At 41.4% G+C, this 132,490-nt stretch overlaps 5 protein-coding genes across 10 annotated transcripts; 2 read left to right on the top strand and 3 right to left on the bottom strand.

The window, feature by feature from the left end:
- The first annotated feature begins 1,588 nt into the window (after positions 1-1,588).
- LOC108496731 (solute carrier family 22 member 2-like) lies at positions 1,589-11,925 on the top strand. The gene is made up of 11 exons (XM_017813711.1): positions 1,589-2,091; positions 4,007-4,110; positions 5,090-5,244; positions 7,478-7,646; positions 8,637-8,751; positions 8,849-8,955; positions 9,070-9,284; positions 9,540-9,648; positions 10,007-10,119; positions 11,193-11,292; positions 11,782-11,925. Exons 1-11 carry the CDS (start codon positions 1,681-1,683, stop codon positions 11,840-11,842), a joined length of 1,659 nt encoding a protein of 552 aa, XP_017669200.1. The 5' UTR covers positions 1,589-1,680; the 3' UTR covers positions 11,843-11,925.
- Positions 11,926-14,913: 2,988 nt separating this feature from the next.
- On the bottom strand, positions 14,914-25,165 carry LOC108496709 (solute carrier family 22 member 2-like). The gene is given in 10 exon segments (XM_017813668.1): positions 14,914-14,980; positions 15,931-16,030; positions 19,079-19,293; positions 19,465-19,565; positions 20,098-20,212; positions 21,032-21,200; positions 22,020-22,174; positions 23,186-23,289; positions 24,754-25,110; positions 25,112-25,165. Coding segments are annotated over 10 exon segments (1,437 nt in total).
- Positions 25,166-42,685: 17,520 nt separating this feature from the next.
- On the top strand, positions 42,686-67,533 carry SLC22A3 (solute carrier family 22 member 3). The gene is made up of 11 exons (XM_017813698.1): positions 42,686-43,273; positions 52,450-52,553; positions 54,518-54,672; positions 56,844-57,009; positions 57,973-58,090; positions 62,721-62,818; positions 62,956-63,170; positions 65,072-65,180; positions 65,425-65,537; positions 66,423-66,522; positions 67,279-67,533. Exons 1-11 carry the CDS (start codon positions 42,860-42,862, stop codon positions 67,334-67,336), a joined length of 1,650 nt encoding a protein of 549 aa, XP_017669187.1. The 5' UTR covers positions 42,686-42,859; the 3' UTR covers positions 67,337-67,533.
- A 3,839-nt stretch (positions 67,534-71,372) lies between these two features.
- LOC108496725 (plasminogen-like) lies at positions 71,373-97,325 on the bottom strand. 2 transcript variants are annotated; one of them, XM_017813696.1, is made up of 19 exons: positions 97,193-97,325; positions 93,786-93,921; positions 91,337-91,443; positions 86,876-86,990; positions 85,897-86,036; positions 85,185-85,305; positions 84,944-85,062; positions 83,860-84,022; positions 83,176-83,306; positions 82,243-82,408; positions 81,350-81,516; positions 80,286-80,434; positions 78,795-78,888; positions 77,143-77,263; positions 76,337-76,411; positions 75,292-75,432; positions 74,068-74,174; positions 73,066-73,211; positions 71,373-72,109 (listed from the first exon to the last, which is right to left on the bottom strand). In XM_017813696.1, exons 1-19 carry the CDS (start codon positions 97,239-97,241, stop codon positions 71,948-71,950), a joined length of 2,409 nt encoding a protein of 802 aa, XP_017669185.1. In that variant the 5' UTR covers positions 97,242-97,325; the 3' UTR covers positions 71,373-71,947. The 2 variants fall into 2 exon arrangements, with proteins under 2 accessions (XP_017669185.1, XP_017669186.1); XM_017813697.1 differs by having other exon boundaries at positions 85,185-85,302.
- Positions 97,326-106,665: 9,340 nt separating this feature from the next.
- On the bottom strand, positions 106,666-127,970 carry LOC108496748 (plasminogen-like). Of its 5 annotated transcripts, XR_001874571.1 has the most exons (13): positions 127,852-127,970; positions 124,719-124,854; positions 123,979-124,085; positions 120,988-121,102; positions 119,792-119,955; positions 119,157-119,286; positions 118,926-119,044; positions 117,289-117,451; positions 116,317-116,447; positions 115,305-115,464; positions 113,730-113,920; positions 107,759-107,903; positions 106,666-106,778 (listed from the first exon to the last, which is right to left on the bottom strand). XR_001874571.1 is itself a non-coding variant. In XM_017813757.1 (12 exons), exons 1-12 carry the CDS (start codon positions 127,898-127,900, stop codon positions 106,774-106,776), a joined length of 1,470 nt encoding a protein of 489 aa, XP_017669246.1. In that variant the 5' UTR covers positions 127,901-127,970; the 3' UTR covers positions 106,759-106,773. The 5 variants fall into 5 exon arrangements, 3 of the variants coding, with proteins under 3 accessions (XP_017669246.1, XP_017669244.1, XP_017669245.1); XM_017813757.1 differs by lacking the exon at positions 107,759-107,903 and having other exon boundaries at positions 106,759-106,778; XM_017813755.1 differs by lacking the exon at positions 106,666-106,778 and having other exon boundaries at positions 106,858-107,903.
- Positions 127,971-132,490: the final 4,520 nt, after the last annotated feature.

Here is a 132,490-nt window from a genome sequence, read left to right as displayed (position 1 = left end):
CCATGCACAGTGCCACCCAGCCCCTCTCTGAACTGACTGTAGAGAGGATGGTGGGAAATCAGGAAAACGGGCGCAGTCTGGATCTAACTTTTTTAGTCCGTGTGGAACTTATGCACAGTATTACCAACTGTTTAAACAAAACTGCTAGGAAAGAAGTGATGTGAGGGGTTTCTGGGTATATTTTTAAGATACAGCCTAATGTCTTTAAACTTCAGCTGCTTCCCAGGTAGGCTTTGACTACAGTTTCTTTGGCCCCAGGTGACTGTACACATCCTCTTGCTGAGGAAGGCTGCCAGGCCTGGCTGTGAGTGTGGTGACTGCTGTGCACTCTTGTGCCCCTGTTCCCCTCCCCAGCTCCATGTGGAGCCCCTGTAGCTATGGAGGTGAAGGTCTGGTGTGGGGTAGTGCTGTGCTGTGCTTGGGGTAGCACAGCTGTGAGTGGCCACAGAAGAGGAGTTCTTGGTATCTTGTTACAGGTGTTCTTGACAGAGAAGAGGATGAAGTAGGAGAGGAGAAAGCACATCTGTGTGATGTAGGGAATGATGTTAAAGGGTTGGTCTGCAAAGCAGCTTTCACAGCTGGTTAGGCCACTCTTGCTCTGTGGCTGATGAGACCAGGTTCTGTTTCAATCCCCAGGCCAGAATGGCCTTCTAAGCTGATTTATTTCTTGGAGTGTATTGAGATGAGGTCTTTAAATTTTCTTTTCATTGTTGCCTAAGCTATTTAAATATATTTCCAGGCCATTTTTCACTTTTTTTTCTGTCTTGAGAATGTTAACCTTATGCTTTTCTTTCTGATGGAAGCTGCTGTTGTCAGCAAAAGATACAGGAGTAGCTGGTGTCTATCCACAGGCAGGACAAAGTACCATTGGAACATAATATAACTGTAATTATTTGAGGTGCCTGCAGTGAAGTCCACCTAGTGTTACAGGTCTTCTGTGATAAAATTAGCTGTTTTGGCCATAAGTATTATATATTATGGCTTCCCACAGCTATTCCCAGTGCATAATTCTGTAGTGAATGCTTTTTCTCTTCTTTATCACTGCAAAAATATGGTGAGATGACAACTGTGTTCCATGGTAGAGGCAGGGAGAGGTATTCTCTGGAAATGGAAGAGTGTGGAAAGTAAAAGATGAGACACACATGATGCTGGAGTTCTCAGAAAAGCTGTTCATTTACTGCCACGTGGGTCAACACATAGACACTTCTTTTTCACAGTGTACTTACCTACTCTTTACAGATTCTGGTTAATAAACTTTGCTCACATGTGGTGCCCAGCTGCTCTGCACTAAACTTGTATGTTGCTTGGATGTTGGTGGAATTTTCCATCTTTGTTTGCTTCTTAAAAATGCCTATTATTTGAGGAGCTGACTAGCCTAATTAAAACAAACAAAAAAAAAACCACCTAAAGGGTTTTGGCTGTCAGGGGCTTTTCTGGAGAAAAGGAACATATAAGTGCTCTGTTAGGGGTTAAATGCAAATTTTGCCTGGGTAAATTAAGGTCTGATTTCAAATGAAACCTAAAAAATAAAGCTTGCAACATGTAGTTTAATAATTTATGGAGTTAGTCTTGACTTTTGGTCAAATGTGTTTGTTACTTAAGTAGCTTTGCTGCCAACTAAATACATCAGTGCTGCAGAGAGGACATAGTTGAGGTTTTTGAGGTGGTTTTGATGCCAAAATGCCAACCCTAGATGACATTTTAGAGCATGTTGGAGAATTTGACAGGTTCCAGAAGCAAACCTTTTTTGTCCTATGTTTGCTTTCTGCTGCCTTCACCCCAGTGTATGTGGGTGTTGTCTTCTTTGGGTTCATCCCTGAGCACCGCTGCTTCAGTCCTGGGGTAGCTGAGCTGAGCCAGCGGTGTGGCTGGAGTCTGGAGGAGCAGCTGAATCACACAGTTCCTGAGTGGGATGGCCATGGGTCCAGTTACAACAGCCGCTGCAGGAGGTACGAGGCGGACTGGAACGCAACGGGTGTCAGCTGCACTGACCCTCTTGGCAGCCTGGTGGGCAATGGGAGCACTGTTCCCCTCGCTCCCTGCCTCGACGGCTGGGTCTACGACTCCCCAGGGAGCTCCCTCGTGACTGAGGTAAAGACAAATATGCCCCGTTTACCTTGTCCCCTCTGTTAGAGGCAAGCTGAGGGTTGTGGGAAGGGGTCCGTGTAGCCTTGGCTGTGTTAAAATATCGCCTGCTTACCTGGAGAAGGGATTGTCTCTCGCTGTGAGCTTGCGCCAGGGGCTTTGCAAGTCATCTGGTCTCTGTCCTTGCTCTGAAGTGTTGCCTTGGCTGCTCAGCTTGAGAGCAAAGCGTATTTCAGCAAATAAATCCCCAGGTAGATAAAGTCCAGTTCTGAATGAAACTTCTGTCACATGAGAGGTCCAATTGGTGGAGGTGTGTAAACAGTGCAGCTTGCAGTGCTGCAAACAAAACTGGACAATGCAAAGGTCTTAATTTCTTCCCCCCACGCCACCCCCCCTTTTTTTTTTTAAATGAATAAAGTCTTTCAAAGTTTGTTTCAAATATGAATGAATGGCAGTCGAGGGGTGGGCAGGGGCGGAGGAAGGTAATGGCTTCCCACAGTTAAACAGCTTAAGTCAGGAATAAACTGCAGAAAAGCTGATGGCTGTTTTGTGTTCTCAGAAGGGGTGTGAATAAACTGAAAATGGTACTTAAGCTACTTGCTGTTCTTTAGCAGTTTAGGTGCTTTAACTTTAAAAATAAACCAGTAACTGGGATGACAAGCTTGATTTCATAATAGAAAGTTCCACCAAATTTTTAGGGATCATCGAGGTCAGGATTCTTTCCTTTATATGTCTAACACAAACAGAGGAGCAGATAAATTCTGTGCTCTTTCAACTTTAGAATTTACAGTTTTGTGAGAGTTTGGAAGTAGATATAAGGTGGTGTACTGTAAGTGTACTTCTTTCAGCAAGATATGGGCTGTATGATATTAAAGTGAGGAAGTCAGGCACCTCAAATGAAGGGTGACCCAGGCTGCCTGCACAGCACAGCTCAGCAGGCACATCTTGCTGCAAAAGGCTTCACCAGGTGCTGGGGTCCATATGACCCCACCATCATCACATGAGATTGTTGGAAGCTAAAAACTTGCAGTCTGTATAGATTCATGCAGTCATGCTCTCACATCAGTAGTCTTCCCTTTCCTGCTGAAGCGGGTAAAAGGCTAGGCCCATGGGCCACTTCTTTCACGGGATAACCAGACATGTCACATGCCTGTGTGGGCATTTCATCAATGAGTTTCTGGTTGTGACTGTTCCCGTGAAAGCTCTCAGGCTCTGTTAAGTTGTCCTATTGCTCTGACAGCTAAGCAAGGGAAAGGGTAGTGCAGTGTAAGACATGTTACTTTGGCCAAAGGAAAAATTTGCATATGGAAGAATATTCTCATGGAAAGCCCCACAGAGCATCAAGAGAAGCATCTGGTTTTATGTTCAGGTGCATAGATTCAATTAAACCTAGTTACCAGCAGGATGAGAAAGTCATATTAAGAGAGGGTTTTGAAGTAACTTAGTAGCTTTTTAGTAGGTTTTATGTATATCTACAAGTAAGAATGACAAGTCAGACCAGATGGCAAATATATGTGGATACCCAGGCAGTATAAAGCTTGGTCCTGGATACAAAATACCTGCTTTCCAGATGCATACAAAAAGCTGTTTGAAAAGCCCAGTGTGATCATCAGATCCATGATGGTTTGATCAACAAAGGCCAACACAAGTTAGGGTGCCAATTTTGACAGGTAATAGCTCGCCTATGTTCTTTCCAGCAAAGAGATGAGATGTGAATTTGAAATACCAGTAAACTGCTCAAGGGCTTGTTCCAGTTTTTAATGTTGGACACTTGGCACACAGAATTCCTACTAACTTAACTGACAAAACAGGAATTGACTCAGAAACAAGTTTAAATCTTTAAATGAAGTGAAGGAGACTTGCAGATGTGAGCCAGCTCCTCATTTCACTCTTTTGCCTCTGACTGTGGTTGCTCCTTTAGTTTGACCTGGTGTGTGAGGATTCCTGGAAGTTGGACCTCTTTCAGTCTTCTGTGAATGCTGGATTTTTTATTGGCTCCATAAACATTGGCTACATCGCAGACAGGTATGTGTGGGCTGACAGTAAAACCCTCTGACCTCCCTTATTGGTATTCAGGAGCCAAACTTAGATAAAGGTTGTGCAACTGATAATCTCTGCTCTTCTCAAAATAAGGCCAACCACCTGAATGTTTAGTCACAGTATGAGGAGCAAGTACTCTGCTTCTTAGGTTATACTTGGTGGTTGGCACAGATCTGCTCAGCGAGTCCTGCAGCCTGCAAGGACTATTTCAGTACCGTATACCCCAGACTTCCTACTGTGCCACATCAGAACCCTGGGTGTTAACCAAAGCCAGGAATTCCTGTTTGGGAGTTCCCACTTGATCTGTTACACTCTGTGTGGCTACAGCTTGGGAACATCTTGCTTCCTTTTGAGAAACTTAGAAATTGTTCGCACAGAGATTGCCAGATGGGTGCAGCAGCACTCACTGTTAAAAAGCAGAAATCTCTTTAGCTCCCTGTTCAGAGTCAGCAGTCAAACTCCCTAGTTCAGGCACCTGATGTTAAAGAGGAACAACTGTCAGTGTCTGAAGGCCCATTTCCCTCCTTGTTCCCCTCTTGCCTAGGACTGTTAAAATAGCAGGCTCCCAGTTGCTCCAGCTGTGAAATGCAGCCCCCTCACAAGGAGATCCCTACATACTAGAGTTTTGAAGATTAAGATTGTGATATATAAACCCTTTATAAATCTAGTGCATGTGGTAATATCAGAGTCATAATATCAACTTATTTTCACCCTCCATATAATATTTGTAAATATGGGACTATTCTTTCTTTTCTGAAAGTTTTTGTGGAATTGCAGAGCAACTGTCACAGGAACTTTTCGTAGATTAGAAAAGTAGATAAGTGAGTAATGAGCAAAGAATAAAAGCATGTCTCTATCCCTTGTATAGCAAAATTGGATCCCCCCTCCAAACCTCTTACTACTTTAAAATGCCTGTGCTTTCATTACTAGTGGTTTGCTTCATGTGTATTATTTTCCAATCCAGGTTTGGCCGTAAATTTTGCCTCTTAACCACAATTCTTGCAAACATTTTCTGTGGAATCCTTCTGGTCTTTGTGCCCACCTACCTGTGGATAGTCATCATTCGGTTCATGCAAGGGCTGGTCAGCAAGGGCTGCTGGACTGCAGGCTACATCCTGGGTGAGTTCAGGATCTTCTCCCAGGCATAAGACTATCTGCAGAAGATAAAGGAGAAAGCTCAATCCAAAATACCTGAACAAAAACCATTTAAAAAATTCCTCCCATGGTGTTTTATCTCAAGGAGTTTTCTCCCTCTTTGACTTCTCAAGATATTTTCAAGCACTGTCATTAGAGAGAAACAATTGTAGCTTTCAAAGCTCAGTCAAGTGGTGGTATATGAGGGCTGTTACCTTGAGACAGGCTTCTCCTCCCCTATGGCACAGCTCACCTTTGCAGATCTGGGCACCTGGGCTCCTCTTCCTCCCATCACGCTCTGGCTGGGGAAGGTGATGGCCCCAGGCAGACTGCATCTGCTCCACACAGGATGATGACAGAGGAGACAAGAAGAGGCACCTGGGCTCCTCTTCCTCCCATCACGCTCTGGCTGGGGAAGGTGATGGCCCCAGGCAGACTGCATCTGCTCCACACAGGATGATGACAGAGGAGACAAGAAGAGGGTGGGGAAAATTTGAGGCATTTTTATGGCACAACGAGCATTAAAGGCCAAACAGAGGCTTTGCAGCCTAAAAATAACTGAAGAACAGCTTGTACTTGCTGAGAAAGACAAAGTGTTTGTGTATCTGTGTATCCACTTGTCTGAATGGAGGCTAAGCCATGAGAGGTGCCAACCTCTGTGGATGCCTCTCCCAGTGCCCTCCACCAATTGTGTCTGGTGGTGAAGCACCACTGTGTGGCCAGGTTAGATTTGGGGCCATCTCAGGACCATTTTCTGGTGCAGGGTAGAGAGTTCCATGTGACTTCTCTAATTTCTCTAGAATGGAGTTCAATCTCTTCTATAAAATAGCCAACACCAGGCAATCACTCAAGCAGCAGATTAAATATTTTCAATACTGACTAACAGAGCCTTATCTGGGCTAGGACATCAGGTGGCTCTACCAAATAGCTCTGAGTGATGCAGTTCACTGTGATAGTGGTAAAAAATGTCAATGCCCTAAGCCTCCATTAAGTCTTTTAGTGGGGACATCTTACTTGTGCAGTTATATAGTGTCTGATATAAATAAAATTAAAGCACCTATCTCACAGTGCAGACTATCTTCTGCTAAGATGTGATTGCTCCTTCCAGTGCATTTCTAGATGCTTGCTTAAATCTAGATGCTCTTAAATCTTTTCTTGGCACAAGTGAAATCCTTATCATCTCTTCTGGGGAACTTTATGCCATTTCAGAGCACAAAGTCCCTTTCAGGACAATGACTTACCCTATCCTGACGTTTTCCCTCAGTTATATCTTGTTATTTCTGGATTCTCTTGAAACTCTCCCATAAAAAAGATATCACCCAGAATCAGCCCCAAAGCCCCCTTAGACTTGTATCCTTTCCCTAAGGGTAGCCGATACTGAATGCCCAGGGAAGGGTACAAGGACAGAACAACCTTGTTATCCTGCTCTCCTGAGGCACTTGTCTACACTTCAGCTGCCTTTGGCTCAGTCCTACTGAGCCTGAGGAGATATCTTTGTGCATTATTTGGCCCAGCAGTATTAGCTACTCTGTAATTCCAAAACCCAGCGCTTCCTTTAGCTGCTAAATAACTGCTGTTATTTTCCTAATCAGTTTGCTTTCTTGACATCATACAACTGCACACAAAATATTGAGTGCAGTTGTGCCTGCCTGCTGGAATAGTTACTTTTAACTCTGTATATCAACAAGATGGGGTTGGGTCTATGTTGTGATGTGGAGTTGCAAAGTGCAGATGAATTGTGATGCCATCCTGACCAAGGAGCTGTGTGCCATCCTGTGATACAGGCTTTTCTTGCATGCTTGGAGTGAGATGCAGGCTGAAAGATGTCACTTTGGAAACAAAATATTCTGCTTTGTTATTGGGTTGGAGACATTGTGTATGTTGGCATGAGATTTTACAATGAAATCCATCTGTGCACTTTGACGAATGCTTGATTTACTCAAAGATCTCCATGACAGAGGACAGTACTGAATGTCTTATGCCAGTATAAGACCGGGAGCAGTGTCTTCTTCTCTACTGAAGTTTGGGTGACAGAAAAGCAAACCTTCCTGTATAAGCATGAGGGGGTTTTGTCCAGAGACATGCTGGGAAACTCATGATTACCAAGATGGTTTCTTCAAGGTGTTAGTATGGTATTGGTCTTCCAGTGTCCCCACATAGCAAGTTACTCCTGCTCTGAGTGCTTGTGGCATTCACCTGTCTTTGTGTGTGTTTGCAGTGACAGAAGTTGTCGGTCCAGAGTACCGGAGGACGGTGGGCATCCTCTACCAGACAGCCTTCTCCGTTGGCCTCCTGGTCTTTGATGCCATCGCTTATGCCATCCCTCACTGGCGGTGGCTGCAGCTCACTGTCACCCTGCCAACCTGCTTCTTCCTTCTCTACTACTGGTAAACGGGCTTGTGTTCTACCTCTGCCCACAACCCAAAAAAACAGCTTCTCATGCTTCCTGAGGCTTGATACTGAAAGACAGTTGGTATTCCTTTTTGGTTGTGCACACTTCTTGATGCAAAGAAGAGGTTCACAGCAAAAAGGAGAGGGAAATATAGGACCCCTCAGCAACTGAGATCTTACTGAATCTTAGCCTCTGCACCTCACCTGACCTGTGTTTAAAAGACAGATCAATTTGAAAAATACTAGGGGAAAAGTGAATTAATATAATTTATTATTTTCTTTAAGCATTTCATAAAGGATAGTGCCTTGGCATAATTTAGTGGACTCTACACTGAAAATATGGTTGAGATATTGTCTAATGCTAACATAACTGTAATGTGTTGTTAACATATTATTCTAAGGAAAAAAATTTGCAGTTTTTTGTGGTCCAACAACAAAAAAAAAAGCACGTGGGCTCACCTTAATTTTTATTTCTCCCCTCGCTTTTTAATTGATATTTTTTGGTTTGAGTGCTTTAGATTTTAGAAATTGTCTGGATGTGTCTAGAGGTTAGGAATAGTAGAAAAAAAAATTTTGCCTTCTTCCATATTTTTGAATTGGTAAGCCAGTTCTAGCTTGTTTGCTACTTCTTAACCTGTAATGCCAGCACTGAAAAATGGCTCCCTAAGAGGAGCCATTTGTGGTTTGTGGTGAATGGGATGGCTAAGATGATAGCACTACTCTCACTCAAATCCCTTCCCTGATTTATCCTTAATAAACTCTTCTTTGATTAAAGCCGCTACCTCAACTGCTCCTCTTCTAATCTCAGCTGTGGGATATACTACTTTTCCTGACTGGGGAAGTGGGAAGTAACAAACAAAACCCACCCACATAAACAAAAAAGCCATCTGCCTCTATTCAATCAAAGCACTCTCTCCTAAGTCTGCATACATGGAAGCACTATGTGGGCTTTATGTTTTGGCATATGTCATTCACTTGTGTTGTAGGTGCCTCCCAGAGTCTCCCAGGTGGCTTATATCTCAAGGAAAAAATGACAAAGCTATGAAAATTGTCAGTGATATGGCTAAAAAAAATCAGAAAAAGATCCCTTCCCATTTTGAGGTGAGCTCAGGGTTTGCTTGTACATGTAAATAAGCATCACCTTCCATCAGTTCCTCCCAGCAGAAACCTAATGTCCTATGTACTGGCTCTTCCATAGGATATTAAATTTGAGGAGGAAGACTGTGGAAAGCAGAAACCTTCACTAATTGACCTTGTCAGGACACCACAGATGAGAAAAAACACACTCATTTTGATGTACAACTGGTAAGAATATAATGTGGGAGAGCTGTTTTTGAAGCTGGTTTGGAAAACTCCTTCAGGACACTGATCTCTGTTCTCTGACTGACTAACAAATCCAGGATTTTCTTCTCTGCCCAGGTTCACAAGTTCTGTCCTCTACCAGGGGCTCATCATGCACATGGGAATAGCTGGTGGGAACATGTATCTGGATTTCCTCTATTCTGCACTTGTTGAGTTCCCAGCTGCCTTCATGATCCTTGTCACTATTGACCGTGTTGGGCGACGCTACCCCTGGGCTGTGTCAAACCTGGTGGCTGGGGCCGCCTGCCTTGTCACAGCCCTGATCCCTGAGGGTAAGTCACCTGAATGAAACCTTGTGGGGGCTTTCCACCCTGTCATCCAGGTCCTCCATGCTGCTTAGTGAGGGTCCCTGTGCTCATGCAGTGCTAACTGTTTCCATTCCCTCACTTACACAGGTGAAACAAGGTCTCTGAAAAACACCAACTGACATGGGATCAGAGGTCCCCCAAAATAACACTGTTGTATTAATTGACACCTGCTAAATGACTGGGATACTTTTAAATGTGTTGAATGCATTTCCTCTGCAGATATACATTGGTTAAAAGTGATTACTGCTTGCATCGGGAGAATGGGAATTACAATGGCTTTTGAAATGGTTTGCTTTGTAAACACTGAACTGTATCCAACATACATCAGGTAGGTTCATCCTCCCCTCAGTTGGCATTTGGCCTGGAAACAGTTGAGGCTGATGTGTATGTTGTGTTTTATGATAAGTTATCCTCAAGTGTGTCAGAGCTACACAAGTACTGTTGATAGATGAAACACAATTAAAGTGCTTTAAAAAGGTACCTTAATAAAGAGAACAAATGTACTTTTAGACAGGAGAAAACACATGACTGAAATAAAGGGAAAAGTGGAGAAAACCAGGGTGGGTGAGGGATCTGAAATCCCACACAGTGCTTAGATTTGTCCTGCGTAAGGCTCAGAGTTGTGATCCATCCCCTTCCAACTGAAGTACTCTGATGCTAACATGATCCCTTTGCTACTGAACCAGGAATCTCGGGGTGATGGTTTGCTCCTCCTTGTGCGATGTTGGTGGAGTCATCGTCCCATTCATTGTCTACAGACTGGTGGAAGTCTGGCATGATCTGCCACTGATTGTCTTCAGTAAGTGCCACCTTACCTCCTTGCTGGCCTCTCCCAGGGTGCAGCAGTGGGACCCGAGTTTAAAAGGAGGGAAAAGCCACTGAGTCAGCTGCTGTAAGTTCAGCAGAAGCTCCTTGCTATCTGTAAAGCCATAGCTTTCAGTTTATGACAAGCTGGAGCTTGTTTATGCATTCATATCTCCTTTGCCCTTATTATTTCTTCTTGCATTTTAAAGGAAGTCAGAGGTGAATACAGGTTCGACAGGTGGCAAAGACCTGAGAAAAAAATTGAGATTAATATTTGATGGATTCAAAGCTGATGAATTACTGCACTTCTGTGAGATATATTGTCTTAGTCCAGGAGTCAAACTCTAGAATTTCACATAACTAAAGAATTGCCTGTTCAATGGAATACAAGTATGGCTGTTATGCTTCACCTATTCCTACAGTCTGTTAACTGGCTATTGTCCAGCTATTTGGAAAGAGGCTGGTAAATAAATGCAAGATAAGTGCTTGCAGACTAGTGACCTGAACTCTCAGTTCAGGGTCTGCAACACTTTTCCGAGTCTTTAGATCAGCACATTATTTATGGAAAAATGTATTGAATAAAAATATGCAGTTTTTAACAGGGCATCTAGAAGGTGCTTAGTAGATTTAAAATATATATGCCAAATATGTACAAACTGGGTAAAAGGAATTATCAGTGGAGAAGTTAATCACATTGTTTAGGAGATAATACGTTCTGTATGTATTTTCTAATCTTATGTGAATAGCATAGAAATAGAATATGTTTTCTGGCATACTCCTGCAATGGAAAGGGTTCTTTCCACTATAAATCCTTCCTCTAAAGACAGAAGGTTTGTCTGTCCAGTCTGAAGTGTCCTAGTTTGGTGCATAACTCACAAGAGAACTTGTCTTTTTGCTGTCTCTATATGGCAGCCACATACTCCAGAGGTGGCATGGCAGTTTTGCATATAGAGGCTTGAGGTGCACACCTTGTATGAAGAAGATAAGAAAATGCCATTGACAAGTCCTTTCTGTCAGGCTGTAGTTGGTATATGTTTACAAACTCTTTGTGTCTTGTTTGATTTGAAGCTGTTCTTGGTTTGATTGCGGGTGGATTGGTGTTGCTTTTGCCTGAAACTAAAGGAAGAGTTTTGCCTGAGACTGTGGAGGATGTTGAAAACTTTCACAGGTGAGCCGTGAAGATGACCTCTTACCAGCTTTCACTTGAAATTGGGCAAAAACTCTGTCCAGAGGCCCTTGGGGAAGCCCAGGGGTTACTTGGCTGCCTTCTTTGTTTCCAAGAAGTTGATAGTTAATTTCAAGACTCTCACTGGACAGACTTTGGACTCCTTTTACCACATGTTCACCTAGGCATCTGAAAAAAAGTAGCCCAAGCCTTTACTGTCTTGCGAATAAAACTGCACTAGTCTCTCAAATGTGGTGCAATAATAAACATTGTGTTTAAAGAAACCTTAATAGCAGAATAAAAAAAGGACAGTCTCGATAGCAGCTTCGCATGTGGTGTGTGAAGCACCTGCATCTACTAAGAAGCCAGAACAAACCTAGAAGAATAGATAATTTTCTTGGGGCCAAGGCAGAGCAGGTGAAGAACTTGAAGTTAGGTGCTCACTGAACACCTTAATTCCTGGTTGATGTTCATGTCTTGTTATTCTTGCAGGCAAAGTGCTCCAAAGGCCAAAAAAATCTATCTCCATGTCAAAACAGCAGAACATGACTGAAGAAGGTGCAACTCTTGCTGGGTAGTCTGCTTTAGGGCAGTAGCATGGAAAGGTAAATTGGAATAAATACTCTCTGAAAAGTCTTTCCTCTGCCTCTTTTATTTTATTTTATTTTTTTTTAATTTTTTTTTTATTTCTCTGCATATTTTTTATTTACAATGTTTAGGGTTTTCTGAGGGGATTGTCCCTATTGCTGCAGAGTTGCTTCCCTCTCTCTATATAAAGATAAATATATTTTATAGCTGGGAAATCTTTTACCAGCTCTGTGGACTTCAACATGGGGAGAGATCTTAACTTGGGAATGGTGGGATCCATCCCTCCATGAAGTCTGCCTTTGTTTTTTCTTACAAAGGGGCAGCATAATATAACAGAGACTTATGTCTGTTGGCGAATCAAGGTAACTACAAACCTAGTTCACTCATGTTACAACTTGAAATAGATTTGCACAGACTTAAAAAAAAATTATTTTATTTTCTCCTATTTAATTGGCTATTCACAGGGATGGATAAGATGGGCATGGGGCAACTCCAGAGTGTGAAGAGGAGTGCATAGGTGAAAGACTCATAATATTTCATAAGGTAATAGCCTTATAAGTGTGCCCTACAGGGGCATTCCTTTGGAGTGAGCTGGGCTCAGGCCTAGGGACCTGCAGGACCCTGACCAGGGGTCCTGTGTCTCAGGCAACATCAGGGACAGCACTGGGTCTGCCAGGAAACACCCAGCAGCTTTCACAAATTTCGTAGTCCATCCCAGTGAGCAAATGTAACAGACTTGTGGTTGCAAAGCAAAATAAGCACAATGGTCCTATGATTCCCCTTTGCTGTTTGTGTTGCTGGTCCCTGTCACTGCTGGGGAACACTGGTTTTCAATAAGGATACTGTGAGCACGGAACAAGACACCTCTACCCTTAGATAGTCACCTGCAGGGACAAAGCTCCCATCTGAGCAAAGCATGCTGAACTCTAGCAGGCAGAGTGAAATTCTGCCAGAATTGCCTCCCAGTGTGGCAGTATGGTGACCTTGCCCTTGCTTTCAATTGACCTGAGCCTCAGTTAATGTTCAGTGTTGCTGTGAGGGCCTCAGAGGCAGGAAAGCATGTTGTCCAGTGAGGCAGAGCCATGACAAGGTTGCCCTGAGAAGCGCAGGGACTGATCGGGAATGACATGACTTTGGCCCAGGCAGTTGCAAAACTAGTGTTTGCTTCAGGGTCAGAGGGGAACAAGCTTGTCCTGAGAGGCGCAAGAGGGACAGTGCCGCAGTCTGAAGAGGGGATGGGACACGAGGAAGGGTGCAGGTAGAATCCTCTATTCACCTGTGCACACAGTCTTCTGTCAGCTCGGGAGGGGAAAGGGCCAGAACATAGGGCGGAGCATGAGACAGACAAGCAGGGGGACAAACCAGGATAGGGACACGGGCAAAAGGGGGAGGAGCGGGGTAAGCAGGGAGCAGGCAAACTCATGGCAAGCCTGGGCATGTGCAGGCTGTGCACTGTGTAGTGTGAATACAATGAAACCACATAATAACAGTAAAGCCCATATAGTAACTGTAAGGTCCATATAATAAAGTCCTGCCAATTGCTGTATGCTTTTCTCCGTACCTGGAACTGTTCACGTCCTGAATCTTGCTCCTTCACAGGACAGTGGGGATGTAATTCTATGTCTTACAGAGCTAGTTTCCTGCTGTGGTTGCAGAGATGTCTCTGCTCTGCAATAAAATAAATCTGTCAGAACAGCTGACTTACAGTTCATTGATGCAAAACCTGTTGAAAACTCTGCAGAAAGAAAATGGAGGAGGCAGTAACAAGTCAAGCAAAGCAAATACTGAGATGAATAAATGAGTAACTACAAAAGCTGACTCTCGAGACCCTTACCCCATTGCATGGGTTTTATTTCCATAAGCACCACTACTGCCACAGTAGGAGCTACAACTGTGGCTGTGGTGTGCCTTTGCTTTGCAGTCACCTACAAGTGATAATGGCATTTGCTTCTTGGTGGCACCTTAATGAGCACAAGAGCAAATGTGCTTCATTCATTTCCTTACTGGTGACCTTTGTCTATTTATGGATTTCTTCCTGGACTTGAAGTCTAAGAGATATGTAAAATCAGGTCCAGCTGCATATGGTTGATCTCAAAATGTGGAGTGACTTTGTGTTCTGAGTGGGTGGTAGGAGTAGATCTTTTCCAGGGCATGAGACAAGCTCACTTCCTGCTTCAGATAAAACAGTTTGCCAGCTTCCCTTCCTCTTAATAGCAGCTGAAGTTTGTCTGTTCCTGGGGCTGCTGGAGCATAACCAGCTCACTGGCAGGGCTGTCTCTGGAGCTTGGGAAGGAGCACTTCCCAAGGAAGGGCCTACCACCATCTGACTCTGGCAACCCAAGGAGCATGCAAACAGGGCAGTGTCCAGGTTAATTAAAGTGGGACTAGCCCTTTAAAAAGACCCTGTCCCTCACCTAAGTACTTAAACCTGGACTTTACAAGAGCTGTGCCTAAAGAGAACATAAAATCTCCATGTTTCAGAGTACCCTCGAGCCCTTACTGACTGGGTTTTGGAAAGAATTGCACAGAGCGACTGACGGCACCAGGATTTTTAGGAATGTAGAGGAAATTATGACAGTAAATCAGCTACTGCCTACGTGCTTACTTTCATGCAGAATCAGGTGGAGCTTGGAACAGGTGATTTGGGCTCATGACTTAATTCCTGCTCACTATAGAAATGTGCTATTAGTTTTATAAGAAGTAGAAGAAAGTGTTCCCTCATGAATTTCCCACTCACGACATATGAGTTGCTGCTGCCAGATGCCCCGGGACACGTGTTCGGAAGGCAAATAGAAAAATTTACAGGACAGTCTGTGAGGGAGTGAAGCAGAAATGTGACCAGACAACATCTGGCTTGGGAAGTCCCCAAGCCTCAGAGTGTTGGCAGCTGGGGGAGTGCAACAGCGCCAAGATACCAGAGTAAGGACAGCTCATCCCCTGCATGTGGGGCTGAGGGCTGGGCTTGTTGTGGCTGCTCTCCTGGCCCCCTTCTGCCTCCCTGCCCCAACAAAGGCAGAACCAGGGTAAAATGGGCCATTACTTGGGGGCAACTTCGGAAGTCAGAATGTGGAGATAAATAATTTTTTCTTTACTTCTCTCTTGCCTGTGGAATGAAAGGGGAAAAGGCAGGTAATGCACCTGGTGCCTAACAGTGTGATCCATCGAATAATCTGTATGCTTACATACATTGAAAACTAGGTTTAACTGATATCTCATCACTGGCAATTGTTCAAATGAGGTTAGATTATTTTGAAGAGCAGCAGAATAAGGAGTAAACTGGAGACTTTCTGTGGCCTTGTTGCAGCTGTGCTGCTGTCTGGAAATCATATCACAATGGTACCTTTAGTAAGTTTGACTCTGGCATTTCCTACTGTAAAATCTCCTATTGTAGGTGGTTTCTAAAGTCACATCTGTGCGTGTGGTTGCATGTATGATTTTCCTAATGTTTCCTAGAGGCAAACTCTCCCTGCTCTACCCTGTGCTATGTTGCCATCTCTTTCTGGCCAGGCTAGGTCCTTTTTTTTCCACACCCAAGTTTCTACCAGGACAAGTATCTTTTGGCTTCACATGAGCTTCGGTAAATTCAAGTGACTCTTTCAGTATCTGTGGAGCTCTACCCTCACCCTGGGAGGTACTCCAGGAGGTGCAAGTTGTGCCAGAAGTCAAAAGCACTGAAATCACAGGACATTCACTGCATTGCTCCACAAATTTAAAACCACATCTCAGCCAGCTTTGTCCCTGTCAAGTGGGAGCATCTCTGAGGGCATCAGCAGTCCTCTCACTAATCAGTGCTTTTCAGATGGCCCATGAAACCACCTTCCATGCCTTCTCTTAATGTCTGGCTCACGTGTAAGGTCTTTGTGGATTGTGGTCAGATCATACAAGAGCCCAGAGCCTGATATTACTATCAGGGATGGGTCACACACCAACCATCCGCTGTGTGCAACAAAACCCCTTAGATTCCCAGAGATGTATAAAAAACGGGGCTTTTTTTAGCACATTTTGCAGATGTAAAGGAGAGTTTCTCTGCCCTGAAGTTACTTAATGCCATACCTGTGCAGATTTTCAGCATCTCCAATAGTTTCAGGCAGAGCCTTTCCCTTCATTTCAGGTAGAAGCAAAACTAAGCCGCTGTCTATTAGAACAATCACAGCTGCAAGCACAGAACAAGGATCATAAAAGGCAATGCAATGGTCATGCCCATGTTTAAGTCCAAGTCGCTAATTAATTCTCATTAAGACATGTCTGCCCTAATGATAGAATAAGGACTCCTCAAAGTGGTAATAACACTTTTCATCTACATGATTCTTATTTTTCAGTTTAATTGCTGATATTTCTGAGGTACGTCTCTGTGGCATATTATTATAATACGTAAATAAGTTACACGGACCCGACTAGCTTCTTGGGGGGTGCACAGCCAAATCCGTTTATTCAATTCAAACAACACTTTTTATCATCAGTTCAAAGTAACACGTGACTCTCTTGACCAACCACCAAGAGCATCTCAGTGCCCATGTGCGTGGGAGTACTTAGTAACTACATTTCCCAGGGTGTGGCTCGGCACCTTTCCTGAAACCCGACTCCTACATCTCCCCCACTCTAAATATTTAAGACGAGTCACGGAAACAGTGCAACAACAGCGCATTTTAAACTTTGTAAACGTCCTTTAACAATTACCACTCCATCACTTTGGTCTTTTAACAGACTTACTTATTTGAACCTTTACCTGTAATCTTTGAGACTTGCTTGACATAAATTTGTACTTTCATTTCTTAAGGGTTTGTGTGTATTTGGGATAAACAACAACTTTATTAACCTGAGGGTTTTTGCATAACCGGATAAAACATCGACTCTCACTTCTCCAGGGGCCTGCATGTAATTGGTAACCAGGAGAAATTCAACTCCATTTCTAGAAAAGGGCCCTTAGAGAACCAGTGTTGTGATGTAAGTGTAATTTGTTCATGGCACATGAAGCATCTCTGTTCACACACGTACATGTTCACACAGCTTCTCTCATTCATACAGAAGTGGCCACTTCATTCATACCCACCCATTCATACTTAGAATTTTTATTATGTCCCTAATTTTTAACTACAAATTTTAGATTTATAAGTGGTTATTGGTTGCATGTTTTTCAATCTGTCACTTCTGGTAGTCATATCTGGCAATTGTACCTGTTTTGAAAATTTAAAAATGAATTAATATGAAGAATATAAGACTTATCAAACCTATATCACATCTTACCTGCTTTCTTCCCCCCCTTTTTTTGTTATAGAAAACCAATAGTTAATAAACTCAAAGATATACACACAAGTTATCATCACAATATGTTTAACATAACTTAAAACTCAGCATCTCCTGTAAACAATTAGACTAAGTTATCATCACAATAACACAGTATATAAAACAAATTATTATTATAATATGTTAACATAGCTCAAAACTTAGCATCCTTTGCAAGTAACCAGTTTGTCTGTGATTTCTAGAATGTAGTTAATTTTCAGCTTTTGTCCATCTATTTCTGTTAGCTGCTTTTTGCTTTTAATAACAAACTTAACAAACATGTTAATAATAATTTAAACAGGTGGCTAGCGTGGAAGAAACAGATGTAGAGGTTAGGCAAATATGCAGTTTCTCTGTAGCTTTTTGTTCAGGAATGGTCAGTTTTGAAGTAAAGAAATATAAGTAATTTTATGCTTTTAACTGTCCTTTAGTTCAAAGTTGAAGGTTGAGGTGATTTTTTAGCTGAAGCTTGAAGCAAAAGCAAAAAGCCATTTTATGCTTTTATTGTCCTTTTACCTCAAGGTCGAAGGCTGTGTGTAACTCCATGTGTTGCATGTTTTAACACTGTAAGGGCAGAAGGAATCAAATATTTGTTTATCATTCTCAATCTTCACATGAAATCCTATATAAGTCTTTATATAAATTATCAGGGAATCCTTTCACTTGCTGAAACAATTAGAAAACAATCTATAAACATTTTGAACATTATCTTAATAACAAAATCAAACCCTTTATCACGTTGCCACTTGCAAACACAAAAGCAAGCATTCAGTGGTTCCCATCATTTGTGGATATCACAGGAGTCAGAAAAGTTTTCTTCATTCTCACTGAAAGCAGTTTGTCTTGTCTGCTCTAGCAGGTGTCTAGTGTTTTGGTTTTGCAGAGACAAACTCAAAAAGCAATTTTAAAGGTTTTAGACAACAAAGAAGATTTTCCTTCCCCCTCTCCTCGAGACAGGGGCAAAACCCCAAGAAAATTCCCCTTCTGTGGCAATAACGTGAATACATTAATTAACAAGGCATGGAGATGCTTAAGAACCTTTTAAATAAGTTATTTGAACTAAATTGTCTCAACAGCTGCTTCGATTGCGGTGCATTTTAGATCTTAACAACTTTCACTACCTTAACAAGCTTAACAATTTAAGCAGAGTCACTGGAGAACTAATGAAACTTAGAAACAAAACCTTAAAGTTTCAGTGTTCTTACCAAAAGTTTCAAGAAACACTTCGGGGTTTTACATACAAAGTTTTTATGTAACATTTTGTGTGTTTGTTCTTGTACCCCCTGCGAACTCATAGTTGCATGGCACTGTTATGTCTGTAGTTTTAGTCTACTTATATTCCATAAAACAAAAGGAAAGACTTCATTCAGTGACCCTTGAGTGTCACATTGCTTTGAGACTATGGCCTTGGAGTGAACGCTTAACTGAACCAAAGACAAATGTCTGCCACCATGGTTGTTTGACATCATACATTCATGGGAGCAGCACTGTTGATGGCAGAAAGGACTTACTGCATCCAGATGGTATTTAAGTGTGTGCATGTGCCTATACATTTTTCCTTTTTAGAAACAAAGCACATGGATTTTTGGATGAAACCCCTGATTTGTTCATTCAAATCCAAGCTTTTGGCCAGATAAAAATTGTGGACTTAACGAGGCATGCTCTTTGACCTAGTACCTGCAGACTTACAATCTGATTTGATGCTATTTTGGAAATTTAGTTGACCCCATTTCTCAAGCCTCTCATTAGTAGGTATAAAATCTGATGGTGGGACATAAATTAGCTTTTCTGGTATTTGCCTTCATTGGATCACAATACTGACATGGGCCAGGTTAACAAGGAGTGTTTTCTATTTTCCAGAACAGCAACCAAGAGACAGGGAGAGAATTCATTGGCAGAGGAGGTTTGCACAACTCACTGTCTGGGATGAATGCCGTAACCAGGCAAGCAGCCCCGGTCATCACGTTAGCCGCAGCCTGGGTGTAGCGATGGCCAATGTGATCCAGTGTTAACATGAGAATGAAGGTGGCTGGGAACTCCGCAAGAGCAGAATAGAGGAAATCCAGATACATGTTCCCGGCAGCTATTCCCATGTACACGATGAGCCCCTGGTAGAGGACAGAGCTTGTGAACCTGGGCAGAGAAGAGGGTGCAAATGAAGCCAACGCCCTTGGGAGAGAGTTTATGCAAAGAATTGAGATTTGCAGCTGGTCAGGAGCAAAATAGGCTTAAATCAACAATGATGGTTTAAGGGCACTGGATCACACACTTCCATTCGATCTGCAAAAGCTTTCCCATCCTTACCAACTATACATCAAAATGAATGTGTATTTTCTGATCTGAGGTGACCTGACCAGGTCTAGAAATGAAGGTTTCAACTTACCTTCATCTTCAGAGCTGAAATTCTGGGAGCATAAATCACAGGACAAGAGATTACAGTGGGTAGGGGAGAGGGTGGTGAGCATTATAATAAGTGTTTTCCTCTAGATTGATGACAGGATAAGAGTTTTCATTTTGCCAACTGAGGGCAAAATAACTTCTCTGGAGTGTTGTGGGGAAAGGAAATATGAGGATTTATACAGGCAGTCTTTGTATCTCTCTAGTCATATGTATGGCATGAAGCGGTGTTTAAAAAAATAATAAATAAGGCTGTTCTGAAATTTTAAGTAGAGATTTGGCAAGTTTCCTCTTGATTGATGCTACTTAAAAGAAGAATTTTTTTACCTGCTGGATATTTTTGCAAGCCTCTTTTTCCCAAATATGCTCTGCAAAGGTCTCAAGCAGTGAAAGTAAAGAAAATTCACTTGCCTTTGCTTTAGGAAACTACAGTGATTTTGACCACCAACCTGCTCCCTACTCTAAACCCAACACAATCCTAAAGTCATAGCATTATTTTGCTTAGGGCTCGCAGATGTGCAGCAAATGCAGTGCAGTCACCTGGAAAAAAAGAGGTAGCTTCTTCTTATTTCCCTTGGCAATGTGCTTAATAACTTCCATAGCTTTATCGTTTTGCTTTTGAGCTATTAGCCACTGGGGAGACGCAGGCAGATACCTGCAACACATATAAGCATGACAGCTACAGGGAAGGAAAATGCACATTACTGGTACACGGAAAATGAAAATGGAACTGAGTTGCTGAGACTAGAATTCCAAGGTGTATTGAGGATCCATAGGCAGTGCTGAACTCAGTGGTAGCTGTGGCTGCCAGTGATTGCACTGATTCGTGCTTCACTTGAATGACAAGGTAGCCTGAATCTAATTCTTTTTTTTTTTAAATCTAAACTCAGTTTATTATAGTGTAGAAACATTAGTCTGAGATAAATTCTCTTGACATATTTTAGAAATAGCTAATAGCCTGTGGATATAAGAAAGAATAGCTGTAAACCTGATCCTTAGTTTCTTCCATGTTAAAAATAACCTTTAAAAAAAAGATCAAACAAAAAAACCCTCCCAGTTCTGCTCCCTGATCTAGTTATGGAATTTTCTAAGGAGAATTTTTACTCACATTAAAAAAAAAAAGTGTGTTCATTGCATTAAAAAATAATTATAATCAATTATTTAAAAAACTCCCTTCTGACAGTAGCTCAAGTACTATTCAAGAAATCATTATTATTTTTTGATGTGTATCAAGGACCCCAAACACAGAAACATTACAATGTGTTGAAGGTAGTCCCTTCCTCTTAGGTGATTCAGAGTAAACTTTTGGGCAGAGGAAACAGAAAAACACCAGATCTCATTCAGTATCATCTTGGAAATCCTACATGTAGAGCTATAGCCAATCCCTATGGAGAAACATCAGCTCTCAGCTACAGTCCCCTGGTTTTATCGGTGTGGTGTGGCATTACTGGCAGCTGCAAGACCAGGCACTTACCAATAGTAGCGAAGGAAAAAAAAATTGGGCAGCGTGACTGCAAGCTGGAGTCACCTCCAGTGTGGAAGTGCATAAGCCGGGGCGGTGAAGATGAGGAGTCCCAGGCTGAAGGCAAGCTGGTAAGTGATGCCCACTGCCCTCCGGTAGTCTGAGTCAACAAGTTCTGCAACTGCAAAGACAAGTCATATGAGCAGAAATAGATTGGTTTGGAGAGCCAGGGGAACATAACTCTTGCTAACTGAGACCCCATGTAGCCCCCATGCTCAGCTGTGCCCTTGTGTCATGGCACACTGGCCTGGGTTTGGATGGGAATGCAGAGCTGGTCTTGGTCCCTGGTGTAAATCACAGGGCAAGTCCTGACTTACTCCTCCACCATTCAGCTGGGGACTTCACCCCTGCCTTCCAGAGTGTCAGGCCCTCACCCAGCAACACAGGGTAAAGGTTGTTTTTCCTCAATGCATTTCTTCAATCTAAGAATCAAATGGCAAAATAAAACAGACAAATGTCACTCTCTTGCCTCCATCTCCCTCCTCCCACACAGCTAGGGAGCCTCTCTACCCACCAAGCACCTGATGCAGGGCAGCAAAAATCCTTCTGGCACCAAGGCTGTAAAACACAAGTGTTACCTTTCACAGCACCATTTGCTGCCTTTCCCAGGAAGGTGCCATACGTCTTCACAGTGTTTTCAAGTTGTTCTTGTCTCTAGACCTTGCCCTTCATTTTGATGTGTGCTCTCCAGCTATGAACATTCCCTAGTTTTCAGAGCTGCCTCTGAATTATTCAATTTATGTCTATGAGCTGGTGCAAGCTTGGGTCATAAGCACCTGCATTTAAGCAGAGAGGTGCAGTTTGGCAATGAATAGCACAGTGTCACTGTCTGCTCTTGTCATATACAGTGCTTTGAAAATCAGATGGCACCAGCGGGGGTCAGCCTTGCTGCTAAAGAGAGGGTTCCTGCCCAGAAGGTGTAATTGCAAACTGCTGTAACTGAGGATGTAGCCTGTCAGTCAGCCCCCCTTGCTGACCAGTTCCTGTATCAGGCGTAAGATCCCTGTCCAGGTGTAGCTTGGTGCAAAGGGCATCAGAACCCCCAAAACCACGTTGATGAGGACTGTGACCAGAAGGCAGAGTTTGCAGTCAAACCTGCAGAGGGAAAGAAGAGAAGAACAAGGCTCAGCCCTGGTAGGATAGGGTTTGAAGAGGCTAGAGAGGGTCCCTGCCCCTCTCTTCTCTGTTCATTTTGAGTAGGAGTCCATATCTGCTCTTCCTTTTGCGACATTTTCCATCTCAGTGGAAGCTCACAGGACTCACCTGTCTTGTCTTCAGGTAATTGCTTACGTCTGGTTAATGATTTAGCTAATGAGTTCAAGAATGCTCTGATATGGCTCCTCAGCCCATGTTTCAAAGCTGTAATAGCTTTTTATGGGGATCTTGTTTGCTAACTGGGATCTTTACATATTTTATCAACCTTGGCTGAGTATTGAGCTCTTAAATAGAGTTTTGTACATCCCTGTTATTTGTCATTCCCTGTATCACTGTGACTCACTGATAGAAATAGGCAGTTTCCAAAAGAAACAAGCTTACTGGAACACTGGAAAGGCATTTGTTTTCTAGCTGGCAGAGATATATATTCAGTTAAAAGTATGAATTATGAAAGCCGTTAAATTATTAATTATCCACTAACAAAAATAGCATGATAATAAATGCCAGCCAAAATAAATATCTCTTGTTCTCCACAGTAATATTAACTGATTTATGACCATCTGGATACGGTTAAAATTAATGTGAAACAAATTTATCGCAAAGATTAACAAATAGTTTTGGTGCATGCGATGAAATTTCATCTCGGACTCTGAGCTTGCATTGCAGTTTGTAGCTGTGAGAAAAAATAAAATCCCTTCACTTGTGAATGTGCAAATTCCCCAGAGCCATATAATGGAGCAGCACCATTGCATTTCTGTGGATTCCTGAGTCACAACTTTAAAAGCAGGGCCTTAGAAACTACCATCCACCCCTTTGTGACACATAGACCTTTTGAATCAGGTTTTGACTGCATTAATTTTCCCTTCAAATCATGAATCTTGTTCAACAACATGCAGAAAGCAGATAACCAGAGGAAACAGTTAATCTCATACCTGGCTACATACTGCCTACCTGTCTGCTATGTAGCCAACACTCATGGAGCCAATAAAAACCACAGCATTCACACATGACTGGAAGAGGTCTAGCTTCCAGGAGTCCTCACACACCGGATTAAACTGCAAGGGCAACCACCGTTAGAAGCACAGGAACATTCCCCACAAAGCATGGCTCTTTGAGGAGGAAGGAAGCCAATGACACCAATGAGTAAACAGACTCCAGAAAAGAAATCTTCTAACCTCTTAAACTGACATCTGCAACAGATCTTGTCCAGATTTTCTCAAACCTTGTGAAAAAGGTTACACCCTGAAAAATGATTGCATAATGACACATAAGGAGAGCAAGAAAGGGAGAGAAACTCCTAACAAACAAATAAATAAGTTCAGAAAAATCTTCTCATCCCCACCCATCTGCTTGAAATCTGGAGGACACTTGGGGCATTGTATCCTTCCCAGACGCCAAGATCTGTCTCAAACCATGCATAACCTTGCTGCATAAAAGCAGTGCTTGCTGGGTGTGAGAAATGGAGGTGCTACTATGAGATCTGCTGGGGTGGAGCCACAAGATGCCTGTCTCACATCTCATTAGCACTGTCAAAAGTGGATTTTGGCTGACTTTTCTCTGCAGTAAATGAATACTTGGGAACCTGCTTTTGGTTTACAATTAAGAGGTTACCACTGTGCACCAAGTGAAGGGAGGAGGACAAACTGGTAATAGCTTCTCTACAGCTGGAAATATTCACCCAAGTGTGGTTAGACTTCAGCCCAGAAAGAAGCATGTATGTCCTTTTCTAACACAGACAAGTTTGCAGGGACCATACTAAACAGCTCAGCTCTGTTTCCCTGGTGTGGAGAACAGCTGGAGTGCTTTTTTCTGCCCCAGCCCATCTGTCCCAAGGGAAAATGAGATGGACTTGCTTTGTAACAGTGATGATAGTGAAGCAAGGAAATATGAATACCCTGCCCAAAGAATACTGTGAAGTATTCAACATTGCACTTTTTAAAGAACAAGTTACAGAAACATCTGTTAGGCATGGTTCAGATATAGCTAATACAGATTTGGGACTGGTAGAGAACTAGGAGAGATCTGTTTTGAGGTCCTTCCTATGCTTCAGGTCTCAGGCTTTTAGACTGTTGGTATTGGTTTGCACAGTTTTTCATATTTTAGGTTATCTGGTTTAGATACTGCAAGTTGAGAGAAAAGAACCCTGCTGTTGCTAAAGCATCCTCTGCTTCTTATTCATTTTAAGTGAATATCTGTTTGGATTATCACACAAATGTGCAGTTTGGGCTATGGGGTGCTACCCTCAGTTTGCTGATGGAAATAATGAATTATGAGAATAGCCATTGATGAAAGGCTTAATTGATGAGAAGATGGTAGTATTATGCTCCCAAAAAAAGCAATAATTTCTCATTATTTCTGTATATAAATCTTTGCTCCAAGTGCCTACCAAGTTCTGGTATTCACTACTTATTAGCAGTAAGACTCAGACTGTACACCAAAAGCAAACTTTACTAATCCAGCCTCTTCTAGCTTTAAGCTGTGCAGACAAGAGTGAATTTTCAGAACAAGCTATGTCTTACCTTGGTCACAAGAGAGCTCCCTGGGAAGTTGTAAACCCAGCCATCCCAGCAGGGACCAAGGGGAACAGTGCTCCCATTGCCCACAAGGCTGCTGGGGGGTTCGCTGCAGCTGATGCCTGTTGCATTCCAGTCCACCTTGTACCTCCTGCAGCGGCTGTTGTAACTGGACCCATGGCCATCCCACTTGGGGACTGTGTGATTCAGCTGCTTCTCCAGACTCCAGCCACACCGCTGGCTCAGCTCAGCCACCCTGGGGCTGCAGTGATGGTGCTCAGGGATGAAACCCAGGAAAAAAATCCCCACGTAAATAAGAAAAAAGGTAGCAGAAAGCAGGCATAAAACAAAGAGGGTTTTTTTTCTGGAAGAAGTCAAATTCTCCTACCTGCTCTGAAAAGTCATTCAGGGTTGGCATCTTTGTATGTCACGACTCATTAAAATATCTACCTCTGTTGCTTTCCAGGGCTTTGGCCTTCACTGCATGCTTAAACAACAAATGAAGTGTTTGCCCAAAACTCACAAAAAAAGTAATAATTAACTTTGTCAATTGTCAAACCATGCATTGCAGCCTTTGTTTCTCAAATGCCATTTCTAAACACATTTTGGCTCTTTTCTTTTGCCTCTGTTGTTAATTTGTTTTATATCTGACATATTTGAAATAAAAGATCTGATATCTTAGATTATGGCCATCTCAGTCTGTCACTGAGAGTCCATCACTGCACAGTAAAGGGTAGGTGGTAATACTGCTGTCCAGTATTTTCAGAGGCCGTAAATATTATAAAAACAATATGGTTCTCTTCCTCATATATGTAAATATGTACAACTGAAAAACCTTATCCTCAAAACTACGGTGGACATAGATCACTGCTTGCATGCTGCTTTGTGGACATAGAAGAAGACAACACAGAGAAAACATAACAGGGCAGATTTCTTTTAGGCACTTAATGGCTAAAGAACAGTGTTGTGCCTCAAATAGGAAGCAGACCAGTCACTGCAGTACGAGTTGGGACTTCTAAGTCAGAGGTGACCAAATTGAACTTACAGGGCTTCACAGGCAGCTGTCCCACACTCAGGGAGCCTAGAGTGGCTCTGAGACCTGTGACCAGCCTTTGTATGCCCATCCTGCCCTCTGCCTCCTGCCCTGCACCCTGGGGGACAGAGGGCTGAGGCTGCTGCAAGCTACAGCCCTGTCTCACGAACATTTTACAGCTATTTAACGTGAATTTATTAGACAATGCTAATATGTAAATGTGTCGTTAAGCAATGGAGACATCCTCAGCCTCCTTTACTGAGGGGTATGAATCATGTTCCTATAGCTGTGGTTGCATAAGGTCCATTCATGTTGTTCCCCATTCTCTGCAATGATGGAGGACTACAAGAGGTTCAGTGCAGGTGAACAACAAAAGTGTGGATTTAAACAAAAAACATCTATGGGCAAAGAATTATGCCTGCAGATTTTCTGACATCTTTCTGCCATCTGCAAATCTTTCTAAGACAGACTAACAACTTTGTATCTTGGTTAGTGCTTCTGAAGGGAACCTCTGAGTAGGCTGCTGTCCCTGGGTTAATTTTTCCGAGGAGCACTCAGTGACCTCTCTGAGTTTTATGAAGCACAAAACTAAATGATGAGGAAAACAGAGGTGATAAGTAATGTGATATTTTAAAGGGCTATTAATAACAAGTGCTGTTGACCAGCATACCTAGGAAATGTCATGAATCACAAACAGGACTGCTACTTTGCAATAAACATCTTTTGCAGCTAAGAAAAGACCAGATCTTTGACCATGTACAACTGAACAGTTTACCTATCTCTGTTCAAGTCTGATTTACATCAAAAGCAGAGAATGGACTACTCCTCCTGTTAAAGAGCTCTCTGCGGTAGCAGCTTTTAAATCTTGCACCCACCTGCACACAGACTACTCAGCAGTGCACATATGTGATGCAGTGGTTATCAGCTAAAGCCTGTGTTAGCCAAAACTGAATTAAATGCAAGAAGAAGTGCATAAAATCTGAAAATCTTCTTTACTCCCTTTCCTGATTTTGCCTACTGTAGTTTCATGCTGGGGAAAGTCAGAAGAGAGAATTCTGCAAGTATGGTGTTCGCATGGCAGAAGGTTGTATGTCTGATTTTGCAGCAGATTAATGTTATTTCTTTTGGAAAACCTCCACTGTCACTTGAGCATTTTCTTTAATCTCCAGGAAGCAAAGTACTGTCCTACAGTGGAAGTGACCACGAGTATCTTCACATACTGAAGATGATGTCTAAAGGTTTTTTGTTATTGTCACCCAAGCTGGCCTTGAATATCCTGATAAGACTGTCTCCTGTGTTATGGTGTTACCAGTCTTAGGGAAATTGAGCGGTCCATCTCACCAATGTAAGGGCATGTGACTCTTGTCACATGGATGAGTGCATCCGTATGATGTCTTTAAGTGCGGTTTTTTCTACTTCACTGGGGACAAAGCAGGGAGTAAGCATGCAGGCAGTTCTGCTGGTGTAGCTGAGTGTATGTGAATGGAGGCAGCATGAGAGCTTGCCAGGACGACATCTGTACTGAAAAACTAAACTGGACTATGTATGGGATCAAGCATTGTCCCATATCCACACTTCTTAAATTTTGCCACCCTCCCTAGTACTGTTTTGCTTGATTGTTGCTAGCACCTCACAAAGTCCAGGCAGTTGGGGAAGTGATGCCAGGTAGACTGTTTCTGGTAGGCAGGAGAGAAAAAATCACCCTGATTTGGATATGGCACTTAGTGCCAAGATCTAGTAATCATGGCGGTGTTGGATCAAGGGTTGGACTCGATGATCTCGGAGGTCTTTTCCAACCCACTTGATTCTATGATTCTGTGACTGGGAATGGTGTATACAGATGTAAGCCATGCCAAGCCAGAGAAGCTCTGCTGGCAGAGGACATCTCTGCCTCTGACAGAAGACCCATATTGCTCTGCAGTGGCAGGTTCACGAAACAGTGTCAGGTGTGACTGGTTTACTGGCTATAATCAGTAATCCCTTCAGTCTGCAGTAGTGAAGCATTACCATGCCTGCTTTAAAACACGTCAGCCTTCAAAAGCTGGGGTAAACGTTCCTGTACTCTGACCTTCCTGAGCTTTAGATATAGGCTCAAAGGGTTGGGTGAAATTTGAACAAAGCAAAGCCCACCATACAGCTGTAAAAAAACCCAAAACCCCAAACTGATTAAAAGCATACTGATTATGGTAGTATATATAACTGCTGGCTACCAAACAATAGCCCCAATTCAAAGATCTGAAAGAATCTTCTCACAAAATCACTCCTGAAGGCTGAGAAACTGAGGCAGAGAGATCTAGCAGGCTAGCTTTTCAGAGATACTGGCTTTCAGATCTTTGAGAATTTAGGCTAAAACAATTTTCCATTCTGGTGCCTCCTGACGTTATTCTTGCACAAGTAAGCATTTCTTCATTGATTTCCTTCTAGTGAACCATTCTTTCATCCTCGCCATTTAGTAGTGATTTTGGTTCAGTGCTTACCTATGTATTTGAACCTTATCACAGCTCTGATTCCTGTGAATATATTAAGAGCATAGATGTTTAATAGAGAGCTCTGAGCATGATGCTGTTTGCCATAATCACATGCTACCATGTACCTGAGGAGGACATACTAGGTTCAGAGGAATGTGATGGAGAATCACTGGAAACATCCAAACAAACAGCAGGTCATGCACCCACCAGGTGCACTGCCTGTGCATTGGGGTGCAGGTGCATCAGCTAGGCTAAGTCAGTCTGATTTCCTGGTGTAAAGGTCCCATCACCTTTCCTACAGCTTGGTCGGGAACTTGTTGGTCCTGTACTCTGTGCGTTCAGTCAACTCACTAAGTAGGCAGAGGCTGATCCTAGCAAATATCTGCAGTAGTCGGTTGTAGGGGCTCAGTAAAAGGATGAAAAAGAATCAGCACAAGGGAAGGCACAGGACCACATGGCTTGAGCTGCTGGGAGAGGGAAGCTGGAAAGGAGAGGGAAGAAGCAGGGTGGTGTCCTCCTTGTTGTGAAGGAGAGACCGGCTGTATTGTAGCTTTTTGTAGGGTTTCACCTGGGCTAATGTCAACCATGTAAAAGCTGAACATCTAGCACGTAGGTACCTCCAGATATATATTCGCATATAGAGCAGGAGCCTACAGCAGTGCTTATTAGCTGATCTGTGCACCCAGAGCTGTTAATAGAATTGGAACACTCCTCAGGACACAGCTGATCTGGACAAGGTGTTGACACACGGGGACATTTCTGACAAATTAACCAGGGCACAAAGTACTGAGCTCATGGTGGGGCTGACGGCAGGTAGCTAGACAACAACCAATCTTGTGTGAATCCTGCCCGTCAAAAAATCTTTAAGCAAATTTGGACTGCCAAAGAATCTGTGACACACCAGTGCTTTGCATCATGGGATCTTAGCAATTCAGGTCAGCACTGAGGGCTAGATGTCTAAGAGCTGACTACAGAGGGAGCCTATGCACCTTGTTTTTAGGCTGCTCAAGTTATTTCAAAAAGCTTGTGTTTGCACTTGATATTTATTTGCACTGTGAGAACTTATTTTGTAACTGAGAGAAACAAAGTGTACTTTATGGTTGGCTCATATGCTACTAACACATTTTTCTTAGATGATAATCACACTATATTTGGCAAAACCCTCTAGTTTAAGGTTATTTGGGTCTAGTTCCAAAAGTCACAGCTTGAGCTCATTTCTTCCTTGAACATTAATTACCACTTAGTATTGTGTAACCTAGGAATATGTCCCTTGGTGACAAAGACTACTCAGCGCACAGTCCTCACTCCTTGGCTTTTACCAGGGCATAGAGCATGATGTGTTTCTGGAGTTTGTTCTCTGAACAAAACTATTTCTGCAGTCATGAGGTGGCATGGCTTTTGCCAAGAGCAGGAGCACTGTTGAGCTCCTGTACTACTGGCATTTGGCTCCATAAGCTGCTGAAGCACTGTGTGAGGAGCTGTTTGTGCCAGGACAAGGGATGCTTGTGCTGCCTAGGGAAAGAGAATCAGCCATGGGGCAGATTGGCTTGTCGTGAACCTGTACCATGGTTCCCAGGGTCCTGTTGCTTTGCTCTGACTTCCCAAGGAGATGGCAAGGTCACCGCACAGAGTGCTTGGGGTTTGTACAGCCACTCTTATCAAAGGGTGCAGTGATAACAGGTTACCAAAGGGAGCAAAGGAGTCCCAGCAGCTCTGTAACTACTGACACGGAGCCTGGAGGGTGTGCTAACCACTTCAAGCAAGACATGCAGGTTTTTTTAATGTTGATCAGAGAATTTTTCCGAGCCCACTCATCCATTCACTTCACAAAACTCCTCCTAGATCTATCTGAAAGGGGTAACTACATCCATCAACAGAGCCAAGGATGGACCTGGCCAAACCAGCCTTCCCAGCTCTGGGATGGTACAGTACAAGTACAGCACAGGCCATCCACAGTTATCCTTGTATTTCAACCCAGCCTGCAGCCACAGCCACCTGGACTGGAAAGCCCAAGCTCCCAGAGCTTCAGCTTTCTGTTGAGCAGCTGTGTATGACTGCAAAGAACAAGCCCCATTCCCAAAAGGCTTGCATTCTAAGTCTTAGGTTTGTTATTTCTTTTGCATAGTTGAACTGCTGATGCCTGCTTTAAGGGTAGCAGGACCGACATGAGACAAGCAGTGCAAACAGTATTGGTATTAAAAGAATAGATCCCACTCAGAGGACTTGGTTAACAAGTGAGGATGAAGTGAACCTGGGGAGTAAGGCTGCATCATAACATACGTTTCTGCAGGTGGCAAAGGTAGGTTTTGCTGTCACAACATACTGTGAAGGGTTGACATGGTATTTATTTCAGTCCAGGCATGGTCAGTCTTGCAGTGGTCTAAACACATTGACTCTTGTCCCACATATAGGTGCTTCTCTTGGACCAGCAGCCCCGCAGTAGTTCATGCTTTGGATAAGAAAGAAGAGCTGACTTAAGTAGGTTTCATGTGTAACACAGCTCAAAGAAAACTTGTGAATTCGAAAGGGAAGAAAGAAAAAAAACACAGGAGAAAGCAAACTGTCAAGTAGCAAGCAGGATTGCTGCTAGGACAACCAAAAGACACTGGTGTTTCTACAAAGGCCAAGAACTGGCCCTGTTCAGCAAGACTTTAATATGTAGTTAATTGCAAACGTTAAATTTTGCAGTAAGGTCTTGGGAGTGTGATTGCTTAATAAGTTCCTAGATTACACGTATTAAACATGTACTTACTGCTCTGCTCAGACAGGGTATCACAGCTGTACAGCATAACGTGAGGCATGGAGCCACCGCTGGCACCTCACCCTGACTCAGAGCAGGAGCAAAAGTGGTGCCAGGGATTGATGCTGTCCTTCCTGCAGGGATCAAAGCAGGGGTGTCCTCTTCCTACCTCTGCTCCCAGTACTGCTGCTCTGAGCAGCCTGGGAGGAGAGTGAAGATGACAAGAAAACAGCACATCCCTCACTATTTCCAGTGTCAGGGGGCCCCAGATCCCTGCTGTCTGGAGCTCTGCCCTGGCCTATACCTCTCTTCACCTCTAAACAATGGGGACAGCACCTATCCAGAGGTGTCCCATTGGGAGGGGGAGGAAGGGCTGCTTCTCTGATGGATGGGTGGCTGTGTGAAGAAGAAGGTGACCCTTTATTTCATCAGACAAGACTGTGAAAGGGCAAAGCGTCCTGACCATGGGAAGATAGAGAAGAACAGGAGTGCTGCTCTTGTCCTTCCAGACCAATTGGTTGCCTTCAAAGTCCCCTAACTCACCTCTCTGCCCTGCCTCAATCTGTGACAGACCCCCTGACTCCTCCTGCAGCCCCTGCTTTTGGCTTGACCCCTGCTGAAATCCAGTTTGATCCTTGAGGCAGCAAAATACTATTCCCAGTGTGCTGGGTTGTCTAAAACCAGCCCCAATAGAATAAAAAGTGGTATAACATTATGACAACTGATTTTTCTGACAGCCCTGCTCCTTGCGTATCACCTTGCAGCTGTTAGGATCACTGGGGTGAATGTAGTCTAATGAGAGACAAGCAATTACAGAATCCCCCCCCTACACCATGCCAGAAGACTTCAGCTTCAGTGTCATTCTTAGATTTTCTGTATGGTCCTCAGCTAAAGCATCACTTCAACGCTTCTGTGAAATGAGTAAACACACCCATCTCTCCTGGCATGATTATAAATTGCTTTTTACATGACAGAAGGCCTAGAATCAAACACACAACACTTATTAAAAAGAGCAGTGAAGCAGCTAGTACTGACCTAGAAAAATTGTAATTGGGGATCAACCAGTACAACAGATTTAATATAACACTTCTTGCCTCTGAGTCTGAATATTTTTTTTCCAGATGCATAAGGAGTTTAACTATATTTCGCAAGCTTGAATCTTTGGGGAGTTAAGCATCATAAGCGCACAGCTGTGATGCAGTTTGTCAACGTTTGTTTACACAATCGTTATTAGTCTGGACATTTATGTTTCTGGGAGGGCTTTCTGCTCAGCAGGGGATGAAGCTATTGCTTCTGTTCAAATTGCTTTAAAAAACAGCCCTATTGTAGCTGAGAAACAGCACACTGGTCTGTGAGATTTCATGTTCTGGTCTGCTGCATCTGACACCATAGAGGTGCAAGTGAGGTGCAGCCCCAGTAAAAGAGGAGGTATCCAACACTACTTGTCACACTAGGTGTTCTTAAGTCTGCCCTTCTAGAGAAGCTAAGAGTTCCTGCTCTTATGTTTTATTTCCATATCTTATCTTGTGCTGTAAATATTTGGGGTTTGTTATCTTGTAATTTGGTTTTATGAACATTTGTGCATCTGTCTACGTTTATGGGAGACAATGAAGTTCACTGATGGCACAATTCCAGTTGCAGCTAGGAATGAGACAATACAAACACAATAAACACAATTTCTCAGGGTCTGCAAGGATAAAAAAGGAGCAATGGCAAGAAGGCCTCAGTAGTTTAAGTCCAAAGGAAACATACAGATCCAACATTCACAGACAAGCAGTTGGTCTTTGGTAGAGAATTGGGACTGAACTCTACCAACCCATCATGAATGCAGACAGCCCTGCTTCACTTTATCCCTAGGACCACTGAAATTTCAGTGGAACTAACTAGAATAGACTAAAAGAGATTCGTCAGAGAAGTAGAGTGCAGAGAAGTGCAAACACTCCTCATGATTCAGTTTTTCTGAATCATCAGGTCTCCACACACATCTCAGCCATTCCTTGAGAACAGACTGTGCCACCCTGCCACTGTCTGCTGCCACCACCAGACAACAGTGTGGCACCACTGAACTGTGAGCCTCAGTCAAAAGCACACACACACACACACACACGTGCACATGAGCGTGCACAGACACACATGCACGCACACACACACAGGTGTATGCATGCATACAGAGTGTTTCTTTTTTCCTCTGAGAAAAAGGAATGATAAAGGGAAACCCACTGCCACCAGGAGAGCATCAACTCCATCCCTGACCTCAGTATCTGGAACCTGCTGTATGACAGCATAGAGCATAGCCTCCCTACTTTCTACCTGAGTCATTAATTCCTTTAAACTACTGCTTCCCTTTCACCATATACTTAATCCTCCTCTTTTCTGCCATTTCTCCTGTTGCTGCTTTAGAGCTCCTTGTGCAGTTATTTTGTTTGTGTAGGTACAGGTCAGAGTCAGCCTTTTGCCAGAATAGCTCAACAGAGCAAGCTAGCCGTGACAGGCCAGCAAGGCTGGGCAAGATGGGGCTTTGAGTAACCTGCTGTAGTGGGTGACATCCCTGCCCGTGGCAGGGGGGCTGGAACTAGGTGATCTTTTGAGTCCCTTCCATACCAAGACATTCTATGATTCTATGATTCTATGATTCTATGATTCTGTGACAGGCTGGAGGTGCATGTCTCAGAGTCTGTCTCAGGTGTTACTAGTGTGATTACTAGTGTGACCATCTCTACAGGCATCGTGGGGGTTAGACTCAGTGTCTAGTGAAAAAAGACACCACCACAACATGCAACCAGCAGGAATAATTTTGCTATTTGGCACTACTGTACTTTTTTTTGCACACACACAGTATTTTCTGACAACAGCATAAGAAAGCAGAGGTGAAGTTAGACAAATCCAGCTTTCCTTTCCAGGAGAATGGCTTAGCACAGGTAATGTAGACTGCTGTTGCTTGGAGCTTTGCAGGGAAAAAGAAACACAGAATCATCACAGACTGGTTGAGGTTGGAAGGCACCTCTGGTCCAACCCCCTGCCCTGCTCAAGCAGGGCCACCCAGAACAGGTTGCCCGGGATAATTCCCAGATTGCTTTTGAGTATCTCCGAGGATGGAGACTACACAACCTTTCTGGGCCACCTGTTCCAGCGCTCAGTCACCCTCACAGTGGAACAGTATTTCCTGATGTTCAAAGGCAACATCCTGTGGTTCAGCTTGTACCCATTGCTTCCTAAAACATGCTTTTTAAGAATGTGCTCTAATCCCCTCCTGGCAAAAATTCTGCAGTCTCTGTACACAGAAGTCTGGACAAGGCCCGAGTCAATGAATCTCTAAAAAATCTTGGCACAGTATGAACTAAGAGGGATCACAGCTGGAACTGTGGTTGCAAGGCCCGAGGCCTCCTTATGTTGGGCACAAAGCTAGTGTTTTCCCCTGGATTCTTGGCTTTCTGGAACAGGAGAGCAATGAGAGAATGGATTTCTCATATCGTACACAGAGGTTTTCAAGTTTATTGTTTTGTTCAGGAGGAAACTGGTCTTGCTTGAAAGGTGCATTCTCAGAGGAGGAAAAATTGAAGTGGAGCAGAATAAAGTAAGAACAAAACATGTGACGGGGAAACCAAGAGAAAAACTTCCCTGAATATAGAAAAATCAGTGAAAGATCATCTGGCAAGACCTTAGACTTCCAGAAGATAAACAAGGGGCTTCCAAGCTGTTACCAGGAAAAATGAGGCATTCCTCATTCCTATAAATTGTCATTTTAATCATGCTGCTGAAAGGAAGGACGGAAGGAAAATGATTGTGAAGCAGAAGGAGGTCTATGAACTTGCCTTTAAATCTCCACCAAGCTGGGATGAGGGCTGGGAGAATGACAGCCAGGACCTGTAAAGCATGAAGTATGTGACAGACAGCCCTCCTCGGATGCACAACTGCTCCGACCCATACATCACCTTGCACCCCTGCTCTTCCAGCTTGTGCTAGCTGGGCAGTGAGGCTGGGATGGGCTCTGCTCCTCCCCACCCCATGGGAAGGTGGTGAGGTCCACAGTCCTTCTGCATCTGAGGAGAGGATGAGGTCCATGCTTGTGCCTGCTTGCTATGCAGGAACATAAACATCTTGGCTCCACTGGCCCAGAAGCAGTTTGCTGTTGTACATAGCACTTGAGGGTATAGTAATTTCAGGGGTCAGGATGGCACCAGGAGCCATACTGATGCATATATGGAAATTATATGGTAACGTTGCTGTTTTCATTTATTAAACAAACCCAAAGTAAATCACTTTTGCTTTTCTTCAGCTATCATTTTGCTAAAAATACCATATGAACCAATTCTCTAAATAATCTTTTCATAAAGTTCGTCTCTGGATTAGTCTCCTAAATCTAAGTTCCAAGGAGCTGGCAGTTAGTCCAGGAACTTCTTGTTTACCAAAACCAGCCTGTTCCCCATCTCCTCATCTCAGTGCAGAGGAGCAGATATGTGGGACTGGAAATATTAGCCATCCTGAAGGATGGATGGTGGGCCTGCCCCCCAGGAGGGCTACCCATCATCGCAGTGAATGCCCCTGTCCCAGACTTTCCAAGACCTCTCAAATTCCCCATTCCACTGGGAATGCTGGCCAGCATGGAGCTGGGATCAGCAGTGGTCCCATTCCTTGTCTGTGGTTGATAGTGTCCCGTCATCATCCAGTAGTCCCAGCTCTTGGCTACTGCATGGCTGCAAGGGTTGAATCAAGGGTTGCACACCTTTTGCTGAGGTCAGCTGCCAATGGGAGCAACCTTGCCAGTAGGAAGAACAGTCTTTTGCAGACAATGCCTTCCAGTTCCCAGTGCCAAGGGCTTTCCACCTGCTGTGTCATGGTGACACTGCCAGGGACCACCTTTTCAAGTTTTCTGATTGCTGTAATCTGCTTATGCAGGGTCCTCTGTTAAGGTCTGGGTTTGGTCTGCAGACCCTGATGACTGAAAGCTCAGCCTAGAAATACAGAAACCTTCTCCAGGACTTCCTGTGCCACCTGCATTATTTTAGCTGGCCCAGCAATCCAAGATGCAGGTGTTACACTTTCCATTCACTCACTGCAGAATTGTTTCATGGGAAAGTGGATACAACTGCTGCACTCTTTCCAAATACACTCAGTTTGAACTGGCCTTTTTTTCATTTCATCTAGTTGCTCAGGAATTTGGCAACTCAGACGAATGAAAACAATTCCTTGATTTTTTAATGTTTATTGAATCAATCTTGCCTTGCATCTCCCCGTTAGATATTTATGTATTTATATGTTTTCTCAAATACACTCAGGAACATTTATTATGGAAGGGAAAATATAATAAATCCTGTGTAATAAATATACTGACATTTAAAATCAAATAAACATTAAAACAACTGAAAGTACTGAACAACTGAAGTACCCTGTGGTAGGGCCACATATCCAAAAATGCCCATATAAAGTAGTATGCTAAGTGCTGGATCTTGAACAGAAAGCATATATGTCCAGCTAAGTGCCCTGATGAAAGTGGTCCAGTCCATCTTCCTATTAATAAAACATGTTAATCAAGCAGGAGGTGAGAACCTAGCTGTAAAGAATTCCTTTGTGTTGTTATTGTGCGGCTAGGACAAAGGACACAATGTTATAGCAGAGATAAACTACAAAAACAGAGTGAACTATAAATAGCTTGTTACCACTAAGGATTTCCAAAAACAGCTACAGGAAGATTAGGGAAAAGCACTGAGGAATTACTAGTTCCCATCCATACTTTCAGGATGACTCGAACTTCTGCTGATGCATTTGGAGTGTGCTGGGTCTCTGCTGCTGCTCTGAATTTGCTCTGCTCCTGCAGGTTTTTTTTCAGTTTCTACAGAGCTGTTTCTCAGTTCTTTTTCAGTGGTGTTAAAAATAATTTGTTACTGTCTTGGAAAGACAGAAATGGAATTTGCTGAGGTTAAATAATATTTCCCATAAATATGAAATGTATATTAATTCTCCTGTGAGGAGTTTGATCATCTAGATATTAAGTCTCATGCAGTATTTTGAACCTGAATTATCTTCTGTATCAGATCATACTGCTTCTACGCAAAGTTGCCCATAAGATGGACAGTGGTGTTGTAGGAGAATTGCTCTATTACCTTTTCATATGTATGAATGCTAGCATTTTTGTTACACTGACCAGCTTAATGGCCTTTTACATTCCCAAGAGTTATCAGCAATAAAAATGCATTAGAAAGGCCACAAAAAAGGCTTGTTGGGAATATTCATTATAACAGCACACTGGGAAACTGTCTGTAGGGAGACAAAAAAGACTAATGCTAGAAACTCTGCAAGGGTTTTCATGTGTGGTTTTTTTCTCCTTTTTTTTTAGTAGAAGTCCCCCTTCAGAAATATCTAGGGAAACATATAGCTAGAGAGGGCACCCCCAGAACTCTTCATTGCATTGACACTATCCTTGATAAGGTTTAAAAGTTTCACCTTTATTCTTACAAAATGGATCTAGAACCTTTAATGCAAAGCAATTTTCTTAGTGTTTAGAAATATTTACTTCCAAACTTGATGGAAACTGAATCACAGGGAAGGGATATGCAATGATGAGGAATCACAAACAAAATCGACGTGATTTTTGCCATCTTTCCAGGTAGGACTTCAGGCAGGTGCAGCTGTGAGGGGAAGCAACCTTGTGATTTACAGTTGTCTAATAACATGAGGGGGGAATGTTTTAATTTTTTTTTAGCAAGCCTTTACACCTTTCTCTGGAAAATACTTTGTTTGTTCCATTGTGTGAAATAGCCTCTGGTGAACTCAGCTTGTCTAATCTTATGGCTGAAACACTTGTTTCTTCTGAGCCATTAGCAAGGATCCTGATAAACATGCTGTGGGATTAGGATATATTTATCTGAACAGGAAGGTAGAGCCTGGTGTAACCTCTCCACTGGCCTCCAGAGTGACTGGGTGAAGAGCAAAAGGATGAAGGAAGCCATATATAGACTGTGAAAATGTGTGTATAGGGAGGCCTTTTCCTCTGTCTTCCTTCATCTGGCCTTGGAGAATCTGATGAGCCCTTTCAGTTCCTCAGCCTGTCTCAGATCCTGAGCTGAAATCCCAACAAGCAGGTGTTCCCAGATGTGCATGGAGTGCCACATATTTCTGCTGCTTTCCCTAAGTAGGTTTAAAGTCAGTGAGGAAGGCTGTCTGAAAGCACCCAAATGTGTGGTACCTGATGTTCTCCAACAGGCAAAGAGGAACTGTGCAAGCACTGTGGTGGTGAAACAGTACTGGATTTGGGTAATAAAGCACAGACCCACCAGAATCCCACTTGTCTTGCAGCAGAGAATGCTTTACCCCAAGAAAGAGCCTGTGCAAGGAGAGGTGTGGTGTGTCAGGGAGGGAGACCTTGCTGTTGGGAATGAACCTGGGGGAGCCTGAGGGGCTGTGGACACTTAAACCCCATGTTCCTCCCATCCTTTGCACTGTGGCAGTAGGAGGAAAAGCAGAGGCTGTGAGAATGAGCACAGGCTACAGATTTAGAATGGCTTCCTCTCTTGCTGTAAGATTTTTACCTACATGTGCTCAAAATGACAGATATGATCTGTCTTCAGTGTGGCCACTACTGGTCTGGTTTTTCCTCTCCTGTGAGGAAAGAAACAGGAACCTCTTTGCTCCTGTTTTGTTTTTCCGTTCAGTCTCTACATTTCCCCCCCCTCCTTGTTTGGATTTTCCCTTCTCTTCCCATGTCCCCATTTTCCTCTGCTGTTTCAGCTGCTGTCTTAGCAATGAGTACAGATCCCGCTGGTTGTTGTTTGTTGTACGCTACAGTTCTTAGAACTAAATTTCTTTATATTTGTTCTTGGAACCAAGATGGTAAAAATAGCCTGAAGTCCATGGAAATAGTGAGGGAGGGGAGTATAATGCATTGTGCATTGCTTTCATGAATTGTCAAAAGGTGGAAACCCTGTTTATTGGAATTGACTTTTCCCATGTCTCCAAGTCAGCCTACAGCTCACTAAGTTGAGCTGAAGGCCTGGGAAAGGACATATTTCATTGAGCAGAGTTGCCACCTTTTTGAAAGAAAAAGAGGAAATGTGGAAGAAGAGAAAGGGGGAGATAAAAGAAGATAATGAAAGTGGGTGTGGGAGGAAGAAGAAAGATTAATAAAGTGAAGGGGAAGAAAACAGCAAAAAAAGCCAAAATACAGGAACTCTCCAGAAAAAGCTGCATGTAATTTAGTGTCCTGACCTGGAATGTAATTGTGCCATGTGTGAGAGAGGGGAGCGTAAACATCTCTAATTGCCCCATGAAGAGGCTCACTCTGATCTGAAAAAATCCACTATTTATGTATTTAATCTCCAACACTGTGCTCCTATATTTTTTCTGTTCCTGCCATCTTCTGCTGTGAACCAAGCTTTGCCATTAACATCTGTGCAATGTACTTTGAGCTGCTACTGCCTGGCTCCCTATTGCAGTCTCTTCTACAGGGTCACCAGTTAGGGTAGGCATGTGTAGTCCCCAAATGCAGGGCTGTGGAGATCCCCACCCCTACTCCTGGCATGGAAAGTGGAAGAAAAGGATGGTGTAGGCAGTCTCCTGGCCCTAGGAGTGAAGCTGACTGGTTTGCACCCCTGCTGCTTAGAGCTATCTAGTCTTCAGTAGTTTTGTCTGGGGGACAAATATTTGGTGCAATACGAAGCTTTAGCAAGCAGCGAGATAACAGTCAGGGTGAATGATTACTGCCCAAGCTTGTTCACAGGCCCTCTTTTGTTTAGCAAGTGGCATATGTTTGTAGGGGCTTTCTGCGTAACTTTATCATGGAACTGCATAACTCTATCAGTGCTGTTATGTAGGAGGGTGTCCTCAGGTGCCTGCAAAGTGGCTTACGTCACTGCCCCATTGCCTACAGTGTTTCAAAGAGGACTTTGAGGTTTTTAAGTGATTATCTGATGCACCGGCAAAGGTTATCCAGGGTGTTGCAGTAAAGTTTTAACTTTCTAGGATTCAGTCAGAGTATGTATTGATCCAAATATCTCATGCTGTCATCTAGGCATGTATAAATGGCATTCTAGTGCCACGTGTGTACAGGGAGTGTATGTGCCTTCCTCTCTACACTACATAGTTTTCATTCTGTGCCTGAAATAGCTGTGACATTTGGGCTTCTAAACAGAGCTTCAAGTGAAGATGTGCATGATTGTAATTTAGTTCTACTTCTATATCTCTTTCTCCTCTGCTCCTCTTTCATCACCACTTCTGCAACTGCTCTTTCCCTGGCTTGCTGCCTTTCCACTGTTCCCCCTCCCTTTTTATGTTCTCCACATCTATTTTTATTGCTTCTGACTTTTTCACCGGTCATCTTCCTTAGCTCTTTCTTCCCTTACTTCTTTCTCAGTATTAAAAAGCATAATTTTTTACCGGATGCATAGAATAAAATGTTTAAAATGATGCTTTGACCCTGACATCTGTCTTCAAAGATTTTAAGGCACTCTTTCATGAGGTTACAGTTACAGGCTTTGTATACAAACCCATCATCTTCCTGTCCTTAGATGTGTTCGGCTCTCACAGCATGCAAAACTAAAGTTCCAGAAAAACCATGTAGAAGCTGGGAATTGCTTTCTATAGAATAAATTCACTAATGCACACTCTCATGCAGCTGTCACTGGGATATTTTAGATTTCTTTGACAAACTGGAGCCTTGCAGTGCACTGATATGGTGGCAAATATTGATAAGCGCTTTTTTGGACGGAGAACTGAAAACATGGGTTAACATTGAGGAACCAAGGTCACTTTGACATCACATATGCCAGACAGTTGAAATGATTTTGCTGAATGAATCTTTGCGTGTATGACCAGCAGTGTAGCTGTGGGGAATGTTAGGGAGACTCCCAGATGTTTGCTGCCATGACCTTAGTGCTGATCTCTCCCAGCTGCTAGGCTTTCTGGCTTCTGGTCTGATAGACTGCAATGCATATGCTATTAATGAAAAGAGCAAAATGGATGAGATATGTGAAATTTTGACAACCAGCCACTAGATCATGCTTTCTTTTGGGAAAGTAAGTAGCTCCAGAAGCAATGTTGCAAAAGTGGACTGAATTTTCCCTCAAATGAATCTGGTCTAACTCCACTGATGAGAAGTGGCCAATGGGTTTCCAAAACAGGTAAAATGCCAAGCACAGCTACAGTCATACATGGCGTACAGGGGAATAACCCTTATGATTCAGAGTTGAGCTAGTATTCTTTAGTGTAATAGTGGAAGGTGTCCTTGCCCATGGCAGGGGGGTAGGAACTAGATGATCTCCAAGGTCTCTTCCAACCCAAAGCATTCTATGATTCTATGGTAATATTCAACAGAGGTACAAGCAACATTTTTTTATTGGGGTAAGGCTCGAAGAACAGTGGTTGTTTAATAAACCCTAGAGCAGAGCTGTGAGAGCAGTGCACAGGCTGATTATCAGGTTCTGTCCCCATTTCGTATCTTTGTGGCGGTCTCTACAGAGACTTCTCCCTAAACACTGGAAGCTGTCAGAAAAAAACATGTTACCTTTGACATCTCACCATGATTGACGTCCTAGTTAACTAGCCCTGTTGGGATAAAAGAGCTTCTCTTGTTTGAATTCAGAGCTCCCCATCTCCTCAGGCACAGACCTGGACCCAAAGGTGATGCATTCATGGCCTCTAAGCTTGATTACTACAAAACATCATAACCAGGCATCAAACAAAATTCCCTTAAAATCATGTTCTGATGCAAGCACAGCAGTGCACCCAGCTAGTAATCTACATTTTTGCTCAGCTCATGGCACAGCATCAGTCTTAATGTCTGGTAAAAACCTCATGTCAGATAGTCTGTATTGTAATCAAAGCCTTCCTTGATCTGGATCTTACTGTTCTAGAAATTGTACTTTGCTTCAAAAGCATAGACACACATGGTCAAAGTGGTAGATAAAGAGACAAGGTGTTGCAGGAAACATCTTTGATAGGTGCTGTCCCTTTCCTCCTTCTCACAATAAAATAGAGTGGCCATGGACCTCATGGTCTTGAACAAAGCCCAGAAAAACACACTGTTGCATATCTGATTTGATTTAGGGAGTTCTGCACAAGATGTGCTCACATGCACACAAAATGCACCCTTCTCCCCACCCTCAAACAAATGGCTGAGTAAAAAAGTGAAATAACTTGTTTTCCATTAATTTTTGAGTAAGAAACACTGTCATTTCTCTCTTAAATATTTGGAAGATTTTGTGAAATGAAAATTAGCAAGGTCATATAAAAGCCTTCTTGAACAGGTAGATCAAATTTTAAAAGAAAAAGCGTAGGTTTTAAACTGTTGTGGTTTGTGACTCACTTTATTTATGCTACAGAAGGGAAAGGCTCTTGCAAATTAAATCTGTACAGTTACTGAAGTAGTGCTTTGGAGAAGTAATTAAACTTCACCACAGTATTAACTTCTATTTGCTGAAGAAAAGATCATAGGTCTCTTTGGAACAACTTTCTTCCTGCCCCTGCCATCCCACAGAGCCTGCATCACTCGCTGCTGCTTTTTACAACAGCTTCTGTACTCTTTTCCATTTAACTCTCTGCTTTATCCTTGCACCTATTTATCTCAGCCACAGTGAGAGCTGGCATTTGCGCCTCACTGGCCCCGAAGGAGTTAACTGGGCTTATTACATAATCTGTTTAACATTCGGGATGAATAGGAAATGCACGCCCCTCCTCTCCTACAATATGTTTGCGCTCTTTAGCTCTCACTTCTCCCGGCCGTGTGTAAGCCTTGTGCCACTTAACATGCCCTGAGTCTCCTCACGTGTGCCAGGGCGCGCTTGCCTGCCTGCAGCTGCGCCCCGCTCCGGCTTCGCTCATGCTACCGGCAGCGCTGCACGCCCGCGTGTCTGTCTCTGTGTGGACAGACCACCTCACATAATGCCATCTTTTGATGAGGTTTTGAAGGAAGCTGGGGAATTCGGAAGATTTCAAAAGAGGGTCTTTTTCCTCCTTAGCCAGACAGGCATAACTTTTTCTTCCCTGTTTGCAAGCGTGGTTTTCCTTGGGCGGGCACCAGAGAACTTCTGGTGCAGGATCCCTGGGGCAGCTGAATTAAGTAAACGATGTGGCTGGACGCTGGAAGAGGAACGAAACTTCACAGTACTACCCCTGCACCTGGGGAACAAGTCTTCCAGCGGGGAGTGTGAGAGGCTGGATGTCGAATGGGATGACTCCGTCAGCTGCGCCAGTTCACTCGCCCACTATGGCAATCACAGCATGGGCCACCTGCCACTCACCACTTGCCATGATAACTGGGTATATGATCAGCCCCACTCATCCCTCATCAGCGAGGTAAGGAAAACCCCCACCCTCTAATTAGCAGCTTCCATCCTGGTGTGGGATTGGAGCAGTAAAATGGGATTGGCACTGTGAGGGTCGTTACTTTGGTGGATGGTTTTCTTTTCTGGATTTGTTTCATTTTAAGTCATAAGCAAATCAGGACAATAAGTATGATCAAGTGCTGGCATCAGGCTTTTAGGGAAAGGTGAGCTGATCTGAAAGGTGGCTACCCAAAGCTAAGCACCCCATGCAAAGCCAAATACCCTGCCCAGAGATTGCTCTGTCTCTAGAGGAATGTCAGATTAAAATAGAGACTTAAGTCTTGCCTTGCTGCTGAGGCTTCTGATGCTCAGTTTTGGGCCAGAAACTTTGATGGTGTAAACTCCAAGTGTACTTGCTCACCTGGATCACTGTATATTATCTGTTCTTTGTATTTCCAGTACTGAATGTTTAAGTCTGTAGGTAACAAAAAACAACTGGTGGCAGACTGCCCTTCTGAGATCTGGCAGGAGTCAGCAAAAATGATTGTGCTTACTAAAGAAAAAAAACCAAACCAAACACACATTATTGCCCGAAGCTATCATTCAGCTTTTCCTGAATGTTGGTGTCAGAGAACCACAGGCTATTACCACTAGTGGTAAGCACTTACAAATGTAGTGGTTTCCTAGTGAGGCTGCAAAGACAATTGGAGATGCTTTCCTAGGAGATCCTCTGTGTAATCTGTAATCATGTGGCTGGGCTGTGGTCTGGCTCCAAAATACAGTCTACACACTAGGAGTGTGTATTTTAAGGTCATCCTACACAGTAATTGTCACTCATGCAGTGATGAAAAACACAATGTACTTAGAAGGATTGGCTCAGAAATCATCAAGGTGCACTGCAAAATGTGTCAGTACACCTGAGGGCTCTAGTTCCTCTCTGTCTCATGAGCCTCCCACTGTGGTTTTTAACTGGGTACTTGCACTAGAGCTGTGTCCTCCAAAACACACAGCAGGGCACAGCAGGCAAAGCCCTGAGCAAACACTGAATTGAAAAGAGATGCCTGACTTTTCAATTCATCATCTTTTCCCCATCCAGCTGGGGCTGCTTTATCCACTTGTAGGCTTAAGTCTCTCCAGAGCAGTAGCTTCATTCTTTCAGCACCATACGCAACCTGAGCGGCTTTAGCCAGGGTCTGTGTTCAGGAAAAGAGAAATCGGAGCACCTGACTGGCCCTGGCCCTTGGGCAAAGGTTCAGAACTGGCTTATGTGTGTGATCACTGAAATCAAGGCTGCTCAGAGGGCCACAAATGATACGCAGGGAGCTGGTGTCAAACTTTGGTCCCTAATAATGATGTGTTTCTGCCTGTGCTGGCAGTGGTAGCTGAGACTGGGTGGGCAGGAGGACAAATGCTGCCTGGGAGCTCCAGCCTGTCTACGCCTTAAAAACAAAAGTATAGAGATTCCTCTTTTGTTCATAATTTTTTCCCCCCTTCAGCCTTGCTGTAGATGAAAGCATATAGTTTGTGTCTATAAGATGGTGCTCAGAGTCCATTTATGGCAGCAATTTGTATATCCAGAAAAATCAGTGTGATTTTCCAGTGAGCCATTGGGTACAGTAAGGGAGAAGATAACCAGTGTTTGTGTTGCAGCAATAAATAGAAGTGAAAAGTTCAATGATCTCACACAAATGCCTCGCCCATCTGCACTTTCTTCCCTCTCCTCTGCTGGGGAGACCCTCCAGAGCCAGGGCAGGGAGAAGGGATGAAGGGATGCTGGGGAAGCACTCCCCACCCATGCTCCCAAAGGTGCATATTGGGAAAACTGTGGAGCAACAGTCTGCAAGGAGAGACAGGCTGGGACTGTCTCTACCCTATGATGGGGCAGCAGGTTGCACCATCAGTGTCACTGTGACTCCTAGAGTCTTGCTGGCTGGGTGCACCTTGGGTGAAGGGTGCTGGGCTGTGACTTGTGGCACTTGCAACCAGTTTCCAGTTTTGCAACATTTTCTGGATAAATCACATCCCACAATGCTTGATTTCTTCATTTAAAAAGGAAGCTTGTAGCATGCATGTCCTGGCTCAATTGCTTTGAGATCAGCTACTAAAAGGAGCTTGATATCTTGTTAATGAGTTATACATTCAGCAAAGACAATTTAAATCCCAGATTTAATTTAGTTTCCTTTTTCTCAGCTGAGTTTCCTCTAACAAAGTGTGACTCAATTTAGGCACATTTTTGCTGTGTTTAATCAACTCACCAAAGACTTTTGTTCTCATCCATCTGCTTGTAAATGCTTCATTTTGTCCACATGTGCAGAAATATTTTTGTTTCTTTCAACTAAAGATATCTGGTACTTTATATCTCACTGAATCAACAGTGGAAGTGACCAAGGAGACAAAGTTGAAAGGATGGGTTATGTGACAATCTCACAGACATATATTCAGGGAGAAAAAGAGAAGAGAGGGAAAAAAAGTCAGTGTACTGAAGGAGCTCTTCCACGCCTATGGCATGCACACACCCAGTGTGGATTTGCGCTGTGACAGGGGAGGTAGAGGGCAAAAGCAGGTGTGTGTTTCTCTGGGACAAGATATCATATCACACAGCAGATCTGGCAGCCAAACTACAGGCTATTGCAATAAGTTCTGAGCACCTTTCAGAAGTCAAATCATGTGGCTGAATGGACTGATTTATGAGGAGTTGTGAAATGAATGGCATTGCAGTACCTGATTTCATTGATCATGTTGCTCACTTGCCATTCTCTTATCTTAGCTGTCTACTGCAAAGGCTTTTGTGGAAGCATCAGCAGAAGGAAGCAAAAGAAAAAGGGGAATGTGGATTGATAAAAAGCACACATTACTTTGTAAGCAGCACCTGGGGTGCCTCCTGCATCACCTGCTGGTGCAGGACTCCTGCTTCTCAGTGCTGGGGTACAGCAGGATGCTGGGAGAACACACCAGGGCTTTCGTCCTTCAACATTTGGGAGAAGAGCAAATTGTATTAAGAAATCATCACAGGAGCACATGGCAAAGCCAGCTAGTTTGATCTAGAACAAAACAGAACATTGCTAAACATTTAGCAACAGAACATTGCTAAAGATTCCCTCTCAAAATCTTCTTTTGATGTCTAACTGTCTCCGAGAGTAGGTCCCTACTTCTGTAGTGGCACACCTAAGGGTCTCTGTGCCCCACTGTTTTAGGTCAGGCTTTTCTGTGAGGGCAGTTCAGGTTAGATGAGTAGTTGTCCACTGGTGCTGCACACACGGCCCATTGCTGTGGTGCCCAAATTAAAGCTGAGCAAACCAGACCTGGGTTGATTTGGGTTGATGCTAAGGTTTTGAGCTATCATTTCAAGGCACAGCAGTGTTGCAGGTGATGGATCTGTGCAGAGGACTTTGGCCAAATGCAATCTGCTCCAGTTTGATTGAGTGGGTCTTGCACATCTTGTGAAAATGGAAGACAGGGCTGCATGCATCAGCTGCAGCACAGTAATGCAGTAGCTTCTCAGATTTTGCTTGGAGAGGAGGGCTGAGGGGGTAATTATTAAGCTAAATATATTCCGGGCTCATGCCAGCTGGTGCCACCTGAAATGATGCTGGTCAAAGCAGGTGGCTGGCACTGCTTGGGAGGGAAGGCTGGTGACAGCAGCAGCTCTTACAGTGGGAGGAGAGCAGGAAAGGCCTATGTTTCTGAGCAGCAGATGGAGAAGGAGGAAGAGGAGGGGTGCTGAAGGGCTTTAGTGGACCAGGAGGGCCACAGCTTCATGGTCTGGCACAGAGGTCTGGAAAAGAGCCCAGCTCACTCCCTGAGCTCCATAACACTTGAAACAGGAAGTGTGTTGCTTGCTGTCTCCTTCTGGGTGAGCCTTTTGAAGGACATATATATCCAGGACATACAGAAGTTAACAAACCTAACTTTCCGAGGAAACCATGCTGAAGAGGCAGTTGCTGATCTTTAATACTGATGGGCTTTGGCACTATGTTCTTTTATCCCAGTGGAGATAAATCTATCACTCTGCGATAGGGTGTCTGGAAATAATGTGCAAAGGGATTTTTTTCAGATATATTTTGTTTTGGTGACTCCTAGAGGCGTGGGCATGAGCTAAAATTGTGTCTGCAGGTGGAATGGCCAGTGGTGGTGGATGAAAGGAATAGGGAAGTCTATGTGGTCACCAGCAACTACAGAACAGCTGGCATATTTTAGGCAGCATTTATTAGACCCTTTGTTGGCAGAAGTTCGGCAGAAGTTCAGCAGAAGGGGCAGATTCCAATATGCTCTGTCTGCAGCAAGTCTTCACGCTGTAGATGATGTCATTTTGAGACCTGGCAGTAATTTGTTGCCAAAGTGTGAGGTCTGAGGTGTACAAGGGATCATCTGAACACAGTCTATGCACCTGCTGGGAATCAATCTCCTTAATCCTCTGCTCGCCAGTTGTCTCAGAAATCAACAGTCAGCATTTGCAGAGAAACCCATAAGGAAAGCAAAAATGTTTGTCTCGTAGCTTTTATAGTCACTCAGAGAAGGAGATAATATGGCAGCCAAACTCATGGTGGAGAAAGCACAGCTGGTCCTTTTGCTATCCTCCTCCAAGGCAATAAGCAACGCAATTCACCCTCAATTGTTTATCTAGTATGACTCTTGTTACTGGCATGGCTGTACCCTGGTTTTTTCCATTGTCATGGTGGGATTAATAGTAACTGGTGGCGGGAAAGTGGAAAAGGGCAGACAGAGGAGCAAAGGGAGCAGCAATTGCTGAATTACTTTCGAAGCTTTAACTAAGCTTTCCCTGTATGAGAGGCATTTGAGCAGTTGTTTGCAGGGGTTGTGCCACTGGGGCTGTGTTTCTGCCACTGCCATTGAGACTGCTGGCACTGGCTGAGGTTTTGGGCATTTTTTTTCTTATTGTTTTGAGGACAACTGCTGCTTTTCCTCCTTTAGGAGGTGGTGAGTTTCCCTACCTCCCTCTTGTTTTGGCCCTAGACAGATATAAGAAGAAAGAAAGAACAGGTCTTCTCTCTTAGGAGACTCAATGAATGAGGTGATCTGAGTGGCAGGGACACAAAGGTACCAGCTGGGCCCTAGGCCATGAATAGGAGAGAAATATGCAAAGCTTTAAATGCTACTCTGTCCCTCAGGGCTTCAGCCCCAGCCCCTGGCAGCAGGGTACAGACTGACTCCATTTGACCTGTTGAGTGCTCAGCTTGAAACAAGACATGAAGAAGGACAGTGTTGTTGCTTTGTCCCTTAGCATTCTGACAGAAGCTTTAACAGAAAGAGAAAAAGAAGGTAATTTCTCCCTTTCCACTGCATGCACTTGCAGGGGGGTTTGTTGCAGTAAGGATTTGGGAAAGATAGCAGTTTGAAAGGCCAGAGGACAAGAGAGGTGGAGAAGAACTGCCCAGCAACAAATAAGGAACATGCAAGAACAGTCTACATCTTCCCAGGTTTCCTTAAATGGTGAGTATTGCCCTAAACCGTTTGTCACTGGGAGTCAAAGGGTAAACCATTCTCTGTTTGGCCACCTGTATGAATGCCATTTAAAACGTGTGTGGGCTCTCAATATGTTGCAATTGGGCTGGGCAGTCACTGTAGAGCTCTTTATAGACCAAAGTCTTTAATCCATTATTTTGAAATTTAATTGAAACAGGCAGTAAAGTGCTTCGAAACTCCTCCTCAAAGTTGCTACATTTTGAGGAGCTTTTAATGGCATGTTGTTATTTAAAGCAATATATTTCTCCAGGGATAGGTGTGCTGAAGTGTTTTGGGACTTGCTCAGTGACTAAAGGTCTCTAGAGCGTCAGGAATTACAAGTTTGTGGTTAGTCTTTATGTCAAACTAAAGTGTAAAATGTTTGCCTTCTGCCAAAGTTATGAAGAAATGAGTTGCCAGAGCCCCGTATTTCCCAGTCATTAGTCACGTACAAGCATTTCTTCTGTTCCCATCTCAGCCAGTTGCCACTCCTTCCTACAGATATTACACCACTAATGAGCTACAGGGAACCAGTGCAAAACCTCTTACTTCTCCCAGAGAGATCTCACTCAGGTGCTTTTCTGCTGCTGTAGAGATCAGCAAACACAACAGCACTGTTCCTTCAAGTCACACAAGTGCCACTGTAAATCTGAACATCTCATTGATGTTCAAGCTGCTAGCAGGTATGAAAATGTTCACCACAGGGATGTATTTCCAAGGAGGGGTGTATTGCAACCTGTTCTGCAAGGCTGGCAGGGTGGAAGAAACTGTTTTTCCCAGGTCTATTAAGGATGCTACAGAGTGATGTCCTGAAGGAGCTGGTTCCTGCTACTGTCTCTTGACAGCAGCTCATTTCTGCTTACAATGGCAGCTCACTGCCAAGACTAAGATGAAAGCAGTGAAGAAGGGGATGTTTTATCAATTTGGGCAGTGCAACTTGTTTTACTCAACAACCTAAACGGAAAGGGGCTGTGTTCAGGCACACAATGCTTTGTGTCATACAGTGAATAGAAATCAATCAGGCAGGTGCAGGACTGAATGCAGAAATGGATTGCAGGGCTGTTCTGGGGGCCTGCACCTGTGCAGTGAGGGGCTTAGCCAGGAGCATAGCAATGGCTGAGAAAGAGGATGTGCCCTTATCTGGAGCTGGCCAGCTGAGCTAGATCACCTTTGATGATTGCAATCAGGAGCCAGCTAGCTGAGTTTTAACAGGGTCTAGGTGTAGCCAGTACCACAGATCAACGAATAGGCTTAAGATGAGGGGAAGAAAAACCTAAGGCTTTCCTTCACTCTTCCATATCCTTTTCTCTGCCACTGCAATAAATGTTTTAGCATGTTTTAGAAGTGTAAACATCAGCCCATGCGTGGATGGGCATATGAAGGTTCAGAAACAGAGAGGAGGCACCATGCCAGTACCTTTTGTGGAGCCTTCTAGCAAGGAATATGGGAGGTGTTTTGAAGGAGTGTCATATCGGAGAATACTAACTGGAGGCAGTCTAAGACTCTGGGTAAGGTGTTGCTGATACTTTTCCTCCAAGAGATACATATAGGGATAACTTTCAGACACAACCAAACCAGGTCACAGCTCAAGCAGTGAAGTCTGACAAGTGGCTTGGGTAAAGAAAAGATCTCTGCAGGCTGTGCAATTCTCTTTTAAAGGTTACATTCCCCTCTGAAGGTTATGTTTGCAAATGAAAAACAAGACACTAGCAGGGTGATGACTTAAATGTTGGGCGCTATGTCAAGCAACCAGAAATGCTTATCTGTACCAGAAGTTATTTTAATACTTAGAAATAACAAAGTGCAGGACTAACTTAGAAGAATATAGTGTATTGTCACTAAGCTTCAGAAAGAGCCCATAGGTCCTTAGAAGTTTTCTGTATGTTCTTGTTTAGTAGAATAATACAATATTTGACTATATTGTTAGCAAAGGGCTAGTTTCAGCTGCCACATAAATAATAGGAAATAGCTGTACAGACGAAAGAGTCCTCTCTGTTAAAGATACTTTCCCCTGTTCGTTCTCCTGCCTTCTTTCATACAGTTTATTCATTGCCTGTTTACAGTACAGAGAGATCAAACTATTTAAAAAATAAATATATTCTTTGAAAAAGGGTCAAAGAGAGTCCCAACCTCTGCCATCAACACAGGCAATTGCATTGTGTTCTAAAAATCCTCTTTTAATGATCATCCTTATAAAAAACCCCGCTGTTTTCCAAAGCTGCACCTTTTGATACTATTTGCTAGGATCATCATAGTTTCAAAAAGCAAGAGGTTAAGCAGCATTTGAAATTGCTCCTCCACGTTCAGGCTATTTTAGGAAAGCATTGCAATAGCCCTTGAGTATGACAGCTGAGAGCAGCATTTATTCCTCTCAGAAGTTTCTGCAGCTCTTGCTCAAGATTTACAGAAATGGAAGCCAGGTGCTGATAGCTTGACTTGGTTGAAAGATGGTCAGTCAAACTCCCTGGAGTAATGATGTTGGTATCAGAACCAGGACTTTATTTAAAGTCAGCAGAGATGGGATATCTATCAGGTTGGAGACCCATGAGGTGCCCCTTGTATGTTGTTAGGTATCTCTGAAATCTCAGGCCCAGGTAATACTCACTGGGCATTACCTACTCAGCATGCAAATAGGCTGAGATGGAGCTCAGGATCATGACACTAAATTTTAGAGTCTAGAGAACTGTGAATAACAGAAGAGGCTGTTAATCATTCCAGCTCACCCTGTGGCTACTCCATTCAAGCACAGTGCTTGAGCACTGGTGTTGTATATGTGCTGGTGAGCACAAATGTGGTACACTGTGTGTGCTACAGTGACCAGCCCCTTGTTAGCGATGAAAAGATTCCTTACAGCTTATGCCTGAAAGCAAAAGGGATTCTCTAGGGTAAATAGTGGCAGTTTTTGTTGTCTGTGACTTGTCTTGGTCCCAAGGCCTCATTGTTCCAAAGATTACCCCAGGTATGGATCAAAACCCCCCAGCTTCCACTTGGTCTGCAGTGCTTAGTATTCCTTTATTCTCCAAGAACCTCTAAAGTAATTTCCAGTGCCATGCTGTCCACAGAACTACTTTGTTTTTAGTTTTGTTTTAGTTCCTAGTCTCTTTGCTTTTTTTCCCATAATGACTTACCCCTTCCCTTTGCCCCCACACATCATCATCCCCATCTCTATTATTGTGCTAGGGAGTTATGGATGCTGCAGTATAAAGAATAGAAAAGTATGGGAAAGCTACACAAAGAAAATACATATTCAATGTATCTGAAATTGACCTGAGATCTGTTTTCAGTTTCCTCAGAGACCACATGTTTTTGCTTTTATCTAGAAGGCACTAAGAAAAATAATTAAGCTATCTCTGTAAGCTGATGTTTTCATTGGCAATAGCTGAGGACCCTTAATCTGCACTAAAGTTATGACTTTGCCTTGGCAACATATTTAACAGCACTGTTTGCAGAAGAGCAATTTGCTTTCCACATCTGGACAATTGATGTGACAGTTGCCTTTTGGCAAGGAGGAGCTCTCTCTCTATCTTCACAACCACTTGAAGAGTCTTCCTATGGCTGCGCTTCCCTGGCCCACCAGTGCTTACTGTTGAGCAAGCATATTTGAACTTACCCTTCCCATTCCCTTTTCGCCTTTCCTTTCCATTTCCCCTTCCCGTGTGGACCTATGCAGTTTCTATAATGTGTAGCCCTGAGGATGACAAATAACCCACCTGGATGTTTTATGCCTCTCCCTTGTTCCCACAGTATAATCTTGTGTGTGGCAATGCCTGGATGCTGGATCTCTCACAGGCCATCCTCAATCTGGGGTTTCTGACTGGTGCGTTCATCCTGGGCTATGCTGCGGACAGGTACAGTACAGGCTCTGCTATCATTTGGTTTGCTGGGAGGTGATAGGTATGTGTCAACATTTTGGAGGTTTAATTCATTTTAGATAAACGTCCCCAACCTGTGTTAACAAAACCCAGCCAGTGTAATCTTTGCTTCTATTTGGGCTGGAAACTTTATGCAGTCTTACTTACTGATCCTGTTTGGACCTTAAAATGTCATGAAATGAGCTTTTCTTGTGGTTTCCAATGTTTCCTGTGCACATCTGGACTCAGGAAGGGCAGAAAGACAGAGAAACAGAAAGGAAGCATTCAGAGGAGTTTCCTAGACTGATATTTACTGAAGAATGTTTAAGAAGCACCATTGATGAAGCAAGCAGCTACTTGAGGAAAGAAGGAAGGGGCTCAATGTGGTAACTCTCTCCGTTCACAGGCTGGACTCACATACTTACATCCGTGGTCATAGCTCCTGCCAATTGGTCCTCAATTCTAAGAGGGCTGGATGAAACCAGGGAAAAGTCTCTCTTAACCTTACCAATTCTGTGATTCTTTGAAAAGACATGGGCGATATTCAGGCTTGAGTAGCTAACCTACTCCAGAGTGGGAAGCTCCCATAAGCTCTATTTTGCTCTGAAAGTAAAGAAGGGAGCCTAGTTTGTGCTTTTTACTCTATTTAACAGTAGTCAACCTATGCACTGACTGAGAGCACCACTGATTATTTCAATGGCAGAGTATTTTTCTTCAGTTCATAAAATACTTTCTTTCTGCCTGTTTTATTTTTCTTTCAAATCTGCAGTAATTAATAATAATAAATTATAGTACCATTTCTTTGCGGGCAGGAATACTTAAAGACTTATCCATAATGTCATCTCACATGACAAATTTTGAACTAGCGAACAAAAGTACTTTTAAGGAAAACCTCATCTTTCCAAGTGATATGATAAAAAGGGAAAAAACAAGGCAGAAAGGAGGCCATGGCACTGACTAATTTAAGATATCTCTGCTCAGTGTCTGGCTGGGCAATTTGACACTAGTGCCTTAAGAGTGTGAAAGAGCAGAGATATTATAACTAATTATTAAAATAAAATAATATATCTAGGAGTGTTTGTTTATTGAGCAAAATGTAAGTACTGTAGAACTATGAATGTTGTACATTGACAGTACTGGGGGAATGTGCTGCAGCCAGACCATTAGTCTCCTTGGCAGCACTCAAAAGAATGGACCTGGTTGAAAATAGCCTGGTTTTTGTCTTGTATTAATTCTTCTTATGAAACAAAGTGAACAAACAAATACTGTCACAAATACTTTATGATAATATAAACAACTATGTCAGTTTTCACAGTTTCTTCTTCTTAAAAAAACAATGGAGAAAAGATCTAGTTTTGTTCCAGGACACAGTTGCCATGAAACTACAGGGAGATTTTTTTTTTTTAATTATGCCTTACCTTGGGCACATAATTATGTTTCTTGCTGGAAAATGAGACTCATGAATACATTAGGCAGACTTTGAAAGGAAGCGGTCGAAACCTAAACAAAACCTAGAAAATCACATGGAGCAGTTAAAGTAGGAATGATTGACTTTCATACAGCTGGCTCCAATTATTATTAGGAGACTAATTTGGAAAAACAGAAATTCCCAACAGAAGTTGCCCTTATGCAAAACCCGATCAGATCACAAAGCTGAATTGTAACATATGTGTCATAGTTTAGGTACAAAAAGACAATCAGTTTTCTAAAACAAAAGGGGTTCTGGTGAGGACATCACCAGTTTTAAAATTAGTGATGTAAAGATAGTGACAGCTACCATCGGGAAAAGAGTTCTGTATTCCAAGGGCCAACCCTACAAAGTTTTAAAGAACCACCCTTTGGAAAAGGCTGGTGTCAAAAAGGCACTTTCAGATTTAGCATTAAAATGAAATGTCAGGGGAAAACAAAGAAAAAACTTTCTGTCTTTTCATGATGTTCACTTTCTTTTCCTTTTTCAACAGATATGGCAGAATCCTCATCTACCTGCTGTCCTGTCTCGGGGTTGGGATATGTGGTATCATAGTGGCATTTGCACCAAATTTTACTGTATTTTTGATCTTCCGTTTTCTCCAAGGCGTGTTTGGCAAGGGAACCTGGATGACATGCTACGTGATTGGTGAGAGCTGTAATCTTCTTTCTTTCTTGATTAGGAAAAGTGAGGAATTTTTGGAGTACAAACAGTCTGACTATATCTGTTCTTGATATTTTTTCTTGTTAACAAAGCACTGGCCCTGGTGTCAGCAGACAATGAGTAACCCAAGTCCCCCAAGTTAATGCATTTGTTCTCCAACAATTAAGAGGTGAAGGAACGGAATATGCATATATAAAGGTTTTCTTATTACATAGGAGATCACCAAGATAATAAAAATCTACACATTAAGCCCCAAATAAACTGGATTCACAAACAAGGACATGGTTAATTTTGGCAGTCTGAACATCTTCCACAGGTGCTCAGAGGAATTAACTGCTTTTCCTCACTGGGAGGACAGATGATTGATTGCTGCTTTCGTTCTTTAGCTTAGATACTTCAATTACTGTCAGACTGGACACCAGGGTCCATATTAAGATTATTATTTCCTGAAAAGGGAAAAAGAAGGAAGCATATTTATAAATAGCATCAAAAGAGCAGGGTTACAGAGTCTTTGATGGATTATAGCCTATCAGTCTGCAGTCTATAGCAATGAAGCTCCTCGCATAGTAAGCTTACTTTTCACGAGAAAAGGATATTGTTTTGGCATCTTGAATGACTGTCAGGTTCAGAAAGGCAGCCATAGGGCATGAAAGAGCAAGACATTGAGGAAGGCATCTACTAGAGATGGGATGTCAGATTTACTTAAAAAGAAAATCAGCCATTCAAAAATCTACTATGATAATCGAAAACACAGTGGAAACATCACTATATAGTGCAAAAACTTGTCTCATTGGTGTTTTCTATGAGGCCTGTGACAACTTTTTAAAATTCCTAGCGGAATTTAGATGAATGATAGCAGAATTGCAACCAGATATAAACAGATACAGTGAGACCTGTGACCACTGTGGTGATGTATGTGCAAACATTCCTATCTAGTAGTCTTAGCATCTAAAGCCCAGAAATACCTTGTTTTTCTGTGCAAGGTTACACTGCTGAGCAGCTAAAGTCCAAGATCCAGTGAAAGGACCAGAACTGCTTAATTTTAAACTGAGATCTTATCCTGAAACTTTGGCAAGTGCTCTAACCAGCAAAATGTTTTATGACAGACCCATGGCATCCTTAAAATGTCCAAGCTTTAACGTTACAGAATGTTTTTCAATGCTTAGATCAGACTGCCTGACTTTAGGGAGAGGTTCTGAGATATGACATCCTGAGGCACAGTATATTACCGGAGCCCTGAACAAGGTGCATAACTCTGGGAGAGAGTGATTCCCTCTAAATTCCTTCAGGGATCTGCTCTTACATTCCAGGATCCCCCTGAGCTATGCAGACATGATGAATGGTTAATGAAAATAGTCATGGTGTCATATTTCTCTGCATTGCCAGCTGAAACAAATCAATGTTACCTGTAAAATTGTTTTTCCTTTAGTAAAATAAATAAAAAAAATGTTTTCTGTGTATTGTAAACAAACATAAACCCCTCTGCTTTTATTCTGAAGCCTACGTAGTGGTGATAGTTCTGGAACAAGCAAGAGACACTTCTTTATACATTGCTCATCTCAGCTGTGGATGTCCTGTCCACGGGTTTGCGTAGGTTTCAGAGCAATCAGACACATTCACAAAATAAAAAATCTGTCAAAAGATTTAAAAAAAAAAAAGGCTATAATCATTCTAGGAAATAAACCAACCTGAATCGTACTTTAGCCCTCAGAGCAACCATCTATACCAGCTATTAGGTATGGTTAAACTCTCTTCCTCCTTGTCTGTATCACCTGCTGGATGGAGTCCCTGCCTGAAAGATCCTCTTGTCTGGAGCATGTGCTAAAACTGTACTGGGGAGACTACTAACAATTTCCCACTACCCATGATCATGATGCAGCGTTAAACCCCTCTTCTGGCCCCATGTAATTCAGTAGTAAACATGCAGTCAGAAAACCCTCTAACTGAAGAATGGTGGTTGAATTGATGAGGAGGTGTCACCTGTGTGGGCCCTGAACAGCCTTGGTGACATGCTTACACTGCTGAAAACAAGATGCTGGGCTAGACAGATCTGTGACCTGATACAGTACTATTTTTCCTTGTGTTCCACCTCTAATATTCTTCTTTAGAATTAAGTTTGTTTCTATGTTGTTTGTTTTGGCTTTCTCTCTGCTCAGTGACAGAGATCGTTGGTTCCGATCAGAGGATTGTTGGAATTGTGATTCAGATATTCTTTACCCTGGGGATTATGATTCTCCCTGGAATTGCATACTTGATTCCCACCTGGCAGGGAATCCAGCTGGCCATTTCACTGCCCAACTTCATCTTCCTGCTCTACTACTGGTAATGTTGCAGTCATTGCTCTTGTTATTATTGCCATTGCTATTCAAGCACCTAAAGACTCATGTTATGGTCCCAAGTCTTCAGAGTGGAAGATGTTGTAGGTTAGGAAGAAGATATTTGCGTTTGTAATTCTTTATCAGTGAATAGCAGACATACATTACTTTTGTTTTTCTGCCCAGAGTTTGCCTCTCTGATCAGCTACAGCTGGTCCTTCACAGAACCCTGTTCTGCTTATAAGGTTAACTTGACCAAAGTCTGCTTTTCCCGTCAGCCATGAGATCCCACCTGTACCTCTCATTACTTATTCAGTTCAGGTCTGAACTTGCCCTACAGGTCCCAGTGAGAAAGTGGAATGCTATGCCATGGTAAACACCTGTCTCGGTGTGGTTGTCCTTTGGGCTGGATCCAGCAAAACTAACCTACCTACCCTCTTCCTACACATTGTTTCCTTAAATGTTGCCTGCTGTGAACTTTTAAATTGTTAATCATCTCAACCTTAGGCTAGCAGAAATTGAAACACCCATTGCTTTGTGTTCAGTTTATAAAATATGTATACATTTGAGTGTGTGTCTATCTTATACAGCTAGAAGTTTCCTGATCTGCCAATACTTGTTACTACGTGTTCTTAGTGTTGACTTTTATTGTTCACTGCTGTTCTACAGGCACCTTCTTTGCTTGTGGGGTATCATACTTTTGACAAGCATTGTGCAAATACAATACTTAGATTTCTTATTTTTCAACTTTGCTGAGCATTGATATAGTCTATTTTCTTCTTTCTTGTCCACAAGGATCACATATTTTACAGGAGACTGACTGGAAAAGCAGTCCTCAAAAGAGTTTCTATATCACAAAAACTGAAAAATGATGTATTTTGTGCTAACACAGAGTAAAAGACAAAAGACTTTGGTTTACTCATGATGGTACAGGGTAAAAGCTCTATTTATGAATTCTGTGTTCTTACAGGGTGGTTCCTGAATCTCCACGTTGGCTCCTTACACGCAAAAAGGGGGAGAAGGCATTAAAAATCATGCGCAACATTGCAAAACACAATGGAAAATTTCTCTCACCACATTACTCAGAGGTACAGTCATCTGTTTGAGCTAGAGGATCTTCTAAGCTGTGTTCTTTTTAAGTGATGGACAACACTCTGTGATGTGTCACACTAGGACAAGTTTGTCAGTCCCACACTTACTTTGTTAATTGCAAGATAGTAAAAGTGAACTGGCTGGAATTATATGGGCTGAAAAAAAGAAATTTGTAAAACAATGAATCAGGTCTTTCATTTGCAACACTCCTAATTTAAAATATTGTGGGAATTATCAGAAACTAGCCTGAGGGGCAATGGTATTTCACAGCAGATGCTGTGAGTGCTGACAGAAAGTGGAGATAGCAGGATCCACTTTCCTGGCTCCTTTTCTAGAACTTCCTTTTACAGCTCAAAGAGAAGATGAAATTAGAATTTAAGTGTAAATTTACTTCCATCCCAATAGGGGCAAAATATGTTCACAAAATTCACAATTGAGAAAGATCTTTCTGAGATTGCTGTTTACAAAATAGGGCAATATATGTTACAGTCCTTTGGCAAGTGGTCTTGACAGAAAGAACTGATGCATTTCAAATAATACTGTTGTGTTATTGCAGCATTTGGCTTTTTCTGTGCTGGGTAGCAATGTTTGGCTCTCAGACATGATTACTGTGGCATTGGCCTTATGGTTCAGCGACAACAAATGTGGACAACTAGAATGATCATTAAGGTCCCTTCCAATCCAAGCCATTATATGATTCTAAGATTCTTGTGCTGGAGACCCCAGAGCTGGATGCAGTATTCCAGAAGGGGTCTCACCTGAGCGGAGCAGAGGGGCAGAATGACCTCCCTTGACCTGCAGGCCATGCTGCTTTTGATGCAGCCCAGGTTACAAGTGGCTTTCTGGGCTGAAAGTGCACATTGCTGGGTCATGTCCAGCCTCTCATCTACCAGCACCCTCAAGTCCTTCTCAGCAGGGCTGCTCTCGATCTGTTCATTCCACTGCTGTGTTGATATTGGGGGTTGCTCCAACCCGGGTACATCACCTTGCAGTTGGCCTTGTTAAGCCTCAAGAGGTTACAAAAGGACATAAACCTGTTGAAACAAATCCAGAGAAGGGCCATGAGGGTGATCAGAGGGCTGGAGCATCTCTCCTATGAGAAAAGGCTGAGAGAGCTGGCGTTGTTGAACTCAGAGAAGTGAAGTCTCTAGGGAGACCTTAGAGCACTTCCGGTACCTAAAAGGGTCCTACAAGAGAGTTGGAGAGGGACAATTGTCAAGGGCATGAAATGACAGAATAAGGGGGAATGGTTTCAAATGGACAGAGGGCATTTTTAGATTAGATATTAGAAAGAAATTCTTCACTGTGAGGGTGGTGAGGCACTGGAACAGGTTTCCCAGAAAAGCTGTGGATGCCCCATCCCTGAAAGTGTTCAAGGCCAGGCTGGTTAAGGCTTTAAACAACCTGGTCTAGTAGAAGGTGTCCCTGCCCATGGCAAGGGAGCCGGAACTAGGTGATCTTTAATGTCTCTTCTGATCCAAACCATTCTATGATTCTATGAATTATTGTCTTTGGCTGGGGCATATACACCGGTGAGATTCTCACATCCTGGTCAGCATTAACCAGTGCTGAGTGTGGCCCAAGACGTGTAGCCAGAAGCTTGTGCTGCTGCAGCTTCCCCTCCACATTCAGCCCTGCATTGCTATGCCCACTTCCTCTCTATAAATATTGGCATTTTCAAAGCATCATGTCATAAAGATCTGTGGTTTTCCCTGCTTTTTGTTTTAAGTTATATTTAATTTTTTTTTCAAAAGTATCCATGCTCATGACCTTAAGCTAATCACAGCTGCAGCAGATTAACCTCCACATGTACAGATTTGTACTGGGTCTGTTCCTGGGGCCTTTTCAATGTAGAATGCCTGTCATCCTTTTTGCTGTGCCCAGAGGAAAGAAAGCATCTCCAGGAAGCACATTAATAATGGAGCAAGTGTATTTCTCACATTAACTCACGTCAGTCTTCTCTTTCATGAAGCAACTCCAGAATTTCCGGGTAAGTGCTGCAGGTGTGGAAAGACAGGGAGAAGTGAGAAGTGATAGACATTATCCATCAACGCACTTTGGCTCAGATTTTCTAATACATCTGTATGAATTTCATTGGCCAAGTCCCTTACATGGCTCTGGATGTAGTAGCTTTGAGTTTTTGTTGGCATGCAGAAACCACAGATGACCTTTGTAGGAAAAAAACAATTGCTTTTTTTGCTCTGTGAATTATGACACCAGTACAGTTCAACTCCAAACAGAACTCATTAAGTGTAAATTATAAACTCCTTTTTTCCAGTTGCTCATATTTATCCTAGCATGGGGATTTTTTTCAAACTAATTTTCTAATTCTTGGTCTCTGTCCAAAACCAGAATGAGCCACAACTAGCTAAGTAGGAGCTTCTTTTTAAGAGAGTTGCGGATTAAACCCCCTCCCTTTATACACAGATACATATTTTTTCCTACTATATAGACATACCTAGACATTTCTTTTATAGATTAACATACATATGAAAGTATTATAAATATGCACGGCTGTACTGTCCCATGCAGAATTAAGCATGTGTAGAACTATATATCTTTTAAAATTATTGTGGAAAATCTGATATGTAATTTTGCTGAAACATGAAAATGTGAGGGCAGTTGGTTATAAAACTTCATCTGGGCTTTTCAGATGGTGTATCTTTGGAAATGTGGGCCCTGTCCTTGAATTCCTAACTAGACTGACGTGAATAGCAAAGCTCTCCTTAACTTCAAAGAACAAAAAGAGGATTTTTTTCCCCTATGAAGAGTTGACTTTCCATAGTAATTTTTTTCTTCATCCATAAAGAAATGCTCAGTCATGCTAAGAGTTATTATGGCTTTATTGAGAGTAGCAGTTGTGCTGAATTTATCTTTAGTCCTTTAGAAAACTAAAACCATATTTGCACAAAGTCACAACTGATGGCTCGCAGCCTGTTCTTATAAACAACAGACATAGCAGCTTTATAACCCTACTATGAGAGAGTCCAAGGGTAGTGTAGAAACCCAGCAACCTCACCCTGCCTCACAAAGGGCTCTGGCACACAGTAGAAGTGGTAGTGATTTGAAGAAATCTTCTGTTTGTAGTTGCAGTAGAAAAGCAAGAGGGAGTAGAAAGGAAGTTCAAACAAATGTGGGGCTTCTCTGTCTTGAAAAGCTTTCAGTTATGAAAAAGTCATGTGTAAAAACATCCAGCCAAATCTCACTGAAAAACAGCTGTGCCACCTTATGATATAAAAAACAAATAAAGGTGAAAGCTTTGGGCATAGCCCTGGCTGAGCCGACAAGACCCTCGGGCAATGCCTTTGGCTTTACCTGTGTTCTCATTCTGGATCTGCATGTTCCCTTCTGCTTCTATATCCTTTCACCCATGTCTCCCCACCAGCTGGGATCATTTGCCTGGGTTCCTGCACCTGCTTGGGCAGCAGATGCCATGGTAATAGAGAGGGGTTTGCTCCTCTTTTTGCTCTCTCAGGCTTCCTGTCAGGAGGGGGCAATAACTGAGAGTCAAAGCAGCCAGGCTGCCTGAAACCCTCCTAAAAAGGGTGCAGCAGGTTTAAGGCCATATTTCCCACAGCTACTTTGAGAGCTGATGGCAATCCCAGCTGTGTCTGCTAGTTCTTGGGCAGTATCATGGTTTGTCCCTGCCTGAAACCACCTCTGCCTTATCTTCCTTGGCTCTTCCTCACCTGCCAAATGACCATATGAAAAAAGGGTTCTCACCTGGCTTGGATATCACAGTTAAAAACTGCTGGCCAGAGTTAAAAACAGCCTCCATCAATGTGGCTAATCCCTTTTGACCCTGCTAATATTTTGGCTCCACTAAAATAGGTAAACACAAACTGTGTGAAATTCTACTCTGTTTTGTTAGCGTTAAACCTTCTAATTAATGATTTCATGGAGTGCCTCTTCGTGACTGTATTGGAGGAAGTCGAGAACAGATTTATTATACTTTGTAGGCAGTATGAGGACCATTAATTCATACTTAGTAGCTTTATTTCTTCCAGAGTAAAAACCATGTTCAGCACAGTGATTGGATATTTTAAGACACTCTGAATTTCACTAGTTGAATATTTTGAAGCACCCAAGCTTTGTCACAGATCTGCAGTTTCTCTCACTCCTCTCTTCTTTCTGCTGCCCAGCTGTGCCAGGAGTGATGTTCCCAAGCCCATTGCTTGCTGCTCACCCCCTCTCTCCTTGCTTCCCTCAGCCCATCACTTTGCTCTTCCTGCCACAGTCTCCTCCTCTCTCCCACCTCTGGCAGAAGGCAGTTCTGCTCCCAGTGGCCCTAATGTGACAATGACTGCTTATTGCCTTCCAAGAAAATCCAGGTCAACTTGTCTCAGTTTACAACAAGGAAATAATTTTTCCATTCTCAAGTTAAGATTGGGGATTTTTTTATTGATTTTTTGCATGATCATCATTAAGGAAAGCCCACAGCCGTGTTCAGTTATCAGCTGTTCCCATATCTGTGCACTGCTCTGGAGTGCTATAAGCAGCAAACTGGCTCATCAACACCTTTACTCACTGGACTGGAATATTGGTGGTCACTGTGTTTACACAGAAACTCTGCTCCACTGCCTGCCTGAGCGCTGACAGCTGACTACTACTCGCTTGTCTCCTCAGATCACTGTTAGCAATGAGGAGGTCAGCAACCCTTCCTTTCTTGACCTGGTGAGGACTCCCCAGATGAGGAGGTGTACGCTCATCCTGATGTATGCCTGGTGAGTGCCCATGTCAGTCCAGTTTGTTACCAGGGTGGTGGATTTTAAAGAAAAAATCCCTTGTGACTTTTAGGGTCTCTCCAGCTGCTTGCAATCATTTGTTTGCCTATCAACACTTTTTTCCCTTTGCTGTTTAGGTTTGCAAGTGCCCTGATCTACCAAGGGCTTGTCATGCGCCTAGGAATTGTCGGTGGAAACCTCTACCTAGACTTCTTCATCTCAGGAGCTGTGGAGCTGCCTGCCGCTTTCCTAATAATAGTGACAATTGATCGCGTTGGCCGGCGCCTGCCCTTTGCAATAAGCAACATCGTGGCAGGCATTGCATGTCTCATTACTGCCTTCTTGCCAGAAGGTAATTCCCTTCCCAGTGTCAGGCTCTTCAGGTCAATGATTTCCCTCTGACACCTAAGCAAGGCCAGCAAGCAACACAAAACTGCACATTTCCCCCTGGTCCCCACCTCTCTGCATCCCAGAAGAGCTGCCATGTGCTGAGTGGATGCTGGCTGCCCCATTCTCCTCCTGTGACAGCTCCCCCAACACAAGTCATGGCAATTCAGGCACAGAGGGTGTGGTCACCATGTTGCCTACTGGATCTGCCAGCATAATTTTCTATCTGTTAGAAATGTACAGAGGTCCTGCTGGGACAACAGGGACTGAGGACTACCTGATCTGCTGGAGCTTGGGCTGTCACAAGAGAAGGAAACAAAGAGCACCATCAGGGAATTACTCTAGCAGGACACCTTCCTCCAGCACCTTCATGTATTTTGGGCCATACCATGTGCTGAGCATGGAGCATCAGGTCCAGGGTTAGAGCAGGAGCATTGTGTGGGGGTGATATGGCCTGAGTGGGGGGTAGAAAGTGGTAGCCTGGGGCCAGCAGCATGCTGCCACCAGTCTTCTCTCAGCAGTGAAGTACTGAGGGGACCCTGCCAAAGTAAGGAGAGGGCAGCCTAGGGATTAAGATACTTGCAGATGGGACACCTGAGGTCCAACTCCTGCTTTCAAGAAAAGCCTGTTTGTACAGATGGAAAAAGCTGCAGCAGCAGCTTGTGAGAGCCCCATCACACTGGGATGCTCATACACTTCGAGTCCCCTGGCAGAGGGAGGAGCCACATGGACATCACCCTCACAAAGGGGATCTGATGGACTGAGGGGGTGCCAGGGAGACAATGTGGATTTATTTTGTTCTTTCCAGCCTTTGCTTTTCTTACACATTTTGAAAACAAAACTTTTCAGGGCAAAGGCAGTGTCTTGCAACATGTGATGAAATCTGATGGGGATTTGTTTGGTTGTTTTGGAAGGGAAATAAACCCAAGTGTTTCAATTTTGGTTTAGAGCAAACTGAAATGTTTTCTTGTTCTTCCTAGTGAAGTTTTGAGAAAACACAATCATTGGCAGCTCTCTCTAGTGACAAAGTTCCCCTTCATGCTGGTTTCAGGCATGTTGTTTTCACTTGCCTCCCTGTCTGCCTAGTTGTGTTTAGACCATACCCACCAGAGCCTGAGCAGAGCCAGGAGAGATGGGCAGAGCCAACAGGGCAGTGTCAGGTCCCTGTGCTAGTTGTGTCAGGTACAAAGACAAGCACCAGGGAAAGGAAGGGGAGGATGGCCAGGAGTGGCATTATTAGGAGTGTGTCTAATGTGCAGTGGCTAGACAAATTACAAAGAGTAGGTGATCAGCTCTAGGGAGAATTATTTTACTACAGCACCTCTGGAGATTTTTAAAAGATGTGTAGATGTGGCACTTAGGGACATGGTTTAGCAGTAGGCTTGGCAGTGCTTGGTTAATGGTTGGACTCAATGATCTTGAAGGTCTTTTCCAACCTAAACGATTCTGTGATTCTATGCAGTTTTAGAGGTAGCTTCCTTATGGTCAGAAGGCTTTGGGAGGTGACTCAGCAGTGTTTCTTACAGCATAATATCCCTCTACAAATAAATGCTCCTTTCTAGAGCACAATTTGGACATGGTGATGGAAGCTATAATGTTCATTTTCCCACCCATGCTGTTATGCTCCCTAGCATCTTGAATCAATCAACTCAAATGATTTATAAGTCTTCAAAGCAGCCTCACATGACACTCAAAAGCAATAAATGCCAGTATAGATTGATATCTACAGCAGTGGCCTTTCAGTCTGATTTGTACTGATCCAGTGTTCCTGTGGTATAACTTCTGCTGACGGGGCCTGGGGCTCTCAGAAATACTCTGCTGGTGTGGTAAAGGACACTTCACTAGTGTTTCTTTTTGAATGAACAGATATCCCATGGCTCAAAACGACAGTTGCCACGCTGGGAAGACTAAGCATCACAATAGCTTTTGAAGTCGTCTACCTAGTGAACAGTGAATTGTACCCTACAACACTGAGGTATGTCAAAAGCTCCCACGAATCTTTCAACTTTTCCCTCTGCTTTTCTGCATTTCCTATTTCACTGCTATTCAGTTAAACCTGATTTTCCCCAGAGTTTCCCAGCTGAATAGCCACTGTTCAATGTGAATGGCATATGCTGATGCGATAATTTTGGAGCTAAGTCTACATTCTGTTCTTTAAACTGCTGTTTAATCTGTTTGGTAGCACCTCTCTAATATCTGGTACTTTTTGTCTTTTCCAGAAACTTTGGTGTTTCCCTGTGTTCAAGCCTGTGTGACCTAGGGGGGATCATAGCCCCATTCCTGCTTTTCCGATTAGCAGCCATTTGGTTGGAGCTGCCTCTAATTATTTTCAGTAAGATCTGATTTAAAATGTACTTTTGATTTAAATATCTTCCTCCTAACAGAGCTTTTCTTCTGGGGCAAAAGTAGCTTGTGGCCTCATCTTCCCCTCAGACCAGCCCCTCTCGACCTTCATGCCTAGAGCAAGAGGCTGAATGGCAAATGGGTGAAATGTGTGTGATTTCACCGCACAGTCTGGAAGAGCTCAGGTCTGCTTGGATAACTTTGCTGAAAGAGCAGAAAAGAAACTATGTGAGGTGCTTTAAGACTGAGAAACCTTACAGCTAGGTTCTATAATTTCAGCAAAGTAAGCTTAGACTGCCAAGAGTAGAGGTTGATGACCTTTAAAAAATACTTAGTTTGAGTTTTTTGGTAAGTACAGTTATGACTATGGATGTTGTATTATCCATAACTTTTTATTCCTGTAAAATTCTTTCCCTCAGTTGTATTTTGGAAAAAAATAAGCCCTGAGGAGTAATTCTATGAAAAAAAATTATTTTCAACGAGGACATGGGAGTCTGTGGCTAAACCAGACTTCTAGCAGACAGATGTGATGGGGAAAAATCAAAATCAATAGAATAGACTAAGAAGGGAAATTGGTGCTAATGACAACTTTAGCTGAAAACAAAATTGGAAAGACAGAATTTTGACTTCTATGATCTCCCTTTAGGGGAAATCAGTCTGCAAATGAACTTCTAGCCCTCAAGTGATTTTGTAGTGGGTTAAATTAGTATAGCATGAAGGTGTTTGACTAGAATAGGTTAATCAGAAATGGATTCACTTGAAAGATCTTACTTCAAACTTAATCTGAATAAACTTTTCTCAGTAGATAAGCCCTGAAAATAAAAAAAGTAACAATTTTCTTATTGCTTTTGTATTTCTTCAATGTCCATTGTAGGTATTCTCGCAGTTGTCTGTGGCCTCCTAGTATTGCTTTTACCAGAGACAAAAGGAATCTCATTACCGGAGACAGTGGAGGATGTGGAGCAGCTTTCAAGGTACGAGATGTATTTTCTTACTTTTACTTGGGTGAGGTTTCCTGAGGATGTTCTCCTCCAACTTTACCAACTGTCACAAATTATTGAGGTTTTCCAAGCGTCAAAGTAAATTCCCTAGTTAGGTTGATGTTATGAGTGAGTGGCATTTTCCTCAATAGAAACCTGAACTTTTCAGTACCACTTAGGAAGGCTGTAAAAAAATGCATGGGGATAAAATCTGTCTTTTTCTCATAGAAACACAAAGTTGTCCTATGCATCTCTGGAAGCAGAAAGTGATAGTGTGCAAGAGAGATATTGCGAAGCATAGCCTGTAACTTTCTGCTCAAGAAAACCAGCCATTACCTCAATCAAAACATCCTATGAAGAAGGCTCTTTTATTATGGAAGCAATTCCACCATTTGTGACATCATTCAAAAGTCATATATGAGATGGATTTATAGCTGAAGAGTTGTAGGCACAGCTTTCCTATTCTAGGCATAGAGCAAGAGAGACTCTTCACTGCACTGAAGACATGCAGGGAACATTTACACCTTGGCTAACTATTTTGAGGACATAGCGCTATACATTAATGTTTCAAGCAGAGGCTTTGGATATTACATCAACAACTTTTGCCTGATTCAAGGTGCAAACTAAAGATAGAGGAAGTGTTCTGTGTAAAAAGTAAATGTTTCAGTACTGCAGCTTGGACTACAACTTGAACTACATATTTTCCTGTTTCTTTCACATTTATACCCCTCTCCCCTTCTGTTTCTTCAGTCATTTTGGAAAATGCGGCAAGAAAAAGAAACACCGGGACACCAGCTCTTATATTTGACCTTTGAAAGACAGCACTGAGCAAAGAACTGTGTTCTCATATCCAGAATTTGTTCTCCACCTGCTACCACTTCAAAATCTGCTGCAGAATATGGATTGAACTTCATATTATTCTTCTAAGCATAAGGACATTTAAAACAAGTAGTGTATTTTTCTATGAATATGGAATAAATACTTTTTTTTCTGAGTATGCTATTTGCAAGAAGAGACCACTTTGTCGTTCTTGGGAGAGAACAAGACAGCTGTAAAAAGATGCACTATCCAGCTCAGTGAACTTCTATTTATTTCTTTATCTAATGGAGCCATTTGTTTATTTCTTTTGTTAGGATACACATTTGGATGGGGAGGGTTTGAAATGGTACTGCTAGTTTAAGATTTAGACGACTTTGAGGAGGAGAGGATGAGTACTTCAACCCGTTCTCAGTTGCTCCTGAAGAATCTGGACAAATAGAAGATATGATGGCTCAGGAAGGAGGGCAGTGATCAGGGTGGCTCTTTCTCTGGTTGGGAGGTGTGGGAATCAGCAGTGTGCATCAGGAGAATGTCTCTCTGGTCTGATAGTCATCCACATGGACCCTCTGCAACAAAAGCCCTGCCTCTCTCCTTGTTCAAGGGCTTTCTGAAATGTGGCAGCAGTCCTCTTTCTCACCTTTCCGTGGCTTTATGTAAGGGTCATACCCCACACAGGGCACTAGCTCTACAGGTGAGATTGTCCTGCTGCTCATTAGCGCCTTCCCCCAGACCCAACTGGGGTACATGACACTCTGTTGTCCTGTCCCCTGGCCAGTGACTGCCATATGTCTGAGGGAAGGGCTTCTGCCTTCTCTCCCCTGTTGGATGCTTTTCCAAACTCCTCTTTCAAGAGCATGCTCGTTTTATCCTTTCCAAATCATGCTTTCTGCCCATCCCTACAAACCAGATTCCTTCACCCTCACTGCTGCCAAGGTAACCTGCAATTTCTGTATTCTGTTCATTATTATTATTTATCATCTTTCTGTCTTGGAGATAAATTGTTTGGGTTGTTGACAAGGATGTCTTGGGAACATGGGCAAGGATGAGACAGGAGCTTTGGTTAAAGAAGGAAGTGTTAGCTGATCCCAGCTGTTTGAAGCTGACACAGAGCAGACCAGCTTGACTCCCTGGCTCTGCAAGCAGATACCAGGGATAGACTGCCTTCCCTTTCTGCTGTATGACCTTCCTCAAGCATTAGGTCCTGGCCACTGACTGGTAAACAATACACCCCTTACAGGGAAGGACTTGAAAAGATATGTTGTTCAAAAGGTATCCTGTTACCAACAGAGAAATAAACAAACAAAAGAAAGTCAATGAGGTCTTGTAAAGGGCCTTGTAAGCTCAGAAAATAACATATTTGGCATAAACAAATATAGGACTGAGTTTTGAAGGTTCATACCACAAATAAGTAGCACTACATTACAGTTGGTGAAACTGAATGATTACTGCTCCAGTCTCACCATCCTAAGAACATATATAGGCAGGTGCCTGCACAGGAGGATTTCCTGTGGTGAGGAATATACTGTGCCTTTCAACAATTCCAAACTCTCCCTGCCTTTTCCCAGCAACTGCCCTTATCACCAGCTTTGCTGGAGGAAAATAGGACCTTTAATACTAATCTCAGGCTAATGTTTGCATAATTTAGGCAGTTAGTGATATAAAGGCCTGTCTTTCAAGGCTGTTTCTAACTTCCTCCGAGGCACAGTAAAGGTCAATGGGATGCTTAGCAGAAGTCAGTAAAGACTGAAAGATATGAAACTAAACAAGCATCTCACAATATATCTGGCTAATCTAGAAGACAACCCAAAACTAGAGCAACTGCTACAGGGAAAAACTTCTACACCAACAGTCTTCTGTAGATAGCTGAAGAGAACGTCCCAAGGCTGACTGGCAGAGACCAGTGTTGAACTGGAAGCTGCGGGCTTGCCCTGGCCAGGTGCTGTGTCTCAGTGCAGGGTGGAGGGTGCGGGCACCTGTGTGCAGAACTCAGCCTTGCCTTCCCTGCACCCAGCCAGCCCACACCGCAAGCATGACCCTCAGAGAGTCAGGGGGAAGCAATCAGATGTGATGCATTTATTTGCTAAAAATTCATTTTGTAAAGGACAACAGAAAAAAGCCTCTGTATATGTTTTGACTGCTAAAATGATAGTAGGTAGTGGCTTCCGGTGAACCTTGTATTTGGTAATTGCTCCTGTGCTAACTCTTATCCCTAACAGAGGAATTTTTTAAGTCAAAAAATCCTCCCATCTCTATGAGCCTTTGTGTTGGGTTTAAGCTGTTGTGAGTGGGTGAGAGAGGACAGATGAGGTGGTGGAAGCAGAGGGAGAGCTTCAGCATGGAGGAACCCCAGGGGAAACCAGCTGCACGGAGGTGCATGCACCAGGTTATGCAGACCACTGTACAGGATGCTGGTTTAAAAAAAAAGTTATTCTAAATTTGTATGTGCCTCAAACCACTTTACACATATGGGAAAGTCCTACAAACTTCTCAAGAGGCACATCAGTATTCTGAGCTTCACGGGTTCTTCTGAGCTTCTGACACTAAAATGACTGATGTGACCCTGCTAACCCAGTGGGAGGCACCTCTTCAAGTAGGGACCAAACACTGTCAGCTACAGTTATCTTGCATTAGAGGCTCAGTGAGAGATGTGGGGTACACAGCAGACAAAGGATCACCTTGCCATCACCAAAGGCACATGAACAACCTGACCACAGAAACCCAGGAGCTATGTTCTTTCTGCTACCAAAGAGGTTCCTTGGACCAACAAAAAGGTGAATGTGCTATTTGGCTCAAATATGCTGCTGCCACCAAATGTGCTGGGTTACTTCGTCTAGTTTGTGCAAATGGTTACTGATAAGTGGCAATTTTTATTGCTGCTGACACTTTCGCAGAAGGATAGGCTATGAAATGGCACTTCTGTAGCCACTCAGGCATGTCCAGGCATTTCTAGATAGTTTGGGTAGGACAGCAAGGCCACTGGTTTCTCTGTCTACAAGCCAGAGAATTAACAAGGTATTAACCATGCCTTCATGAGTTCACAACTGAGAGCTTAACAAATCAAAGACCAAGCTGCAACACAGAATTTCTGTTGTCAGGAAAGTATTGTACAGATTTCTGGGCTAGCTTAGTGATCAAAGTGAATATACATGGAAAATATACAGGAGGATATTTGTGCTCAGCGAACACTGTTGACCAGATAGGTGAGTGCAGTGTGCTTTATCAGAGCTGTTCCCACTCAGGAAGGCAATGCCCTGAGAAGATTGTATCTCCCAGAGTCAGACTCCAGATGTAGAGCAGATTCCAGATGTAAAAGCTTCAAAAATCATCCTGCCACCAACTATGCTTTATAGTTCTCATCTTCCTTTAAGGCTATGGGGAGAAAAAGAAAAATAAAAGAAAAAAAAAGAGGATGCTCTTGGGATGCAACCCATCTCTTTTGTATGTACATACCTATGAAAAATTAAGACAATTTAAAAATGACACATAGCTAGGCATGCCTGGGAGTGGACCTCCACACTGCAGAAAATGGACAAGACAAATCCCACCCCAGGAAGTAGCTGTGTTACTTGAGTACACTCAGCACACCCTGGGGATGCAGAAAGGACCCCACGCAGAGCCAAGAGTCCCCACATGCCTGTAGAGTGCTCCCTAGCTGATATGCAAAGGGTGCAGGATGAGAGCAGGGGTTCATAGCTAGCAAGTGTTTGACTTTGGCAAGTATGAGTAGAGCTTTCCCTAGAAAGCATTTCTAAAGGTTTAAGCTTTCATTTCTTGTATCCACAGACATGTATACGTGATTTTCTTTTAGAGAAGAAAAATGTACATCTAACAGTTATGTAGTCAGATAAAGTCATACAATGAAATAAATGGGTACTATGGACAACACAATTTTATAGAATGTTGTCATTACTTGCAGCATGGATTGACAGCTATTTCTCTGACTTTACTATGGACTAACTTTAGGATGAGGCTATTTTTTATTCACTGTCTTTGATGCAACATTTGTATTTTTGCTGACACATAGATGTCCATGTCAATAAAAAATATGAAAATACAAACCAAATGTGTTTGCTTCTTTTCTTTTTTTTTCCCATCCCATATATTTGATGCTATAAGATGTATTTAATAAAACTTCACATGCATATAAGACATGTACTGTGAGATTCTTCTTTGGGCTGTAGCGTCAAACTGGTAAGAGGCTCAGACAATTCACGTAAAATAAAAATTCTCCTCCTTTCTTCGTTTGTTGGAAGCACAACATCTTGGGAAATTATGACCTTAGAAGAAAACATCATTGTAGAACTTGATATAAAATTAAAATCCATGTGTCCAGTTACAGTTAAGATCGTGATTTTTGACATGTAATCCAGAGATGGGTAAGTCTCTTGCCAAACATAGCAGACCACAGAACATATAGAAACAGGGTAACACACTGTCAGTTGGATTTCTTGGCAATAACTATTAATTTATGGCAATTTAAAATGGATGATCATATTTATTTTACTTTCTTATGAATGATTGTAGCTTTACTATTGCACTTGGAATCTTGTATTTCTGATGTGCATACTTCTTCCCAGGAGGTGGCAGTCCATAGCCAGGATCAGTTGCTTTCCATTACACTTTTAATCCAAGGAATATAATTGGAGACTCGAACATAAACACCAGGTTTCATGGGTTGGGCACAGCCAAGGCCCCAAGAGGTGACTCCATGTTGAACAAATTTATCTTGGTCCAGACAGACTAGAGGTCCTCCACTGTCCCCCTAAACAGAGAAAGAATAGGATGATTCCTTCAGTGACAGACCCATGCGCAAGGGTGGCCTTCTCACAGGAGGCACAGAAACAGAAGTACCTCTTACATGTGAGGGCCACACAAGTTATAAGGAAACACTGGAGTTCTAGCCCGACACAAGTTCTCTATGCATGTTGTTGAACACTTCTGTAAAATCATCTCTTCACATCATCCAGGCATTACATCTATTTTTGGAGTAAGGGGATTTGCTGAGAAGGCATCCGATTGACCTTATTCACTTAAACTGCACCTCCTCTCTCCATCTTTTTTCTGAGATCTTCAGGGCTTCCTCTTGTTACCAAATGATCCAGTGGCACTGACACTCGGAAATTAGTAGTTCCTTTGGCTCATGTTTGGCCTGCATGGCAGGCTCCACTGCATTTTTCCTTTACTGCTAACTGAGATATCTCAGGTTGTTAACTGAGCTAGCTTGGACACTGGAGGCAGTCTAGCTGAGGCAAGCAAAGTGATCTGAGAAAAAAAATCAGACCATTTGTCAATCTAAGTTGGCTCACATACACCTGGCTTGTGCAGCTGTATGTAACCATGTGCTCTGTAGTTCAGGCTTATCTGAAAATTGCCTGCCCCGCTTCCTGGCAGCAAACAAGGGAGAAAGGAAAGAGCAGCATCCATGTGCTTTTTTCAGCTTAGATGCCATGTTGCATGGTCACATCCCAAGGATAATTCTGGGCCTGGCCTCTATAGCCCAGAAAGCAAAGCACTATTTTATTTGAATGTGCTTACAACCAAACCACAGAATCACAAAATATTCTCAGTTGGAAGGGACTCACAAGGATCACTGAGTCCACTTCTTAAGTGAATGGCCCATACAGGGATCAAACCGCACAACCTTGGCACTATGAGCACCATGCTCCAACCAACTGAGCTCAGTGTCTCAGTGTCTCTGATGCTTACAGACTTTCTTACCTGACAGGTATCTGTGCCACCATGAATATTCCCAGCACAGAGCTCACTGTTTTTGACTCTACCATTCAAAAATTCAGGGCGGTTGCATATTTTATTCTCAATTACAGGAAATCCAGTTTCCTTTAAGTAACCAGTACCAGCAGTTCCTTTGCAAATGAAAACAAAACCAAAAAAGAATGAATGACAAAGGCAATTATCATATTCACAAAACAAACATCAGGATATGGATAAGCAGTAAAATATCGTAGTGTTTATGTACTGTGTATAGTACTTCCCATGCATAATATGAAAATATACCAAAAAGAGTAAGCATTATCAGTATCATGGTACTTATCACTCTCTACCACCCATCAACATCTACACTGCACTGATTGACCTTCCTGCTTTCACACTACATCCATGTGGATCCAGTACCCACCGAAATTTGTGGGAGTCATTCCCAAGCCATTTTATTTCTCTATATTTGAGTTTTCTGTGGAAGAGATGAGATAGGAAGTAAACAGTTGAAAATGGCATGATAGACAAGGAGGCAGAGAAGGTACTGATGCACTTCTCAACCAAGACATAGTGGGAGGTTTTGAAAATGAGGGTTGTATTTGTTTGAGATGTGAACCAGGCTGGCCAGGAGGAAAAATCATTTAAGAGAATGAGCAAACTCACATTTATGTGATCAAGAAATAACCTAAATCTAGAAAAACTATCCTTGATAGGATAAAAGCCCACTTTGAGGAAAAGCATCGTGGACTGAGAGAGAAGACTTAGTGGTTCCTTAGGTCTCATACTCCTCTTTCAGTGTTGGTTTAGAGGGTTTCAGTTTGCTGAGTGGTTTAGGAGAATCCATATCACCAGGAGAGAGTGGAAAGAATGGCAGTACCTAATGAGTTTTGATGAAATAAGTTTTTCATCAATAGCTTGTGTGGGGCACAAAGAGAACACACTTTGGATTCAAGTATATACCAGTCTCCAAACACTGAGCTTTTAGATGTGTTAAGGCTGTCTCACCTCTTGTATCCCCCCAGCCCGTGACATAGCACTCCTCTCTTCCTCCTAACACAGTATTTTCTTTTGGTAAACAAACCGGGATTACATGATCATTAATGACTGCTGGGCTGTAAGAAACAGGAACAATCATTAGCACAATTATACTTGATACCACCTTCAGGTTTCTAAAAAGACTTGATATGCATTCAGCCACCTATCTTTGACATTCTTTGCTTCAGGTAAGGGTTTTTTCTGATGTGCAAAACTGTTTTTGTTTTAGGCTCAAATCCCTCAGAAAGCGATACACACAAGGAAAAGGTCTGAAATTGAGAACAGTTAGAGTATTTTGATACTAAAAAGTACCTACATAAATCCAGGAGAGTGCTTTGACTTAGACTAATGCATAGCCAGCAAAACCTAATTGCAAAGCTATTAGAAAGGGTATGAATTAGTGGCATTTAACACATGCTAAATGTGTTAGCTTGCTCTGCCTACATCCAGTCTGACTATAATTCACTTTCCAATGGGACATTTAGCACACAGCAAAACTTAAGTTCATCTGACTTGCCTCTGGGTGGGTACAGCTAAGGCCCATTTACAAACCCACATTATTACACTGAACCTTCATCTGTTTTGGACCTGCACTGCAGCCGAACAAATCAAAGCCAAACCACCATATGTTCACATCTGCTTGCTGCTCTATGGACATACTCCTTTTGATTGCACAGTTCCACAGAAAGCATTTCTGATGAGTGAAAAGAGATGCAAGAAGGGCCATACTGGGTATTGCATCAAACGTACACGCTCTTTGCCTGCATTCTGTCCAGATCCAGTGGAAGAGGAAATCTCCCTACCACAGCACAGAAACGGCATGGAGTGCCATCGTGCTAATATTGCATGTTTCAATCCTCATTACCTTATCAAGATAGAAGCACGTAGAAACACTGAAAGCTCCTCTAGGCATTATCTCCTCCTTTTCTGCTGCCACTGCCCCCCTCCCAGCAGCTGGCACCCAGCACATTGCCACCTTGGGTCAGTGTCCCTAAGCCTTCCTCCCCTAACAAGGCAGCCCTCTCGCTTTCTGAAGCCCTGGCGCTTCTGCAGAAAGGCAAGAAAGAGAGGATCTTAAATCGCAAATTGAACAGAATGTGCAGAAACGCCGCACATTACTGCAACAGCAGCAGAAACCACTTTTTAGTCAACTTGTCCCATCAGAACAAAGGAACGCTTAAGGTGAAAGGGTACCTGCTGAGTTTTAGCAGAGCAATGTCTGCCCTGCGTGGCTCCTTGAACAATTTCTCCACATCAAGTTTTTGTACTGATGGCTCTAACGCTGCTTCTTTGTGTAATCCAAGGTATACTTTATATGAGGATGGCCGTGAGGACCTATTGGAAATGATTGCACATGGTGAGCTGATGAATACACACCCAGAACATAGACGACTTATGATGTTATTTGGCACCTTGTTCTATCAAAGCCAGATAGCCAGCTTTGGTGTAAACTTAATCCCTTATTATGGCACATGAAATCAAGTTGGCAAAAGTTATCACCGTCACTCTGTTTTTCAGTCAAAACTCAGCTTTAATGAATGACAAATAGACTCAGCTCAATTAGAATCATAGAACTATAGAATCATAGAATCTGCTGAGCTGGAAGGAACTCATCAGGATTATTGAGTCCAACTCCTGGCCTATGCAAGACACCCCAAGAGTCACATTATGTGCCTGAGAGGATTGTCCAAATGCTTCTTGAACTTAGGCTTGGTCCTGTGAGCACTTCCCTGGGGAGCCTGTTCTAGTGCCCAACTACTGTCTGGGTGAAAAACCTTTTCCTGATATCTAACCTAAACCATCTCTGATTCAGCTTCATGCTGTTTCCTCGAGTCCTGTTACTGGTAACAAAAGTGAAGAGATCAGTATTTGCCCTTCTACTTCCCCTTACAAGGAAGTTGCAGACTGCAATGAGGTCTGCCCTCAGTCTCCTCTTCTCCAGGTTGAACAGACCAAGTGACCTCAGCTTCTCCTCCTACGGCTTCCCCTCCAGATCCTTCATCATCCTTGTGGCCCTCCTCTGGATGCTCTCTAATAGTTTAATGGGTTTTTTTACATTGTGATGCCAAACAAAAATTGCACGCAGTTCTCAATTCTCAACTATTTGCAGTACTGAATTCTTAACTGTTTGCAAGCTGTTTGCAACCAGCTCAGGTTGGGTATTTGGTCTCTTTTTTTATTCCTGTGATTTTCTATCTAGGATAAGAAGATGTTGGTGTGGGCCACAACAGATACTTACTTTTCTAAGCAGTGAGCAGCAGTAAGAACCCACTGAGGATCTATCAGAGTCCCCCCACAGAAATGCAAGCCATAACTGTAATAGAGCAAAAAGGCATTGGTTTCAGATGGGAAAGTTAATTCTGCTTGTAATTAATCATGTAATCTTTCTAACATGTGTGCCTTAACAAACTAAAGACATTATTCCACAATTTCGATAAGAAACATTTTGCTTTCCTTGGACAATGTTTCTTATAATGATGGTAGTCTTCTGTGGACATTTTTATAAAGCCTTGTATGAAAACACCTAGATCTTTGTTCTTAACCACTATTCCTATTACTGGAAAACCTTGTGTGCAGTGAGGTTCACCATTTCAGAGATTCTGGCTTTTTCTAGCTCTAATCACAGTCAGAAAGCTCTGCAACTAGCCTTGATTCTTAGTTTTGTTAATAACTTTGCCAGTAGGATCGAATACTGACATGGAAGGACAGATCAAGATCTGTACTAGCCATACTTCAAGCTGTTGCTTCTACTCGCAGGATACTGATTCTATTGTAGAATATAGTGGCAGCTTTAAAGTAATTCTGCCTTCTAGTAAAAATGTTTTTGAAATTAGCTGTTTTATTGATCTGATGGGTATTTGTCACAAAATAGAGCATTCTTGGTTGTCTAAATGACCTATCTAAGATTATCAAACATAATGTTCACCCTTGAGCTATTTTTAAATTAAAATCAACTTTATAATGCTGCAACCACATACTATAATATCATATGAGAGGCAGTGTTCTTTTGCATGCAAAATCTAATGTAATGGGGAATGGCCATACCTCGTACGGAGACTAATCTGCCAGGGCCAGGAGTGTGGATGGGAAATACAACCAGCAACAATCCTTTGAGCACACAACTTTTGTCTGAACTTGGATTTTCCACATTCATACTGAGCAGGAGCTACAGAATAAGAAAAAAAAAATCACTATAAGGAAGTTTAATGTATATGCTATGAATTCACTATGAACTCAGAAAACTAGAAGGTGAACATGCTACAGTTGTCACTTCAGCTTTTGATTCTCTTCAGGCAATTCTGTACCATGTACCACTGATATGTTGTTAGGTCACCTTCATCTGGAACACTTAAAAATGCCTGGTAACTTTTTTTCATATACAGTTCCAGTGGTCAGCAAATTACACACGTATAGTTTTACAATCGGATAGAAAAAAACCCCAAAAACAGGAGGGGAAGGAGAAGGAAAATAAGAGAAAGAAAAAAATAAATTCTCCCAACATCTTTAAATGTATTCTTACAGATTCCAGCAGTGTAGAAGTTGCACTGGCAGATATTTTAAGCTAATCTTGGTGGTAGAGAATGTGAAATTCAACTGTGTCTCTTTGGAACAAAATTTTGTCCACTATTATGTCAGGATCATTTGGTACTTCAGATATCTCTGAGTTCTCAAAAAGAGTAGTTCATGTTTGACCATGGAAAACTGACTCTTATCAACACAGAATTTAGAATTTGTTGTCAGCAAAAGGAACTAACTAATGAAATTAATGGCAAACACCATGTTTTTTCTGTTCTTTAGAGGAACATCTGAACAAAAAAAGTATTAATTTAAAAAAGAAGTGAATCGGCAAATGGAATACAATAATTTTCCCCCCTAAGAGTCCCAGCCAAACACTTTCAATGCAGTACTATTTTTACAGCTACTCTGTGTGCATGATATAGAACATCTTTCTTTTTCTTATTTGCTCCATTTTGGGGTTTTGATCAGAGCACATTTTCTTCTGCTCACAGCTGAGAGGATAAAGCAGCAAGAAAGTCACCCTTCTTTTGAGTGGAAACTGCCTCTCTTCCTATCTTCCTAAGATAGCTTTTGTTGTTGACAGACATGAAAGGACTAGAAACCAAAATGTTGCAAAACCTTCTCATTTTACACTTTATTGTACCACCTCATTCAGATTACTAAATGACTTGATTACTACTAACAGAGACAAGGGCATCTGGTTAAATGTTTAGGGCCAGATGCACTTTCCAGACATCAGATATGGTACAGTATCAGAGGAGGGTCGATACGGTTTTCATCCAGAACAGAACCAGAGCCATGTGAGCATGGAGTGCAAACATTTTGCTGGGATAAGACCATGCCTTGTTCAGCCTTGCCACACACAGAGTTGTGCCAGGTGACTAGGTAGGAGCAGGGAAACTTCCTGTTGGAATGACCCTATTTTGAAACACATGGCAAAACCCCATAAACTTCAGTGTGCCCTGGGTATATCTTGTGCTGCATTTTAGGCTTTCAGAGAACAAGCATCAATCTTAAAACTTCAGACACAGACTTTGAACATCACTTCCCAAGAGCCTTATTTTCCAATCTAAAGCTATTGCACTTCAGTCAGTCTTTCAGACTAATCACTGAATGTCCTCCAGTTGTCATAAAAGGTTACAAAAAAAGGATACACTAGTCTTTAAAGGAATAATTACGGCACTTAGGAATGTCACAGTACTCCCAGGCTTTTCTCGGGTCTGTTGTGTAGCACCAAGGTCCATTCACATCTCCATCAGGATTCCTGCAGTACTGTAACAAAGAACAAAGACACCAGCTATTAACCGTGCAATAAAAAATCCTGTCAATTAAAGTTCCAAAATAAAATTAATTTTTTCTTACTTCCTTTTTTATAAGTGACTTCCAATTGCTTTTGTCAAATTATTTTTAATTTTTCTGTTTGCCCTGTGACTTTAGGAAAAGATAATAAAAATGAAATTTCTTCAACTGTCTTCAGGCAGTAAGCCTCAACAATGCAACCTTGGACCTCTGAGCTCTCAAAAAATAGGAGATCTTGACCCCAGATGAGGTTTTCTAAAGCACTAAACTACTCCTGCTTTCACTGCAGTTAGTAGAAGTAGTAGGGTCAGTCCAGTCTGGCTGCATGACTCTGGGGCAGGTGAGTATTGTGTAAGCTGCTCTAGCACAAGCTGGTGATGCAGGGTCCAATGTTCACCCAGATGTGGGGTGCCTGGTTAGCTCAATCACTCTAGGTTTTTACTGGGCATACTGACTGATCTCTGCTCAGCACAGACACTTCACACAACTGCATGCCACCACATATTTTTTCTAGTTCCCTTCCCTACCCTGAAATATATCCTATGTCTTAGGGAAAAGGAGAAAATATTTGCTACCGAGACACTCTGACAAATGTAAGAACCAAGCAGTTACGGTAGGCTGGTTTTCAGAGGGAGTTTCTCCAATCAGAGATGGAATTCATTGCAGTGTATATGATGCCATCACATAATTGACTAAAGCAAGCTCTAAAGTCATGTACCAGGTGAAAATATAGTTCAATCTGGCAACATCAAACAAGCTCTTTATATCACATACACAGTTTGTCACAAATTAGGGAAATCTAGAGAACTAGTGCTGAGTACATGTGTTGGGACTTCAGAGATGAAGGTTAGAAATAGAGATGGCTTTACAGGGTGGGTCAGGCACATGTATAACATTGTATGATGGGTTGTGGCAAAAGCTGGCGGGTTGGAGAGGGAATTACCAGAGGATAGGGGGCTACAATCCATTAGTTATATATCTCAAGGAACTTGCATTGAACATTGGATTCATCACCATCTCACCCGTCGCTGTTACTACTGAAATCTATGACCAGGTGCTCTTTGTGTCAGAGGAGACAGAGGTTCTGCCCACAGACAGTAGTCTGGATAGCACTCAGTAGTGAGAAGAAGCAAGAGCTCATCTGAAGACCCTTGGTTGTGCTGCAGAAGCACAACATAGAGCTTCTGGTCATCTCTGTGTCCCACAGAAGTACAGATTGCCCACGTCAGCAAGAAATAGCACAATCAGGTTCTTGGATTGAACTGAGGAAAAGAAACTAATTAACAAAGATCACAAAATGCTTGCTGAGGAACCCTGAAGAAGACAGCCAAAGCTCAATTACAAGAAGTATTCAATGAACAGCTGTTTACATTTTTATCCAGGCCTGCTCTTGGATGAGTTGTGGGAGTGAAATAGTCATGGCTATGAGGTCTCTGAGAACTCCACTCTTGACAAGTTCTGCCCCTTGCAGTTTTTGCTACTGTGCCACGATAATCTTTACCATTACCATTAATGCAGTCTGTAAAGAAAGAAAAAAAGGAAATGACTGTTAGCTGTGGGCTGTTTGGCCACATCCATAATTGACGGTGGTGAAGCAGAGATAAATTTGAGGAAATACTACTAGGACTTACATGTCTTACATAATATGTAGACAAGGAAAGAAGGGCAACATAGTGTTAACAGTGCCTAACAATGGTATTTTAATTTCTTTGCATTTTAAAAGTTTTTTTTTCCATTATCACAGAAATCATAAATCAAAGAAGCTTAGATTTAGTTGACCCCTCATGACTCCAGAAGTCAGGACTACAAAAGACTATGCACACACGAAGTGTTTTACTTGCAGACACTGATATCTGTCTAATGACAAATTTTACAGTAGGTAAAAAGCAGTAATACATGTTCAGCCAAAATTATTAGCCTTCTAAACAAAAATGCGCCATAGCAAAAAAAAAAAGAAGAAAGAAAGCTGAAAGCTGCAGTACTCTAACCATCTACTCAAGGGTTGGACTTGATGATCTCAGAGGTCCCTTCCAACCTGGCTGATTCCATGATTCTATGAGCTGAATTAAAAAAAGTCAGCTGTCCTCTAATGTGAAATGGAACCCTGGAAATGTTAATGCATGGAACAGTTGCCAGCAAAATGCCAACACTGCTGCATTTTCTGTCCTTGCTAGTTGCTCTCCCATAGTAGTGTGGACACTAGTAGCCATCTGTTTCCAGTATTGCCAGATGTAGTAGGTAAAAGACGTGATATTAGTTCCAAATCAAATGCAGAAACCCTGCATTGTAGAAGAATGTTCAGAAAATAAAGAGAGTGGATTCTGTATTTATTTAGTTTCCTGTATTTCATTCTCATAAAATTTGTGAAGATGTTTCCATAAAAACCAGCTTGCTGGTTATGAACATCTCTAGGGGAAGCTGGAAGTATTCTCACCAGGATTTGTTTCCAGTGTTGTCTGAGGTGGTTTAGGTAAAGTCTGTGCTTCATGGTCATCACACCTCTTCAAGTTGCAATACTCCCACCTCACACCAGGGTCGGTGGTGTAGCACCATGGACGGCCATCAGCATCTGGGTTTCTGCAGTAGTTTTGTCTCAGGTCCCTACAAATGGAAAGGTGTTATATTCCTATCCATGCCATTGCTCTGTGGAGAACTCAAAAGAACATTTTAGAAAGCAGGTGTATTACAGAGTTAGCATATATCATTTATCATGTACATTCTGTCATTGCTAATTGAAATCTTTTTTCCAGCATAAAGAAATCAAGACACATATACAGAATATTTAAATATGCCAAGTACTTATTCATTAATTAACGCTTATAGTAGAATACCATTTAAAAATCCAGATAAGTAAATGCATACATGTACAGCAAAGATATAATTATTTTTAATTTTTCAAATACAGTAATAGCTTTTAAAAAGAAATAGTTTTTTGCATTTTGGAATAAATAAATGACAAATGCTAGGAATAAGAAAACAACTTAGCCCTTCCTCAAAGCTCTAATGACCTGTGGACAAGGAGAAAGAGAAACTCATGAATAAGCTCAGTATAAGGGAAAATTTATGATAACTATTGGTTGTTTTAGAAGCAATGTAGAACACAGTTAATTAGTCTGAAGCATAATAGTGGCAACTGTGGTTCCTTTCAAGATAAGGTCAATGGAAAATGTTTCCAAATTAAGAAAAGAAGAAAAGGAAGAAATTATTTTTATCAAGTACACTCCCTTCCCAGCTTTAAAATCATTGTTGTGTAATGATGATGTAAATCAAAACAAGTTCATGGATAATCATTGCCCAATGAAACCTGGAAATGGGAAATACACATACGCGTTTGGGAAGTTGTCTGCCGTTTTATTGTGTCGGTGAGGCGACATTGAGCTCCAGGCTTGACATTTCTTTCCCGAGAGAGTGAAAGAAGCTGTACCACGGTAAGTCACACCATTGCCGTGATAGCACTCCTCAGTAACTTGAGCCTGCTCAGGCACATCAACAGCTGTAGTGAATAACAGAAACCAGTCTCTTGCATCTTAATACTTTGTTGTGTATACATGAGCATAGAGAGCCAACAGAACACAAGCCAGAGTGTTTCACTGACCACCACAGTACGCTCTCTGTAGCAGAATTCTTTTCAGACTGTATATCAAAAGGAAGATTTCAAAAAATGTTTGTAAAAATTTCATGATACACCAGATTAGAGGACTTGTACATCAACTTTACTGTCACGCACGTGGATTTATTTCAACTAACAAGCCAAATACTTAACATAAGGATGTTATCACTTACCTTTACTTCTTCAGGGTAAGTGATGGCATGTGTCTTTACCACAGGCTCATATGGAACGCACCTGCCTTGTGTAAGGAGAGTTTTCTTCTGATTGCTTTCCATGGAGTCTTGGTTCAAGACCTAAATTATCTTAGGTTTTGCTCTAGATTCAATTTTTCAGGAACTAGCATGTAAAACTGATTAACTTTTCCATGGAGAATTTAAAAATTTAGAGGTGAAGGTAATCACCGCTTGATAAAATGAAAAGACTTCTGCTACTGCAATTTTTCCTGATCTGGGTCAGTAGGTGACTCAAAACCTTCTGCACTTAACCACCAGACTGAACACACCGGCCCGGGCTCCACATCAGACCCAGGTGTTCAACTGATACATGGCAATGCTGGCAGTGACAGCAATAACACAACTGAGCAGAGTCACCCAAGATTTCTCAAAGTAAACCATGATGACCCTTCACTTCTGGTTGTCTCCTGTTCTTACCAGGGGTCTCTGGCTCTGTCCCATCACAGGAGGGGATGCTGCAATATTCCCACCGGGCAGTTCTGTTGGTGGTATAACACCATGGCATCTTCTCACCATCGGGGTTTCTGCAGTAGTTTTCATCTAGACCCCTGAAACAGGAAACCTGGCTAACAAAGGTCTCTCACAAAGATCTATCAAAGTTTATGAACAAAAGGAGAATGCTCCTTGCATCCCAGTTTACTGTTGTATTTACTAGTGGGTAATTGCTGCTGTCATTTACTGATGCCATCTACTATATGAATAATTGCAATTTTGGGTGTGCTAAACCAGACATCTGCTAGACTGATGGATGAATTAAGATATTGTAGTACTTTGAGGCCAAGAGCAGCACAGCAGGAACATAGCATGAAAAAATTTAGTCCCAAGCAAATATCATAATTGTAACTGTCTTACTCCATATTGCTTCACCTGAGCAGGGAAAAAAGTTGATCAAGCAGAGTTTGAAAGTCAGAAAAGGAGACACTAGTACAGAAGAACAAAGTGAATAAAAAGAAATGTGCAAAAATTTCGAAAATATGAGATCCAGTAGGTGATGGATGAGGGTGTAACTGAAGAGCTTTGCAAAATAGGTGAAGAAAACTGAAGTAATTCTGTGCCTTGGTATTTCTCATAGACACTGAATAATGGAGACGTTTCACTTACTTGCAGGGATAGTTTTCTGGAGTGCGAGCATGTCTGTGTGGAGATTGAGAACTCCACCGCTGACAGGTATTTCCAGATTCAGTAACAGCTATTGTGCCTCGATAATCTTCTCCTCTTCCTGATAGACACTGACGTCCTGGTGGAGGAACTGGTGGGGGTGTTGCTATTACAGAAGAATGAACTAAAATTAATCAGTGCCTTCTAGAGAGCAAAAACCCCAAAGCAACTAACCAAAACACTTCAAACTTTATAATTACATGGGCTTTTTAGCTTTCTTTGCAGGTTTAAATATCACGATATTTGAAAAGCCCAAAAGGCAGAGAAAAGATCTAAAGATTTATTTCTCAACTTTTCATCCTCCCATTTAACTTCTTCACAAGCAGTCCAGTGACCAGAAGACCATTTGCATCTGCCCCTTTACAGGAGCCAGATACATTAGAGGATACAAAAGCCAGGATATAAAAGTGCTAGCAGCCCCATCAGAACACAGCTGGACAGTAAGCAAGTGGTAATACTGTGAAGAAAACTGGGGTGAAAGGGGCAGGCCCATCAGTGATACATACAGGAGTAGGTACAGATGTAAAAGAGAAGTACTCTTAAGTAGTGAGAGACAGAAAGGATGAGGTCTGCTGAGAAGTCCCAAGGAAAAGTATCATGGTAAGCCACAGGCCTTTAGGGAAAAAGAGAACTGAAAAGGTGGAGAATTGATTTGGAAGAGCAAAACAGAAGCCAAAGGATTTTCAGGAATAGTGAAGCTGTTGAAAAGAGGAATACCAAAAAGAAACACCAGAACTGCTGAAATGCCTGGTCATGGAAAAACACATCAAGAAAGGGAAATGTGACCATGCAAAACCATTAGAAATACCTGTGACAAAAAAGTCTAGCCTCAAAAGAGCTATCAAAGGTTCATTTCAAGGTGATTAATTCTTTTCTATGAGATAAAATTCAGTAGCCTTTTATTCTTTCCTTTATCTTTGGGCCTCTTCTATTTGTTCTAGGTCCTTGCACCACCCTGATTCAAAGCTGTCTAGATTTCTTTGTATCTAGATGTCATTGTATCTAGAAGTCTAGAAGTCAGACTCACTGCAACGAGGAATGTCACAATATTCCCAGCGTTTAGTTGGGCTGGTAGTGAAACACCAGGGCCGAGGTTCACCATCGGGATTACGGCAATAATTCATCTTTAGATCCTTCTCTGGAAAACTGAACAGGAAAAATAAGTTTTAAGATATGTCACTAATGGCTGTAACAATTACTCTGTCAGGTTCAGGGTGGTCTTCAGACCACTATGGACAATAAATAGACCATCACAGAATCTGACTCACTTTTCTGGGAGGTATCCATGAGAGTGAGGTTTCTGGGAGTCCCAGCGCTGGCACTCAAGCCCAGACTCTGTCGTTGAAACTACTCCATGATAGTTTTCTCCACTGCAGTGCATGCACTCTACTGTAGGAACAATGCAGAATGAGAGCAAGAGAGACAGAAAGCCCTGGAGGAATTGGTCCATAAACAGTCATACTCATCTGACATGAAGCTCAAGAGCCTGAGCAGAGCACAAAGCTGAAGGACAGTCTTTTTTTTTGAAAATTAAAAGCTTATTTTCCTTGGTAAAATGCCTTTAGTTAGTTGATTACATTTATGGTTCTTCATTTAAAAAAGCCAACACAATAGACTAGTTTTTAAAAGAGCTGAATTTAAACTACTAAGCAGTATTTTAAAATCTATGCCTTACTACTGTCATGTTTTGTTGAGTTTTGCACTAGCAACTGTCATGTGGTTGAATTCTAAGACTATGATATGTGAATACACTCATATACCATTTTTTTATCTAGGGAAAAAAAAGATTTTGAATAGCTATTTTGAGAGTCTTTTGATATCTTCCTTCTTAGTGTTGAAAATGCCTTTGGAAAGTTTCAGTTTGAACTAAACTCAAGTTTGGAACAAATATTCAATTAAAACTAAAAGTATCTGAGTAACTTCACATTCTTGAAAACACATCTTGCAAAAATGGAAAGAAGTTAGTATGTGTACTCTGACCTTCACACTCAGGGATGTTACAGTAATCAAATCTGGTATCAGGGTCTGTTGTGTAACACCAGGGTCCCTTTTCGTCGTTATCAGGGTTTCTGCAGTAGTTTTCCTCCAGTCCTGCATTGGGATATTTTTCAGGGGTATAACTGGAACAGAATTAAATGGGATTACAGAATAAGGCAAGTGTCCCAATTCTTCAGCTGAGAACTCTAAAAACTAAATCTTTATCTGAAGACCGTTTTGTAGATCTTGGTGTTTAGAGGTCTCTTAATTGTTAATGTGTGCCATTGCTGAAGAGTTAGAAGTGTCATAGCAATAGATCTCAGGAAATACAGAGGCTCTAAGGCCAGTCGTGTCTTTAATACTTGCATTTACTTTAACTATTTGGTTTCCAGCAATTACTGCTCAGTCAAGATACCATGTAGTGTGTAGTGAATAGTTTCCTCTGGGACATGTTCCCGGGGAGATGCAAGGAGAAGATATTTGCTGAATGTGAGAGTCCTTTGTAGTCTGAATACTATAAATTCTGAATAGAAGGTTACTAAATAAACCCAATTAGGTGTTTTTCATTAAATACAAGAAATACTACCCTGTTAATTATGGATTCACGGTAAAATTATGTACTTCTATTCCATCTGTCACATGTTATACCTATGGCCAAGAGAGAAGTCCTGGTGAGATTAATGGAAAATTCTTATTTCAGCAGAACCACATGCTCACCTATCTGGTATTTTGCTCATGTAAGGACCACAAAATTTAAATGCAACTGCCAAGGCTGACAATGTCTCTATTGATCATGTAGCACCACTTGGAGGTCTCTGAGTTACAACTCAGATTAGAGAAATATCTTATTCTAGATAGGTACAAAAATATTTTATAAGAAGATTTCTAATACCAAACAAATTGCTTACAAGACTAATTAGCACATATACATGGCTTAACAGCATTTCAGAAAAATATATAAACAGATATTAAAAGGCCTTACTTTGGTTTATGTGGGGAATTATCAGCCCACTTCTGGCATCGCACACCTTTCTGAGTTTTGGCTTCTGTTCCTCTGTAATCCACTCCTTTTCCCTCTTTGCATTCTAGAAGATAAACTGAAATGATATGTGCTTATTTAATCAGTATCATGACATGTCCATTGGATTCTAGCATATAAAAACCCCCATTTTCATGTTAATATATTTAAATACATTTAGTCATATTTTGACTTTCTTGTGCTGTCAAAAATAATTCACATTATAAAAACCTACTAGTTATCTGATGCCTAAATTGTAGTAATTGGGACTGAAAAATTTATGTGAAAGCAAAATCTTCCATGCCAGAATTCCAGAGAAATAAGTGTAACACAACCTGGTTATTTTAGAAATATGCTGTAGTAGGTTTAAATAATAAAATATGCTTTTAACATTTAAATAGGCACTATAAGAAAATAGAAACATTCTCTTTTTCTTACCTCCTATGATGCTGTTATGGTTATGTACAGTAATTAAAATCAAACCTTTAAACAGAGTCACCTGAATTCAGCTGAAGATCACAAAACAGATTCACAGATTCACACATACTACTTTACCAGTTTAAATAAGCATTTTTTTTAAAGTTCATATAAATTCAGATGACATTTTTTTCATTAAAGTTCACCATGTGATGAATAAGATTGAATTAATTCTGAAACAATGACTCTCTCCTGTACAGTATAAAATGGATAGTTGGTTGAAAGTGCATATGATATATGTACTTTTTCAGTCTTATATTTTGGACCTTAATAGTACCTTCATGAAAAAAAGAAAAATAAGGACGGAAAGAATTAGCAATGAAATCCTGTCTCTGTATAAGACAAGGGGAATTTTAGCGCTGAATAAGTCTGGAGTCTGTGTTAGTAGCCTTAAAACATTAAATTGTTTTAAATTAATAATCACTAAATTAAATAAGAACTGAGAGTCTAACATTGAAATTTTTTTTCCCTGGGAGGTGGGAGCAACCATGACCCCAGCCTCTAAGATTTTCCTGGGAGGACTGAACATCACCTGTCCCAGCATAGAGCTGGTGACTGCAAGGGGAGAGAAAGCTGCAAAGGACGTCTTTCACTCAGGAAGGAATTCAGATCTTGGCATATTCCCTCAGAGCTTCTGCATCTGCAGGTCAGGGTCAGTCACTGTTAGGCAACACATCCTCTGGGTTGGAAAACTAAGCAGGAAACTCATTTAACATTTCCCTAATGAAGCAATCTATCTTTTAGGTTGTGATCTGTTTTGTCTCAATGTCTTTAGGTAGTGTCCAAATAAAATACTTGTGGGGACCCAGTTTTGCAACAGTTTTTCTCAGCATCAAAGTTGTAACAAAGCTGACATACAAACATATTAACAGAAATCTGGAGAAATAATGCCATTTTAGACAGACCTGTCTTTTCTAAAGTGAAAAGAATGAATATTTGAATTTGAAATTAAGTCTAGCTTTTCCAAGGGTCAGTAAATAGATTAGATTTGGATTTAGAGATGTACCTTTGGTCATGCTTTTATTTCAATGTATACACAGGGGAGAGTTTACTCTAGAAACTTTAGCTGGAAGTCTTTTGGATCCCTCAAACAATTTTGCAATAAAATAACATTAAAACCCTCAATTACTGAACATTGAATTGGTCAAGTGCTGACTCTCTTTGTTTGTGTAAACTTTTGACCATTTATATAACCTTTAGGGCCTTTTCTGTCTGATGACAAATGACTAACTTTGATCCCCAAGCTCAACCCATGTCCCTTGGGTTAACTATTTACAAACAGATATGTAGATAACAATTCCCAATGCATCTTTTATTCTTTTTTCTATAAGTCAGATAAAGTTAACTTTCTCTTTTATAGTACATACCATAGAAAAATTAACTTTTAAAACTGTCCGTTTTACACTAATGTTCATCCTTTCCCTTGAATGCATTGATAAATAGCAACTAGGTCTCCTTGAGTAATTGCTTCAACTGAAAAAATACTCTTGGTTTCAGCAATAATATCGCAAAAGCATCTGGACCTATGAAAGGAATTTCCTTGTAGTATCAGGACAGCAGCAGCCTCAGGAGACAGTGATGTGATCTGCCTAGGTAAAAGCTACCTTTTCCATTCTGTTCTGTAACAACAGATTAAATGGATGTTATCATTAGAATGGACACATAATTATTTGAGACTCTCTGCAAACAAAAAGATGAGCAACAGAGAAACCATCTGACACATACACAATAGGCTGTGTTGTTGATGTTCATGATACCAAGGTCCATATTTTGGTTTCTGTAGGTAGGAGTGGAATTTTCGGACATTTTGGTCACATCGAACAACAGTTTTTCACACTTTTACTGGTGGGGTTCTGTTTTTCAAGAAACTAAAGGTCTATGTCAAAAAATGTAGTAAGAAATCCTCCCTGAATATTACAGGACCAGTTCTAGCCTCAGTAAATGCAAGAGATGTTTCAAAAATAAACCAAAATCACAGTTCAGATCCTCACAGTAAGCAAAACCAATATGATTGTTTAGATGTAAGTTACTCATTCAGTCTTTTAACTTTGTTACTTGACAATTAATCTCTTCCATTTTCCTTCTGCAATAAGAACTGCAGAAGATTTCTTAGCATTACTTGATTTGTTGAAATTCCCACCTGCTTCTGGATATAATAAAAAATGTTATCTTCTAATCATTAAATTACCTGTTCAGTTATATATATATATATATATATAAAGAAAAAATGCAGCTGGCCGTAGGCTTCAGAAAATACCAGGTTGAAAAAGACCCTCAGTCATCTTTGGTCCAAACCCCCATAAAAAGCACAGCCAGCTTCTGAGCTGGATGAGATCGCTCAGAGCTTTGTCCAGTAAATATAAGAAAGGCTGAAGGCTCCCCAGCCTCTCTGGGCAATGTGGTCCAGTGTTTATCCTCCTTTTCTGTAAAAAATTACTTTCCTTATATCCACAAGGTCTGAACAAGATCTCATTTGTATGTTAAGATGCAATCCAGTTAAAGCTACTGAACTTCTATCTAAAAACTTCTTTCAGGTGCTATACACATAACATTATCTTATCATACAAGTCTTTGCAGGTCATCAGAGAAGTAAAGATGCAGTTTACCTTCCAGTTATTGTAATTCTTGACTTTTGGTTAAAAATTGGTCCATCAAAACAACTGCATAATTTGCAGCAGCTGAGAACCTGGTTTGTTTTAGCTTTTTGTGTGCCTTTTTTTGTTGTAGTCCAATATTTGATAGATAATATTGTTTCCAATTTCTGAATATTCTCAAATGCATTAATATTTTTTTAAAGTTATGAATCAGCAAATGGCCAAAGACAATGTTCACAAATCCACATGACACAGAAACTTTGATTCTATTCAAAATTTACCACATTATCTTACATCTGAATGATTGCTAAGGAGGTCTTTTCTCCCTTGTGTATTACTAACGTCAAAGAACAACACAATGAAACTTCTGCTACATTTAAAATAAATCACATTCCTTATTGCCTGTATATAGCAAGAGATCCATGCTTGATCATGTAATTAAAAAGTAGTCTTAAACCTCAATGTTTTTTCTGCATTTGGTGTAAGGTGATACATTTTTAAAAGAGGGGATAAAAAATTGGATAGCTGCCATTTCTTAGAGACAGCTGCCATTTGTTAGAGACAGACTTCCTATTATCAGAAAGTGTTAGAGACTAAATACATTTCTATCAAATAACCCTCATCTATGACAAAGATGATCATCAATAAAATATGTCTAAAAGTGGAATACAAAAATTCACCATATCATTTAATTAGGCCATAAAAATAAGATTAGGACAAAAATGCCACCAAATTCATTAACTGAAGAGTACAAACATCATATAACAATATGAAAATATTATAAAAACAGATCATTTTTATCTGAAGCACAGTTAACACTCTAATACTTCTTAAAAACTAAAACAAAGTTGATTTGAGTCCCATCCAAATAAACTGTGAATTTTCTGTAGTGATACAAAAGAAATTATTTGGTAGTTTCCATCAGTTTTTCTGTGGGCAAAGGTCTGTATCAGAAACCACTGCCAACAGAAGTAGCTTCTCCTAGTCCCCTCAGCAGAGATACAGAAGATGCAGACATGAGTTATTGGCTGGTTCAAAAGAAGAAGAGAGAAGGTACTCCTAAGCATTTCCATTATCCCAGCACCTTCTGCATTCCCGAAGCAATAGTGCTCTTTTCTGCTTGTGAACCCTAGGATTTAGGGAGTGGGAAAGATGGTGGAGCACTACTCTGGGGAAACAAAAAAATCTGTACCATTGTTATACCAGCAATGCGACAAATCCCAGGTGTGAGGTACGGGCTGACCTACACACTTCATCTGACCCAGTGAAGGCTTAGCCCCCATTTACACAAGTGTTACATGAGTCCCTACAAAAGCATATCTCAGGGAAACAATATAAAAATACATAGACATACTTCTTTTTTCGTAAAGAACTGCATTCGTTCTTCTGAATATCATTGCTGTTTTGGTGTTCTCAGACAATGTTAAACACTGCTGGTCTTTACTGGTAAATAAGAAGGCCCTGTTGGAATTAAGAGGAGAGAGCAATATAAGGAACAGTAACTGAATATATGCTTATTTTCCTGAACACCTTTTTGAGTATTCAGTTATCATTTTAGCAAGCACTACAGTTCAGTAATATTTAAGATCAAGTGTGGTTTTCAAATCGCTGAGTAATGCAGCTCACATTTTCAGTGGTGATTTTGATTCCTAAGTGTTCATATCAAACTTAGGTTGAAAGAGAACTACAAGAACAAATTATAACAAGGAATAAAGGGAATATATGCATAAGGCACATTGACTTTATTTAAAAAAAATTAGTGGTCATTCAAGGAGTGAGACATTCTACATACAGTACACAGCAGTTACCAAGGAGCAGGTAAAACACAACAATCCGAGACCTTAAATTATCTTGTGATAACTGTTCTGAATCACCATACATGAAGCAACGTAAGCACTTCGTAAGACACAGCCATTTGTCTTTTCAGCAAGTGCCTTGGCTGCAAGTATGCAGAACTGGAGCAGATGGTGTAACCTTTACAGGATCATCTAAGGAAACCTCCTGATAAGCTAAGTAATTCCTAGAGGTGGCTTTTCTGAACCCAAAAACATGCAATAGCAGCATGGCATTCCCTGAGTTGGTCTATACTAGGAAGGCAAATACTGACAAAGCACATTCTGTAGCCCTGCAACCAGCTGGCATGGCCCCAGTCTGTCTGTACTTGCAAATTCACACAGCCTCTCCCCACAGGAGAGGGTTCACATCTGGACTTATTGCTGACAACCATGTTCATGAGTTTTCTGGGTAGGGCTGGTTGTCCTGCACCAAAACTACACCAGAGGCTGTTACCCCCAATAAAATCCAGCTATCAGTAATGTTAAATCTGTAAGTAGGGATGGAGTTAATGAGCGTGGCCCAACCCACTACTGAGGTGGGATAACAAGTCTGAAGTATTGATCCTAACTGATTGCTCTGAAGCACTGTTGGGAGAACAGTGCAGTGCTGGTCTGGTCTGAATACTCTGCCTAACATTTACCTTTCTTCCCACATACCCTTTCCTGCCAGATAGTTCTTGTTCTTGCTTGATTGTAATACATCTCACATAATTAATTACTAGGGAGGCAATAACATGATGTTACTCCAGTGTCAGGTGATGGTAGGCTCAGATCCAAGGCAGAAGCTAAGGAATGATACTGTGTCTGAATATGCTTCAAAAGGAAAAACAATCCCCTGAAAACTGTAAATATATAATGTAAATATATAGACTTGCCCTCTCTGCCTTCCTCCCTACCCTCCTGAGCCATGTGCTACTGAAGCTCTGCCCTCTCTGGTTTTCAGAGAGAGGAAACTGAATCAAAGAGAACGGGTGGTACTTCGCACAGCCAGCAAACTGCTGTCATCCTTCAGCGTTATATCTCTTTAAGTCTCATTTTCCCTTTTGATTTAAAACACAAAGTTATACAGCACATTTAAAAAGTCAGCAGGTATACCTGCCTTGAATAAAAGCCCCAAGGAGAACCAAGTGCTGGAAACAGCCCTGCAGACAGTCAGTCTGCTAAGTTCAAAAGGTGTGCTGCAGAAGCAGTAAATCAAGAACGCATGAAAATTGAAAGAGAAAACCCCCCTGCCCCGTATGTGAGGACTGCCTCCCACTGCAGTAATGGGTATCTCTCCTCACTGCTCCAGTTTCTGGCTATACTGCTGGAGCTTTAAGGGCTCTGAGGCTTTGGTACAGCCTTAGACTCAGAGCAATAGTTTCCGCTAGGGCAGGAGCCTGAGCAAAGGCCAATGGTTCAGACTGGTCAACACCTTTTGTGCTTTCCTGCCCCCTGAGCCTGGTTAAATGCAAGTGCAGAGAGAGAGCTTGACTGGAAGTAGAGTTTAGGATCATTAAGATTTAGGTGTCTATTTCTTCCTCATAGTATGTAAATCCAAATTCTAGTAAAAGTCAGAATAATGGATTTATCTGCAAGACAGGTAATGCAATGAACATAAGCAGTGCTATTATTGCTATTATTTCTGTCCTAAATGTCTGAGAAACTAATTATGACTCTTCATTGCACAAGGAGTGCAAGAGCTTTGATAAAACCATGTTAAGTTGGTTTTCAGTGTGCCAAGCTGTACAACAAGACATCATAAAGTTTTTCAATAAAAATTCAACATAATTTTATTAATATCTCTGTTTCTGCAGTCTTCATCCATATGCCCCAGGTATTCTATTTGTACACATATTTTGTTTTTCCAGTAAACCTCAAATGCACATACACCTAAGAAATCCCTTGAAAGTTCAAACTGGTGGTAAATAAGGCAGATTGCTCCATCATCGGCAATGCAAGATATATATGGGAACCCATGGAAATTACCTGCAAGCAAACTTATTTTCATTTTCACACTGCTCTGCACATTCTTCCTCGCTATTTGTCTTATAAATTTGCTTCATTGGGTTGAGCAGCCAAGCTCCCTCTGTTCTCACATAGTGGTCTAGGATGCTTCCTTGCACTAGAAGGAAAAAGAGAGGAAGAGTGAACTTGTTAGTGCTGACATGATTTATTTCAAACTGTCATGTTAAATTTTTGGTCACCTAGTTGTGTAAAATCACCATTTATTTGCTGGAATAATTTGGTTAATGGTGAAAAAATATGGATAAATCTTGCCTTCATGGTATGGTAAAGGGTAGCATCGCTGAAAACCCGATGTAAGGAGGAATAGAGAAGTGGCTTGAACAGTGCTTTGTATCATTGTGAAAGTCATAACAAGTACCACAAACCTAGGGTATAAAGTGATGGGAACACAGAAGGCGACCCAAGGAGCAAAAAAAAGTGAGGTGTTGTAAAAAGAAAGTATTGGCCACACATACTTTGGAGAAAGTGGAGAAATGGGACTCAAGAAAGATGTGAAACAATGTGTGTCTGTTGCTGGTATCTACCTACTCAGAATGACTTCAGTTTTATGAGTCATCTCTTTTTAAGGGTCTTACTCTTGTAAAGCTCTTACTCCTTGGTCACTGGAATTATCAGATGTTCAGTTTGTAATTTTTGTAGTAACCCTGTATTGAATTTACTTAATAATCAAGGTAGCAGCTGTTGTCCTCCATTGCAATGAATTAACACAAGACATTGTGAATAAATTCTTCTAACAACTTCTGGGCTACAGCTGTGTGTGAAATACATAGGATACTAAAAAGTACAGCTATGTTTAATGCTAAACTCAAAAAAATGTTCAGGTACAGTCCTCCTTATAAAGGATTTCTCCATTTAGTATTTTCTTTCCCTGTTACAGCTATGTGATGTCTGAACGCTTAGTTCAGAATCCTTAGTACACAGCACTGTGACTTTAATGATTTCCAGCTGCAGGCTCACAGACTTGCATGAGTCCTGTGATTCTTACAGTTTTTTTATCAGATGAGCAAACGACTCTTCTGACAAATGTTTGGCTCTGGGAGTTACGTGTTCTGCATGGTTTCAACCCCAAACAGACAGATGGCCAATGGTCTTTGCAGCACATCTCAGTCCTGAGCTATGTTTTTGTGCCTGGCTTTATGCAATTGCTGAATAAAAGGCATAAAAGGCATACAAGGAATGAACCAGACTACGACTGCCCTCTCATACATAACAGCCATGCTGCACAGAAGAACTTCTTTCTTCCCTATATTTTTTCTGACCCCTGTCTGTCTCGGCCATAGCCCAATGCCAGCAGGAGGGACAAAAGGCCTCCTTGTCCCACTCATACCCATGGCCTGTGACCAGGGGCTCCACTGGGTCTTTCCAGCTGGGAAAGGCAACAGCTCCTCCCTTTCCCAAGTAACATTCTTGTAGAGTGAAGCAGGCTCATGAGGCTCCCAGTATCAAATTCCTTCACCTGAGAGACAGCTCAGCCTGCAGTTGAGTGTTTCTTAAAGATCATTCTGCAGTTACAAGCTGGAGCTGATAAAATAGGGATACAAGACAAATTATGCTTCCTCTCATACCGCTGTAAAACCAGAGAAATTACTGAGGGTTTTTTTCTGCATGTAGACTAGGGAAGAGTTTGGCCCTAAGATTTGACAGTTAGTTTAACAGTATGGATGGAATAAAAGGATAGCTGCTGAAAAATAAAAGAATACACTGAAATTTCATGTGACAGGCAGAGGAATCATTGATTCCACTAGTTATTTAAAAACAAAAATATTAAGAAGAAATTAGTTTTGAGAGAAAGCATTAAACTAGGTTAAAACAATATCATAGGGATGCTGCAATGCTCTCCACAAGGAAGAGAAAAACAAGTAAAGGATTCCTATTATGGTACAGCTTCCATGCAACCCTATTTCTGTTAAGGTTTGACATTTTGCAATAATATTTCCATTATTATTATAGCATTTGCTTTTAGAAATATTGACAGGATCATAATTGATTTGATTAATAAAAATATTTTTCCCCTTTTCTGCTATATTTATGTGGAAAAGCATAATATTTTAAGAAAAAAAAGGAAAACATGCAATCTGCATAAATGTGCAATAAATTTTCTTGCTATTATTTTTCCTATGTCTATGAAATTTTAAACTCTCCAAAAGATGTATTATTATCTTGTTCAGAAATGCAAATATTTACTGCCACTTGATAAAGGATTTGCGAGTCCTTTATCAAAAGCATAATATTACACATAAAAGTCTAAATTCTATATTACTCCCTCTATATAAAGTTATTATTTATTTGAGAAGGGTATTTGATTTGACTGAGGCTGTTCTGCAAAAACAATGCTTAGAAACTCAAATTTAAATTAAGTTGATAATTCTTAAAATTAAATAACAGCCAGAAGGTTTTATGCTGGGGTATGCCTCTAATATTTCTGGATAAAATATATGCATACCTTTTTCCAACTGTTACCTTTTTAAACATTTTATAACTACATATATAAAATGCTTGTTTATTTTATTGAGTCTTTTTATATGCATTGGCACACTCATAACTATTTTTTTTATTGCAACCACAACAGTGTGGTTATATGGATACCTGAAAGAAGATGTGTTTTTTGAATCTCATAGTTCTTTGGAGTTCAAGGTTTTCAGGACAAAGAATAGTTATATTTGAAATTTCTGCAAGATTTGCAATCTATGAAACCCAAATATATATATCTATACACACATACAAAGAGTCCTATTCAGTTCTTGTGTGTTATAAATCTTTTTCTACTATCTTCCACAAAATATCTTTTTGCACTTAAAATACTTCAAAAACTAATGCTGACCAGATTTTGGCCTCCCTATCACATGAAATGAAAAATTTCCTGTTAAGATTGTGGCTATGAAAAAGACTGAAATTGCAGTGTGTAGAGGAATTTTTCCTTTTCTTTGTGATTCTCTTTTGCACAAGCATTATCAAACTTTAAAACAATCAAAATAAGGATCACAGTACCTAGCAATAAAAGAGAAAGGACCCCAAATCTAAGATAAAAGGCTGCTGAAACCAATTACAGCCATGTCTTTGTACAGCCCTTTCACAGGCTGCTTCCCAAGGGTGCCCCCATCTCTGGCCATGGGGCAGTTTTGCAGGGAGCCACTAGTTCCCAATAGAGACACCAAGGCTGCTGCTCTTCTGGTGTCTCTAACAAATACAACCCGGGAACAACCACAGCTCTCATTCTACTGAGCAGCAGCTTTTGCTGGCCAGCAAGCCCTGAATCTGTCATCATCCAGGGAAATTGTGATGCAGGGATTTGGGGACCCACCTTCACCACATGGAACTCGCAAGTGTTTAGGTCTCACCTAGGCAAGGAGAAGGCAAAGGACTCTTACCTGAGCTGAGCAAGAACAGAAAGAGAAAGGCAGCTTTGCTAATCCTCATTTTGGCCCCGCTGGCGGGTGCTGGAAGTTGTGTGTGTCAGTGCACAAAGTTTTATTGACTTGCACTGAAGTGAGGCAGCATCAAATAAACAAGGCAGGAGGATTAAGTTAATCATTCTCCCATGCTGTTCCCCCCTTGCCATGATGTGGCCATTCAAACAACCTTGAATTGGATGGATTACCAAATCAGATTCAATCATTTCTACTGGATGCTATCAAATGCAAAGGCACTTTCTTGTTTTGCAGGATATTTTTTGTTCTCAAATGGTTAGGTCTTTCTCTGCTAGAGAAAAGACAGAAATAATGTTGATGGGAAGCATGGGAAATCATGTGTCCAGGCAAAATTTGAATTTCTCTTTACACTAGAGTCCCAATAGTAAGTTCAGCCATGCATACCTGTATTGATTTATAAGGAGCAACTTCTATTTAATCTCAGGGTAAGCATGATTATAAAATCTAGATAAAAGTAACTCTGTAAAATAGTTTAATTGTACTTGTTTATTAAATAATTCCTTCTCTGCTATGTCTTCCTGACCCAGACTTATTTATTTCTAAAACTTCATTTTAGTTAATCTTTAGGTTTAAGAGTTGACTCTAAATCTTAAATATTAGCTTTAAGAGCCATGGATAGCAATTTAGTGTTCTTCCTTATCAGACATTTAACCTCACGCTGCATGTACAAACTCATCCAGTGAGGGTGTTAGACTTTGCTCATCTGTGTGTTATCCTGATTTCAACATCAGCTCACTCTATGTTTCCTAAGTGGCCTTTACCTTGGAAGAGTTGCACTGCAGCACCATTTCTTGGCTTCTCTTGCAGGTTAGCTCACTGGTGTTGCTTCAAAACAACTTATTGAGTCAAATGTGCTAATTACTCACCAGGGGCAGGAGCAGGATGAATACCGAACAAGGAAAGCAGACTTGAATGGGCACTGCTGGCTCATGCAATTCAGTCTTCTGCAATTGAAGCCAAAAGTTCACAGAATCATGAGTTCCTTCTAAAAACTAATGAGGCTATCCACTTCCTTGTCATCCTGTTTGCTTTAAGTAGAAATTACATTGTATTGAGGGCTTGGGATAAAATTAGGAGTGCAGGAGTAAATATGTGAGAGAGGCATTCTAGTATGAGAACCAGATTAGCTTTCATTTTACAGATTATGTGAAAAATCTAGAGCTCATCCTGCTTGTGGTCCTGTGCTATTTTTCTCCTGTAAGGTACTGTAATACCATGTTATTTGGTTGTCTTCTGTGATTGAATCTGTATCAATGCAACATGTAAACAATGGCAAAACATGGTATATCTGTAGAGGCTTGGGATACCACTAATGTTAGTCCAGGGAAACAAAGCAGATGGACCCAAGAGAGGAGCTGAAGGGAGCTGGACTCAGCTCAGGGAAACACGAGAAGTGTGACAGAGAGAATGGGTCAGATATAGTGCAATTATATGTGGGATTAGGTTTATCAGGTTTTAGGAACAATTGCTCATAGGGAAAGGATAAAATGAAGAAGCAGAATACAAAATAGGCTTCACTAGTAAGCAGGCTTTTGAGAGCTATTCAAGTCTGTTTTAGCCCCACATGTTTTTAACAATCTTAACCCTGTTTTCAACTCTTCCTCTAAGTCCTGGTTTCCCTCTCTCCTGCTGTATACCTTTGTCACTGTCTTCTCCACAGCCACAGACAGCATCTGCTCGCCAATCCTGGTTCCTCCTTCCCATCAGATATTATCAGATAGTGGTTTTCCCCTTATTCCAATACAAAATTTATTTTCTGCTCAACCCTGCCCTCCTCAGCATCTCTGGCATCTTCCCCATGCTTCTGTAACCTCCATTTCCACTGATATATTTGTTGGGTTACTGTGTTATGATGCACATCTGGTCGTTAAAGTCTAAGAAAAAAGTTGCATAAGTAGGTGAGTGCAGCTGTTTCTCCTACATGGGAGAGGTTTGAGAAGCCTTGAGTCTTAACTGAGTTTGTAAAACTCATTGACAAATGCTATGAATTAGAGATTTTAATCAGATCAGCTTTTTTTACTGGTTTTCAAAACCAAAGAAGCTAATTGTGGTAGCCGAAGGTTTGTTAACACATGTCTAGGGTAGTTTGGGAAAATCTGCACACATTATGTAAGCAAACTCTTTTGCAAGCTTTCCTCATGTTAAAGGGCTACATATAGTCCTTCAGAGCCTATAATCCTTCCTTATAGCCTATAACAGTTGCCACTTTTAGGCTTGGTTCTTGTACTTCTCTCAACCTTATTTCCTCGAATCTGAATAAAATGCACCTGTGCTGGTGTTGGTGCTCCTGATTTATTTCTGAAGAAAGGAAAGAAAACTTATATTGCCATTTCTTTCAAAGATGACAATGCAGATTTGGAGAAATATTATTAATCTCTCTCTTAATGGATCTGATCCTGGAAAACCGGACTTGAGAATATTGTCAGCAATTGTTCCTGGTAAAAAAAATTATTATTCTGTAAGTTTTCCATAAGAAAAGTTCAAAACAGGAGAAGTGTCTTTCATCTGACAGACTGGCAGTCCTCACTGCTGTCTTGTGACAAGGATGTGACCTCTCAAGGCATTGTGTTTGAAAGGATCTCTTGTAAACTGTTGATTTATCTGTCTCCTTTTGTGCCTTTCCTTTTTTCTTCTTTTCCCTCACAGATCCACACAGTGTCTAAATCTTTCCCCAGTTCTGGTCTTGTGGTGTTTGTTCTCATTTATTTGATCACTGTGAGGCCCACCTGGAGGTGGAAGTTCATCAGATCTTATTTCAGAGTCAGGGTACGTTAGTTAGCATAGTGGTTAAAATATAAACAACAGTAGGAGGCTTTTTAAATAGAAGTTGACCCTTGAAATTGGATTTACTGTAAGCTCAGAAACCCCCCCCCCCAAAAGAAACTGCAAACATCATCAATACAGGGCACATCTCTTTGAATAAATTCAGATAAACATAATTTGTCCAAATTTCAGAATCAGAAAATGTCAGAAAACAGCCACTTGGACATCACTTACTTGCTAAAAGGAGAGGACCAAAGGCAAGATTCAGTTTCCTTTGAAAATCTTCAAAGGAAGGGAAAATCTCAAAAGGCAGCTCTAAGGAAGGGCACATCTGCAAGACTGGGGGGAACATGAACTAAATGGGCTTGTGCAATTGCTCCAAAGAGTAATGCCATGGCATAGATCCATGGGCAGCTGGGAAATAAGGAAGGTATTTTTACTTTATTTTCAAACACAACCAGAACAAGTAACAAAAGTCCCCTGGTACACAGAGCCAGAGGGAACTTTGGGTAGTAACCCCAGAGAGATAATGTGGATGGGTTCTACCAGCAGGAGCTGCTGAAGGTAAGGTGGGAAGGGGTTCAGAAAGGGAAAAGGTAGCCAAGTTAAAAATACATCCTGTCCTTGCTCTGCACATGAAAGAACACAGAGGGCAGAAGACCTCGTAGATAAGCTCATCTCTGCAATTTCTGGCCATAGACGCTAAGGTATCCAAGGAAAGAAAGTGACAGTGACCGTAAGAAGATACAGAGGCAATATTTTTCCAGCAGTGAAAGCTTTAGTCTTTGAAATGTTCATTTGTTCTGGCTGCTGCAAAATATAAGAAAGCAGCAAAATAAAGTCAGATAGACATAGGAGAAGCAGTGAAGTTAGGAAGTGAGCAATAGAAAGCAGTAGAAAGATCTAAAGAATTAGCCACTTGGGGTTTTGCATTACTGAAAAAATATCTGGAAATATGGGGACTGTGCAATTGCCTTTAACATAGGTGTGAAGATCATAAATGTCATAGATAATCTGATAGCAGCCTTTACTGGAGGTGATTATGAGAAAACACATGCAAGCAGCTGAAGAGTGAATTCAGATGTAAACACTTACAAATAGTGCCCAGTTCAGCAGACAGCACCTAGCACATAGTGTGCTATAGCTCTTTGTACACAAGGAACAACTTCATCATGCAGCTGCTAGGCAAGAGAGTAAAAGCATTCTTCATATACTAGATAGAGAACTTTGGAGAAACCACAGCTGAGCTAAAGGATGGCAGACAGCAGAGTGACTCTGTGGGATCTACTGGGGCTGGGATCTATGTGGCTGGGATCTGTTGGGCCTGGGATCTATGGGGTGGACAGCTTTGAGTCCTGCTTGAGTGCCCCAGCATGTAGTGCTCAGCACTAGCACTGCTTTGGGAAGTAGTTCTGCAAAACTACGGCAGTGATCTGCTGTAGCTTACTCCATTTTTCTGTTAGTGGGAGCACGTGCCCTGCATGCAAACTTGTTCTTTCTTGATTTAATTATTCTCCTGCCATCACCACCCTGCCTGTGAGTGCTAGCCACAGCCTACATGTGGGGCTGCACAACACAAACAGAGAAGCAGCACATCATAGGGCCTGAAATGCCACCTCTGTGTCCGCTTTTCTGTTTAGTTCTGTTTTCTTCTTGGAACAGACTATAAGAAAGTGAATATCTGTTTGCACTCGGGCTCCTCAAAGACTGGTACCCGGCAGGTCACGGCTACATGTTTTTGTGTTTAGCAGGCAAGCAGTTCCTGTCTCTGCTGTTCCAAATCACAGGACTCAGCTGTGACTGCTGTTCATGCAGAGAGACTGACGTTGAACTCTTCTCAGTCCTCTCTCTCACACCTAATGGTACAATTTAACCATTTGACCACTCTGTTCAAAATGTTTGGAGTTACTGGGGAGTCCTTGGATGAGGCAGATATTTGGCAGCAGGATGTGGGAGAGAAAATGAAGAAAAGAAGCATAACTACTATTCCACTTCAGGTTAGAAAAGCAGAGAGAGAATGTGTGGAGAGATTTTGCATTTTACCCAATAGTTGACCAAGTGCCTCCAAAGACCCCAGCAAATGCATGGTATTTCTAAGGGGCTGTTTTGGTCTTTTTCTACACACTTAGACAGTTACACACAAAGATCTGTGCAGCAGTGGTGTGTTTACTAGTGGTTCCACCTAGTGATGAAATCAGCTGTCTAGAAATGTCACTAAGATGAATGTTTATAGCTCCTTCTCTGACAGTTTCAGAAGAGGAACAAGGCACCTCCATTTTCCACACAAAGTGTATATTGAAATTTCCAAGTGCAGTTTCTGCTTGTCACTTACATGTCAGTTTATTTCCATACTTGTTCTTGGATCATTAACTTGCATAAAGGAAGGATGTTCTAACCAGTTTAAACTTACTGAAGTGAAATGCTAAAAGGGCAAGGCAGCAAATGTTATTGTTAATACTCCATTCAAGGCTGTCCAACTGATCACTTCAAGCCATTTGAGTCAGTGAGATTTTCAACAATATTTCAGCAAGATGAGAATATTACCTTCAGATTTAGTTTAATACTTTGGCAAATTGCATGTGTACGTGTGTGCGTGTGCGCACATATGTATGTGTTTTTCTGTATGTGAGTATAACCTACTGTAACACCTCTGTTTACAAGCAGTTTATATAAGTGTTTATGACACTTTCAGTTTAATGGATGCTGTATAAAACTTCTTTATCCTTTAATAATTTTTATGTTCCTATGCAAAAAGGCCTTGCCATTAGATTCCACAGCTTGCATTTGCTAAAGACAACACTGGAAAAGCTGCTTAAGTCTTTTTTCCCTGACTCTCATGTAAACTCCAGAGTTAAGATCAGGAAAATTTGCTGATGAGCTTTATCATTTGTTCCTATTATATTTTAATGCAAAGCAAATTTCTGAAAGATATACCATTTACATGCACCATGTGTCCCAAAGACTGTAGCATATCATGTTCAATTTCTGCCATGGGAAGTGCAGACACATAAGGTTCATCATGAACAACAGGGTGGAGGGTGGATGAAAGTGGGGTAAAAACTTGAAGAGATGATGCTGTAAGCAAAAGAAGTTATCTTCATAACTTTTTCCAAACTCTACAACACCTTTCCTAGTAGCAAACTACCCATTAGTCTTGTAATACCTTGTGTAAGATACCTTCTTGAAAAAAATGCATTTCTAGCACTCAGAAAAGTTTAGAGTGTTGCAGTTATCTCTCAAATCTTCGTTCACGAAGCCTAGCCATGATGATGCAGTTATCTATAGGCTTAAAATACAGGAAAACAAACAAACAAAAAATTCAATGGTACATTTGCAAGTGTGGCAGAGTAAGAACATACAGTGCATTGAAGTAGACCCAAGAAGCACTGATGAAAAGAAGAGGATGGTATTTGTGTGCCAAGGATGCAGAGTCCCATTTGATGACAAAATGCTGGTGTTACTACTAGAATCAGGGTCCAAGTTCCTACATTCTGTGACAATGTATTGACACAGTCCTAGTGATAATGACATAGTCCTAGTAGTCAACCGTAAATACAAAAATAGATTTATTATTTAGGAACATCAAAAGACTGGAAAATGCAAGAAACCTTGCTAGAAGTAAAATATCAGTATGTGCCTAAACCAGGACATATGACTGATAGTAAATCAAAAATTCCCATGCTGCAAGACAACAGCTAAAACCTCAGCTGGAGAAAATAAGGCAAGATTTCCAGACTGCATTCTCACAAAAGCTGAAATCATACCCCAAGTCACAAGATGACACACAGAAAAAACTTAAAGAACTGTGGAATCAAGTTAAAGAAGACTTGGAGAATATGGCAAAGTGAAGGCTGGACAGTCTTCAGCCCTTGAGAACATCCTGTAGCAAGAGGACGGACTCCTAATGAGTCTGATGGATTCCTGGGAAAAAAATCCTGTTTCCAAATGTGATATATAATGACATGAAAATTGTTACACTGACAGTCAACCCAAATCTAACCAGATAGTATTGAGAGGTACACTAAAAAAAGTGTCTGGGGAGAATAGCCTTTTTTATGCTTTGAAATCAAGAATAATAGCCTTTGGTTTACAAGAAACAGCAGCAGTATTTCAGTGACAAATGCGTGGGGTTGTTGGGTTTCATGGGCAGTAAGCTGCACATCTGTGCTACTGCAATCTGTGTCTTACAGGCAGACTGTGCAAAACGTCTGCAGGAAACAGCATCACCCAGGGGGGCAAACACCCAGCAGGCACAGTTCAGTATCTACTAGCAAAAGTCAGTATCAAATACCAGAAATTTCCATTAGACAGTGCCCATAGGACCCGAAGAATGTCTTACAGGAACGAAAAAAAACCAAGAATAACTGGGTCCAGCCAGTTATTGCAGAGAGTTGGTGCCAATGTTTTTTTAAAGAACAGCACTACTGGCACAACTTGCAAAGCCAACATGGGGGATAGAAAGCAAGTGCCAGATGGCAGCAAGGCTTTCACGTGCTCTGGGAAATGTTGTGCTCAACAGGTTCTGAAAGCATCCAAATTTCCTGAGCATACCATTCAAGAAAAGCTTTTGGGGCTACATTACAACAGGAGAACTAGGGGAGATGCACTGAGTACTATGCTTGAGCAAAAAACTGGTGCAACTAGAGTTGAACTGGTGCAAATAGAGTGTGTATTATATTGGTTGACACAGCAAGGGGAGCTGTTTCTGAGTTCACACCTCAGGTTTTTCTCCAACCCTGTCTCACAGGTTGATTAGTGAGGTAAATGGTAACAACAGGCTGCCAAAGTGGTTGTAGGCTGAAGTATGGTCACCCTGTAACAGCCTGTTCAGCTGATCACACAGAAAAAAGTGAAAGACAGCCACCACCCTCTCCAGCTCCCCTGGGTCTATAATAGTGAAAGAAACTCCACATTATGGGCCACATGTTTTAAAAATGTAGCCTGTTCTTATGGCTGTGGTGTGTGTACAAAACTAAGGGCAGACTGGATGGAGGGAAAACGAGAACTTGGAGAGCAGGACAATATTCAAAACCTGGAAGGAATCAAAGAAAAAGATGCTGTTAAGAAAGACTGTGTTAAGGAACAGCTATTCAAACAGTATCATGATGAGCAAAAGAAATTGATGAACGGGTTTAATGGAAACCATAAATAATTCATAGAGAATATCAAGGAGTAAGCAGAGTATGCAAATTTTTTTTTTTTAAATCACAAAACAAATTTATACAGCCTGATCTCTACAGAGTTCCTTGTAAAAATAATAATAAAATACCCAAATACCAGATAAAGATTTATAATATACTTTAAATCAGACATTCAGCTGGAAGACTAAAAAATACAGAAATCCTTGTTCAGATTACAGGTCCATAGGAAGTGAACATTTTTTCTGCTATTAGGTCAATACATTTTCTGTTTGGAAGTGGAATGTTTTTAAGTGATACACAGAAAATTGCAACAACCGCTAAAAATTCTGGAACTACTTTGGGTGAGTTGAAGTTAACGGAACAGGTGTGTTTCTGTTGATTTTTGATTCTGCTAGAACATGCCCCACTCAGCAATTTCCTTTGATCACTGCAGTACTGCTTGAAATACTAACCCAGTCTTCCCTGACACTTTCAGTGGCAGTCCTTTTCCACTGTTCTAGGTGGCACCCAGATCAGGTTCCAGGTTCTGGGAGGCTTGACTAACCTGCAGGTACCCTTTATTTCTCCATCTCCCTGCTGCAGAGTGCACAGGAGCACGAGCTGCCAAGTCTGATAAGGCACACAGTGGCACCCTGGCTTCACTTGACCATCCTTCTGAGACATCCTTGCCCTCTGAGACATTTCTTAATTCCTGAACTCTTGTCAGGGCTGAACTGTTGGTGTCACAACTGAGAGCTGGATTTCTGTGCAAGTGCCTCACAGACATGTTAACCATACCAAATGCCATCCAACTCACCCCTTTGCCCGCTGCAGTGGGTAGTTGTTTTTTCCATGCAAACATCTAACCTAGGAGGGTTAGCTGATTGCACAGCGCAGCACAGAGTTTCACTAGGGTGGTGAGAGTGGATGGAATTAATCACAAGAAGTAGATGCACCGTACCTTCATCCAGTTCCTGACAGCAAAGGCACAGTTCAGCTTTCCCTTTTCTTACCCAGGCTAGCAGCTGGGTTGGAGCTGCTACAGAAAGGGGAGCAGATGCTAGTGATGGGTACAGGGTCAGGCCTGATTTGTGATAAAGTTTCTTGCACTGGGAAGACCTCGTACACAGAGACAGGCCAGCTGCTTGCAGGAGAGGAGAAAAGCAGGCATTTGAACACAGAGGAAGACACTTTCATGAGTTGGAGCATGCCTTAAAAGAGAGTGGCGACGTAGGAACCTTCAAGATGCTGCTGCATGCAACATGTTTGACTTATACAGGTACCACACAGACACTCTGACAGACAATAGCAATTGGTCAACTTGGCTATTGCTTCGCAATAGCTACTTATGCTCAGCCAGTAATGATGTTTATTTAAGATTCTTATTAATTATGACATGATTTTTAAAACAAGTTTTAAAATCATACTTGGAATATTGTTTCTGACACGGAGACTGTGTCAGACAAGTTAACCCGCATCCAGATTCAGTGGGAAGCCATTGCATTCTTGATCCAAGAAACAAAACTAGGAATTTGGACAAAAACAGGCTTTGATGGCTGGGTACAGTCCAGTCCCCAAGAGGTGACTCCATATTGGACAAATCTGTCCTTATCTTGACAGACCAGAGGTCCTCCAACTTCAGCCTAGGAAGGAAAAGAGAGTATAAAGTGACTGCTCTAGTGATGGAGACACTAGACATGCAAACAGCAAAATACTTGCAGGATTAATATTGTAACTCTGAAGGCCTCAAAATGTGACTAACCCAAGGACTCGAGAGAGAAGGAGTGTGTTTTATTAGACCTGCTGGAGTAAAAGAATTGCAGGACGGGGGGAGTGGAAAGTTGTTTCCAAGCAGCCAGGCCATTTTCCTGGTATGAAGATCTACCAGTCATGGATGTGGGTAAATCCCCAGATTACTGTGAGACCTATTACAAACACACAAATTTTCCACATCCTCTGATCTACTGGGCAAAATTAGTTTAATTGTTTTAATGCCGTTCCTTAAAATCCAAGCATGGCAGGATATGAGTACATATGTCCAATGATTTTTGGCCCTATAAATGAATGCACTGCCCACATTCTCAAAGATAAAATTTACCCTGGCAATCTGGAACATCTGCTCAGACAGACCTGTGTTTGCTTCCTGACTCTGTCACCAGTTACCAGCTTTTTACTGAAAAGCTCCCAATATGATAGCCTCCATTAAGAAAACTACATTTTAAAAATCTTTTCATATACTTGTGAAAATTAGAAAACTGGAATCACTGAAAGCTTTATTTAATCAAGGGACTAAATAAAGATGCGGTACAACTCCAGCCTGTGCCAGAAACAATCACTAGTTTCACCTCTATCTCTAAGAACAGAAGAAAGCCCAAGCAGTATATTACAGTCTACTTCAGGTGAGAGGGTTATTCACAACACTAGGCTACTATGAGTAGGATATTATCCTACACAATTTCTCTGCTATGCTGGTTGACTGTGTGAGTGAAGAAAAAAACCGCTGTGTATACCTCAGTTCTTAGGCTTCATGCAAAAATGTTGAGTTGCTGAAGCTATTTCTGAGCCTTGAAAATACAAATTATATGCATTGATCTGCTTAAACTCAAACCTAGATTATTCTTACCTCACAGTTATCTATGCCTCCAAATGTAAATCCACCACAAAATTCATTATTTTTGACACTTCCATTCATAATTCAGGGCGATTACATATTTCATTTTCAAGCAGAGGGAATTCAACATCTTTTAATCTGTTATCTGCATTGGTACCTTTATGAACAAGCAAGAAAATATAACAATTATAAATCGTAGCCTGGGTGTTGTGATCTAGTGAAGCTGTGAAGTCTCAGTAATGAAAGAACTGGGATTCGTCCCCAGCTCTACTGTAGTCTCTGCGGTCCTTGAAGGACCTTATTAAATCTTCCAACTTTTTTTGAGCTTGGATCATACCTAACATCAACAAGCAGAGGGTATTTTACTCTACAAAATGTTACTAAAGAAATAAAAACATATGCTACATAATCTGAGCCATTATATTGCTTTCTAGTTTTTCGCCATGGTGCAGTACCAATTGCTTATTTCAGTGTTAGCCTGTAATTACTTTACATTAATTCAAACTCTCTCAAGCCTAAAGTGTTTTCCAGGCAAGGAGAATTTTCCTGAAGCCAAAGCTGAATTTTCCCAAAATTTAGATGTGGGATTCTGACTGCTCTCCCTCCCCTGCTGATTTGGTGACCAAGCTGCAAGACATGGCGGGACCCTCTTTCACACTGCTTAAATGCAACAATGGTCTGTTGATTTTTCCATCCTAATGCATTTCCAGAAGAAATCTGGTTTGTAGCATTTTTTTGTGGCTGTGATCACTAGAAGATATGAAGCAGCTGCCACCGTGTGGCAAGCTGAATGAAAAAAGAAAAACTTTCAAGGTAAGAAAGGGGAAAAAGGTGAGAGGAAAGCCAGTAATTACTGTATATGCTAGAGAAAAGTGTTTCTTAATAATTCTGATGAGTTAGATGACTTACAGTAGAATTAGAGTGATTATTCTTAAGCATTATTTCCATAGCATCAGTTTTGTAGCTAAATAACGCAGGGAGGGTAAAAAAGCTCTACAATCTATGTCTAAACTTTTCATGGTGAAAGTCAGAGACTGGGTCATGTTTCGTTCCTTTTATTTTTTTTAATTTTATGGATGCACACATGAAGAAGAATTCATTGACTTTGATTTACAGGTGGATTATTAAAAAGTGGTGTCTGGCAAATGGGGTGGGAAGGGCACCCCTTGCATATAGCTCAGCAAGGCCAAAAATGTGTCTGTGGGAGCTGGGACTGAATGAGGACAGATGCCAGCATCACTGCTGGAAGCTGCAGGGATGAGGAACTGCCTCCTGCTTCAGTAAAAGCAGATCAAAGAGAGCTGGGTATACTCAACCATCAGGATAGGTGGAGTGAGAGCTGGGCACCAGGAGACCACATGCTTGATTTTTAATGCTAGGCTATGAACAAAATTTAGGTAAGGGTTTTACTGACATTAAAAACCTCTAGCTTGAACTCATTTTGCCTGTGCCCCAAAGATGGCTGGATCTGAGCAAGCTCTGACTTAAAGGCTTCACAGTTCCTGGGATGGCACCTTATCTATGATACAAGGTCTTAAGGCTAGTGCTTGGACTTGGGATTAGTCTTCAGACTTGCCTATGTATCATAGAATCTTAGAATAGTTTATGTTGGAAAAGACCTCTTAGATCATTGAGTCCAACTGTTCACTCAGTATTGCCAAGTCCAGCAGTAAAATCCTATCGGTCTGAAGTGAATGCAGATCCCTGTAGAAGTCTATGCAGACAGTAATGTTTAGACTACATGAAGTTAAGTGCAAGCTTAATTCAGATGTTTAAAAAAACGTATATCTGAAGATCAAAATTAAAGGCAAGGGCATTATTTGAGTATAGTCCTTATTTGTGCAAATACAGTGTATATGGAAGCAGAAGAAAGACTAAACCAGATAGAGATAAAAGGTGGCAAAGTCTTATGTCTAATTATTCTTTCTCTTTTCTCTTGTTTAGTGAATTCAGTTTATGTAAGCAATGAGAAGGGGAAAAGGCAAGCTCTGAGAGAAAGAAATAAAAAGAATAATGTTGCCTGGTAACTTCTGATTTAGTTAAGTCTTAACTAAAATGTGTTTTTCAGCTCCCATAATCGCACATATTTTGAAATAGTATTTGAAAACTTTCCTAAGTTTCCAATTGCTCCGAATATGTTTTACCTCTTTTTTTTCCTCAGGCAGTTAGAAAACATACAGACTGCCGAGACCGTGCCCGCAGATGTGCTGAGTCCCTGCCATGCCGCGGCGCAGAGGCGCGGGACCCACGGGCGAACACCTCCCGCTCAGCCCTGGCCCGGCACAAAAGCCCTAGGGGCGCGGCAAAAGCCGCGGCTCCGGCTGTGCGGGAGCCGGGGGGGCGGGGGCAGCTCCGAAATCCAAGCGGTAGCGATGCGGCAGCCGCGGAGCCCCGGCGCGGGGTGGGGATGGGCGGTGAGCGTCTTGCCTCGCTACAAAACCCCCCTACACAGGGGAGCGGCGGGGAGCAGTTCTGCCGGAGTCGGGACGGGACCGGAGACACCAGAAACCAGGGTAAAAACTACCTCCCCTTCCATAACAAAGTGTTAAAACCGTGCCAAGCCGAGACAGCGCGAACTGCAACAAATGGCAGAGCCCTGCACGGTCTGCCGTGAGCAGAGAGGGAAACAGCAGCCCCCAACCTGCGCTGACAAGAGACCACCCCCCCCTGTGGGGGGGCAATTCTGTCGTCTACGGTGGAAAACAAGTAACAAAAACCGGGGCCGAGAGGACAGCTCACACCCTTTGTGCAGAGACAGAGCGAAGCTGAGCTGCAAATAGCTCAGGTGAGTCTCTGCACAACTCAACGCTACAGCGCTTTGCTGTGAGCCTCCCGAGAAGCATACAAAATTAATTTAACTTTGTATCTTGCTGTCTCAGGACTTCTGGCAAGAACATTGAAACTTTAAGGTTTTTTCTTACTCTTTCATCAGTTTCCCCAAGACTTTGGTTAAATTGTTGAGCTTGCTAAGTTGTTAAACCCTCAAGGACACCTGAATAGAAGCAGTTTTTGTGACAATTTAGTTCAAATAACGTGTTTTAAAAGTTCCTAAGCATCTCCAACCTTGGTAATTAATCATTTAAGAAATTGTTAAAGTTGTTAAATTCTTAAATACTTTCATATCTATTAATAGAAGCTCTGTTAGTAGAAAGCCCTTCGCAGGACTATCAGTCTCTCAAAGCTAGGGACGGTGGATTTTCTTGTTCTTTGCCCCTGTCTGGGGTGGGGGAGGAGTGAAGCTTTCAGGAGCCAAAATGATGCTTCTTGCGTAATAGCGATCATCAGTTGCTTGGCAACTGGGTGGAGAGAGATTCTGTCGTCTCCAGTTCTTGTCCCAGTCCCTGTCCTAGACGAGGGAAAACAAAGCATAACAAACTGAAATCTCTCCCATCACCCAGTTTAACTCTTATTAACTGTTTAACTTACATCACTATGGGGAAAGAAAAATTTTCTTTGTTGTCTAAAATCCTTAAAGTTGCCTTTTGAGTTTATCTCCACAAAACCAAGTTATTAGACGCCTGCCAGAGCAAACAAGACGAACTGCTTTCAGTGAGAATGAAGAAAACTTTTCTGATTCCTGTGATATCCACGAATGATGGGAAACACTGAATGCTTGCTTTTGTGTTTGCAAGTGCAAAATCTTCTAGTGCCAACGTAGTAAAGGGTTTGATTTTGTTATTAAGATAATGTTCAAAATGTTTATACTCTGTTTTCTAATTGTTTCAGCAAGTGAAAAGATTCCTTGATAATTTATATGAAGACTTATCTAAGATTTCACATGAACACTGAGAATGATAAACAAGTATTTGATCCCTTCTGCCCTTACAGCATTAAAACACGGAACACATGAAGTTACACACAGCCTTCAACCTTGAGGTAAACAGACAATAAAAGAACAAAATGACTTTTTGCCTTTATTTCAAGCTCCAGCAAAAGGCAACTTTGAAGCAAAAAGACATTGAAAGGCATCAAATGACTTCTACTGCTTTACTTCAAAAGGCCATTCCTAGATACAGCTACAGAGAAACTGCGTTTGCCTAACCTCTACATGTTTCTTCCACACTAGCCACCTGAGACTGTTTAAATTGTTATTAACATGTTTGTTAAGTTTGTTACTAAAGGCAAAAAGTCACTAACAGAAATGGATGGACAAAAGCTGAAAATTAACCGCATTCTAGAAACCACAGACAACTTAAACTGATTGCTTGCAAAGGGTGCTGAATTTCAAGCTGTGTTAACATGTTGTAATGATAACTCGTTTTATATACTGAGTTATTGTGATAGTAACTTGGTCTAGTTGTTTACAGGAGATGCTAAGTTTTAAGTTATGTTAACATATTGTGATGGTAACTTGTGTATGTATCTTTGAGTTTATTAACTTATGGTTTTCTAAAACAAAAACAAAAGGGAGGGGAAAGAGAAAATGCATGTGCATAAACAGGTAAGACATTTAGGTTTGTTAAGCCTTATATTCTTAATATTAATTCCTTTTCAAATTTTCAAAACAAGTACAGTTGCCAAACATGATTACCAGAAGTGACAGATTGCAAAGCATACAACCAATAACGACTGCAAAACCCTAAACTATGTGATTTAAATAGACACATAATAAAAATTCTAAGTATGCGTGTGTGAGGAGAGAATGTGAAGTGGCCACTTCTGTATGAATGAAAAAACTGTATGAATGAGAGAAACTGTGTAAACATGTATGTATGTAGACTTAGAGATACTTTGTGCTTCATGTGCTTTGAACAAATTACACTTGCATTACAACACTTGTTATCTAAGGGCCCTTTTCTTGAAATGGAGTTGAATTTCTCCTGGTTACCAATTACATGCAGGCCCTTGGGGAAGTGGGAATTGATGTTCTGCCCGATTATGCAAAAACTCTCAGGTTAATAAAGTTGTTGTTTATCCCAAATACACACAAACACTTAGGAAGTGAAAGTTCAAATTTATGTCAAGCAAGTTTCAAGGATTACAGATAAAGGTTCAAATAAGTAAGTTCGTTGAGAGACCAAGGTAGGCAGTGAACTGAATCACTGTGACGCAGTGGTCATTGTTAAAGGGGGTTTACAAAGTTTAAAATGTACTGTTATATGCAATGTTCTGTATTTCCTCATAATAATAAAGAAAAGGGGAGATGTAGGAGTTGGGTTTCATGAAGGGTGCTGAACAGCACCCTGGGAGATGTATTATATTAATACATCACAGTTGTCTATTTTCCTCTTATTCCCCTGGATGAAAAATTTGTCCTTCAGAATGCACTAAAATGACATAGGCTACAGGACATGAACTGACTAAAGAGCACTTGCTGCAAAATGCAGCAGTACCGATCTGAAAGCTGCTGGAGGGGTGTAACTGTTACATTGCAGCCCTAGTCAGTGTCCTGGTTTTGGCTTGCATAGAGTTAATTTTCTTCTTTGTAGCTGGTACAGTGCTGTGTTTTAGCTGTAGTATGAAAATAATGTTGATAACACACTTATGTTTTGGTTGTTGCTAAGTAGTGCTTACCGGAAGTCAAGGACTTTTCAGTTTCCCATTTTCTGCCAGTGAGAAGGTGTACAAGAAGCTGGGAGGGACCATGGACAGAACAGCTGACCCAAACTAGCCCCAGGGATATTGCATACCACAGAACAACATGCTTAGTACATAAACTAGTGGGAGCCACTACTTGCTGCTCAGGGACAGGATGGGCATTGGTCAGCAATTGTATGGTGCGTCACTTGTGTTTCTTGGGTTTTATTCCTCTCCAATATTTATTATTATTGTTATTGTTATTTTGTTCTTATCTCAACCTTTGAGTTTTATCTTTTTTCATTTTTCTCCCCACCAAGGAAGGAATAGGGGAATGAGTGAGCAGCTGCATGGTACTTAGTTTCTAGCTGTGGTTAAACCACAACACTCAAGAATTATTTTGATAGATTACTATTTCCTTTTCCCACAGACTCTACAGGAGGTGCCACTTATAGCCAGCTGTTACCAGATGTGGTGCGCGTCGTCGGGCTAATATCTTGCGCCATCGTTGCGGGGGAATCATTTGGTATGGGCTCTTGTGTTTGATCATCACACTTCTCGAGATTGCAGTACTCCCATAAGGTGTTGGGGTCAGTGGTGAAACACCATGGTCTGTTGTCACCATCTGGATTTCTACAATAGTTGTCCCTCAAATCCCTGCAAAAATATAGTCAATGGTCATGTTGTGTAAGACTGGAAGTAAGCATAGAAATATCCTGATAAAAAGTTGTGGAACTGTACTATAAGGATAAAAACATTTATTATTGTTTTCACTTATTGCAGATATCCTATTAATAGCAAACACATTTATGACTGTGATGCTGGTGAAGAGTTATATTTCACATGTACATCAGAGTCATGAATACATTTATGCATAAGGAAACATAATTCAATTACTGGCTGATATTCTGGATGTACCATGTCAATATGCTGAGTGCCTAAATAAATGCCTGATATGCCAATAATTTAGTTTCTAAATATATATGTATAAGCACACGCAGTTATGTGAATGTGTGAATTAGTAATAAATATGCAGAAAGATTCATACTGCTGGTGGGCCCTTATGCTTTTACAAATTTTTGGTTTTTTAATGCCAAAGGGTTCTTTTTAACATTCAGAAGAAGGACAAATAAATGCTTATACAGTTGATCGCCTCTCACGCTCCCAAACCCTGTTTCTACTGAATTCAGTGGAACTACTCCCAAGTCTGTGCTTCGTGGGGCACAGCACAGTTATGGAATAAAAAAGAACTGAAATGGTTTTTTTCCAAATATGACAGAACACATGAATTCCACATTTTCGCTATTTGATTTTAATTTTTTAAAATGTTTTTGAAAGTCATCATCCCCCCCGAGGATGTTCCAGTTTCAATACATCAGTATTTTGATGCCTAAATATAACTGAAAAATTCTAATTATTTTGGGTGATAGCATAAAAAATGTAAAAAAATGGACGGATTTTCTCGTAATTGAGATCTTGTTGCTTTCCTACCCTTACTAAAAACTGGCACATTAGTGATTATGGTTAGCTCATCACTGATCCAGTCACTGCTGGTAGAGTTTTGTCAGCCTGAAGAAGACAAATTAAGGGGGAAAATTCAGTATGCAATTCTGGGTGCACAATTCCAACTGCAAAGAACACTTTGATGGTATTTCAAAGCATAATGTATCTGACAGTGTGTTTTGCATCATAAATGCTGTGTTCTACCAAGATTAAAAAATGAGAAAGGCCGCCACAAAAATCTTAAATTCATAAGCAAAACACATATTTCAGCAGATGCCCAAACTCTGGATACAAGTCTCCTGCTGTTGGTTACAGAAGCTCAGATTTAAGAGTAAAGGGATACAGCCATATTTTGCTCAGAATTTAGATGACTTGTTTTTAAAAATGGGACTAACAGAAAATGTTTCTATGTCTTGGAAAAAAATCTCTTTCACAGATACATTCCCTAGCAATGTTTTAAAGCATAGATGTACAAAGATAATGGAAACCAAGCAACAGTCATTGTCAGAGAAAGAGAGAAAAGGTAAGATAAACATACGCATCTGGGAATTTGTCTGGGGTTTTTTCATGCCTGTGTGGGAACATGGAGTTCCAGGCCTGGCATTTTTTTCCCGATGCAGTGATAGAAGTTGTGCCACGATAACTCTGGCCTTTGCCTCGGTAGCACTCCTCTGTCAGGGGAACCTGTATAGGCACATCTGCAGCAAACAACAGAAACTGGTCTTTTGCATCATAGTTTTATGTTCTTACTGAGTAAGCACAAGAAAGCATCAAACACACAGAATGACAAAAAGGAATGACTCATTTATACAGACAGCATTCAGTGAGACCATAACAGCCAGCAGCAGAAGGGCATTTCCAAAGTTATTTAGAAAACTTTCATAGCTTAACATCATGTGTTAAATGTTGTTCAGTGAAGGCTTCACCATTTGGTTTCATTTTGGTATATGTGAACATGCTAGAATTAAAGATAAGAAAGTTCACATGAGAAATCCTCACAGATGAAATGCTGGTGATTTTGACCATGATAAATTTCTCAAACAGACATTATATTAAGCTTCAATCTCTCCATTATCCTTTTTATTGCACTAAGACTTTCTTGTTACTTTTTGTCCTTAATGAATGAATGTTTCAATGTGATTTTGATATGGAAATAAGACTTTGGAAGCTCCTGTCCTCTCTTTTGTGGCTACTTTCCAAAAATGGGAGTTCCTTTTATTTAGCAGTTTTTCATGTCTTTGAACCTGATTTTAATTTTTCAGTGAACTTGCTATAGTTGCCCTACATTTGGGAAAAAAAGGAATATAAAAAAATAATCCTCTTTTATCCAGTAATTCTTCTGTTGGGTCACCTGGTGATTTACATCCTTCACTGTGTTTTCTTAACCACTGAAAGTTCAATATTTGGCAGGTTTTGCAACATGCCAGGCAGACAAGCATTAACAACAGTGACAAAGTGACTGAAAAAATATTTAATACATTTACAATGAGAAACAATAAACCTCTCACTGTTTTAAAGTCCTTATTTCAAGTACTCTCCACTATTCATACCAGCACTCTCTTGTTCTCTCCCATCACAGGGAGGAATTGTGCAATATTCCCATCTAACGCTGCTGTTGATGGTGTAGCACCAAGGTCTCTTCTCTCCATCAGGGTTTCTACAGTAGTTTTCCTCTAAGCCCCTGAAACAAAAACACTGGCTTTAAACTACTCATAGAAATCCAGAAGAGCTTTGTGCATGAATATTAACAACTACTGCATGCAGAAGTCAACTTAGTGGTTATATTTATTCTTTTTGGAGATTAATAACCTCATGCATCACTGTTTTGGGACTAATTTACGGTCTAAATGCTGAATGTATATGAAGAACTGTTTCAATGCTTTCGCATTCTACTCTTGTTGAGGCCAAGGTACAGCAGTAAAAGCTGACTTCGAAACACAAGCCATTGGTGTACCTGACATTACAGTAATAACCAGGCAAGGCTGGATGTGACAGACTGATCCTGGAAGTGTGTAGGAGCACCAGTGCATGCTGCTCTCTGCCCTATGATAGTGGACAGGGTTTCACATGCTCAAGAAAACTTGCAGGATCAAAATACAGAGTAATAAGCCAGGTCAGTCCCAGCTACCCTTGCACATCGATAATTCTCTGAAAACCCAGCTCCTCTGACCTTGGAGCAAAAGGATGTATTGGAGCATGTTGACCTTGGAGCGTCACTCTTCAGAAGAGTAATGCATTGAAAATGTGCTGAAACACAGCCAAGGGATTTTCAGTAGTAACTACTTATAACTTTGCAGTGGGATGTGGGTCAGACAGGTGAGATAAATATATGAGAATAAAGAGGGATGCAGAAAAAGATGGAGAGCAAGACTTGAACGGAAGTAATGAGCACTGACAAACAGCAAGAAAATAGCTTATCAGGAGAAATGAGGAGCACCTGGGCTCCTCTTGTCTCTGCATCTGATTCAATAAGGAATAACTATGTTCTTTGGTATTTGTTACAATGATGAGGTTCGGCATACTTGCAGGGATATCTGTCAGGAATCCAGCCATGTTTGTGAGGTAACTGTGTGTTCCAGTGTTGACACGCATTTCCTGATTCAGTGATGGCTATCCTTCCTCGATAGTCTTCTCCTTTCCCTGAAAGACACTGGGAGCCTGGGCCAGAGACTGGTGGGTGTGTAGCTGTAACAGGAAAACACAAATGAAGGGGAGGGAAGGCAAGGAAAATAGTACTTTCAAAAATATATAAAACCTGTTTATTTTCTGTAATGTCAAAAGTGCAATTTTTTTTTCTTTCAGCAGAGAAAAAACCTGGGTTAAAAGCCATGTCAAAAACAAAAACAAAAAACTGCTCGTACATTTTTACGAGCAGTTGGACAGCCAGACAGATGTCCTGTGTCTGCCCTTTTACAGCAGCCAATAAATAACTTTGCTGGGTCAAGACAGACTTTGTGCCTGCAGTCCCCTGAGAGCAGAACAGGAAAGGCAGTAAGTAGTCCTGTACAGTCTTGTAAAACCAAGTGAAATGAATATTATACACACAAATAGGGTGGAAGGGCAGAAAGGGACAAGAAGAAATTTTGAGAGAAAGCAAAGCAGCCTTCAGAGCTGAGCCTCTGGAGTCAGTGACTTGGGAAAGTGTGGCAGAAGGAAGAGTGAAAGAAAGAAAGTGAAGTGGTCTGGCACGTGGGGAACAGCAAAGAAAGTAAGAGTGATGATCAGAGGCCTACAACCTGCAGAGGGCAAACGGAAAATGAATTTACAGCACATACCTATTATATATACTTTGTATACAGAATTTCCCAAGGAGATAAGTATGACTCTAAAACGTTGGCATGTTTCCTTAAACTTCAAGTTTTAAGCACAGAGTGGAAATGCTATGGTAACTTTCACAATTTATCATGCAGAAGTCTATAAATAGTTATTCTGCCACCTGTAATGGACCATGCTGAAGAGAACTACATCCAGCAAACACGTGCCACTGCTTAGAGCACTGGCAAGTGCAGATGCTTAAGAAAGCAAGCTCTAGAGATAAAAACACACTTTTTTTTTTTTTCTAAAAATGCCATCCAGTTCTACAAATAGCAATGCTACTCTCCTTATTCAGTGCTTTGGAAATATCCAGATTTAGCGTGCTCAGCTCAATGGGTTACGCTCACTCACTGATAAGTCAGGTGTTTCCTCGAGGCCTGAACTTCTTTCTCAGGATTCACTCCTTGCTAAGAAAAAGACGGTGCTGGCTGTGCTGGCCAGACTCAGGTAAAATATCACAGTATGGCCACGTGGTGATTTAGATGTTTTTCATTAGTTAACTGATCAGCAGAAAACTACCACCTGATTTAACCTGAATGCCCAGTCTCTCAGGTAAATTTAAATTCTCAGGTAAGTTGAAAAGTAAAATGGTTAAAGGCAAATTCTGTTTTCCCAAAACATCGTTGGCATTATTGTACTTCATGACACCTACATCCTCACTAACCTTACATGATTTTACATAACTGAAATTTAGTGAGCCATTCTGCGTATTACTCTGTGCTTTCCTTCCTTCACAAAGGTATCCTCAGGTTACTCAGAACTGAGATTTCTTGTCTTTCCCCTCCTTGCATAATTGTAATGAGAAGAGCTACCCTCTGGAGTGATCTCAGGAAATCAGACTCACTGCAACGAGGAATTTTGCAATATTCCCAGCGTTTAGTCGGGCTGGTAGTGAAACACCAGGGCCGAAGTTCACCATCAGGATTACGGCAATAATTCATCTTCAGATCCTTCTCTGGATAGCTGCACATCGAAAATGAAAGAGAAGCTTGTGAATCAGTTATGGGCAGCTGAAGCAATTAGGCTCTGTCTCCCAGGCTCTGTAGGAATGAATTCAGTGCCGAATGTGACTCACTGTTTCAGGGTAAATCCATGCATATGAGGCTCTTGGGAATCCCAGTGTTGGCACTGAAGCCCAGACTCTGTTCTCGACACTTCTCCATGGTAGTCCTCACCATTACACTGCATGCATTCCGCTGTAGGTCCTAGGCAGAATGGAAAAAAAACAAGGAACGCTCCAGCCCATGAATTCAGATCCTGATCTATTCCTGGAAGAATATGTTGAAAGAAAAAGAGGGATTTGCTCAAGCTAGTGATGAAAATAATTCAGAAGCTTAGCCAAATTCAAAATGCTTTTGGAGGGAGAAATTTGTCACGTATCTGTATGTACTGATAGCAATTGGAGTTCAGTATGTAACACAGCACTTGGATCAATCTTTACTCTCTTTAAAATAAAATAAATTGCTGGGATAAGAGCAGGACAATATCAGCAAATGATTAAAAAATTTAAGTTCTTCCATATTTATGAAATTACTTTGATAACTCAAGATAATTAGGAAAAAACATCTGTGTTGAGAAATTCTTAAGTTCAGTTTGATTTAAATTCTCATTTGAAAACAATCTGCAATAATTAAGCACAAACAAGTAGCAGGAATAATATTACCTACTTAAACTAACTACTTAAATTCATTCTGTGAAAAGTAAATATACCTTCTCCGGTGTGTGTGATCTGGTCCTCACACTCTGGGATATTACAGTAATCATATCTGGTAGCAGGATCTGTTGTGTAACACCAGGGTCCATTTTCATCCCCATCAGGATTTCTGCAGTAGTTTTCCTCCAGGCCTGCATTAGGGTGTTTTTGAGGTGTATAGCTGTAATTAAAATTCTATTTTAATACCAGTAATTTGGTGGAGCAGAAGGGAAATGTCCAATTTGCTGAGGTAGCTGTGAGCTTTATTCATTCACAGTAAAAATGAGCAAAACAGATTCCCCACTGTAAGCCATAAATGAAAACTGAAAAAACATTCCGTAACTATCATTATTAGTAGCTTTCTCCCTAAGTCCCAATTGCCAATAAGGAGTGATCTTACAGCCTGCAAGGACTATGACAGTCTCAAAGGACAACTGTTGCCTTTAACACTTACATCCGTCTGATCTAATCTGCTCACTATGACCTGTGGCTCTGTCACGCATTTGTATTAATGGAGCTACTTCAGAAGTTGTGTATTTCTAGAGACTATTCACCAAACACCAGATCATGCAGAGACCTGAAGCAGGTGACACTAGGCTTCTTCCTACAGTAATCTTACCAGAGAAGACTAAATGGCTTTTAAACAATCTGAACAAGTGTATCCAAATTGCATTAGGATAAAACTCCAAAGCAGATCAGAGGAAACGGAATCTCTGCTTCCCTTCTTGCTTCAGTGAGCCCAGTGGCAGCCAGCCCTGAGAAAACTCTACCTGGCCAGGTACGTTTGGCCCTTGGATACTTTTCTTAATGTTTTTTCTTGACTGTCTATATGGCAGGCAGGGAGTCATAGAGCTGGACCGGTATCAGTGCTTTTTTTTCTGCACTTCATACCAAACAGTGCAATTATGATCCCACTGTCACCAATAGCAAAATTTTCATCATGTGTTGATAGGAGCATTTCATCTGGTTAAGACACCTCGCGTTTAGACACAATTTCTCTACCTGACAATGAATCCTTTCCTTATCCAGATCATTGCAGTTCTCTGCCAATAGAGTCAAAAGCATCAAGACAGATGAAGATAAAGCTGTCTTAAAAAGTCACTTGATAACTGCCTTTCGTAACTTGTACTATAAGGCTGTTTATACATATGAAGTTGAGGAAGCTTGGAAGAGTGTGAGAACAACATAAAGACAAATATAAACAAGGGCATACTTTGGTTTGTGGGGTATTTTTTCTGCCCACTTCTGGCATGGAATACCCCTCCAAGTCTTGGCTTCTGTTCCTCTGTAGTCCTTCCCAGTCCCTCTTTTACATTCTAGAAGGTAAACTGAAATGGAATTGCCTTTGTTAATTCAGTGGTGTTACAACATTGCACGTCTTGAAATTGAAAGTCTGCAGATATAACTGAAGTTCATCAGTTCACGATGAGCCATGCTTTACCAACGTTTTGAACCTCTTGTACATGCAAACATATGTGATTCTATGATGTAATTTAAAACAAATTAGTTACAAATTAAAGAGAAAAATTTCTGAAGCATTTTTACAAAGCTAATAAAATTTAGTGAAGAAAATAGCTGTATCAAATTACAGGTGTTTTTGACATGCAAAAATGCATGTTTTTACTATCATAATACTGGGGTAAATAGGAATGTCTTTCACCAGCAGCTGGAGATTCTTTGAAAGGCATTGTTCACAAGCACATTTGCAGTGTGGGTGTCAGGCAACTATTCCTTCAAGAAAGAAAATATTTAGTTATCAAAATACACTTGTCACATAAATGGCCCCCAAACCTTTGATTCCTCTTAGCCTCAGACTCCCAGGTCCTTTCTAGTGGGATTCCAAGACAGAGAGAATGCAAATCATGTTGATGATGCTTTTATTGGCAACAGACACTGGAAAATTTCAAGTTATTGAGGGCAGTGATCTTGCTTTCCCCTTCCAGCAATTTGCTTGCACAAGAAGAATCTCCCTAAACCCCAAAATATAAAATGGAAATGTTAGAGCAAGGACGAGGTACCAATCTGATAGGAAAAACTGAACCTTGTTTGAACACCTTGCAATAGTTACTGCAATCACAATGTGTGGCTGGGACTACAAATGTCTGTGCTGCATGTCTTGCCAAAAGGGAGCTTCTGCCTGGTTTGTCAGGGTACTACTGGAGGGACCAAAAGTCTAGTCACTGCTACTCCAACACTGATACCCAAGTCTCAGCATGTCCATCTCTGGTCAATAGCCTTGCCCATGGACTTTCTGATGTTGTCAGACTTCTCCTAGATTATTTTAGCTTGTCTAAATAATAAAGCTGGACACATCTGACAGCCGGGGAGAGGGGGTGAAGACTGTATAGCTGGGTCAGGAAGGAAAACAACCAAGTAACTTTCCAGGTCAAATGGCACATTGAGACCACCATGGATTTAGGCCTCAGTATTTGATCCTTCTTGAAGAGCATTTTTAGTGACATAGCTTCTTTCTGTTTGGCCTCCATATTCTCAATTAGTTTTCTGTCCTATACAGGAGTTTGTTTTGCTCGCCTATAACCCCTGATTGTGTTCTTCAAAAGAAGGATGAGATCAAAAGCCAAACTATATGTCAAGACAAACTTAAGGTTTGATTTGGGAAAATGCTCTGCAAAGAATGAGATGTCTCTAACCGAGTTCTTCAGAAATGTTTCAGTGACTAAGTGCCAAAGCTTTGATTATTACCCCTACAAGAAGGTAAGCATCCCAGATGACCACTCAGCTAGTAAAAATGCCATGGTTCTTAAACTCTCAAGAGGCCAATTGGAACCAAAGGAAAATGCACTTTCGAAGGTGGGAGTGAGAAATCTAACTCAACATAATGTAGTGAATGAGTCCACTTTGTGAATTATTCCAATTATTAGCAAGGAGGTGTTGCCATTAACATATGGAAAGTAACTGGCAGACATATATTCATGGAGTTGCCTTTGTAACTATGGACAATCCAGAGTATGGTCTGCATACACATCCCAAAGCGTCTGTGGTGGGGTAAAATGGAAGTGCCTAACATTGGGTGGCCTAGTACAAAAAGACAAACTATTACACTCATAAATGGATGAAACTTTTTGTGTCAAAGTAGATGTTTTGCACGGGTATTAATCCAATTCCAAGGAAAATAAATTCCAGCAAAGATTGAGGCCAGAGCAGCTGTTATGAACTCCAAGTTCTGAGTCAGGTATAGGTGAGATTGTACAGTCATTGTGAACCTAAATGAGTGGCAGAGCCACAAAATTGTCCTGGAGATTGCTTTTTCCCAGCAGAACGAATTCCGTTATATCTCAGCAGAGAGGAGTTTTACAGCAGCTATTTCCTGGTGCTGAGGAGTTGTGGTGGGGACAGAAAACTTTTCTGATGTTCAAGGAAACTAAATGTCTTTATTTAAAAAAACGAGTTCAGGCTGGGTGATACTGTGGTTACTTGCTTCTAGGAAGGTGAGTCTCACTTCTAACAGCCTTCTGAGAAGTATCTCTGGTTTGAGGTGGATTTGGGCCATAACAGATACAAAATGCTGCCATTTGGATTATCCAGAGACCTCACAACAATGCTGGCAGCGGTAGCTGTGAGTTTCAGAATGAATGAGACAGTTCTGTATTCCTACTAGCAAAAAAGAGAAGGAAAATGACTGTACGCTTTTGTACACCTGCCATAACAGGCACCTACAGGCTGATGAGCTAGTCCCTTGGTGTGAGGAACAAGATACAGTGTCTCCTCCTGGAGTGGACTCATGTGGTGACATTTCCTTTAGTCCTGGATATGGCTAGGAAGGAAAAGCTCTGCTTCCAAGAGGATTAGGAGAGAGGGGGGCAGACCTGTACCTCACCCTACAGTTTTAGCTAAGGGTAAAAAGTAAACAAGACAAATCAATCCTGACACATGAGAGGGCGCCAAGCTAGGATTTTTTTTTTCTGCAGGAAGAGGTGGCTCCAATGGGGCTATGAGCAGCAAAGCTGAAGGTTCTGACTAAATTTCTAGATTACATGTGTTGAGGAAGGTCACTGGGATGAACATTGAGGCTGGAGATATGGAATAATTCTTCCATGGAATAATTTTTGAGGAGGTGAAAATTTGCATGACCCACCTCACTGAAACAGTCACCACCTGCAGTGGTTTGCTCCAGCACTGCAGCAGAGAGCACAAGGATGAAGTTAAAATAGGCTTAATGAGTAGCATCTTACTGTATACATACTTCTCTTTTCATAAAGAACTGCATCCATGCTGGCGAACATCACCGACATTTTAGCATTTTCAGCCAGTGTTAAACACTGTAGCTTTTTCCTGGTGAATAGGAAAGCCCTGTTGAAATTGAGAAGGAAGCAATATTGACATAGGAAACAATATTTTAAATTCAGTACAAATTATTCAACTAATAATTATTGTTCTATACATTTTTAATTTAATAGCACTGTCCTGTATCCATTTCTATCTTTCAGATACTGCACTCAATATTTGAGACACTGAGTTAGAATCTGGCTTTTTTTTATTGTTCTGAAGTGGCTCATTTATTCAGGACATAAGACTATATATGAATAGGTTATTGTGTGGGAAGCTAGTTACTGCATTGGCAAAACATTATCAACAGCATTCTAGCTGCTCAGGTTAGTATCTTTCCCTACAATGGATTAGAAACATTTCATTCTTCTTTTGTGAAAGAAGCCAGCATCTAGCAAAAGAGGCACAAGTAGCTCTCCATATAATGAATAAGAGTGGGAACTTGAACATTTACTATAGAATGAGAAATACATTGTCAATCCACTCTTTACTTGATCTTGTGGTAATTTATGGGTGAAGATAAGCCACAAACTAAAGGTACAGGCTGTAGGCAGAGCTGCAGCAGAATGGGGATGTTGGTTTTGAGCAACTGTAGGAAAATACCATTGATATGCAGACATCCACAATGACACAGTTTTAAGATTCAACAGGAATTACCTGCAATTAAAATTTCTTTCTGCTTCACATTTCTCTGCACATTCTTTTTCGTTATTTGTCTTGTAAGACTGTTTATTTCGAGTTAGTATCCAAACACCATCTGTTCTTATATAGTCACCCAGTATATCTCCTTTCACTAAAAGGGAAGGAAAGGAATCAGACGTTAAAAATGAAAATTCTGCAGTTAAGAAGATCTGTGAATTTCAGTCCCATTTTCTGTGTAGCTTGGACAGGTGAAGAGACTATTTATGCTGTGTAATTCTAGGTAAAAGATTGTAAACTCTCATGTAATTTCTGTCTCCCGACACAATCACAGTTGTATGACTGTAACATGCCATAGGAAAAAAAACCAGCAGAAAAAACATGTAGAGAAGCAGTTCTGAATGGAGTTATGCATGAGTTTGAAGCTAAGAACAAGAAATGTGAAGTAAGAGTGAGGGGGAAACAGAGGGAGAGAGACTAAGTGGTGTCAACACCAGTCAGAGAAAGAGGAAGTGATAACAATATCAAAGTTTTGAAAAAGAATGAATTAGCTGGATGTGATATTATGACATTTTATGTGGATTGTGCACTCACTGCAGTTTTATTGGTCACTAGCTAGTTGTTTGTCCCAAGATGTCTTGTTCTAGATCAAGAAACCACAGTCATAAAATTACTAAATAGCATTTTACAATGGCCACCATTATTTTATTGTAATGGGTTGAGCAGACTTACTAATGAAATTGTCAGGCTGCATCTCTGTTGCAACAAATTAACCCAAGACTTTAAATTAATAAATGATTAGTATTATTATATCTGAAAGCTACATGTGCATAAGATATATATGAGGTATCTGCTAATACATTTAACACAGCTCTAAAACGTTGCTCACAATGGATTTTGCCAACTAATTGATTTTTTTCCTTCTATGTCTATAAAGAATTTATATTCTGTTCCTAATTTCTATGAGAGTTTATTTCCACCTCCAGCATCAGGTTACAAGTTTACACAAGTGATATAGTTCAATTATTTCATTTTTTCAAGCTAGATTATTATTGATAGATACAGGAAGTTCATAATTTTGTACAGTATTCTCACAGGTAATGTTGTGAATCTTTCATTTTTCCACTCATATTAGGCTCAATTCACTGCAGCATCACTCCAGTGTAATTAATTCCCACAACATATAGGTCATCCATCACCTACCTCCATATGATACATATTCATATGAAATAAAAGGTATTTGGGCCACTAATGAAAGTAAGATGATTAATTGCCTGAGGGCATCGTCTGTGCCTGTTTGCAGAATTGGCTCAATGCTATAAAAACCACGTGTCTTAAGAAATCCCTGACACTGAGGCCTCCCATATCTAATCCCACTGTCACAGCTGGACTATGTGGAGCACCAATAGCCCAGCCTACTAATTTCTCCTGACGGATTTGGTAAACAACTGCTTCCTCTCCTGAATTTTTTTCGTAACTAAGGCCAATGCTCCAGAATTGCAGGAGACTAGAACAGGAAAATACTGCTTTCCAAACTTAATTGACACATCTTAAAAGATAATTCAGATTGGTAGAAGCTTAGATAACAAAAAAGAAAAGGTGAAAAGGTGATGCTAGTTGTCTGAAAAACATTGCAAAATGAAAAATTAAGAAAAGAATACAACAGACTTAAAAATGCATCAGGGAATGTATTAGTCTCACTAAAGTCCAAACCTTTATAAACCCAGACATGGCATATGATAATTGAACAGAATATTCAAATATATGTGAACAAACCTATTTTTTCTTTTATATATGTATCTTTCCAGACCTGACCAGTACTGATCCAGAACACATAGAAATTGGTTTTAAGGCAGTAATGTACTATCACTTTGGAGCAAGTCAGCTAAAGCTGATAACAATGAGCAAACAAAAACTCTCGCTTAATCAGTTGTCTTTTACAACCCAGTGATATGTTCCTGTTATTCTGACCTTAAATGTCTGAGCTATTAGAAACTCATACAAACTGTACTGATACATATTTTACAGTACTTTTTAAAAGTCATTTAAATGCCATAGAATTATATGCAATTTTAAAGTACTAGAGAGTATGGTATCTGATTAAAATCTGATTGAAATGTAAACTATATAATAATGGCCAGTCTTCGAGAGTGAAGATTTGGGAAAGGTCATTAACCCTTCGAGCCTGCGCAGTGGATTTTTTAGGTGAGACACAGCGTGCGCTGAACTGAGCCCACCCTTTAATCCTGAGGTTCATCTGCCGGGGCCGAGCAAGCTTGGACAGTGGCAGTGAGGGTCTCAGAACATAGGTTTGTTTAGAGTGACCTTCTCTTAGATGGATGGCCTTACAGGGCTAACGAGCTCCATCTGCCCGGGAGGCTGGGAATCGAACCCGGGTCGCAGCGGTGAAAGTGCTGCACCCTACATGTGGAATAATAATTTACAACATTTGTAGATAAGCTTGAAAATCATATATTACCATTAGTGGGACACCTATCTTCTTTTGGTGTTGTAAAAAAGAATTCTAGACATATTTTTAGAAAAGGTGATCTAGGTTACTGAAGAGTAAGCTCCTAACTACTGCCTTCAGCAAAATGAGGGAGAACATTTTATTAGAAGTGTTTGAAAAATTTGAAATTTCTGGAATATAAAGGAACTTGGTAATTTTTCCTTTTTTTATTTAATATTTCATTTCAAAGCTTTAAAACTCCTATCATAAAGGGTTAAAACCACAATCACAGTGCTTAGCAATGCTTGGTAGTAAAACCAGTTTTAGCTTTAGCATTTGATCCAAAACCTGCTGAAATCAGAGATAACCTTCTCAGTGACTGCTGTGGGTTTTGTAGAAGCCTTTCACAGGCTGCTTCACAAGGGTGCCCCCATCTCTGGCCATGGGGCAGTTTTGCAGGGAGCCACTAGTTCCCAATAGAGACACCAAGGTTGCTGCTCTTCTGGTGTCTCTAACAAATACAACCCGAGAACAACCACAGCTCTCATTCTACTGAGCAGCAGCTTTTGCTGGCCAGCAAGTCCTGAATCTGTCATCATCCAGGGAAACTGTGATGCAGGGATTTGGGGACCTACCTTGACCACATGGAACTCGCAAGTGTTTAGGTCTCACCTAGGCAAGGAGAAGGCAAAGGACTCTTACCTGAGCTGAGCAAGAACAGAAAGAGAAAGGCAGCTTTGCTAATCCTCATTTTGGCCCCGCTGGCGGGTGCTGGAAGTTGTGTGTGTCAGTGCACAAAGTTTTATTGACTTGCACTGAAGTGAGGCAGCATCAAATAAACAAGGTAGGAGGATTAAGTTAATCATTCTCCCATGCTGTTCCCCCCTTGCCATGATGTGGCCATTCAAACAACCTTGAATTGGATGGATTACCAAATCAGATTCAATCATTTCTACTGGATGCTGGGACATGTGAAGGCACTTTCCTGTTTTGTGGGACATGCTTTTGTTCTCAGATTGCTTGGCCTCACTTTGCTAAGGTAAACAGGGGAATCGCAGTGGTGGAAAGTATGGAGACTCAGTCAAAACCTAATTCTATATAGTCCTGGATATTTGGTTTTAGGTTCCAAAAGTATTTTCTGTCACAGACCTGCACTGCTTAGGTTGGATTTATGCTTTTGTATAAATCAGTCCCCCAAAAACTGATCCTAATAATGCTAACTCTATCAGAATTGTTTTTAACAACCTCCAATGCCATTTCCGGAGGAAAGATTACTTCCATCAGCTTTTTCCCATTTCTGGTTTAGTTTTTGTTGTTCATGACTTAGGAGGCAGCATTCACTTTTTTCAGTGTATGATGTGCTTTTGCTTTCCAGGCAAAGTCACTAATATCTCAGGTCTGCCCAGACCTCAGGGTATATGCAGAATGCCCCATGCATTTCAGCAATACAACCTCTGCTGGCCCCAGGGGGCTCAGCTAAGGCAAGCCATGCATTCCCAGCCATAGTGCCTTCAGGAGCTTCAACTGGCCAGTCAGTGTAGCTTTCAACTGGGATTGGGAAGACAGATGAGAATGACAGTTAGGAAGAAGGTGGGAGTCCCACATATTCTCCTCTGTGCTGGGAGAATGGTGGTCTGGAAAGGCCATGTAAAATAGCCACATCCCTGTGAGCACTGATGACTAGACAAGTAGTCTGGGGTAAAAGGAGTGGTCAAAAGGCACATGCCTCCAGGGCACAGGTGGGAAATGAACCCTGGGCTGGTGAGGAGATAATGGGGAAGTGGCCTTTTTGCCTCAGCTCTGAGACACTGCAGAGGGCTCTCAGTAGGTAGCCATTTTGTAACCTGTAGTCAGAAAAGGCAAAAGGAGGGACACCAGTAGGAAAACAAGTATTTGGTCTTGGTAACTTTTGTGTTGTGTCTATGTGCCAACACATCAACAGCTTATCCATATCCTTACCTCCACAGTCATTCTTTGAGCATATCATTCAACCTCTACCATATCTGGCATAACTCAGGTGTTCATACAAGGCTTCAGAAAATCAGTGCTTGGACAGAGAAAAGAAACCAAAATCTGCTTTCCATAAGAACACTTAATGGTGGGAGCAAACATCACTCATTTCTGCTTGGCCAGTCAGCAGGTCTGTACCCTCCAACCAGCATGTCAGAACATGCATAGGTGAATCCTGGGGATATCCACCTTGTACGCCTGGCTATGGAAGAGACAGGCTCGCCTAATGGAAGGCAAGAGTACCTCACAGAGACATTAAGGGGACGTGAATGAGAAGAAGCAGGACTAGAGGACAATTTGGGAGTGAGCAGGGCATGCAGGATCTGAAGATTTCCCAACTTAATATAGGAGAGATGTGGGGTCACCAAGAGATGCAGGAGGACATGATGACCAGGGATATGAACTGCACGGAGCCAAGTCTCTCTTTTTCTGTCACCAACAGTGTTACTTGCTCTGTCCTCAGGTAGCAAATGCCATAGACTATAGATGCAGAAGTCTGAAACTACTCTAGATCTGACAGTAAATAGCATGGCAAGCCTTTTCTGTCTGATTTAATTTAGATCTTAGAACAATCAAAATCAGAGATATTTTATGCCAATTTTCTATTAGCAATAAATGAAATCACATCTTTGCTCATGAAAACTATGCCTACCTGATGTTCTGTGTGGTTTTCTGGAGAATATGCTGTCCTGGTAATGTCCAGAAGGGTGCAGCACATGATAGTTTTTTTAAAAAGTGGGTGACATTAAACCCCCAGCACAAGCAAAGATGTCAGTACACACTCTGGATACATTGTCAGACAATGTTTGTCCACAAGCTTGCTCATATCACAGTACTAGCTTACAAGGAAATTTGTTTTATTCAAATATGCTTTGATTTTCTTTCTCAGATTCCCCTTTTCCTTCCTACCTCAGTACAAGATGTTTAAAGTTTATTGGTTTGAACTCGTGTAATGTTAATAGGTTCAAAAGTTTTATTTTCCCAAAGCAATACTCTATGTAGAAAAGACAGCATGTAAGTGTGGAATGAGAAAGAGTGAGGGGGGAAAAGCCAAATGTAGTATTATCACTATAAGATACTGGGAAATATAAATAAAAATAGGGGCATCTCTTTGGAGGAAAACACTCTACAAATTTTGTGAGAAATTATCACAGATTTCATCAAAATTAGAAAAATCAGAAGGAGAAGAAATTATTCCCTTGAAAAGGAAAATAAATATGGATAAACAAATAAGTGAGAGGTAAGTTCAAAATAATGTTCTTAATTTGAAAAAAACAGATATAGAGCTGCGCAGTAATGAAAACAAAAAAAGTATTTGAATGTCAAGTGTCAAATTATAAAATACTTTCATTATGCTTTCAGCTTGGAGAAGGAGAGATTTGTACATGCTTGCTCATTCTACACTTTTGCTAGGGAACATCATGCAGCTCTGCTGCACTGGCTTGGAGTGTGTATTTTCTTTAAGTGTTGAACTTCTGAAGACTTGTCAGTTATTCACAGAGATACTTCAAGCCACTGATTCAGTAAATTCTGTCAGTGGAATATTGTTTTGCCAATCTGTTTTGCCCTGGGAATGAGGATAGATTGAAGGAACATAGACACCAACTTTAAAGAATAAGTGCGTAAGTTCACTATAGTGCAAAACAGTAAAGAATTACAAAAGAAGCAGTGGCTTATGAAAGGATACACTTAGCAATGCATCTAATCATTACTACAAAGACTATCTTAAAGTGATTAAGACAGAGATACATCATCAGTTACCCTAAGTAACCCATTGCCATCATGCAGACTGCGCTTCAGCTGGAGAGGCCCCTATCACAGTGAAGGATTGGAGAACTCTTCCCAGTAACTGGGAAATCCTACACAGTGTGTCCACTCGCAGGGTGAAGCCTCCATCTTTGCTGTGAGAGGGTCCAGCTTATACAATGTTAAACAAAGCAGCTTACATCACTCGATGGGTGTGGAAAAACAATCTGGCTTTCTTCTCTCCTTGGTTTTCCCCTGCAGCCTGGCCAGGGCCAGGGGAAAATCAGGAATCAATTTGGATCAACTACTGTCAAATGCCCTCATGGCTTTGACTAGTCTCTAAATATAGAACTATGGATTCATTTGCATCTCAAAGATGAACCAGCTGTGGCCATGTGAGGCCTACTGCTCTCATGGCCTTGGCTGAAAAGAAAGACATATTTATAACACATGCAAGCCTTACTAATTATTAATAATATGCTGGGCTAACAAGCATAAATGTGTACTCCTAAAGTATTAGTAAGGCTAATACAGCATCTTGGTTAATAAGTAGATATATGGCTAAATACAATACTACGCTAAATACAATATTAGGTCAAAAGATTCATCTATAGGTCAACTTTGGCCCAGGGTCTGTTCTTCAGGCCCCAGCATTACAAATATAAATACTTCTGATGACTTCAGAGGGCTTTTAAACAGGCCTTGAAAAATTTTTAATTGCCCTCTACTTGGCACTGATGAGGTCACACCTGTAATACTGTGTTCAATTCTGGGGCCTGTACTACAAGGAAGACATTGAGGTGCTGGAGTGTGTCCAGAGAAGGGCAATGGAGCTGGTAAAGGGTCCAGAGTACAGGTCTTATGAGGAGCAGCTGAGGGAGCTGGGGTTTCTTAGCTTGGAGAAAGGGGGGCTCAGGGAAGACCTGAAATTTTGTTTGGGGAGGTTGTGGGATCTTCACGACTAGAAGTTTCAGGAACAGGTTTGATAAATATCTGACAGACATTTTGGATCTGTACATGTTCTTATGCCATGATGGTTGAAATGATAATCCTTTTTGTTGTCTTTTTCTTCTAATTCTGTGAATTAGATTTGTGACACCTAAACGATTCCTCAAAACAGATGTAGTGCAACTCTTCATAACCAATGGGAATAATCCTCCTTTTTCTGTAGGATGGCTTTTGCACCTTCTGCCTTCCTTCTCCACTGATATACTTCTCACAGTTTGTAGACATGAAAAGAGGAAATATTGCATTTCCAGTACTCCAGATTATTAATTTCAGAGTTGGATTCAATGATCCTTGTGTGTCCCTTCCAACTCAGAATATTTTGTGATTCTGTGGTTCTTGAAATACTCACATTCCCACAGCACTGTGCCCATTACCCACCTTGGTTATATCTACATGTCCTGCTTGGCTGGCAGGCTGCAATTCAGTGCTGTGGGCCATCTCTTAGAGCGCTTCGGTTTCCTTTGGGAAGAATACAGCGCACTGAATCCTTGTCCCAGGAAGACTGACTGTTCAGAATAACTCTCTTCAAAGAAAGAAGGAAATTCTCTTTCAAATCACTCTGGGAACACACAGAAAT

This window comes from Lepidothrix coronata, unplaced genomic scaffold, assembly GCF_001604755.1.
Source record: "Lepidothrix coronata isolate B3197 unplaced genomic scaffold, Lepidothrix_coronata-1.0 Scaffold42, whole genome shotgun sequence".
Taxonomy (NCBI): domain Eukaryota; kingdom Metazoa; phylum Chordata; class Aves; order Passeriformes; family Pipridae; genus Lepidothrix; species Lepidothrix coronata.
The sequence above is the reverse complement of the archived record's forward strand: the minus strand, read 5'-3'. Positions and strand labels throughout refer to the sequence as shown.

What these genes read in the sequence shown, in the direction of transcription:
- LOC108496731 (XM_017813711.1), top strand. Translation starts at nt 1,681, where the DNA reads ATGCCAACCCTAGATGACATTTTAGAGCATGTTGGAGAATTTGACAGG. An exon ending in ATTGGCTACATCGCAGACAG is followed by an intron (nt 4,111 to 5,089) that starts GTATGTGTGGGC and finishes TTTCCAATCCAG; the next exon opens with GTTTGGCCGTAAATTTTGCC. An exon ending in TCTGCCACTGATTGTCTTCA is followed by an intron (nt 10,120 to 11,192) that starts GTAAGTGCCACC and finishes TTTGATTTGAAG; the next exon opens with CTGTTCTTGGTTTGATTGCG.
- SLC22A3 (XM_017813698.1), top strand. Translation starts at nt 42,860, where the DNA reads ATGCCATCTTTTGATGAGGTTTTGAAGGAAGCTGGGGAATTCGGAAGA. An exon ending in ACTCATCCCTCATCAGCGAG is followed by an intron (nt 43,274 to 52,449) that starts GTAAGGAAAACC and finishes TTGTTCCCACAG; the next exon opens with TATAATCTTGTGTGTGGCAA. An exon ending in TCTCACCACATTACTCAGAG is followed by an intron (nt 58,091 to 62,720) that starts GTACAGTCATCT and finishes TTGTCTCCTCAG; the next exon opens with ATCACTGTTAGCAATGAGGA.
- LOC108496725 (XM_017813696.1), bottom strand. Translation starts at nt 97,241, where the DNA reads ATGAGGATTAGCAAAGCTGCCTTTCTCTTTCTGTTCTTGCTCAGCTCA. An exon ending in GAAAATAAGTTTGCTTGCAG is followed by an intron (nt 91,444 to 93,785) that starts GTAATTTCCATG and finishes TAATTCCAACAG; the next exon opens with GGCCTTCTTATTTACCAGTA. An exon ending in AACACTGGAAACAAATCCTG is followed by an intron (nt 80,435 to 81,349) that starts GTGAGAATACTT and finishes CTTTCTTTACAG; the next exon opens with ACTGCATTAATGGTAATGGT.
- LOC108496748 (XM_017813755.1), bottom strand. Translation starts at nt 127,900, where the DNA reads ATGAGGATTAGCAAAGCTGCCTTTCTCTTTCTGTTCTTGCTCAGCTCA. An exon ending in AGTTCTTTATGAAAAGAGAA is followed by an intron (nt 121,103 to 123,978) that starts GTATGTATACAG and finishes ATTCCATTTCAG; the next exon opens with TTTACCTTCTAGAATGTAAA. An exon ending in CCAGACAAATTCCCAGATGC is followed by an intron (nt 113,921 to 115,304) that starts GTATGTTTATCT and finishes ATATTTTTGCAG; the next exon opens with GGATTTGAGGGACAACTATT.